We start from the raw sequence: 101,725 nt of genomic DNA, 5'->3' as shown, positions 1-101,725 counted from the left end.
TACTTTTTTAAGTTCTTTTATGCTTTTTTTTTTTTTTTCAAAAAGCTTTTTCATTATTAAATGTCTAACTGCTCGACAGATCTTGCTTGCTTTGCCGATTTCACAATACATCATTTTTTCAGTTTACAGACCTTGTCTCCCGGTGATGGCGATTGAGCACGTTTGCCTGTACTAATACTATATTAGTTAGTTGATCCTGGAAAACACCAATACTTTTTTCTTGTGTATTGTACGATAATAACTAAACTTTGTGTCCCGAGTAGCATATACACACAATTGTCTTCCTAATAATCATTAACTGTTAGCTGATCTAACATATAAATTAAGACCTTCCACTGCACTCCCACCCTCACAAAATGATTTTTAAGATTATGTGTGAACATTCTGAAAACACTTGGCAAGAAAGAAAAAGAAAAACAAGTTAGAATTTAGAGGGGAGATCAGTTTTACATATAAATTTTAACAAAATTATCCCAATTTCGAGAACATTCATGCGCTTTGAATCAGTTAACCATTTCTTTCTATGGGAGATAAATCCAATACGGTGGGCGTTCTATGCAATGTTTATGTCATAGTTTGTTTCGGGAAGACATCTTAAATACTGACAGTCCCTAAATATTTAAATGTTTCTTGTAGAATTTTAGTTTATCTTCCTGCGAATGTTACTTTCTATTCAGTAATCAAATACAGTTTACATCTCTTTCGATACTGTAGATGATAACAATGACTACATTGTCTATGAACATTTTTTTTTTTTAAATTAGCAAATTGATGCCTAATTGTTTTGTCTTATGCAAAGGCAGATACATATATGATCAGTTAATTAATACGTTTCATTTTTTGATGTTGTTTAAAAATGATTAAGTTCCATTTAATGATGGAAATTGATCAGTTACTCAACAATTTGAAGTTAAAAAAAAGAAAAAAAACAAACAGGTTCAATTTTATTTAAATTAAAAAAAAACTCACTAAATCGAGAATGTCTGGTCTTTTTCAAGACAAGTTGACGCCGAGTTTGAAAATTTGTGTGACACTTGAAAGAACGTTTGTTATGACTAATGATGCTCTGTACAAAAGGTTAGTTTGAATCAGTTGACATTAAGCCTTTGAATGGGCGGATTTAAAAATAAGTGTTGGAAAAAAAAATCTATAAAACTTTGCATTTTTCGTAAACATTTTCTTATTCTTAGTCGTCACAAGGCTATATTTTGAGAAGAAAAAAGTCAATTTAGTACATAAAAAATAAAAAACACGACTAAACGCCATTTTATTTTGTATGTTTTTTCAATATCTAAAATGCCTTCATAACTACTATATAAAATTTATGAGGATAAAGGAATACAAAAAAGTTTTTCCTTTCTCCCTTCATGTGGACAGAACTTCTTTGCAAGGGATTCCCATCTATGGAACACATTACAGAAGAACTGCTTCTCTGCTGATTACAACTTAACTGTCTTCAAATCCGATGCAACCAAATTCTTGCCATGGATCACCCCACAATACAATTGATCAATATTAGTACTCCCATAGTGTTCCTCGTCTTTCGTCCAACAATTATTCCCATTTCATTGTCCATTATTCTCAAGAACGATCTTGATAACTAAATAGTAAATAAATAAATAATTAATGCAAACAATGTTTTCTACATAGCAATCATCTATGTAAAATAAAGAAATTTGAATAAAAAAAATATTGATATTAGCGTCATGGTTATGGTATCAACATCACAAGAAGTCGCAAGTTACAGGTTATAAATAGAAGATACTGGTTTGGACAAGATTCAGACTGACCAGGCAGTCGGAAGGGTTGTTTTGGGTGGCAATCTAATACCGCAAGATGTAAAAGATGCGTCCAATTCCGCCACAAGATTCACAACTTCCACAAAATTATGAATTCTCAAATAAATACAAAATGAAATGAAAGATGATAAAAAAAAAAGATAAAGGAGAGAGATGAAATGGAAACCATGGGCGGAAAAGATCAATCCGAAAACTTGTACTAGTCAATCTACTAGTATGGAAAACTGTTACAGGAAGGGATTAAAACAGAAGTTTGCATAAAAAAGGTTAAGAAAATAAAGAAAACCCGAAATGCTAACAGCCCCTACTAGCGAGAGTATACCCTGCTTGTATCCCTGGGATAATAGGGCAAAAGTGTTTATCCTCTAACATCTCCCACTGATGGGCTCCAAGGCAGGGAGATGAAGCCTAAAAAAAAAAAAAAAAAAAAAAAAAAAATTTTAAATATCGATTCCAGCTTGGAATACTCATACACAGACTCAGAATCAAAACAAAATCAACGATAAAATATTCCAACATTCATAGTTTTTGAGTCAATAGAGAACAACACTTCAATCACTAAATTATCAATGAAAAACACATCAATTAAAAAAATTATAGAAGTATCCAATAAATTCTTAGCAACTACACTCTTAAAGCAACACATTAAAATAAGAACTTACCCTCACACCACTTTGAACTCCTCAATGGATGTGATAAAAAGCCCAGAACTCACTTCGATCACCAAATGAAATTAAAAGTAACTTAAAAGAACAAGTCATCATAGACGTCCAAAGAGTAACAATAAAAACAAAACAACCAAATGATTCCAACGAACACTTTTTTTTTTTACAAGGAAGTCACCTCTTATCAAGGCCCGGTGGCCACTCGAGGATAAGGGTTATTGTGTGTACAGTAATCAATGTGATAATATTGTAATCATTTGATAAAGTGTCTTACTTAAGGGGGCAGTTCATCAGGAACTCGTTTATGCTGGCCTTGAAGATATCCAAGTTGTAGATAGGTGGGAAACAGGCAGACGGAACAGAGTTCCACAGGCGTGCACTTCTAAGAAAAAAGCTTTGTTTATGGAATCTACGTTTAGATTTAGGCACAGATAAAGAGTGGGGAAAATTACTGACAGTGGTTTCAGCTAGACGGGTGTTTTTCATGAAAGGGACCAGAGATTTGGAGGTCAGACGAGCACTTGCCATGGAAATAACGATAAAACGACAGGCTCGCAACATCCCTTCTGTGGGAGAGAGGTTGCAGGGAAGAGAAAAGGGCATCCCCCACTAGGCTACGAAATCTATTTTGTACTCTGTCAAGGCAGGATAGGCTGTTTTTAGCAGCTCCTGCCTAGATATGGCAGCAGTACTCCATCCTTGGCTGTACTTGGCTTTTATATAGATAGAGAATTGCATCAGCAGTGAGATATCTTCTGAGCGGTAAAAGGATCCTATCATTTTTCCAGCAACCTTGGCAACAGATTTGATGTACATGTTCCATTTCAGATCAGGAGTAAAAGTCAATCCCAGAAGCTTGTCAAAACATGGAGCCCCTGCCCTCCCTAAGACGAGAGCAATCCATATCAATTGATGCCAGATGGGGATCAAAGTGTTGATGATGTAAAAATAGAAGCTTGGTTTTAGATGCATTAAAAGTAACCAGCCACCTCTTCCCCCATTGTACCATGCGCTCAAGATCAGAGAAGAGAAAATCAGAGAGAACTTTGTCATTTACGGCCTTTGATGTGTTGCCATAGATGGTCGTGCCATCAGCATAGATGTCAACGAATGATTTAAGTATGTGTTTTGGGAGATCATTGATGTAGATCAGGAAGAGAGTTGGGCCCAGGATGGACCCTACATCCTAAATTTCAACACTCCCAAACCTCCTACTGAAATAAAAATCCGTTATTTAAGAAAAAGTAGGTTATATACCAAACCCTTTGCAGTGTTATAGCTGCCATAAATTTGGCCATCATGATGCACCAGACCACCAACATGTAAAAACTGTGGCGAAATGGGAGAACACAATAACTGTGAAATGCCATTAAAATGCACAAACTGTAAACAAAAACACACAGCTGACTCAAAAGAATGAAGTTTGGAGAAGGAAAAACAACTAACTACAATGAACCCCCCAAAAATCTATCATACCCAGAAGCAAGAAGGTTAGTTGAGAGCACCTCAGATTCACCGACATATGCAAATATAGCTAAAATGACAAATAACACAAAACAATCTGAATTGATGAAAGAATTAAGATTACTAGTAGAAACATTAAAGAAAAAATTAACTAGATTATCTAAATAGGACCTAACGGAAAAGCACCAATCACAGAATGATGAAACTAAAACTACTATAAACCAAACAAAACAAACAGCAAACGCCAAACTTACCAATACGATCAAACCCAAAGATCTTTCACCCACCAAAACAAACTCTAAGAAAAATCAACATAACAAACAGAAAACAGAAATGGTGCTGGTTAAGGATGAAAACAAATTCAAACTAATCAAAACCAAGAAAGATACTCAACACAGAAAATCAAGAAGCCCAAATAAAAACAAACAAAAAAGCCTGGAGATGGGAAAATCTCGTCTACTCCCAATCAAGATCCAAATCAGAAATAACACCAAAAGAAGTACCCAACCAAAAACCTAAAATAATACAAACAATGGAAGTGGGTGAACATTTACAAGCACCTACAAGATCTTTCAACCCAGCCATAATCTGCCTTCAAGAAACCTTCCTGAAACAATGGCGGTTTGTTCTCTATATATCCCATCAAATGATAACAAATAAAACAATTTGGAAAAACTGATCAATTACCTAAACCTTTCACCGTATTAGGAGACTTCAATAGTCATAACATCCTATGGGAATATAAAGACACTAATAAAAAGGTTGGTTGGTTGTTTTTGTTTTACGGCATATCAACCCTTTTCAGGTTATTTAATGCCGAATCCAAAGATTTTGAAGAAAGATTTTTTAATAGAATATATTTGTTGTTTTCAAGTCGGTTTCTATTTAACCCATAGTTGGGACCCTAACAAGTACTACCACTCCGGGTCAGAGTGGACCTGGGAGCAATGGCAATTAAAGGGTGGCTCCACACTCCCCAAAACCCACAAGCTGGGGCCTTACCACTGGATATAGTTTAAGGTCATATCCAGGACGCTAATAAAAAGGGCAAAACGTTGGAAGAGTTTATGAATGAAAATGATATATTCTTCCTCAATAACGGTACACATCAACCCATCTAGTGGAAATCATTCAGCCATCAACCTAATTTTATGCAACCCATCACTGTATACGGACTTTAATTGAAAAGTACATGACGACACGTGTTGCAGTGACCATTTGATAATATTGATTGAAAGCCCAAAATTCAACAATGAAAAACTTCCCCGATGGAAACTAAATAAGGCCAACTGGCAACTACAGAAATAAAAATGTAGATATAAGTTGAATCACATAGAATCAAACAATGTCACAGTAAAATTTTTTACAGAAACATTACTAGAAATTGCAAATGAATGCATTCCTAAAACCTCAACAGCAGATAGCAGACCCCAGTTCGAAGATAAACGTTGGGAATCCATCAAATTGCAAAAAGCAGCTCTAAAGAAATTTCAGAAGCAGAACACAACTAAAAACCTGATGGAATACAAATTAAACAGAGCTAAAGCTCATAGAGTAACAAAGACAACTAAAAAAGAATGCTGGAAAAATTATGTCGGAAAATTCAATTCCTCCATGAAACGAAGAGCAATATGGGAGAGGAGTAAACAATCAACACCAATTAAACGTCTTAAAAATAACTCAAGAGTAACCGATAAAAAAAACATAGCAAACTTACCAGCTGAAATTTTTACCAAAACTCATCTAATCAAAACCATAACACAAAATTTATAACAATTAAACAAAATGTCGAACAGTACAAACTAAACTTTAAATCGAAAAACCTAGGTTACAATAAACTGCTTACATTAACCGAATTAAAAGATTCTATTAGAAGATCTCACAGCGTAGCTATAGGACCAGATGAAATCTATTACGAATTCTTACAACTCCTTACAGAATCAATAAAATTATTAAGAATTTACAACAAATCATAGACAGAAGGCAAATTCCCAGACTTATGGAGACAAACGACAATAATAGCAATCTCCAAACCAGAAAAAGACAATTCAAACCCGCAAAACTATAGGCCAATCTCATTAACTAGCTGCTTGTGCAAAATAATGGAAAGGATAGTAAATGACAGACCTGTTGGGTATCTAGAATTCAACATCATTATCTCCAACCTACAATGTGGATTCCATAAAAAAGAAGCACAACTGATCACCTAGTTTGATTTGAAACGGCTATGAGGGAAGCAATTATCAGGAATGAGCACCTATCAGCAATCTTTTTCAGCCTAGAGAAAACCTACGATACCACATGGAAATATGGAATAATGAGAGACTTACATAAACTAGATTTAAAAGGCAGATTCCCACAACTTATGAAAGGATTCTTCTTGAACCGCAAATTTAGGGTCTGCATTGGATCCACTTACTCGAACGCAACACACCAAGAGGAGGGAGTCTCTCAAGGTAGCATACAATCCGTGACACTATTTAATATTAAAATGAACAGCATAGTGAAATGTTTGAACTCTGGTGTTGAGAGATCTTTATATGTAGATGACCTCCTGATGTATTGCAGATCAAAGTATATACACACCATTAAGTGCAAACTCCAACAAATTTCTTAGGTTCTTCAGGTGGGGATGAATCTCTTTTTTTTTTTTTGTCTTTTTTTTTTTAAATACCAGCATGGGTGCCCGGGTGTTTGAAGGTGTGGGTTGAGATAAAAAAAAAAAAAATGGTTGTAAGAAGGTACTACCGTACCGTGAAGGAGGAAAAGAACGGGGAAAAAAACGTGACGTCTTTGTTGTTACAACCACCGTCAAACCGGAAGTGACATAGGTTTAAATTAAGGCTAGACAATCGAAAAGAGGGGATGACTTTCCGAAATATCGGCGAAAAAAGCGACCCTTTCCTGTAGAAAAGTGCCTAGTTGAGGGTGAACAAAATGTTTTTAGCCAATTTTTCGGTGTTTGTTGCAATAAAAGACTACAACTACTATGTGTAATAGCACACAGAGTGGGGGACCGATCAAGAAATTCTAATGAAGTTATATAGAACTTTAATTAGATCAAAATTATACTACAGCAGTTTCAAATATTGATCAGCCAGAAAATCCTACTTAAAGACTTTAGATCTAATCTGGCATGGAGGCCTGAGATTAGCACTTGGGTGCTTTTAGAATGTCCTCAGTTGAAAGTCTTGTAGAGGCTAACGAAATTTCTGCAAATATAAGGAGTCAAAAACTGGGTGCCCAATACAACACTAAATTAAAAGCACACCAAAGTAATCCAGCATACGAAGCTACATTCAATCCAAAATATAGAAGAGTCATTTGAAGCAGAAAGCAAAGCCATAAAACCCTTTAGTCTTAGAATGGAAACAATTCTACAAGAATCAGAAATGGTTGTAGAAAAAAATCCAAGAACACATACTGACTGAAACCCCAACTTGGATTCTCAAAAACCCAAAGTAATAATACCTATTAAGAGAAAGCTTGCGATATCCTCCTGAAATACCCTAACCATTTACACATTTTCACCAATGGCTCCAAAGACCACAGTAAAGTGGCATGTTCTGCCATATCAAATGAAATAACCCTAAAAAAAGGCCCTTTTAACAGAAAACTATTTTTACTGCTGAAACCTGTGCTATCGACCTAGTACTCAACATTTTAGAAAAAAAATAAACATAAGAAATTCCTCGGATTTACTTTCTGTACTAACATCACGGAATAACAAAAAAAAAAAAAAAAAAATCAAAAAAAAAAAAAAAAAAAATCAAAAACACTCTAATCATCAAACTCCTAAACAGAATCGACTCATCAAAACACAAAGAAATAATTATATGCTGGATTCCAAGCCATATTGGAATGAAACGAAATGAAAGAGCCGACTTACAACCACAATGCCAATTCTATTCAAACTCGCATCATCAAACACAGAGTAGAATGTAGAGCCATTGATAATACCAGAAAACAATATGATGAAATCTTCGAAAATAATCACATGGATCAAATACTTGGAGATTAATAAGCCTTTTTCAAAATTAAAAAAATAATTCTTTCTCTACAAAAGAACCTAACTAAATCCTATGAAACACAAAACAAAGACCTTTTTCTAAACTACTGGATTTGGCATTAAATAGAGTTGATATGCTGTTAAACAAAAATAAACTAACTTATATTATTAGCGAACTTTATTTGTACCCACAAGATTTACATTAGTCATACATTCGGTGAGGGGGGGGGATAGACAAGATTGGCTAACATAACATTGTCTTACTTAGAAATATCTATATATTATAAAATTGACTGTATGTGTGTAGAACGATTTCTACCAATCTGTCAATTTTTGGTTTAGAGACTTGAAACAATATATAGGGAATTCCAGCCTATGGAACAAATTCGAGTTGATTATAGCTGGTAAAAATAGTTGCTAAGACGTCAAAATTTAAAAATTTTGAATTCGAATTAATGTGTTTCATCTACACATGTGCAAATATATATTTATACATTTAACTGCATTAATTTTTAAAGTTTTGATATGCATGTGTCCTTAGGCCAGATAGTAGTAAATACTGCTGGAGAACTAAAGGTTTTGGTTTCGATTCTAGCTGATGGCATCCAAATTATATTTTTTTGAACATTCGAAATCACTACTATATATTGGGTACAATATAAAAATCAATAAAAAAAAAATGGCTCTATAATAAACACGAAATTTTCACAAATTAAAAATTATAGTTCAGCATATTTTATGCCCAGTCAACATTAGCTGCTTTATTTAATAAAGTTGGAGTTCATGTCAATTTGTTCACAAACTCTATGGTTCCAGAATTCTACCCCTCCCCATAAGAAACTGCATTAATCAAAGCATTTGAATCATTCTATAATGTTTATTAAAAATAATGAGATTGTGCTCAAGTCAGACAGCATTTTTGTATTTATAAATAAGTTATAACTTAAAAATAGAGATAGACCACCAACCTAGGTAAGATTATATCTTCTGTATACTTGGATATGTATATTTCCTTTGGATCAAAGGAAGGACAACATTATTACATTAATTAAAGACTAAAAAATAGGAATTTTATTAAAGGATTAAGTGTCTTGGAGCTGGTAAAGATAGGAGTCTATGTTTAAAGGGTGAATAAAGACTGTAAATTTACCAAAATTTATTTCAGCTGACGTCGCTTTACTTACATCTCCTCCAATGAAATCCATGCAGAGCATATTAGTCTGCCTTGCCGAAAAAAAATTGTATATAATAAAAGGTAAAAAATAACAGTTAAAAAAATGGTGTCATAGGCTAGAAACCAAAGGACATGATTCCTGGATAGTCCTGTTAGTTCATATGTAAAAGCATTTCTTGTTTTCATGATAGGTCATAAGTGTGCATGCGACCCACCTCTCTCCATTGGAACGTGAACGTAACTCACACACACACACACACACACACACACACACACACACACACACACACACACACACACACACACACACACACCAGTGCAACACTTAGCTGGCAACAATAATAAAAAAAACCACTAAAGCCGAAAGAACAAGAGGAAAAATTAATGATAAAAAGAAAAATTCATTGCCTACAATTACCACATTCGTGGATATCTGCGATGAGAAAATCTATAATATAAATCTCACCTGTATGTATGTATGCATGTATGTATATCTGCCTAAAACTTTCGACAGAGGCGACGGATTTTGATGAGATCAGTATTGTTCTGAAGCTCGACCCTTATGACGACAAATATAGTAAAATTACCTAAAAACATTCATTCTTTCACCCTCAACTAGGCACTTTTCTACAGATCAGTTTTTTCACCGATATTTTCGAAAGTCATCCCCTCTTTTCGATTGACTAGCCTTGATTTAAACTTCCACCACTTCCGGTTTGGCAATGGACGCAAAGACAAAGAAGTCACTTTTTTTTTCACGTTCTTTTCCTCCTTCATGGTACAGGTTTGAGCCTGCCTGCCTACCAAAAATTTTTTTTTTTGCTCAACACACACCTCCAAACACCCAGGCAATGCCAGGCACCCAGGCTAGTCTATAATATAAATCTCACCTGTCTGTTTAAATGTACGTATGTATGTCTGCCTGAAACGTTTGATAGAGGCGACGGATTTTCACGAGATTTGTATCATTTTGAAGCTCGATGTCTCGGACGACAAATATAAAAACATTCATTCCTTCACTCTCAACTGGGCAGTTTTCTATATGGTGGGGTCGATTTTTTGTGGGCCCGACTGCCTACTACTTCTTTTTTTCTCAACACACACCTTCAAATATCCGGGCAACGCCAGGCACCCAGGCTAGTATCTTGATAAATGCCATATTGTAACCTAGTTGATTGGAGATCATCAAAACAGTAGTGTTTGGATTATTCTCATATTGAGAGAACTGCGCACCAACTACAATTTTCCTAATATCGTTGTTCACGATGTCGAATGGCCATTTGCACGTTTCATTAATTTTTAAGTTACAAGTTCCTCCTCTCAAACTCTAAATATGTACTTCTTGCTTGTTCTAGATACACATTTCTTAAGAACCCTGCCCTTGCTTTTATTTCATTTTTCTGTATTTTACATAATAAACTTTATTTTTTTAATCTTTAACTTGTATTGATCTTCGGTTGTTTCAAAATGTTCATTATCTGAATATTCTCATTTCACAAGCGCCTTTAGAACGAATCAAAATCTTTTCTTCTGTTGCTTGACAGTCTTGTAGTTCCTAATGAGACGTGAGTGCAACCGTGTTCGTTTGAAATAACAATAATAACAGCTCTAACTGCTGCTACTTATAAAAAATGAACAGTCTGTTTGAAAGAAAAAGCTTTCAAATTTCCAAATATTTGATAAAAAAAATACTGACTCAACTGGTGATGAGTGATCTAGTACTCTTAGAAAAATGTCTAAACATTTTTATAGATTTTTATTTCAAGAAGCTTATCAAGATGCTAATATTTTAATTATGAATTTGAAAACTGTAGAGGATTGTGTAATTACTGTAGTTCAATCATAAAAAACAATATGTCAGAATATTTCACAATGCACAATCCATCTACTTATAATAAATAATTGTTGAATGGATTAAACCTTAAAATTTGATTAATAAAATAACAGGACAAACACTACTAATGCATAATGACAAATTATCTCATCAGTATATGCTAGCATACACGTGAAATATACTATATACAATATATAATACAATAAACGCATGGTGAATAGCTATAATGAATTGCAGAAATTAGTTGTTAATGCCAAAGATGTCAACGATTTTAAGGGACAATTAGACAAGTATTGGTCATAAATAATGTGACGTCTGACCGTGCTGTGACAAGAAAACCAGGCATGGAGCGAATGTTACAAGCACAGTCTTTTACCCAAATAGTAAAAGTGTAAATACATTCATATCTGCAGAAAAAGTAGACTGCTTCACATCACCGTTAAATAAAACAGGTATTCTCATCTATAACAAAAAAAAAACTTTGACAAATACTAAAACAACAAACAAATATTATAGAAATTATTATTATAGAAAGAAATGTCGACAACTTCAGAATGAAAAGGATAATCCTACTCATAAATGAAGGACTAATCGAAAAAATGTTGTAGACACCATTTGCAACAGAATTAATTTCACTACTTTAAATGGCAACATGAAAATCGGTTTTATTTGAAAAACTTTCAAACAAATAATCATAACCGTCATAATATAAATATATTATAGATAATAAACTAACAATTTTGTTGTTTGAACATTTCATCCACAAACAGACTGTTTCGCTGTATCACAACTTATAAGTCTGGCTAGACTAGCACCCATCCATCCTAAGCACTGGACCGAACCAACAACCATCGAGTTGATAGTAACTCCATAATATTAGGCTGCTGGGACAGGCGCCATTGGCTCTGATATCTAACAACACAAACATTGACCGCCACTCCTACAGTGCACCATTTTATTATTTACACTAAAGTCAAGATATAACTCGAGAAAGGCGGCTCATAGTTATCCACAGTGATGTAATGATTAGAAAAGTTGACTGTAGGCTTGGTATGTAGGGTTAGAATTTTTCTGGGACGACTGCATTACTTTTTATTAATAGAAAAGCTACAACTTCACATTCCATTCTTCTCTTTCTCCAGCTATAGATTAAATAGGATAAACTAGACTAGAGGCTTGTTTATACAGTCTTGAAGGAGGAAAATTCTGAAACATAGTTCTTTCTATGTGTTCTTTCTATCTATGTGTTGTTCCAAGTTTTCCTGGACTTCTTGCTACTGAACTTGAATAATGTCGGATCAGGAAAAGCAGGGGTTGATGACTGAAAACTCCTAACTGTACATTCCCTGTACAGGTAACTTACAGGAGATATCGATTTTCTCTTAAGGTTATAGGAAAACCATATATATATATATATTATATTATAGAATTTGTTGTAGAACTTTTTCTATAGGTTTGCTTTATTATTGAAAATTTATTTTTTCAGGTTAATGCATTACTATATATATGTACACACATTATCAGATTCGTATTTCTGTAGCATACACTACACAATGTTTCAAGCAAAACAATACCATAGATATAATTTTGAAAATGACATGGTGCTTTGCGAACTTCATTAACTTCATATATTAAACTATTATATCAACTTTTCTCTAAACATTGAATAACGTCCAATTCAGTCTTGTCCAATGCAGTGTTGAGGGCATCATGAAATATCAACCACCGATTTTCCAATTTTTGTAGGTGGAAACGTAGGGTTTTCTATCAGAGTTGTAAAATTGCAATCTGGTAACACATACTATTTCAACAGAACCGGAATTGAAATAAAAAAAAAAGGCACAAAAAAAAAAAAAAGAAGTTTACATGACAACGCCTTATTTTCTTTTGAGTAACTATAAATGGCGCCTTTGAAATTTTATTTTGGCCAACTGGTTTTGTTGAATGTTTATACAAACAATTGCATGGTATATTGAAAATCGGCTTCAAAGTAAAATGGGCGTTGTACATTAGCATTAAACGACCTGATAAGTTTAGAGGAGATGCGAGTTAAGGAATTTGAGAAATTTTTGACCATTTTTGTATCAGCTGTTAGATTTTTTTAGTTTTAACGAATTTACTATTATTTGTAACTGCAGATTTATAACAAAATAAATCGTAAAATGATAGATAAACGCTATAGATAATAAATTCATACACTTTCTGTTGCTCAACAGCCAACGTGATAGAGAGCATGGAAATGAAATTATCATAATAGAATTTATCAACCATTGTAAATAAATCAAATTATCAAAACCAAAAATAATTTTCTTTAAACAAATACTTAAGCAAACAAAAAGGAGTCATGTTTTTCAACATGAAAAACAAGTGAACAAGAATAGTTGTACAATAAAGTGTGTCAATAGTTGGGTGTTGACGGCGGCAGAGATTTTTGTAATTGCTGATTTACTTTATCTAAGCAGTCCTCAAATAGAATATCGTCCCGATATTCTTCCGGAATAAAAGAGATGTATCTTTGTTGATGGTCGTCATCCGATATAGTCAATAGCAACCAAGTACACAGAGCCAACAGAGAAGGTTTAAACTGAGAAAGTTGATAGTCTTGAAGAAAGAGTTCCAGTAGAAGGCGACATAATGCCAGCGATTTCCTGAAACAAAGCAAGACAACCACTGTTACACCTCAAATAAGATATACATGTAATTTGCATATGTAACGGTTGAATTAAATGCCCGGGTCCCCAAATTTGGGTAACTATAAATGGATATTCATGTCCAATTAAAAGTAAAAGAAAACAGATCTATTAAAGAAAATCTATTGTTTTGGGAAGCCACAAAATTACATTTAAACAAAATCTAATCTTCAAAAGTTAAAATTATTTTCGTCATAAGGTAATTGATTGTCAAGAGTTTCATTTGAAGTCTGTTTTTGTAGAATCTTATAAAAAAAAATGGGGGGGGGGCAACTCTAGCCTATAGAAATAGTCACTTCGAGAAAGATGCAAATTTCCATGAAAACTAAAAAAAATAGTTATTGTAGTTAAATAATTTACTACTTCGCATTTAAAATCTTTGGAATTATCGTGTATCTCTAGAACTGATTATGTTTGCCGAGCAGTTAAATAGTTGCTAAAAAATGGAGGGGGGGGAGTAGCTGCTAAACTATATTTTGTTACTTTAGTGGAGGAAATAAATTTTCTCTAAGAGAAATACTATTAAAGAACAGATTTATTTATATATATATAACTATTTACTATAATTATTAAATATGTATAAAAACAATAAATTTTGTAAATGTTAATTTGCATAATTTAATCGCTTTATATATTATATATTAGTTTCACCGTATACCAGATTATATTTCTTTTTCTTCTATTTTTAATTTTATTATAATTGTTGGTGTTTTGTTGCTTATATTGATATCAATATTTTTGTATCCACTATTTTTTAGGGCTGTTTCGTAGATATTGATTGCCCTGTTAAATACAGTTTCATCACTTGAGTTATTGCTGAGTCTACTTACGATCGAGTTAGGAATCTGTTTTACAATTGATAGTGGCTGATATATATATGTGTGTATGTGTTAAATAATATATTAAAAAATATGATGAATCGTCATTATTTTCACATATATTTTACCATTGATCATAATGGAATTATGGTAAAAGAACTTTATTCAATTCATCAGAATTATCGAATTCAGAAAATTGATTACTTATTGCGAATCTGAAATTAGGCTGCAAAGTAACTAGTCATTGAAAAAAAATGTCCGTATTAACGAATGCTTACTTATAAGTTCCAATGTGAATGGCATCAGAGTTGTGCATGTCGATTGCCGCATAATGTTCAACAAAATACAAGCTAGAGGGAGCACCAAGGCTGAAAGACAAAACCTTTAAGATAATGCGCTCAAGTCTTTGCATCAAAACACGATCGACTTTTGTCATTTCGCTGCACGTAAGTAATTCAATTATGGTTGGAGATGACATTTCTTCCTTTAAATATAAAGACAAACATTTTAAGTACATAACAGTTTTAAATTGTTAATGTATCATAATAGTTAAAGATTTTTGTTGAAGTTAATTTATTTATTACATTACCATTTGGTGATTAAATTAGTGAACAAAATTGTTATAATTTGAAACTGATATTAGACACTTACATTTAACATGAACTTATAGGTGTTATCTTGTATAATCATCATGAAAGACAGCTAATTAATATTGCGATAAGAAAACTCATTGAAATAATCATGCAATTTATTTTTACAGGTGTATCAATTCGTTATATGAAAAAGAGCATACTCTTTATTATTTTGAAAAGATAAAATTAGATTTAAAACTCAAAATTTAGATTAGAACTGTTCACCTGGGTAACAGGTTATACATTGATTAATCAGTTTTAAGTTTTGGAGGTTGCTATAACTGAGCATAACAAAAATGAATACTTCCACTCACACAAATTATCTACATGAATTAGATAAAAGGTTCAATTCCCAATAGTTTGAAAAAAAGGCATCTATACAAAGTTAGAGATTATATCGGCAGAAACGTAGAAATAACCAAGATGTGAATATTAATCAGAATAATACAAATTATCAGTCGCCATTTCAAATTACAAAACATCAATGATTACGTTTATATTGTAAAATAGAAATGATTTTAAATTGTTCTTACATATTTTGAAGCAATAAACAAAGAGGTTAGGCCAACAATCTGCAGACTCTCTGGAATAATCACCATTCGAGCAAGGAAACGATCGATTATATTGACAGATAGAAACAAAGTTTCTTGACAAAGATTCATTTTCTGGTGGATTTCTGTCAGCCATCTTACAAGAATCACACGAAGCATTTCATTTATCTGAAGAAAAGGGGAAAGATTTGGAAATGTTTAACAGAAATGGCAGAGAATTCCAACCTTTGCCAAATGAGAATTTTTAACATTGCTTGCAAAATAAAGAAATCTTAATTGCAAGTTTTTAAATTAAATTAAAAAAAAAAAAAATCAAGTTGCATTTGATGCTGCACCATGAGGATTGTGAGTGGCTAATGACAAAAAAAAAAAAAAAAAAAAAAAAAAAATGAAATTGAAACGAATTTCCCAACTTTACTTTACCTTCTTTGAAAAGGAGGTTCGTTTATCCTTAATCACCTAATTGTCCCTACCAGGGAACGCATATGGAAGGCACTTTTGTAAGCCAAAGTGCTCTAATTCGCTAAAATGTACCAAGGCACTAAAGTGCACTGGCTTTTTACTTAATACCTGACCTTGAGAGATTAAAAAAAATAGATGGAGATGCAAGAGAAAGAAATAAAAACAGGAACAGATAAAGATAGAGCGAAAAGGGAGGAAAAGAAAAAAAAATCCAGTCAAATAACAAAAATAAATTGGCTCTAAAAGTTTCATAGAAAAAAAAAAGATAAATTTAATTAAGCAATTTAAGCTTATATCCGATTTTTATGGATTTAGAAAGAAGGCAAAATTCCGCTCCAAAGCAGAGATTTCATATTTCTTAATTATATTTCAAAACATTAAAAAATGTGGTGTATGATGAATAAGGCGATGACAACAGCATATTCTTTTCCTTGATTTGATTTTCAGGCATATATATATATTGATGTCTTATGTTTTTATGTAGAGTGATGTGATCCTCGGTTGATTGTGTCTGTGTCGGATACATACTGAAGAGTAAAAACAATGAAAAGAATATGTTGTCTCTAATGATGAATAACATGTTTACACCCGCAGATCCAGGTTGTGTTTTTGTAGAGAGGTATTCCCAATAAAGTTTTTTTCTTCTCACAAACATTGAAATAAAAATGCTAAATAAAAATTATTTTCCTAAGAAAAATAATGAAATTATTTTGGGAAGATGGTCTCAATACTGTCAATAGTCACATGAATTCAGCTCTCATTATATATATATATATATATATATATATATATATATATATATATATAATTCATAGAACGATGTCTAACAGAGAAAGGAACAACTTTCATCTTGAAAGTTTATTTCCAGCTTTCACTTTTATCTGTTCTGAACAGCTAAGTGAGAGCAAACGAGAAACAAACGAAACTCAGCATTAAAAAAGGACTTCCTGACAAAATCTGTACAAGTGATAATTTATTAGGCACAGCTGATTTAAGTTAATTTTCGCCTCTGATACAGCTTAAAATTTCATATTTGAACGTTTTATTAAACCGTCGTTTTCTCTATAGGCGGTGGTGGGGGCAAAAATTGCCAATATGGCATGTGCTCCCTTGAACTCTTCCAGTCCCTCTTCTCTCTTGGAGTTTATAATGAAGTCTATTTAACAAAACAATTAATTCAACTAATACGAAGTAGGAAATTATAAAAATTGGTTTGGATTTAATGCAATCTTATGAGGTATCATAGTTGTTACTTTTACCAGGATGAGTCTTGAGTTTAAAAACTTAAACTTTTTTTGCCTCTGCATACGAAGGCGAAAAATAAAACTGCACTTTGGAGCACAACCAGTAAATCACATGCTTTTAAGAAAGACATTGTTTTACCTAAATAGTTATGCGGTCATAAAGCAGTAACTCAGTAAAGATACAAATAATAAAAGTGGAAAATACACGTATACAAATTTAATTTAATGAGCTAAGAATAACAGTCTTAATCTTAATAACTGATAAAAGAAAAATTTCTTTAATTTTATATAGATAAAAAATATCCCCTAATTAAAACAGAAGAAAAGGAGTTTGGATTTTTCTTATGAACAGAGAAAGAGACAGGGAGCTTTGTCTTTTTCTTATTTCAATTATTTCAAGTAACAAAAAGGAATTAAATTGTTAAGTTTACAGCGAATGAAGTCTGCTAGTATAAAAGAAAGCACAACATTGGAAAGAGGAATAAAATCAGAAACAATGACCATTTTTAGATCAGTAAAAAAAAAAAAAAAAAAAATTGTATGTTGTAAACGTGATGAAAATAGATATGTGTTACCTGTGGTTGATTTTGGAGGCAATGCAATGGTTGATACAATTTTTCTATTCTCAATTTGTGATGAAAAATGTCGTCACTGTATTCTTCAAATCCATTCAATTTGTATCTCGAATTTGGAGTTTGTACCATGACGTCGAGATTGTTGGGATGTAAGCGATTTTCAAAATGTAAAATGTCTACTGGATACACCTTCGGCGGTTGGTATGCGGGATAGCTATGATCATGGATGACCTGGCGACGTTTCACACATAATGGCGATTTGGGAGACTGAAAACAAATGTATCAATATTAACAGAAAAGCTTGCAGGTTTCTAATTTCCCAACATATAGGCATGACTCCCACCCTCACTCATGTTAACTGATCGCATTTCTGGGTTATTCTAGCTTTTTAGGTCAGTTAACCAAATAATCTTTTTTTTTCTACGAAAGATAAATTCTGTGCATTTTTTTCTCATAAAATATTATAAATACATATATATATAATTACTTACTCCTACAATTAATCCTATGTCTTAGTGGGAAGACCACTGGAAAAAAGGCTCAACTCTAACATTTAGTTCCAGTTGGCGCCCCCCCCAAAATTCTTAACTACCACTAACCCTAAGTTCGAGTGTTCCCTCAACAAACAAAGAAACTTAAGACCACATGTAATCGCCTAAAAAAGTAGACCTTCCTCCCAACAAAATGTAGAATTCATCTCCTATAGAAAAAAAAATGCCTAAAATCTAGCCTAAACCGTTAAAATCGATTGGAAATGGGTCATATTAAATTCAATCTACAATACTCTAGAATAAAGACATGAAAAGAAATCTCATTTTAACATTTAAAAGCAACTTTATTGGCTATCTTCGTTAGTAACGGGTATAGAAGAGAAACGGGTTAGTAGCTAAAAATGTTCTTTTGTGAAAATGTAGATTAAATATTAGACAGGTTTGTTGAAGGAGAACAGTGTTCATGCGCGCTTGTATCTATAGTAGTCGTGGAAAGAGTTTCTGATGGGGAGATGTAGATTAGACTTTAACGGTTTAATGAGAAAGAAAGAGAAAAATCTTCAGTAGATATTTGTGTTGGAGACAGCCATGTTGGCTTGTATGTACTCATGCTAGTCAGGAGTGAAAGCTCAGGTGAGGTCGAGCTCCAACAAAAGAGGTGTACTGTCAGCAAAAGCTGGGAAGAAAGAGAGAGAATCTGTTGCCGGTTTCACGTTTTATACACTCGGTCACGTGACTGAGAGCAGGCTTCTGATTGGATAAGCTAGGAAGAAAAGAGGATTAAAAATCTCCAGACACGAGAATTCACTCCTGTTACTGTGCTTATTGCATTTTTGTCTGCTACAAATACCCCCTTGTTTATATTGGTTTCACAGAAAACAAAAAGTGTTTATTAAAATAAAAGAAAGGTTCTTTTAGTAGTGTTCATCTGTGATGGTTAGTTGTATATTAGAAAATACAAAGTAGTGAGGATTTTGAATAGGTTCGTCTGTGACAGTTGCTTGTAAAATCCACTTTTGTCAGCGTGAGGTTTGTTGCTTGTGACAGTGTTCAAATTTGTCTTGTAGAATTATATAAAATTTCTTTAAATTTGAACTATTTCAGTGGAATTTGAAGTTGTTAAGTTGCTGTTGCTGAACGTCGGTGACGAATTGTTTTGTAGACAAGTTTACTTCAGAAATTACCTTCAGTGGAGGTTGTGAAAAAATAAATGTTTTGAGTTGTTCTCCAGTGAAGGGTATTTTGAATGGTTAGTCGCTAGTAACGAATGTGTGTTTTGATTCAAATGCTCAGTGAACAGTTATTTTTTTCTATATAAAAAAAAAACAAAAAAACTGTCAAATAGTTGGCATAGTTATCACAGAGAATATGCATGCTCAATCCGTCAAGTCCAAAGTGGTTGAGCAACGGCTAGGTTCCCATCAGTTTTGGCAAAAAGCAAAAAAGGATCCTGAACAGAAGGATGTGCTCTATCTCAGGTTCATTGATGATAGTTGCAATGATCTCGTTGGCATCAGACAAAGCCAAACTCTTTGCCAAGAACTTTGCAGCTAATTCTACCCTATGCGACCAAGGCCACCAACCCCAAGTATATCCTCCTGTATTAGAGAACATGCTATGCGACATACAAATATCTGTGTGTGGTGTTGCCAAGCTAATTAAAAACCTTGATACCGGTAAAGGCAATTGGCCCTGACGGCATTCCAATATTAGTGTTCAAAAAGCTTCAACCAGAACTAGCTCCCATACTTACAAAGCTGTTTAAGCGTTGTCTTAAGGAGAATTGCTTCCCAACACCCTGGAAAATCATATCAGTATGCCCTGAATTAAGAATTCAGGTGATCGGTCAGCTCCCTCTCAGTACAGACCAATAAGTCTCCTGTGCGTCATGAGCAAGTTGCTAGAATCTGGTAAATAGAGAAGTAGTCAACCATCTCAGCAAAAATAACCTTAGTGACATGCAATATGGTTTCCGTTCTGCTAGATCTACAGCAAATTTACTTATGATGATATCTCATAGGACTAGCAAATCTTTCAATGAAGGCTTCCTTTCTAGGGCAATTGCTCTTGATATATTAAAGGCCTTTGATAGGGTATGGCATAGATATCTACTCCACAAGATCTCATGCTATGGTATAGCTGGAAATGCCTTTTCAATTATTAAATCATTTCTCTCTGATAGGCTGCTAAGAGCAGTGGTTGTTGAAATCTGTTAAATAGAGAAGTAGTCAACCATCTCAGCAAAAATAACCTTTGTTACATGCAATATGGTTTTCGTTCTGCAAGGGTATGGCATAAAGATCTACTTTACAAGATCTCACGCTATTGTATAGCTGGGAATGTTTTCTCAATTATCAAATCATTTCTCTAATAGGTTGCTAAGAGTAGTTGTTGATGGGCAGAAATCAGAGCCTCATAATATTAATGCTAGAGTCCGTCAGGGGTCCATCCTGGGCCCAACTCTCTTCCTGATCTACATTAATGATCTTCCAAATCACATCCTTAGATCATTCATAGACATTTATGCTGATGACACTACCATCTATGGCAGCACATCTAAGGTCGTAAATGACCAAGTTCTGATTCTCTCTTCTGATCTTGAGCACATGGTACAATGGGGAAAGGAGTGGCTGGTTACTTTTAATGCGTCTAAAACCAAGCTCCAATCTTTATATCATCAGCGCCCTGATATCCATCTGGCATCAATTGAAATGAATGGCTCTTGGGAAGTCTCTATGTTTTGACAAACTTCTGGGCTTGACCTTTACTCCTGATCTGAAATGTACATGTACATCAAATTCTTTGCCAAGGTCGCTGGTAAATTTATGGGATCCTTCTATCGATCCAGTAGAGATCTCACTGCTGATGCAATTCTCTACCTATATAAAAGCCAGGTAAGGATGAGGTATTGCTGTCACATCTGGGCAGGAGCTGCTAGGAAGACTTATCCTGCCTTGACAGAGTTCAGGGTAGACTTTGTAGCCTAGTGGAGGATGCTCTTTTCTCTTCCCTGCAACCTCTTACAGAAGAGACATTGCGAGCCTGTTTTATCGTTATTTTCATGGCAAGTACTCCTGAGCTCCAATCTATGCCTCTCCCCTCACCAAACATTCATGAGAAATACTTGTCTAGCTGAAAACACTCAATAATTTCCCCCACACTTTATCTGTGCCTAAATCTAAATGCAGATTCCATGAACAAAGTTTCTTTCATAGAACTGTACACCTGTGGAACTCTTCTGTTTGCCTGCTTTCCAGCTGACTACAATATGGCTGTCTTCGAGTCCAATGTAAACAAGTTCTTGATGAGCCGTTATTCTAGAGTAATCCAATTTACCAAATTTACACATCTAATATGATATTGTCCTTTTGATCACTGTACACTCTTTAACCCTTATCAAGGCCCAGGGGCTACTCGAGGATAAGTACGTTTAATGGTGTAGAGTTGACCCATTTTACTTTTTATATATTCTCTGGTATTAACTTTATGCGGGAAATTGCTTTATTCTCACGGATATTTACACCACGAGCGTTTAATGGCGTAGAGTTGATTCGTTTGTTTAAAAACCAGAGGCACACGTTTATGGCAGGGAGATTGTGAGAAGAAAAAAAGGCAGTATGAAAATAGCGGAAGTCTAGGGCAGATATTCAAATGTTTTCGGAAGTATTCACTCTTTTTAAGCTAGTTTTTTTTGTTTTTTTTATGGGGCCGGTATGGTGGGATATCCTTCCATATTTGGTAACTCTAGGAGTGTAAATCAAACTGTGTATACAGGATTTCCAGTTATGTGACCCTCCTGCTGTTAAAGTTGGAATTGTTGGCCTTCATCTATATATTTAGTTATGCCCCTTTATGTCCGTTTATCCTACGTTGTAGAAAGTACTAACATTGATAGCAGAGCGTATTCTTTCATGACAGAGGTTATATCTTTTAAACTTACATTGAAACTGTTGTGGAGACGCCAACAAATTAACATAGGTGGATGAGCGAGATATATAAAGGTATCAGTGTTTAAGAAAAAGCGGAACGTACCATTCGCCGGTTTATACAAAATAAATAGCGAGCTAGATAGACTCAAAAAAACAGGCATCTTATCGAAAATCGAAACTAGTGTCTGGGCAGCCCCTACGGTATACGTAAAAAAAAGTCGGAACAAATTCGAGTCTGTGCAGATTTTTCTACAGGCCTAAACGATAAATTAAAAGACCACCACTACCCTTTACCAAGCCCTGAGGAGATATTTGCCAGACTAAATGGTGGCAAAATTTTTTCAAAAATAGATTTGTCTGACACCTATTTATAAATTCCGATGGAAGAAGAATGCTCAAAGATATTATGCATTAACACGCACAAAGAGTTGTTCAAATACAACTGTCTACCCTTCGAGATCAAAGTCGTGCCGGCGATTTTTCAAAAAGCAATGGATACAATGCTGAATGGAATAGATTATGCTTGTACATACCTGGATGACATAATCATCAGAAGCGCGTCCATAAGTGAACACCAAGAGCATCTAAAAGAAGTATTCATAAGAATAAACGAATACGGATTCAAGGTGAAAGAAAACAAATGCGAATTTTGTTTAGACGAAATCAAATATTTAGGGCAAATAATAAATAAAGACGGTCGATGTCCAGACCTGGAAAAATCGACAGCAATTAAAAAGATGTCAGCACCACATAAAGTGACGACTACAGATTTTCTTAGGTCTCACAAACTACTACCAAGTATTTATCAAAGAAATGCACGACCTAAGAGCTCCGCTTAACGAGTTATTAAAGAAAGAAACACCATGGATATGGACAAAAGAATGTCAAGACGCATTTGAGAAAATAAAAAAGACGCTGACATCCAATCATTTTTAACCTATTACGACCCAAAATTAGAAATAAGTGTTGCGAGCGACGCGAGCTCGTATGGTATAGGAGCATGTATGCAGCATATCCTGCCAGATGGATCAAAGAAGCCTATAGCTCAAGCCTCAAGGACACTACTTTCGGCAGAAAAGGCTTACTTTCAAATAGAAAAAGAGGGGTTAAGCATTATTTTTGCGGTGACAAAATTCCACCGTTACCGTTACGGGAGACACTTTATACTGGAAACAGATCACAAGCCCCTAGTGACAATCTTCGGCTCAAAAAAGGGCTTGCCAGTATATACGGCAAATCGCCTACTCCGTTGAGGTATGATCTTGCTAAATTATGACTTTCAAATAAAACATCTGGGTTGGAAAAAAATAGGTCATGTGGATGGCCTATAAAGGCTTAAACCGAAAATGGAGAAAACTCTTGCAGAGTCAGTAATTGCAGCTATATGTTCCAATTATGAGGAAAAAAACATGGTGGCGAATATAATAAAAGAATTACCAGTCACGTTAAAAAAAGGGATGTTGAGACACTTGTAGTCTGTCTAAACTGTACGAACGAACTGACTAAACCAAGATGGCCGACTCCTATTTATATCACCACAAGCAAGGGAGGTAACCATGTAACTGAAGCAAGGGAGGTAACCAATGTCTACATTAACATTGCTGCTGTCCTCAAGTGAATAATTTATTTCTGATTTAACAAGTCCCTTAGAAGCTCAGACGAAGCTCCTGCCTTGGTCAAACAATCAGAGACCTGATCACAACCCTTGATCCATTCTATCTGTATCTCTCCTCTACTCTTCATTTCCTTCAGCCTTGCTACATCTATTCTCAATCGTCGATCGCTTACCAGATTGTTGGAATTCAATGTCTCCACAAGTGATGCATTATCTGTCTTGCAGAGAACGTCTGGCAATTTAGATAACTGAAATACCTCTTGTATCATAACCGCAGTCAAAACACCAGCATCAGCTCCCTCATTCAGAGCAAGAGTCTCTGAGGCCAATGGGCTTTTTGTCACTCTGTCCAATTTCTTTGACGCCCAACACATGGGGGCCATTTTGTCAGTACTTCCTCCAATAAAGACAACAAAACCACCCTGTGAAGATCCATCTTCCAGACTGGCATAAGAGGCATCAGTATAACACAAAATGTGTAAATCTGAGGGCTTTCCCAATTTTGGAAATGTTATAGAACCCTTCTTGGATTTCAATTTTGATAAGGCTTTATTCGCCTCAAATAAGGCTTTTACTTTGGGATGCTTTCCAGTGTTGCTCATTTTACACACATCAAAAGCTATATCAGGGCGTGTTTGAGTTGAAACCCACATCATCTGACCTGCAAGTCTCTTCAACTCATGCTTTTCTTCTTCATTCAGTTCATCATTTTTCCTCAGTATCCTCCCTTTGCTTATTTCTATTGGAGATATGGAAGATACATATAGATCTTGTTCTACAGTGATCCCATTTTCCTGTTGATTAACATTCAGTCCAACATATTTGAATGTTCCACTTTCATGAGATCCCACCTTAAATTTTTCTTTCAATGTTGCAATCACATCCCTTTCAAACTCTGTGTTTCCACAGAAAACAAAATCATCCACGTGCATAGCAAGAATTCCAGTCAAATTTCCTTTAATATCATGCCACAAAAACAATGCATTATCATAAGCACTTGCTACTCCTTTTAATTCAATCAAAGCCTGAGTAACTCTCTTGTACCATGCCCGTGGAGCATCATTCAATCCATAGATGCATCTTTTTAATTTCCACACTTGAGATTTAGGACAAACATCAGATGGTGGCCTCAGGTACACATCTCTCTCTAAAATACCACCTTGCAAAAAGGCTGAGGTAAAATCTATGGTCTGCAGCATCCAATTCTTTATTGATGCGGTTAGCATGACCATTCGCATAGCTTCACGGCTACATGTTGGGGAGTCCGTTTTCAGATTACTATTTTCTTCATAGCCTCGTGCTACAAGGCGAGCTTTCATTGTTTTCTGATTATCCTTGAATTTTTCAGTAATCACCCATCTTGTGGATATTGTTTTTTGACCTGTGTATGGCACACATTCAAATACTTCATAGGTGTTCATGTTTTTTATTTCTTTATGCTTGGCATCCATTACAGCTTTCGACTGCTCTTGTTCAGCGGTGAGCAGGACTACATTTTCCTGTTCAGTATATTGGGGCACTTCTCTCCAATGATCAATATGATTCCAGTTGATACAAACTTGATCCTCGTTTTCATCCTCAGGTTCTATATTGATCCAATGACTATATTTGCCAGTTGATTTAGGCTGTACTGACATAACCTTTCCTTTCTTCCACTCCCCACTTCCATTTATTTTATAAGTTATGGTCTTATTTCGGCCAGGTTTTTCAGTCTTATCTCTTAAACTGGTAGAACTATCAACAACTTCTTCTCTGTCTATATCTTCACTTTCTACCACTTGATTCTGCAACTCCTCCTCCTCAACTGAAAGGTATTCATTCTTCCCTTCTGTAGTGTTTCCCAGCATTTCAGCTTTTTTTGTTCTTTTTTCGTTGTTTTTATTCACTTTCATCAATTGGCACGGATGCATCCTATAAAATGCTCCGCCATGTCTGATTAAGACAAACTGGCCTTCTCTGCCTAACACTTTTGCTGGACCACGCCATCCTTTAAAACCCTGCCTCCGATAATAGATTTGGTCTCCGGTAGCATAATCTTCATCAGCATAAGTTCTGACATTAGACCTGAGAGCTCTCCTAATTCTCTCATTGGACTCAGCTTCCAAAAAGTTTCTCCTTGCACTATGGAGAGCATTTAAATTTTTTCTCACCATGTCATTTGTAGTAGAGGAAGGAAATGAAGAGTAGAGGAGAGATACAGATAGAATGGATCAAGGGTTGTGATCAGGTCTCTGATTTCACTGCCGGTACATTTTCATCACGATAAATGTCACCAAATACTTTCTTTATCGATTCCTTCATGTTTTGATACGTCAAAACAGAACACGTTGTCCGCGCTAATTTTTCGTTCTCTTCCGATATGTTAACCGCGTTCAAAACAAGAAAAGCTTGCACTCCTTCCGGTAGAATAATGTAGAATTTTTTTAATCTTTGGTACAAAAACTCATAACGAACAAGAAAGTCATTTATACTGGTACCTGACGATCTTTTATAAGTGTAAAATTCCTTAAAAGTCATGTAAGCGCGCGTGTGTTCATCCTTTAAATATATGTCATCCAGTTTCTTTATTAAGATCTTCAAGCCATCTCGTCCGCCGATGTCACTTGTTGGCAATTCACGGACACATTCTCTAATATTCGGTGGTAGCGTCAAAAACACTGCTGGCCCTTTTTTTCCTCAGAAAGATCCGTGAACAACGACCACATTTCAACGTCTTGTTTCCAGTTCTCGTAAACATCCTCCCCCTCCAACAATGGAGGTTGTTTGTTCGAAGTTGCCATATCCGATATCCGATCTGTCTAGTGCTACAGACAAGCTGTACAAAAAAAAAAATTTTTTTTTTTTTTTTTTTTTTTTTCGTTTTGTCGCACACAGAGGGATATCTCTGCTACCATTTGTTGAGACACTTGTAGTCTGTCTAAACTGTACGAACGAACTGACTAAACCAAGATGGCCGACTCCTATTTATATCACCACAAGCAAGGGAGGTAACCATGTAACTGAAGCAAGGGAGGTAACCAATGTCTACATTAACAAGGGAGGCTGAAAATGACGATGTCATCAGACATAAAGAAAAAAATAAGGGAAAATGATGAAAAAAATGCAAAGCATATTTTCCGTATGCAATGATGTTTTATTATATAGTGAACGAGTTGTTATCCCGAAAACCTTCCAGAAAAAGATCTTACGTGATTTTCATACAGGACACCTGGGTATAAATAGGATGAAGGCACTTATGCAGAGTTATGTTTACTGGCGTAACATAGATGTGGATATTGCACTAACAGTAAACAAGTGTAAAGGTTATGCATTAGCCGCAAAGGCACCACTGATAGTCCATAAACCTTGGAAAAAAACTGACCATCCATGGTCACGCATTTATATAGACTTTGCTGGACCGACCAAAGGACAATACTACCTAATCATAGTAGATAATTTTTCTAGATGGCCTGAAGTAAAGCGTTTCAAGAACCCGACAACAAATAACACAATAAGTTTTCTGCATTAAATATTTGCACGTTTTGGTGTGCCAGACATAGTCACAGATAATGGAACACAATTTACATCAAGTGATTTCAAGGACTTTTGTGACACTTTTCAGGTAAAACATAACTACACCACCGTTCCACCCTGGATCAAATGGATTAGCGGAAAGGTTCGTAGACACAATAAAGCGTGCACTTACAAAATCAATAGGGACCCCGACGGATAAAGCATTACAACAATTCCTGCAAATATACAGAATAACTAAGAACCCAAATACACCGTCGAAATAATCGCCAGCAGAATTAATGTTTGCTAGAAAAATAAAATCACGATTTGATAAATATCAAAACAAGCAATCGTCCATCAAACTACTCACACATCACGTGAAAGGTTTAAACCTGGTGATCATGTATATTTTAAGTGTATAAAAATAATATTTCATATTGGGAGTTTGGTACCATAGATAAACGTATCGGCGACTTGATCTACATGATAAAAGGTCCAAAAGGGATACACAAAAGACATCAAAATTAATTGAGAAAACGTCATATAAAAGACAATGAACATGACAAACCTGATGAAAAGGAAGATCCAATTGATATACTATATGAAGCGTTTGATATCGAACCACCACAAATCATACCTGAACCGAGAAGATCAGGAAGGAAAAGAAAGTTTACAGAACCAATTATAATGAACCCCAAGAGAAAAAGATATTGAAATCTACACGACTTCAAATCTTGGGAGGGGGGGGGTGTTGTGGAGACGCCCACTAATTAATATAGGTGGGTGAGTGAGATATATAAGGTATCAATCACCAATACCGGGGAGTTCTGCAACGACCGCCAAATAGGCAAGACGCCTATGTTACCTCCAGTAAGACATGCAACACGCCACCTGCCGAAATATCTCCAACTGAAGTATATCTGAAGACGTGTAAATATGTATATAACTTTTCTGCCTAATATATTATTGCTATACCTTTATTTTCCGTGTCCTTGTTTATCATTTGTGCAGACACAATAGAAACATAATTGAAAGAAAGATGGCATCATTTACAGAACAGCCACCTATTTTGCAGTGGAAACAAGACATAAGTATATGGTCTATCTTCACGGATTTACCCAAGGTAAAACAGGGTCCAGCAGTATTTTTGTCATTTACACAAAACATACGAGAATGCATTCAACACTTAGACATCAGATATTGGCCGAACTGACGAATTAAAAATAATTATGGGCAAGTTGGACGAGATATATTTAAGGGATGAAAACATGATGGCATACGAGCCATTCAATGAATTTTACTCTTATAAAAGAGTTGCTGGAATAAACTTAAACGATTTTTTGGTGTGTTATGAATTCTTGTACCAGAAATGACAAATACGAAATTTCTCTGCCGAAAGGAGTCCAAGCATTTTTTGTTTTAAATGCAGTGAATTTATCGGAAGAAAGCAAAAAATTGGCAAGAACAACATACAGTTTAACTTATACAGTAACGAAGGATACTTTAACATTTTCTGATATTTCTTCTTTGGAATTTTTTTTTTTTTTTTTTTTTACATAGGCATCACCACTTATCAAGGCAAAGAGGCCACTCAAGGATAAGGTTAAAGAGTGTACAGTAGAAATTGGAAATATAGTAATCATTAGTAATGAAAATTTGGTAAATTTGATAACTTATATAGAACGGCTCATCAAGAACTTATTTACGTTAGATTTGAACACAACCATATTGTAGTCAGCCGGAAAGCAGGAAAACGGAAGACAATTCCACAGGCGAGCAGTTCTCAGAAAGAAGCTTTGTTCATGGAATCTACGTTTAGGTTTAGGCACAGATAAAGAGTGGGGGGAATTATTGATAGTGTTTACAGCTAGACGAGTGTTTTTTGTGAAAGTTTGGTAAAGGGGGACCATAGATTGAAGCTCAGTTGAACACCTTCCATGAAAATAACGATACATCAGAGACAAACTCGCAACATCTCTTCTGTGAGATGGAGGTTGCAAGGAAGAGAAGAGGAATCTCCTACGAGGCTTCAGAGTCTATTTTGAACTCTATCAAGGCAGGACAAGTCCTTTCTAGCAGCTCCTGCCCAGATGTGGCAACAGTATTCCATCCTTGGACGTACCTGGCTCTTATATAGATAGAGAATAGCATCAGCAGTGAGATATTTACCGGATCTATAGAAATATCCCACCATTTTTTCAACGGCCTTGGCAACAGATTTGATATACGTGTTCCATTTAAGATCAGGAGTAAAGGTCAAGCCCAGAAGCTTGTCAAAACTTGAGGCCTCCTGAAGACGAGATCCATTCATTTCAATTGATGCCAGATGTGGATCAGAATGTTGATGATGTAAAGAGAGAAGCTTGGTTTTAGATGCATTAAAAGTAACCAGCCACTCCTTACCCCATTGTACTACGTGCTCAAGATCAGAGGAGAGAGAATTGGAGAGAACTTGGTCGTTTACTGTCTTAGATGTGCTACCATAAATGGTAGTGTCATCAACATAAATGTCTACAAATGATGTAAGGATGTGATTTGGAAGATCATTAATGTAGATCAGGAAAAGAGTTGAGCCCAGGATGGACCCCTGAGGGACTCCAGCATTAATACTGTGAGCTTCTGATTTTTGCCCCTCAACTACTACTCTTATGAACCTATCAGAAAGAAATGATTTAATAATTAAGACATTTCCAGCTATACCATAGCTAGAGATCTTATGAAGTAAACCTTTATGCCATACCCTATCAAAGACCTTGGATATGTCAAGAGCAATTGCCCTAGAAAGGTGGCCTCCGTCGAGAGATTTGCTAATCCTATGAGATATAACTGTAAGCACATCTGCTGTAGATCTAGCAGAACGGAAACCATATTGAGTGTCCCTAAGAAGGTTATTTTTGTTGAGATGGTTGATTACTTCTGTATTTAACACAGATTCCAACAACTTACTCATGACACACAGGAGACTTATTGGCCTGTACTGAGAGGGGGATGAGCGATCACCTGAATTCTTAAATACAGGGCATACTGATGAAATTTTCCAGGGAGATGGGAAACTATTCTCCTTAAGACAACGTTTAAACAGTTTTGTAAGTATGGGCGCTAGTTCAGGTTGAAGTTTTTTGAGTACTATAATTGGAATACCGTCAGGGCCAGTTGCTTTACTGGAATCAAGGTTTTTGATTAGCTTGGCAACATCACGTACAGATATACGTATATCACATAGCGTGTTTTCTGATACAGGAGGAAATATTGAGGGTTGGCGGCCTTGGTCGCAAAGGTTAGAATTAGCTGCAAAGTTCTTGACAAAGAGTTTGTCTTTGTGTGATGCTGACGAGATGACCTCAAGTTCATTGATAATAGTTGGGATGGAGCACACGCTTCTGTTCAGGATTCTGTTTGCTATTTGCCAAAACTGGTGGGAACCAAGCCGCTGCTCAGCTACTTTGGACTTAACAGATTGAGCAAAACAATTCCCGCTATTAAGGAAAAAATTGAAACTGTAAACTTAAATCAGATCGGAAGTAAAAGGGAACAAAAATTCTATTAAGGAAACAAAACAAATTCAACGGACAGACAATGCATTGTTTGAAATGTGGTTCTAATAGACATTTTGACTGTACTGGTTTTAGTCCTATTAACACTGTTGTAGATTCAAACAATGTACACCTTATTAATTCTGATTCCTGTTATTGAACATTGATAAAGGATTCTAATCATTCAACCACTACCGAAGTCCGAAATTGAATGAATCGAGACACATTCAAACCCCCACCACTAATTCCGTTCGCAACCAAATTTCAAACAGGTTATATAGTTCGATAGAACACCTCATTAGCTACATTTTGAAAAAAAAACATTTCGAAAATTGGTTCAGTAGAAAAAAAGTTACAACAAAGTATGTGGGTTCACAAACAGGAGAGTAAGTACATAAGTGACTAACGCTTTTTTTTTCATTTTGCATAACTTTTTTTTGTATATAAATATTTTTTACTGCGATTTTGCCAATATGACATGTTAGCGTAACGGTTAGAGTACCAGGGGTTGGTGGAAAGATTTTAGGTTCAATCCCGTGTATCGTTTTTTTTTATAATTAAAAAACCGAACTTTTTTTTAATAACTAATTTTTTTTAACTCTCCTTATGATTTTATAGCAAAAAAATGGTGAATTTATCGATTAAAATTAAAAACCGATGAAAATCTAACTATTAATATGCTAATAATTCGCCGGTTCCAAGTTATTATTATAACTACTACTCTTAGAGCTGCTGCTGCTGCTGTGAGATCGTGTCTTGTCCATATTATCATCAGCAGCAGTGAACCTGCTTGCCTAGTTTCAGAAGTAAATAAGTCGAATAATACATGTGAACTTAAAAGACTAAAAGAAGAAAATAGTGAGAGTGGCATAGACAATCAGAAAAGCCAGAAAAAAAATGGATAAAATAAAAGGTTTAGTTTTTATTTTATTTTATTAGAAGAAATGAAAGAAAAAACAACAACTTTATTTAAACTTACTAGGAAATACTGAAAATAGTTTAAAGATTTTTAAAGGTAAATTAAAAAAAAAAAGGATAAAAGCAGACGTCACTTTAAATGTCGATGACAATGAAACTTGAATAAAGTAAAAGGTTTAGTTTTTATTTTAGTTTATTAGAAGAAATGAAAGAAAAAACAACACAACTTTATTTAAACTGACTCGGAAATACTGAAAATAGTTTAAAGATTGAATTTTTATTTTATTATTCATTTATCTCATTCGTTCAGGAAATGAAAGAGAAATATATTTTTTTAGAAAAACAGACAACATTGTCGATTATTCCTGTATTTTTCTTTGCGTGTATTTATATATATAATATTAACAATGAACTTGGAATAACAATGATAATAAATATATATTTATTTACAAAAATAAAAGAAAAAAAATCGTCTGAAGGAGATTTTTTTTAAAGGTAAATTAAAAAAAAAGGATAAAAGCAGACGTCACTTTAAATGTCGATGACAATGGATATTGAGTTAAATCCAGGGCTTGAGAATTATGAGGTGGGTAATCAATTAAATGAAGAAATGAAAAAAAATAAACTTCAAAAAGGCAAAAAAAATTTAAAGAACAAAATAAAGAAGAATATTTAAAAAGAAAACGAGAATATAAAAAAATATAGAGAAAAAAATAGAGAAGAAATAAATGTTAAAAATCGAGAACATCAAAAAAATTATAGAAATAAAAATAAAGAAGAATTTAAAATTCGAAATAAAGAAAATTAAAAAAAATTAAGAGAGAAAAATAAAGAAAAATACAATAATAAAAATAAAGATTATCAAAGAAATTTTAGATTAAAAAATAAGAATAATGTCTTTTTTAGAAAGAAAAAGAAAATTTATCAAACTAATTATAAAAATAAACACAAATTAATGGAAGAACAAAAAATGAAAAAATATGATAAGAAAAGTTTGATAAAATTTTATAAGAAGAAAATTTATTCTTGGAGAAACAAACTAAAATTTTCTAGCTTTTTTCATAAAAAAGCTATTGTCATTCATAAATTGACAAAATCCTATTTATTTTACAATAATAAAATGACAAATAACATAAGAAATTATAGAAAAAATTATAAAATTGGATTAAATAAAATAACTGAAATGTATTCTAATGCTTTGGGAATTAGAAATTTGATGCTCAAAAATATAAAAAATACTGCAAACACTGTTTATAATTTTGTCAAAAAAGTTGATAAAAAAGGACTATTATCTACTTATTGGGGAGAAGAATTGTATCATGCATTCAATAATGAACATTATTTGTTTCCAAGAAATTTAGTTGAATATGTGCCTATAAGAGTTTTGGCAACGCATAATTATGAATCTCTTGATTGTCAAATTGAAGATTGTGAGTGCAAAAAGTCAGAAATTTCTGAACCAAATATGCCAAATAATAACAATGAACATATTATTGTAGAAGAAAATGAAAATAAAGTGAATGATGAAGAAGATGAAGAAATAAAAATTGAATTGGCTCGACCTTGTGATTTCAGTAATGGGTGTCCCTATGAAAAAACACGACTCGTTGAAACTAGAAAAATACATCAAATTATTAAACAAATTTCACCGGATTTGACATTTTTGGAAATTCGCAAAATTATGAAAAAAATGGAAGAATGTTCTGGCATACATAATGACAATTTATATTGCATTGGTCAATCGGATTGCACTAATAGACTTGAACTCCTTAGAAGAATGGCACCACATACTCCAAGACTCAGAACTTTAGTCACTCATGTGTATAGATTAAGAGTTGTTTGCATTTGGCTGGATCTCTATGATATTTGTCTCTTAGAAGGAAATTGGCCAATGTTTGAAAAATTATTAGACTCTGAATTTTATAATCTTAAGACTTCAAAATTAATAGAAAGATTGCAACAAAGAGAGAATCAAGAACATCATTCAGAAAATAATGTTGTGAATAAATTTGTCACATTAATTAAAAATTTTAACAAAGACATGAAAAAAATGAAAATTAATTCATGTGACATTTGCAAACAAAGAGAATATGATGAATTTTTGAAAGTTTGGACTGACTGGGAAAAAGAAGTTAATGAAATAAATAAAGAAAATTATATATTACCATGCAAAATTTGCAATAATTGTAGAGGGTTTTTGAAGAAAAATAAAATCCCTACATTAGCATCAATTAATGGATTCGGAGTGGATGAAATTCCAGAAGTGTTGGAAAAATTGAACATTTATGAAGAAATCTTAATTCAAAGAGCGAAATGTTTTATTAATGTGATAAAACTTGTTCCTCAAAGATACAAAGGACCAAGTTCAGATATGGTTTCTGCTATTAAAGGAATTGCAACTCATTTGCCAATCCCAATGGAAAATACAATCAACCATGTGATGAACACTTTACCATCAAAAGAAGAAAATTCTTTACAAATTATAGTTAATTCAATTCCTACAGCTCAAAAGAAAATTTGGAAATCATTGGTCAAATCGGATAATGTGTTTGATGCACTGGATTGGCTCAAAGCAAACAATCCATTCTATAAAGACATTGAAATTGACAGAACATCAGATCTCAATAATGTTGTTTTATGCACTGGGCAAGGTAGTTCAACTAAATCTGATGATTGCATTTTGAGTCATTTATCAAAAAAAGATGCTGATACATATTATGAACATCATACTGTTCAAAAAATGTATCCGACTTTACCAAATGAAAAAGACATTGAAATTTATAAAATGAAAAAAGTTGAAGGAAATTTGTTGAAAGATGATAATCCAAATTTGGATTACATGTGTTTTCCTAAAATCTTGTGCAAAGGAAGATTTGGCATGAATTACAACAGGCCATATGGAAAAGTGCCAAATTATATGTACACTAGAAACAGATTAAGGCACTGTGATCCAAGATTTAGGAAAAATATTCAGTATTTATTTCATTCTGTTGACAAAGCTGACAAAAGAGCATTGGATTCGGGAATTTTTGCGATTATGAAACCTCTCAAATGCAATCAAATGACATTGGCTCAATTTAATCAACAGGTTCATAATAATGATAAAAAATTAGAAGGCAATCTTCCAATGATGATGGCCAATGTGAGAGGATCCAAACAATTTTGGAATAGAAAAGCATCCGATTTGCACACAATGGATGAAAAATTTGGCCCTTCTACCTTCTTTATCACTTTATCATGTGCTGAATATTTTTGGCCAGATTTAAGAGAATTTTTGGAAAAATTGAACAGTGGTGTAAGTAATGTTGAAACTATGAGAACAAGTACATTGTGCGTGAATGATGTTGCAGTCAGTGAACATTTTTATCACAGATTGCAAGCTGTAATGAATAAAGTAATTTTGGCAAAAGACAATCCAGTTTTTGGAAAAGTTGCACATTATTTTTGGAGGATTGAATATCAACAAAGAGGAGCTCCCCATGTTCACATGAAAATATGGGTGGAAGGAGCACCTATATATACTGAAGATCCTCTATCATTTAATGATATTAAAAAATTTATCAATCAACACATAACTTGCAGAATGCCTTGTTCAGTTTCTAGTCCAACACTTCACAACTTGGTTAAAAGATTTCAAGTCCATTCTTGTAGAAAAACATGCTGGAGGATATATGGAAAAGACAAAAATATTGTGAAAAAGTGTCGATTTGGATTTCCTAAATCGGAAGGAAACTTTAATTTTTTTACTGTTGGTGAATGTATAAAATCAAGAAAAACTGGAAAAGGAATAAAAAAGTTGTATCAATTAGAGAGAAGTGTGGATGAAAAACTTGTAAATGACTATAATCCTTTATTGTTATTAATTTGGCAATCCAATATTGATGTACAATATATTGGAGAAGATAGCATGATATTGACAAGATATGTGACAAGTTATCAAACTAAAGCTGAAAAGAATGAAGCTGAAGGTGTTTGGGATAATTTGGATGAAAAGGGATCAAAATATGGAAGATTCAAATCAGCAGGACTTCAACTAATTGGTAAAAGAGACATTGGAGCTTATGAATGTGCTGATAGATTATTGGGTCACCACTTATTTGGTGCATCTGATCAAGTCATTTGGGTTGGAGCTGATATTCCTAGCAAAAGAGGACATAGATTGAAGTCAAAAGAATATTTAAAAAAACTTCCTGAATCTTCTACAAACATATTTCATGAAAATATGGTAGACAACTATTACCCAAATCGACCATCATCTTTGAAAAAAGTTTCTTTGTATGAAGTTGCAAGCAATTATGAAAAAATACCTGTTAAACCTTCTGACAATGAAGAAGCTAAGAAAATGAAAATGATAAATGACAAAGGTTACTTTAAGCAAATCAAGGAAAAAGTCGTCAAGGCCCCATATGTTCCTTTAAATAAAGAAACCAAAGAAAGATATTTTCACAATTTGCTTATGCTTTTCAAACCTTGGAGAAAGGAAGGAGATGATTTATTAAATGGTTTCACAACATATGAAGAAGCTTTTAAATATTTTTCTTCTGAATTACCTGAAATGATTAACTATGAAAGTATAAAGAAAAAAGTCATACAATCTATAGAGTTGGCAAAGCAATTAGAAATTAAAGTTGAAAAAGAAGGCTCTGAAGAAATATAAAAAATAATTATTGATGAAGAGCAAGAATTTGATAATAATGATTTAATAGTTAATGATTTTATTGAGAGAAAAGTCACAGAAGAATCAGTAGCTGAAAAAGAAGCTCAACTGAATTCTGATCAAAAAAGAATTTATGATAATGTTATTAGTATAATTAAAAAACAAGAACTTCATTGCAATAAAGAAAAACCTATTCCTAGATGCAGTTGTGAAGACTGTAAACAACTATTCAAATTCATTTCTGGTGTTGGTGGAACAGGAAAAAGCTTTTTGATTGACACCATTTCTGACAAAATTACTTTAATGGTTAATGTCAAAGATACCATGCCAGTTATAATTTGTGGACCAACTGGTATGAGTGCTTTTCAAATAAAAGGCAACACTTTGCATAGCACTCTCATGATCAGTGTTCAACATGGAAAATTTTCTGTTTACAAAGAATTGAAAAAAGATGTCAAATTTTTTAGAAGAATTCTGGAAAATACTAGAATAATAATAATTGATGAAATTAGCATGGTCAGTCATTTAATGCTGGCTTTCATTCACAAAAGATTGGATGAAATCTTTGGGAATTCAAATAAAATGACATATCCATTTGGAAACATGAACATTTTATTGTTTGGAGACTTATTGCAACTGCCACCAGTCAATGAAAAGCCAGTTTTTGCAAGAGTTACAGCATTTGATGCCAAAAAAAAAACAGAAATTCGCATTTGTGGACACTCATTGTGGAAATATTTTGAATATGATGAGCTCATTATTAATATGAGACAAAAAGATGACAAAGACGATTATAGTGAAATCTTGGGGAGAATTAGAATTGGTTCACCCTCTGACTCAGATATAAGCACTCTTAAACAAAGATGCTTATTTTCTGGTAGAAAAGCAAAAGTTGAAGAAATTGCAGATAAACTTATTGAATTGTCTTCCAATTCTGAATTGAAATTTGTTTGCATACTTCCTATGAATGAAGCTGTAGATGAATTGAATAATGAAATGCTAAAAAAATACAGCATTAAAACTATTGAAATTGCAGCTGTTGATTCTGGAATGAGACAAAAGAATGTAAAAAAGAAGAAAAAAGTTTCAATTAAAAATGATAAGCCAAAGTAAACATCAGAAACAGCTGGATTAGAAACTATTTTGAAAGTTGGCATTGGTGCCTAAGTGATGTTGAAGAGAAACATTGATGTAGAACAAGGTTATTGCAATGGTGTTATTGGAAAAGGAACTGATATTATTGGTAAAGGCACTAATGTTGAATCCATTGTGGTTCAATTTGATCATAAAAATGAATCTTTTACTGTTAAAAAAATTCAAGCTAATTATGAAATTTCACCTGGCATATTTATTACCAGAAATCAATTCCCATTGTCACTCTCTTATGCCATTACCATTCACAAATCTCAAGGAATGAGTGTGGATGGCATTATTGCTGATTTGGGAACTCAAGTTTTTGCTGATGGAATGGCTTATGTGGCTCTGCAATGTTTATTTGTCTGACTTTGATCCAAGATCATTAATTATATGTGACAAGGCTGCTTGGGAAGAATACAACAGATTGAGGACTAGTTCTGGAAGGCCAGAATTGACTCCATTGCCACCTTGTAGAAAACAACCACCGTGTATGGCAAATGCTACTTATATGCCAAAGAAAAGAACCAAGCGATTGCAAATGGGACAAATAGAAGAACCAACTACTAAAAAGAAGAAAACTCAAAATAATTTTACAAATTTGGTTCCTAAAATGCCTTTGATCAATAGAAGCATTGATAATGAATTTTCAAAAGAAATGAAAAATATTCTTTATCATAATAAAAATTCTGTTGCAAATTTGAAAAGAATTATTGGTGGAAGATTCAATGATGGAAATCAACAATGTGCTCATGAATTTTGGAAAGAAATGTATCTTAATTTTGAAAGGGACTTTCAACAAAAATTTATCTTTGCCAAATTTGATACTGCCAGATGCATTAGATTGCATCAACAAAATTGCAACTATTTTACAAATGAAATTTGCAACTGCAACATAAGTCCTGGTTGTGGGAGACAAGTGCAACTTCCAATTAATGGAAAAGAAGAATTGCTATTGCAACCAAAAAATGGTCCTCAGCAATTCAAATTTTTATTTAATCGAATTATGGAAAGTTCTCTTCTGAAAAATTGTGATACATGTTCTCTCAATTCAGAACATGAAGTTACTTCAAGAATTGAATTCCCACCTGAATTCAAATATCTTATTATTCAAATCAATAGATTTTTAATCAATCTAAATATTAATATTGAAGAAAGAATCAATTGTGATGTAATGAACTTCAGTTTAAAGAAGTAGCAAATCTTTGGCAATAATTTTTCTCTGAAAGCTGCTGTCATTCATAGAGGACCAACTGCCAGAGCAGGACATTACACTGCTTTGATCAAAAATGAAAATGACGTTTGGGAAGAAATCAGTGACAATACAATCACAAAAAGACATACAAAATTTCCTGCCAAATTGCCTGACATTGTACTTTTGTTCATGGAACAACTGTGAAAAATTCTATGTTTGGACTAAAACAATAGGCTTGAACTTAATTTATAGGCTTGGACTCAACGTATATTATTATTATTAACCAGTGGTGTCTGAAGGACTTTCTTATAAAGTTTTGGTCCTTACAGACACTTCGCGAAGGCCTGTAAATAGGCCCATTGCGATTATTCACTGTAGGTTATTTATTTGAACTGGATATCAATTATACTCTACAAGTCTTGCTGCCTGCTTGAGATATGTAGCCAGTTTTCTTATGTTCAGCCTATCAACCACTGACCTGATTGAATGTGTTGTTGAGCTTAGGTGTGCTAATCAAAGTCCTTTGTAACCTTTACACACAGATACATGATGTTCTGGTGTTTCATACTCTTCACCACATTTCGGGCACGTGGGTAATGATGCCAGATCTATGATTTTCTTGTGTTTCTCGAGATTACAGTGCCCTGTAAGGATCTGATTTACCAGATCTTTTTATTGTCTGATGAGACTTAGGATACGTTTACATAGTCAGGTAGATACCCAACCAACGTTATTCTTTGTCTTTTTACAGTCTATCCTTTTGTTCCACGCCTCCTTTAGGTGTTTTGTAGACCACTCTCTGATGCTAGAAAGACAGATAGCATACGGGACTTGAGCAAAGGGTTCAGGGCTCTCTATAAGAAGTTCTGATCCCTCTTTTTTCAGTTTATCCACTTCCTCATTGCGCTGTATCCCTTCATGACCGGGGTCCAGGAAATAGATATGCGGTTTTCTTTTCCTAGATGGTTTAGATTTTCAATGCAGCACAGTATGGTTTGGGATCTTACCGTACTATTCTCCAATGCTTTAATAGCTGCCTGACTATCTGAAAGGATAGCTATTTCCTGTTGCTGAACCTCTTCCATGATCAGAACCTCAGATTCAAAAGCCTTAAACATGCGCTATCTCTCCTTCGGTTTTTGCCGTGATGTTTACCAAATGTTAGAGCTGACTTGTCAGACTTAGGTCTGAGATCCTGCTCTTCGGTGAAGGCGGCGGTGGTGTTTGGTACCACATCCAATGGTGCCAGCTCATGACTGGTGTTTGGTGTTGTATCCGATGATACCTGTATGGTGAAGACTTCTGCCTGGAAGACCGTCCTCAGTTTACCAAGATAAGATTTTTGACAGGTGAGGTGGTTTGAGTATTCTATATAAACACTCGCACCAATCCTATCATTCATTTTAGATCCATCAGTATAGCATTTGATTACGTTGCTTTCCAGCTCTTTTTCGTAATCTCTTGCGCCTGTTCTGTCATAAACCATACATGTGGAATGCTTTTCAAATGATCTGGTTTTAATGAAGAGTGGTAGTTCCTTCCTAGCCTCATTACACAAATCCACGTGACTCTTTGTTTTTCCAGTAGTCCCAACAGATCTTGACCACCACAGACCCATGAGATCTATTCTATAGGATCCCCGTATCGCTTCTGCCTTCAGGAATTCTTTAATCGGAGGGATATTCAACAGCATCTCCAATGCTCCAGTAGGTGTGCTCGGATATGCTGAAGAAGTCATTAAACAAGCAAGTCTTTGTACCTTCTGGAGTTTCTTCCTCAAGTACAGTTTCTCTGTCCCGCGGATCCAGGAAACACATGCATACGACAAAATGAGACATACCATAGCAATGTATATCCACCTCATTACATGCGGGTTAACTGCCCAGGTTTTTCCCACAATTTGTTTGCATAAGGGCTGCAGTCGCCTTGGAGGAAATCTTTTCTATGTGGCTTTTCCTGGTTAGCTTACTGTCCAGGATTACCCCTAACAGCCTTGCCTCCTGCGAAAGTTTCAATTTCTGTCCACTCAGAAAAAGGTCACCAAGTTGGCAATTCCTTTTATATGTAAACAAGACCATTTCTGTTTTACGGCTACTGAATTCTAATTCATTTCGATTAGACCATTTATTAGGAATATTTAATGCCATTTTGGCAATGCGTCTGACCAATGATGCTTTTGAACCTGCGACCAGCATTGCAATGTCATCAGCATCAGCTTGGGCATAAATATTCCTATTTTTAAACTCCTTTAAAAGAGGATTCAGCATACAGTTCCATAGTAAAGGTGATAAAATCCCACTTTGGGGGTTTCATTTAACTACTTCCCTTTTAACAGTTACCCTCAGTAGTTCTACTTGAACTGTTCTGTGCCTCACCATATACTCAATCCATCGGATGAGTACTGGTGGCACATTCAGTTCTCGTAGCAACTTGAACATACTACTGAAGGGTATGTTGTCAAAAGTTCCAACAATATCTAAAAAGACACCGAGTGCCATCTTTTTTGTTAGTTTACGCTCTATACAGATCACGAATTCATGAACCGCAGTCTTGGTAGAGACCCTGGCTCGGAACTACTGTGATTGAATGATAAATATTGCATAAATGTGTGTTTGAGAGCTAAGTTTTTTTGACAATCATTAATAAATATTATAAATTTATATATTAATACAATAGTAATGCCTGGAAAAATCATGGATTATATGGAAAAATGCGCGCATGAAAAGTAATATTCTTAAGATTTTATTAAACCTGGAAAAGTAAAGGACAAGAAATTCAACCTGGAAAAGTAAAGAACAAGATATTCTAGTAAAGTAAAAAATAAGAATTTTTTAGACTTAAAATATTGCAGCTAAAAATAAAATTTGAATATTGATAAATATTTTATTTATTATTTGCATATGTTGTTGTTTATTGTTGAGTTAGAAAGGGTGTCAGTCACTGGATTGAACTTATTTCCCCCCTATTATTTTCATATATTTATGTAGTGAAAATTGTTTGAATAAAATTAATTCATTAGTTAGTTAGTTAGTAGATGGAATTAATAATTTTATAATTTACATAAAAATTAATAATTTTATTATATCATAATTAGGATCAGTTAATTCATTTTAGACAATGATACGGCTTTCTGCAGCAATGCATTCCAAGCATTTGCACATAAATGGGGAGTTCACTTGCGATTCCATTGTGCGTACGCTCCAGCCAGGAATAGCATAGCAGAGCGATGTCACCGTACAGTGAAACGAATAGCGGCTAGAATGCGCTGTCCCATACAGGAAGCTGTCTACTAGTATAACATCACACCAAGAGATGACACATCTCCCTTCACTGCGCCTGCCAACAGGATTTATTGATACAAAGTTCGAGTAAAGGAGACCAATCTCGCAACTGCGTCCGCAGATCCCAAGGACAGCTCTTACCAGGTTGGAGATCGCGTGTGGGTCAACAGACCGCAAAATCGATGTACCACAAGGTTCGAAAAGGGTGAGGTGACCAAGGCAATCAGCCGTCAATCGATTTTGGTGGACGGTGTGCCTCGCCACGTGAAAGATCTGCGCCCTCACCATTATGTTGTTACATCGGAGGAAGAAGAAGACAGTACAATGTCTTCTAAATGAGCAGAGAGTATAATGCAAGATGATGGAGAGCCATATAATGCTCATACTGAAGAAGCGGAAGAGGGATCACCCGTCTTGTCTTTACGAAGGAGTACCCGACAAAGATGGATACTGTCCCCCCGTCCTGATTGTGAAACACCACCTATGGAACAGGCTGGCGGCAATAAAGGATTTCATGCGGCGAGCCATGCTCGAGGAACACTATTTCCAACTGATGGATCATGCTTGCCGAGTCCTGCCTTGCCAATTTCCTCCAAATGGAGAAACGCGATGGACCACAGTCTGTTAGAGTTAAAAAATAGAAGGTGCCATAATGCATGATATCCATTCCAATTCTCGTTAACTTCCAGCTTTCCCACCTGACTGGCGCTGGGTTAATGGACTGACATTCCTCACATTTCTGTATGACCGTTTTAACGGTTGCTTTTGTCGTGGTTGGGCAACTTCTCCTGACAAAGTAGGTAGTGCGTTGCACCCCGGATGTCCACTATCTTTGTGAATAGCCATGATTTGACTCTCATCCAGCTATTCTGTGTGAACCGCGCATATCACCTGGTCAAGCCCGTTTTTCTTTTTCATTGCCTCAAACCATGTCTGTGGTACTCGTGTCAATCGGTCTGCAATGTTTCGTGCTGATGGAACCAGCGTCATGTCCACTGTCAGCCTGTACTCTTTCACAAGCTCCTTTAGAGTGCTTAGTCGCCTCCTAATAAGCATCTCGCTTGCTGCTTTGGTGCATACTCGCGTCTTTCCAGTTATCGTGTCCGAGACCCAATGGTATACGCAAACAGAATCTGCCTTTATGTGTAGCACTTTGCTCTGCCACTGTAGAGCCAAATTGATACTTTTCAATACGGCATCCAGCTCAGCTAAGTTGATATGTTGTGAGTCACCTTCAGGTCGCAGCCAACATGCATCCTCCAACACAGTTTCGCACATCTCCAAGGCTGCACCAATTGCTAGGGAGCTAGCATCGACCCATACATTCAGCTCTTTGCCATCCACACACCAATTTCCCCGGACCGGATCGTTCTGCTGACATCATACGATGCAGTACGGCGTCCCTTGCTTCATCATCCCAGCCCTTCGTTACCGAACTTACTCTCCTTCTAAGTATTCCACAAGCCACACAAAGCCAACCGCACACCGGAAAGTACCCGACAAGTCGACCACACAAAGAAAACATTGTTCGTCGCGCAACAATGCTGGGAACCCCTGGAATTGCATTTCCTCGCTTCCACCTTAGTTTACTGTGTTCCATCCAGACCACCAATCCCAACACCCATGCACCGTCCTTCCACCACTCTGGGTTCTTTCACTTCAACCCAAACTGCGCTAGGTGTTCTCTTACATGGGTCGTGGGCACCACGTCCTCGTTGACAAAAATGTCATCGATGTAAGCAGATGCTGCGCGGCTTACAACTTCTTCTGGAAACAATACTTTGCTGACAATTGCTCTCATGATCAGGGGAGGCACATTCAAACCGAACCCCAGACGGGTCAGGCAATATTTTTTCCCATCGATTTCCACAGTCTGGTATGGCCACAGTGTCTCATGGACCCAGACTTGTAGCTATGCTCTCCTGAGGTCCAGTAGAGACACATTAGCACCTTTTTGTCTCCATTCGCGCAGCTTAGCCGCACAAACATCTGTGTTGGCCGTAAACGCATCTACGTAATGATTTAGCTCCCAGTAGTCCATTACCGGGCGCACTTTGGCTTTGTTCTGCTGCATCACAGCCATCAGGGGAATTAGGCCTTTGGAAGGTCCCAATTAATCCTCTGGGTACGGCACGAGCCAACCATTATCTATCCAGGTGCGGAGCTCCTGCGTGTATTCTTCACGGATTTCTGCCGGCACTGGGTATTCTGACACTCGATTGTGTAGTCTTTCAGGGGGGTGGTCCTCAGACCACTTCAACGATGCGGTCCACGTTCGGTTTTCATGATCAAAGGTGGCGGTGAAATCTGGTTCATTAATAGAAATGGCTGCGCATTTAATATTTATTCTGTCGCCCAGCCGCACTGATCCTGTAGGGTTAACAACAACACTGCCCAGAGCTTTTATGGCATCGATCCCTAGAAGTAAGTCAAACCCCAGCAGTTTGCCACGCACCACCAACACATCTATTCTGGCAGACACACCTTCGTCAGTGTACACAGAGACTGCTCCAACATCGCAGCACGCATGGGACATTCCACCAATCGTTTCGACATCTACGTTCGTTTTTCTCCAAGACCGACACCGGTCTGCATGTAAAATAGTCCTAGAGCATCCTGTATCAATAAGCGCCAAACATTGCGTCCCGTCAACATGGATGCTTATCACCGGGAGCGTCGTGCTCGCATCTTGGTGGGGAAGGAGACTGGCGCTTATGCGTCCTCCCTGTGCTCGTTTCCCGAGCAATTCTGAGCCAAATGTCCACACTCACCGCAACAGTAACACCATGTTCCACGTTTTCGACAGTCTTTTGCAAAGTGGCCTTTCGTATTGCACTTGAAACAGGTCACACTAACAGGAATATTCTGGGCCCTGTGGTTGTTGGGTGAGCGTGTGGCCGCAACCACGTCCTGATTGTGTTCCCCAGTCATCGTCAAAATTCTTGCTCTCGACATTAGTTCCGCCATGGTCAGGACTTTGATGTTCGGCACCTGTTGAAGAGCAATTGAGATAGCGTCAGGGAACCCAGTGACGAAAGTCAATTTTGTGAGTCTCTCTAAGCCATCTCCTGTAAATCCGGCCAATCCAACCAACTGCCTGATTTTGTTGGCGTAAACATCCACACGTTCGCCAGCCCATCTAACCATAGTTATTTTTCTGTATGCTGCAAATGCGTCGTTGGTAAATGCCTCCTTTAATCGGGCCTCAATCTGGTCTATTTCTCTTTGATCGTCCTCCTCCATTTCCATGTAGAGGGCCAGTGCATCACCTTCCAGATATAAAGGTAGCAGACTCGCTACATCATCCACCTGCTGAAGTTGTGCGACAAGTCTCACTTTTTTCAGCCACGCTACAACGTCTCCCTTGCCAGAGAACGGCTTGATAATATCGCTGTTTATCCGCACCTTCGTCATAGTCGGGCCGAAATAGCTTGAAACAAAAATGTAGTAGGCAAAACAAACAAAAAAAAATACAACTAAAAACAGACGGAACAAAAACTCGCTTCTCGCAGACACGTGGGTCGTAACAAGCACAATCTACTTGCCAGAATCACCTACACACAATCTGCAGAACGCCCCATCTCCTTTCCAGTGTCCTGCCTTTATAGTGGCCGGCAACAACATATTTGCATAATCGCATAAGAGCAGACGTGATTCAACGATAATTACATTGGGTAAACGCTAATAAAAGCCCATGGACGCCATCTTGGAACTCTCTCTTTTGCTCAGCCCAAAACAGACGTATCCGAGGTAAGCTCTCTTTCCCATTTTGGTTACTGCTAATTCTGCTAATTCTCCAAACTCTTCAACAAATGCCTTAACGAATCATGTTTTCCTGGCTGCTGGAAAACTGCTTCTGTGGTACCAGTTTACAAGAACTCTGAAACATCTGACCTATTAAATTATCGCCCCATTTCTCTTTTCACCAAAAAAATATTGGAGTCCAAAATTAATCAAGCTCTAGTCCACCACCAACCCGTTGCTAAAAATATGGAATTAGGCAAGCCCGTTCTCCTGCAGATATTCTAAATAATCTCTGAACGTATATACTATGCACTGGAAAAGGCAAGGGAGGGGAGGGTAAATTGTAACCTTTATTTCCTAGTCAAAAATATTCTATTAGAAAAACAGGCTTTTATTGTTGGGAGAAGAAGGTCTTAAGTTCACCACCTGGGCACTCGAAAATGAAACCGATAGAAGTAACCCAGAAATAATTTGGTGAAAATTCAAAGAAAGATTGCAAACACAATTGAATTTCCACATTATTTGTTTTTATTTGTGTCAATATAAAAAAAAGAGAATCAGAATTTCGATGACTTTCTAGCCAGATGTAAATTACAAACATTAAAGTGCAAATTCCGAGATATCCAGGAAACAGAGGAACAACTTATAGAGAAAGTCACATCCAGAATGAAGCATTCAGAACTTCAAAAACAACTTGTAGCAAATGGTGAAGATTTGGAAGCTATAAACTGTGGCAGGACACATGAAGCTTCCATAGATCACATGAGACAATTAGCTGGACCAGACGAATGAAAAGAGCAAGAGATAGATACAGTGAAATACAAGCATTATAAACAATGTGGAGGCTCCAGTCCAAGTGGAAAATGTCCAGCATGGGGTACCATATGTTCAGCTTGTGGACGGAAAAACCATTGGGCCAAAGTTTGTACCAACAAAAATGAGAAAGCAGCAAAGCATACGCCAACACACACGATATGGAAGGAAGCAAATAGTAAACCAAGACACCGAGAAGTGCAAAGGAAGCAGTACAAGCACCAGAAACACAGCAACCGTGTGCACTCTGTAAATGCCTCTCAGAGGAACAATGAAAGGATATTTAACAAGTTTGAACAAATGTCTTTCGACTATCTGACTGTCAGACAGAGATTTTAACAAACCTTATAATCAAACTTCCCAACCTCCCAGGTACCCACTATCTGAAAGCTAAAATTGACACAGGAGCCAAATCCAAAACACTTCTGTTACATTCTGGAAGATGTTCCCACAGCTGATAAGTGCAGCAGGATAGCCACACCCCGGTGAAATAAAGGATGAACCAACTGTTTTAACAACATATAATGGTTCTAATATTAAACAGCATGGATCTATAAAAATCCCGTGTTTGCGCAAAGAAAAATGGAAGACACTCATATTCTTTGTTGTGACAACAGAAGGGCCTACTATCATAGGACTTCGACCAGAGATCTTAAACCGGTAACTCTACATTGTGCAATCCAGGAAACCCCAGTTTCAAAAAAATTAACACAGGATCTAGTAAATATGTACCCAGACCGTTTTGACAGTATAGATAATTTTGAGGGTGAATATATTGTCCTGAAACTAGACAACTACCCTGTGATACATGCACAGAGAAAATGCCCCTATTCATATGAGGGAAGAAATCCAGACCGAGTTGGTTGGTTGGTTGTTTTTGTTTTACGGCATATCAACCTTTTTCAGGTTATTTAATGCCGAATCTAGTTATTTTGAGGAACGATTTTTAATGGAGTATATTTTTTTTAAATACTGAGTTGGAGAATATGGTAAGACAAGGTGTCATACGAAAAGTAACCAAGCCTACAGAATGCGTCAGCAGCTTGGTTTATGTGCGTAAAGGCAATGAAAAACTCCACCTGTGTTTAGATCCGAAAAATTTAAACAACACCATCATGAGATACCATTACAAGATCCATACAATGGATAAACTCTTTAGTGCCAAATATTTTTTAAATTGGATGCCAAAAATGGCTATTAGTTCGAACTCAATACAGTCTCACAACTGTTGACTACCTTTAACTTCCCTTTTGGAAGATTCTGTTTCCAACGGACGCCTGGTTATGTCTCAGGATGCGTTTATCCAGAAGATAGACATGATCCTGGAGAAGTGCCCTAGTACTCTGGTGCTGATTGACGATGTCATTATGTCATTGTTTTTGGACCCAAGAAGAGCATGACAAGAACCTCCACAATTTAATAAGGATTGCGCGCAGACTTTGCTTCAACCATGAAAAATGTGCAATCAATGAGAAACAAATTCAGTTTTTTGGTGCAATCTACGATCGATCCAAATGGTATGCACCCTGATCCCAGCAAAGTAACAGAAATAAAACTGTTACCTAGTTCATTGAACACCACCAACCTGCAGAGGGTGTTGGGAATCATCATATAAATGCCACCTTTCATTTCACACATGTCAGATCTCATAGCACCATTGAGAGATCTCCTAAAAAAGAAGTGTAGTACCAGTAGACAGAAAATGACCAGAGATCCCTCGAGCAAATCAAGGATCTAATTTGCAAGATGTTCCTATCGTACTTTGGCCCTGCAAAAAAAAGAAAGAAAGAAAATGCATCATCCAAGTTGATGCATCAAGTAGAGGACTTGGCGCCAATCTCTTTCAAGAAGGAGAGCTCATAGTATTTGCATCCAAACCAAGAGACTGAACAACGCTATGCCAACATAGAGCAGGGGCTCTTTGGAGTGGTTTTTCACTGAACGATTCCAGATTTACATATATGGAAGTGCGTTTCAGTTGGAAAGTGATCATAAGCCTCTGGAAATGATCAACTTAAAAAATTTGGATACAGCTCCACCTCACCTCCAACGTATGCAACATTTGCAAGAGTATGATATGACGCTTGTATAAGATACAACATTAGTTGATGGATTCTCAAGGCTACCAAATAAAAAAGCTAAAAGAAGTCATTGACTTGGACCTGAGGGTGAATTTCGATTTTCACCCCCAAAACTATCTCAGTTACACCAAGCAACAAATGAGGATATCACACTGTGAATTGAAGGACATTATTCTAAGAGGTTGGTCCAACATACTCAGAGAAGTAGACAAAAATATGAGACCTTTAATAAACCACAGTTTATTATATTTGATAGAGGTGGATGATTTAGGATATTTTCATTTGCTATGTTTATGAGAGTGTTGGTAAAGTAGGTCAAGTAATCCTCATCATTGTTTGATTGTGCAATCAGAAGGGATTGACATTGTTTTTTGAAAATTTTCACAACTTTTTTTAGGTTCCAGCTTGGTATTTTTGGTTCTAGAGTTGTGTTCAGGTTTTCTAATATTATTAGAAAACGGTCATTCCTGTATGTGTTGCTTTATGTTTTCCAACTGTAATCCACGTATGAGATAAAGATTTATGGTTCAGTAGGTGCTAGTTGCCGAGTGTAAGTATGTGTGTTTGTGTTATATAGGCACAAATTTTTTTATTCATATTTACAGTTAATATATTTTTTTTTTCACATGATAATCCCCACTTATTAAGGCCTGGAGGCCACTCATGGATAAGGGTTATTGCATGTACAGTAATCTATCATAGTAATCGTTAGTAATGTTGATCTGATAAAATGTCGTATTTAAGGGGGCGGTTAATCAGGAATTTGTTTATGTTGGACTTTAAGACATCTGGGTTGTAGTCAGGTGGGAAACAGGCAAACAGAAGAGAGTTCCATAGGCGTTCTCTTCTAAGGAAGAAGCTTTGTTCATGGAATTTACGTTTTCATTTAGGCACAGATAAAGAGTGGGGAAAATTATTGACAGTGGTTTCAGCTAGACGAGTGTTTTTCATGAAATATTGGCGAGTGGGGACCAAAAATTGGAGTTCAGACGAGCACTTGCCATGGAAATAACGATAAAACAAAGACAGGCTCGCAACGTCTCTTCTGTGGGAGAGAGGTTGCAGGGAAGAGAAAAGAGCATCACTCACTAAGCTACAAAGTTTATTTTGTACTGTGTCAAGGTAGGATAGACTGTTTTTAGCAGCTCTTGCTCAGATGTGGCAGCAGTACTCCATCCTTGGACGTACTTGGCTTTTATATAGATAGAAAATTGCATCAGTAGTGAGATATCTACTGGAGCGGTAGAAGGATCCCACCATTTTTGCAGCGACCTTGGCAACAGATTTTATGTATGTGTTCCATTTCAGATCAGAAGTAAAGATCAATCCCAGAAGCTTGTCAAAACATGGAGCCTCCTCAAGACGATGCCAGATGGGAATCAGAGCGTTGATGATGTAAAGATAGAAGCTTGGTTTTAGATGCATTAAAAATAACCAGCCACCTCCTCCCCCATTGTACCACACACTCAAGATCAGAGGAAAGAGAATCTGAGAGAACTTTGTCATTTACTGCCTTTGATGTGTTGCCATAGATGGTCGTGTCATCAGCATAGATGTCAACGAATGATTTAAGTGTTTTTTTATTGGTTTGTTTCTTAGCTTCCCATTATATATTTTGACTACTGAAGTCTCCCAATAGTATATATGGTTTTAAGAGTTGCCCAATTCTGTTTCACTGGGTGTGTCATTAGGTGTTATGTAAATTGAGCATATTGTTAAAGTTTTATGTTAGGTCACAGATGCGATAATCACTTGCATAGTGTGTTCAGGTTAATCTGCTTTTGTGGGATTTTATCATTAATGTGTCACCAGATGCTTTGTGGTTCTGGGGATGTATGTAGTTGGAAGGTGCGTAGTTATTTATGCTTATGTTGTTGCCTTCTTTTAAAAGTGTTTCCTGTAAAAAGATAAGTTTTTTTTTTTTTTTTTTTTTTTTACACAGTGATCACCACTTATCAAGGCCCGGAAGCCACTCAGGGATAAGGGTTATTGCAAGTACATTATGTTAGTGAGGAGATTTGCTGAAATGTTTACTTAAGGGGGCGGTTCATTAGGAATTTGTTAACATTGGACTTGAAGACATCCAAGTTGTAGTCCGGAGGGAAGCAGGCAGACGGAACAGAGTTCCACAGGCGTGCAGTTCTAACAAAGAAGCTTTGTTCATGGAATCTGCGTTTTGATTTAGGCACAGATATAGAGTGGGGGAAATTTTTCACAGTGGATTCAGCTAGACAGGTGTTTTTCGTGAAAGATTGGCGAGGGGGGACCAGAGATTGGAGTTCAGACGAGCATCTGCCATGGAAATAACGATAAAACAAGGACAGGCTCGCAACGTCTCTTCTGTGGGAGAGAGGTTGCAGGGTAGAGAAAAGGGCATTCCCCACTAAGCCACGAAGTCTATTTTGTACTCTGTCAAGGCAGGATAGGCTGTTTTTAGCAGCTCCTGCCCAGATATGGCAACAGTATTCCATCCTTGGACGTACTTGGCTTTTATATAGATAGAGAATTGCATCCGTAGTGAGATATCTTCTGGAGCGGTAGAAGGATCCCACCATCTTTCCAGCGACCTTGGCAACAGACTTGATGTACGTGTTCCATTTCAGATCAGGAGTAAAGGTCAAACCCAGAAGCTTGTCAAAACACGGGGCCTCACCCAGACGAGAGCCATCCATCACAATTGATGCCAGATGGGGATCAGAGCGTTGATGATGTAAGGATAGCAGTTTGGTTTTGGATGCATTAAAGGTAACCAGCCACCTTTTCCCCCACTGAACCACGCACTCGAGATCAGAGGAGAGAGAATCAGAGAGAACTTTGTCATTTATAGCCTTTGATGTGTTGCCGTAGATGGTCGTGTCATCAGCATAGATGTCAACGAATGATTTAAGTATGTGTTTAGGGAGGTCATTGATGTAGATCAGGAAGAGAGTTGGGCCCAGGATTGACCCCTGAGGGACTCCAGCATTTATATTGCAGGCCTCCGATTTTTGTCCATCTACCACTACTCTTATGAGCCTATCGGAGAGAAATGATTTAATGATTGAGAAAACATTTCCAGTTATACCGTAGCTGGAAATCTTGTGAAGTAGACCCTTATGCCATACCTTGTCGAAGGTCTTTGATATGTCGAGAGCAATTGCCCTAGAAAGGAAGCCTTTGTCAAGAGATTCACTAATCCTGTGGGATATAACCGTCAGCACATCTGCGGTAGATCTTGCAAAGCGGAAACCATATTGTGTGTCACTAAGAAGGTTATTCCTGCTGAGGTGGTTGACTACTTCTCTATTTAATATGGATTCCAGCAACTTACTCATAACACACAGGAGACTTATTGGTCTGTATTGAGAGGGAGATGACTTATCACCTGAATTCTTAAATACAGGGCAAACTGATGAGGTCTTCCAGGGAGTCGGAAAGCACTTCTCCTTAAGGCAGCGCTTAAATAGTTTCGTAAGTATGGGAGCAAGTTCTGGTTGAAGCTTTTTTAACACTATAATTGGGATGCCATCAGGGCCAGTTGCTTTACTGGAATCTAGGTTCTTTATTAGCTTGGCGACCTCATGCACGGATATTTGTATGTTACCTAGCTTGTTCTGTGTTATAGGAGGAAATATGGGGAGTTGATGGCCTTCGTCGCATAGGGTAGAATTAGCTGCAAAGTTCTTTGCAAATAGTTTGGCCTTGTCTGACGCTGATGAGATGACCTCTGGTCCATTGATAATGGTTGGTAGGAAGGTAGAAGTGATGAAATGAGTAATAATAATTCATGATGGTTTGCTTTTATATCTTTGATGTTCCATTGTAAAATTCTGTTTGTTTGTATGGATTTGTTGGTCATTGGGTGTTATGGGTTTTGTTTGCATCCATCACCTTTGGTCTATTTTGTTAGCCATTAGTGAAGTTTTGACAAGAGAATATTCTTTTGACTCATGTATATATCCAACACAGTACGACACAGTTAATCAACCGAGAACCACATCACTCTCGAAAAGCATATAAGATATCAACGGATACACACTCGAGTCAAAACAATGAAAAGATATGCTGTTGTCCTAGCCCTAGTCATTAGTGCCTGATCTTCGATCTATCCATTTTTTCAAATTTGTTTTGGATCGAGCGTGATCTGTTTATTTTGGTTTTAACTTCTTTGTTGGGTGGTGGGTTATTTTTCTCTTTGTGAGTGATTTTTTTTTGGTGTTTTTTTTTTCTATAAGATGAATTGAATTTTTGTTTGGGAGTTTTTTTTTTTCAGTTATATAATTTTTATTTGTTGATTTGCTTTATCGTTTTTTAAAACTTCCATTAGTCTCCTCATTTCATGGAGTCATTTTGTAATATTTTCATGTTGGATAAATTTGTTTTGGTTCGGTTTGAATTTTATTTGGTTCGGTAGTATGCTTTTTTTTTGTTTTGTTTTGTTTTTTCAGAATATCCTGTATTTTTGGCTAAGTTATGGGCTTGTTGGACGGTTATATTTTTTGTATATTTTATTTTATTAATTTGTTTCTTCCATTTGTCACACTCTTTTGAATTTGCGCTATGGCATTTTTGGCAACTAGTGCACTTCGGTTCTTTGCTTTGGTTCTGTGCTTTGTTATCCCCACACCTCATGCATATTGAAAAGCTTGTACATCAGTCTTGATAGTGTCCGTATCTCTGGCAGTTATATCATCTGAATGGGTATGGTATGCAGAATTCAGTGTTTACTTTTTCATACCCTATTTTAATGTCATTTAAGATTTGGTGGGTGTTAAAGATTAGGATGTAGGTAATTGTATTTATGATTTCACCAGATCTTTCAATTTGGATTCTTTTGACATCGATAACATATTGGTTTTTAAGATTAGTTCTGTCCTCTTCCAAGAGGCACTGGGATAATTCAGTGTTCCTGATAACTCGTTTACTAGTAATAAGCGTTTTATATGGGGTAAGTTTTTATTGAGGGTGGGGGTCGAAAAGTCTCCATGTGAAGATCTCTGTGGCTTGTTTTTGACTTGTTACTAGTAATGTAATTAGGTTTGATATTTGATGATATTTTCTATTTTGAGTGGAGACAACTTTTTTATGGGTTCTCATCCGATTGCTTTTATTACTATGAAGGTTTTGATTTTGTTTCAGAGTTCAAACTAGTGTGTCTGGAACGATTTTGTCTAACATTTATGTATTTTATCTATTCAGCCCTATATGGGAAGTTTTTTTTGGGGGGGGGGTACCACTTCCCCCAACACAATAGAGATACAGAAGAAATATACTCGTCTTGCTGGTGGATTCAAGTACCTGTATTTCTTCCATTTCTAAAGGTCTCGTTTTTAGGAAAAATTTGATTTCTCAGCTATGCTTTTTTTTTTTTACTGTTTATTAACTCCAAATAAGGCACAGTACCACTAAGTTGTAAGGGGCTACTAACATGGACGAGATTTTCCAGGATACTATGTAGGGAGTCGGACAGTGAGATGTCTGTTCACATTACACTTGAACTTCTGCATGTCAGTACAGTCAAGAGAGCAGAGGCCTGAGAGGGAATTCCAAAGCCTCGCAGTTTGAGGTAAGAAGCTATTTGAGTAGAAGACTTTATGGCATCTACGGATCTCTACAGTGTAGGGGTGGGATTGTGCTGCTTGTCTAGTTTGTCAGGAGAATTTACATCAAGTGCATATTAGTGCTTTGAATTCGTCTAAGCACGTACCATTAAAGTACTTGTAAAACAGGTACAGAGATGCCACATTTCGGTGATAGGACAGAGGTTGGAGTTTGGCCGACAGTGCGGGACCTATTATGTTGGCAACTCTTTTTTATAACCCTATCTAGGAGTGAGAGACTAGTGGTAGATGCACCAGCCCAGATGTGCCAACAATACTCCATGCATAGGCAAATAGTCGCTTTGTAGAGATACAGGATACTCTCAAGTGTGAGTACCCTAGCACAGTAGAGAAAGTCCACCTTCCTTGCAGCAGCCTTGGCGGTTATCTCAATGTATTTGTTACAATTTATGTTTGTGAATGTTAAGCCTAAGATCTTGAGGGAAGTACCTTCAAGTAGTGTATCATTAGCTATGGCAATCAGTGTTTGAGAGGGTTTCTTGTAATTATTAAAAGAAATAAACTTAGTCTTGGTGGCATTGAACGTTGCTATCCAGTTATGGCCCCATTTTACTACAGTAGGTCTTCTGCTAGAGTTTTAGCCCTTTATTTAGATAGATATTCATTAGTTTTTTCGTTGAGCAAAATGTCATCAGCAAATATACCCATCTCAGAAACAATCTTATCAGGGAAGTCGTTTATGAATATCAGGAATAATGGTCTGAGGATTGATCTCTGTGGCACACCCACATATGTTGTTAAGATGTACGTGAATCAAGGACAACCTGGAATTTTCTCTTATCTAAGATTGATTTGATTATGTTAAGTAAGCATCCAATAATACAATATGATTTCATTTTGATAAGAAAACCATCGTTCTAAATCCTGTCAAAGGCCTTACATATGTCTAGGGCTACTGACCTAGCCTCCCATGCCTTATCCAGTGTGTGATATATATGTTCAGAGATTACAGTTAGGATATCTGCATTAGAATGGGTCAGAAAGTTTATTATCTATGAAGTTGCGAACTATTGCTGGATTGATTCAGGATTCAAAGATTTTGGCAAAGTGATGAAGGAGGCTAATAGGGTGATGATTTAGTGGATCAGTTCTCTTGCCAGAATTTTTGAAAACTGGTACAATGGAAGCAATTTTCCTGCAGTCTGGAAAGCAAGATTCAGTAAAGGAATTTGTCAAAGAGAGAGAACTGGAGCAACTTTTGCAAAATATTTTTTTAATAGTATAGCAGGGATAAGATCAAGCCCACATGCCTTTGAGATGTTTACATTTTTTATAGCATTATGAACAAGGGTGATTTTCAGATCAAGTGTGGCTTCAGTTCACAAAGAAAAATTTGGGAAGGGTTGATTAGTTGGAGTTTGAAGCAAACCATCAGGCAAGCAGATAATATGCAAGTTATTTTAGTTTATTTAAACTATAAGTATTATATTAGGAAATATACCTTTATAAAAATTTTAATTGTTTATATATATATATATATATATATATATATATATATAAGTGAAATTGTCTCTGTGTGTGTGTGCATGTACATTTCCCTACCACACAACTCTGTCAATTAGATTCGAAATTTGACATAAGGGGTATTGTGATTTGAGAAAATCTTTTTAATCCGTTTTCGGCCAGAAATTTGGCTGTCAAGAGGTCAAAGTTCAACGATTTGACCTTTGAAAACTCTACCAAACTCCTCCGCCAATTTTGGGTCTAAACACTTGAAATTTTAAATGTAGATTACTTGGACATAAATCAGATATAAAGTTTGGCCTGAGCCACCCCCAAATGTTAAGGAGTCAAAATTGTGGTGAAAGTTTAAAAATTTGCTGTCTCTACCAAATTACTCAGTCAATTTCTATCTAAACATTTGAAATTTTACATAAAGGATATTCAGAGATAGGGCAAGCTTTTTAGTCGGTTTGGGTTGAAAATTTGGCTGCCAAGGGGTCAAAGTTCAAAAGATTTAACATTTGCAGTTTTTAGCAAACTACTCAGCCAATTTTTGGTCTAAACCTTTGAAATTTTACATAACAGGTTATTATGTCTCAGTTTTGTCCCTTAAACAGTTGCCGGACATTTCCCTCGACTCAACACTGGCAAGTTAACACTAATTCTAGCTGCCTTTCTAGCCACATAGCTCGGTGGTTTTTTTATCTCCCATTATCCTTTTTAAGGCATCTCCAGTAAGAAACATTAATTATCCCCTTCTTAGAAACACTTTAATACCTTAAGGTTATTTTTTATATTATTTCATTTCAACTACGAACTTTGTTTATTTTCTTTATCCACGTGTTCGGCCTACTTATTCCTAGCTGTGTTGTTCATTTCCTTACGCCTTCCCATTCAGCCCTTTTAACTTTTAGTTCCTGGACTTTTTCTCTTTGTATTCTGAACAATGTTGTTTGTTTGTTTCTTTCTTTCAGTTTTTTATCATATCTACCTTCAATAAACCTGTTTATGGGATTTCCTGTCTTCAGAGTTTTGATTGCTAGTACGCGTTTAATGCTAACTGTTTAAGGATCATATGTTTCTAAACAACGCATCCTGGGGACAGTATACAGGTATTCTAACATGTGGTAAGCATTTTAATCAGTTTTGGAGCAAAAATTTCGCAGCCAAAAACTCAAAGTTAAAAGAGTTTACTTTTACTACCAAATTTCTCCAATTTTGGGTCTAAACACTTGAAATTTTAGATGTAGGTAACTTGAACATGGGTCAAACTTTTTATTTTGATTTGAAAGAAAAACAATAAATGTTAAGGGGGTCAAAATTGGGGTCAAGGTTAAAAAAATTATTTCTTCGGTCTCTACCAAATTACTCAGACAATTCTTGCTCTAAACATTTGAAATTTTACATAAAGGTTATTCAGACATAGAGCAAGTTATGAACAGTACATAGAGCCCGAGCAAAGCCGGACTGAACTGGTAGTATATATATATATATACACACACACACACACACTAGCAAAAGTACCCGTCGTTGACTGGGTTCAAAAACAGCCTACAGAAAATGGATTCTGATTTATGAAAGTATGATAGGTTATGAAAAGGAAGGGTTGTAAAGAGATAGCTTCGAATTTGGGGGTATCAAAACCAAAGCAAAATATGATGAAAGTAAAAATAAAATACATAAACCCCATAATTTATTATATCATACCTGTTCACACTGAAACACTTATCACGATATTCTGTGGATCTATATTAAAAAATCTTGTTAAACTTTGTGACATATTTCCATTCTATGGAGGTTAGGTGCGAACAAACACTCCATAATTTTATTATACCATATTTCTTCAAACTGAAACATAATTATCAAAGTATACTTACGAAGATAGATATGAAAAGTCTTTAAAGTTTGTGCCTATTTCCATTCTATGGAGGCTAGGCGCGAACGCAGACCCCACAATTTTATTATACCATCCCTATTTAAGTTAAAACATACTTATCAAAATATTCTTATGTACATCTATATCAAAAACACATTTTTTTTTAATTTTTAAATTTTTTATTTCCATATTTGGGGGACCAGGCACGAACGCAGACCCCACAATTTTAATGAACCACCGTTCTTCCAGATCAAACATACTCATTCCTGTGTCTCGATACATCTTCTATCATTATATGTAATCAGTTTTTTAAAATAGTCAACTATATAGGAGCCTATTCGTGACCACACACACACAAACACCTTTATATTATAGATATACATATATATAAGATCATTCTTGAACAGGATTTGATAGTACAATAAATTTTATCACATTTTATCTTGTTTTTGAAGAAACTGTGGGGTATATGGTTAGAAAAGAAAAAAAAAAAAAAGAAACGTACCGGGCGTATCTGCATCGCTCTTTGGGAAAGAAGGAAAGGATGGCCAGCGCATTTGTATATGCAAAGGGCATCTTGGGAAGGCAGAGCATGATGGGAGAAGCTATTTTTTTCCCCTGTCTCTTCCTTTTTTTTCTAGATAGGAGGATATAAAAGCAGGGAAAAATTCCCTGTGGCAGCAGAGAGAAAAGAATCGTGAACATCTTTTGAAAAGAATTTTGTATTGCTGACATTCGGATTGTGCGGTGTGATGGCGAGAGGCCAGGTGTGGTCGATTGGAAAAGAAGAGGGCAGAAACGTGCTGTTGTCGAGAGAGTGACTCACTCCTTCCTGAACCCCAGAACCAAATCCTGATTATAATGCTAGAAGCTATTTTGGCGAGTCAAGCAGGTTAACATGGCTGACTGGAGACTCAACTCAGATGTTGAGATCCTTCACTGGGGAGAGTGACCTAATTAAATGGCTGGAAAAATTAAAGATGGTGGCAAGGTTGCAAAAAAATCGAAGACGTGGTCACCCTGCTGCCACTCTACTTAAAGGGGGAAGCCCTCACTATTTACCAACAGATGTGCGATGAAGATAAGGGAGATCTTGCCTCAGTGGAGCAAAGACTGAAATTGGCTTTTGCCGAGAGTCCATTTGAAGCACTTGGCAAGCTTGAGGTGGACAGGCGAGTCTGTTGACGTCTTTGCTGTAGAGATCAGAAGACTGGCAGGATTGGCTGGTTACGTGGGAAGGAGTCTGGAGATGACGGTAAAGCTATACCTAGTGAATGGCTTCCCAGAAGAAATCTCCGCGAACATGCAGAGAATCACTGAGATCAATACGATGGAAGTGGACGATCTCTACTGATGTGGACGAGTGGGGCACATTAGCCACTATTGTGTTGCTGCACGGGACAAGGGAAACGAGTGAAGGGGAGCCATTGCGCCAGTGGTTCCCCCTTCTATGTGGAAATGGCGCACAACGAAACGTTGCCTCAGTTACCGGTAGTGGTCAATGTGAAGAGAGCCATGGCCCTTGTTGACTCAGGCTGCACCACGACATTGGTAATGAAGAATGTCACTAGATCATGGAGCAGAACCAGGAGTATTAAAACCATGGATGGCAGGGAGGTGAAATGCCTGGGAGAGACAACAGCGGAAGTACTGATGCAAGGTGTGCCTATTGGACTATGAGCCCTGGTGTTGGATCCTCGTGTTAGTGATGTTGATGTGGTTTTAGGTGTAAGTGCGATCAACCAACTAAGGGTCGCTACATTGAGAGGGGGCCCAAGTAACTTTTGGACGCCTCAGCGCAGTAGGAATGGCAGGAGTGGAAGGTGATAGAAATATCAGAACACAAAACCAGAGGCTGCATTGAGGACGAGGGTTTCCTGGCGAGGTTCGATGGTGAGAGGTGGACGGTGGAATGGAAATGGATCTCCGGGCCTCAGGAACTACAAAACAAAGTAAGCTGCTACGAGAAAACACTGCGAGGAGAAAATAAGAAAAGGATTCAAGGAAGACGTGGAGAGGTGGATAGAGGAGGGAATTCTGAAACCGTGGACAGGGGAAGAAAAAGGAGTGTTACTATTACTGGCAGTTGTTCAACCCACAAAGAATAAAGTTAGACCGGTACTGGATTTCAGAGAATTAAACAGATACGTAGCCTCCCACACTGGAAAGTGGATTGATGTATGCGAAGAGGTGATGAGGAAATGGAGGAGAATGAAGCAGGCCACTAAGATTGTCGACCTGAAGTCTGCTTATCTCCAGATCCATGTAGATGAAAAACTCTGGAAACATTAATTGGTCCGGTACAAGGGGAAGTTGTATTGCCTGACGAGGTTAGGCTTTGGGCTGAGCTCAGCCCCAAAATTATGACTGCCATGCTGAAGACGGTGCTGAGTAAAGACTGTACAATGGACAAGGCCACTAGTTCGTACATTGACAACATTCTCATGGAGGAAGCAGAGGTGACAGCAGAGAAAGTGAGAGGCCATGTCGCGAGGTATGGGTTGATTGCAAAACCGGCGGAGTCCCTGGATGGAGGAGCAGCGTTGGGGTTGAAACTATGCCGAGATGGCAAAGGAAGCCTTGTCTTTAGACGAGAGAATGCAATACCCGAAATCGGAACCAACCTGACAAAACGAGAACTCTTCTTAGTCTGCGGGAGACTGGTGGGACACTATCCAATCACCAGTTGGCTCAGGATAGCGTGCAGATTTATTAAATGATAAACGGGTACTGATGGCTGGGAGGGCCGTGTGACGAAGGAGGTCATGAACATGCTACAAGAAATCATCGCAAGAGGTACGAAAGAAGACTCAGTAAAGGGAGAATGGTAGGTCAGCGGCGGAGACGTGGGGGTGATTTGGTATGATGCCAGCAGTCTGGCATTGGGCGTCGTATTAGAGATGGGAGGCGTAACTGTGGAAAATGCAGCATGGTTAAGGAAAAAAACCAACTATTCCCATATCAACGTAGCCAAACTGGAGGCCGTTATGAAAGGAATCAATTTGACCCGGAAGTGGGGATTGAAAACGATTGAAATCAAATCCGATTCGGCAACGGTAGTTTCATGGATCAGGTCAGCAGTGACTGGCGATAAGAGAGTTAGGACTAGAGGTGCTGCAGAAATGCTGATCAAGTGCAGGCTTGGAGCACTTGCAGATTTGATAACGGAATTCCAGTTGAAGGTATCTGTAGTGCTGATCCCATCAGAAAAGAACAAGGCGGATTCGATGACACGGGTAAAGAAGGCCTGGCTGCAAGAGAGAAAGGAGGTTTTCTCAGTATGCTGTGCAGGAGAGGAAGTTAAAAAGTTACATAAAATGCACCACTTTGGTCGAGAATGGACGTTATTTCTGGCAAGAGTAGTTTACCCGGAAACCACCGAGAAGGAGGTCAAGGAGGTACTGGAGCATTGTCAGGAGTGCCAATTGATAGACCCTGGACCATCCAGACATGAAGCAGGAAAGTTACACATTGCAGAGGACTGGAAGCGATTGGCCATTGATGTGACCCATTATCGCCATAAGCTGTATCTGTCGATGGTCGACTGTGGATCGGGGAAGTTTGCCATATGGAGAGAGATCAGGGCAGAGCTGCATGGGCGATCGGAGGGGTCATCGAAGAAATATTTTTGGAAAGAGGGCCGGTTGAGGAACTGTTAATGGACAATGGCCCCGCTTTCCGATCAGAAGGCTTTAAAGAGGTGTGTGATAGGTGGGGAGTAAGGCAATTCTTTAGGGCAGCGTATCGGCCGAGTGGCAATGGGATAGTGGAGAGGAATCATTGCACCATCAAGGCTGCTGCGGAAAAAAAGCAACATTTCACCCATGGAGGCGGTGTTTTGGTACAACATCTCACCGAAAACCAGACAAGATGAGACAACTGTGCCTCATAGAGCCATCTTTGCATATAAGTGGCGGCATTCGTGCAACAAAATGGTAGGAATTGAGGGCGAAGAAGCTACCATTAAAGTGGGGGAGGAGGTGTGGGTAAAGCCCCCCAATGCAAAATCTACCACTTGCTGGGGGAGGGGGGTCGTAACAGGAACGCAGTCAAAGAACAACGTAATGGTGAATGGCGTTCCCCGGCATATCCTAGACCTGCCTCGTGTAACCCTGCCGGAACGCAGTGATGGCAGTGAAGAGGAGGAAGTCAATATCCACCAAGAAGCTACAATGAACCCCAATTCGACTTAGCTCCACATTGTGGTTCCTTACAACTGGACGAGAATGTCTGTAGTGAACCTGAAAATGTCAACCCCCAAGAAGTTGTCCCACAGAGGCCTCAACGTGAGGAGGAGGAGGCCTGCTTGGATGAAGGATTATGAAGTGTCTTATTGATCTCAAAGATCAGGGGGGGCGTGTGGGGTATATGGTTAGAAAAGAAAAAAAAAAGAAAAAGAAACGTACCGGGCATATCTGCATCGCTCTTTGGGAAAGAAGAAGGAAAGGATGGCCAGCTCATTTGTATATGCAAAGGGCATCTTGGGAAGGCAGAGCATGATGGGAGAAGCTATTTTTTTTTTCCTGTCTCTTCCTATTTTTCTAGATAGGAGGATATAAAAGCAGGGAAAAATTCCCTGTGGCAGCAGAGAGAAAAGAGTCGTGAACATCTTCTCTTGAAAAGAATTTTGTATTGCTGACATTCGGATTGTGCGGTGTGACATTGGTGGTGAGAGGCCAGGTGTGGTCGATTGGAAAAGAAGAGGGCAGAAATGTGCTGTTGTCCAGAGAGTGACTCACTCCTTTCCGAACCCCAGAACCGAATCTTGATTATAACGCTAGAGAAACTGAGATGCCTTAGGATATTTTTAATCTCATGTTAGGATTTTAATTCACAAGTTGTTTCTATATATAATAATTGAAAAACATAATACAAGAAACATGTTCTTACAATGAACACATCGATTTTAAATATTGAACATTGTATTTTCATAGGTTTAAAGAGATTAATTTGATGTATTTCTGTTTAATTTTCAATTTTGGAGCGATTACAAAAGTTTTCACGTGCAGGCATATGGACAGCCATGTTTGTTTTAACAGGACAAAGTAAAACTAGTTTTGTTTTGAACTAAAAGACAAAAACGCTATAAAATGAGTTGAAGCAAACAAACTTACTCAGATGAAGTATAACTTGTCTTTGGTAATGTTTGTTTTTTCGTCCTTATTTGTTCCGTTAGATATGGTAACAAATGGTCACATTTTTTTTTTGTTTTTGCTGCATGTATGGCTATTTTTTATTTTATTTTTTTTAAGAATCGCATAACAGTTTGAAAGAAAAAAAAATTAAATATCATAAATAAATCAAGTTTTAATAAAGAAGAAAAAAAAACATTTATGCAACATAGCCACCAACTAATTAAAACATTGAATAACAGTTACATTTTCAGTACTGGTACATCTTTTGAACCAGACCAAATAGACTTTGTTCAGCATCTTCAAGGCGTTTACATTAAAAGCCGGAACATTTTGAACTGCTTATCCAACCAGAATGGTCGAGAAGTGGACGACAAATCTTTTCTCTACTAGGATATAAAAGAAACTGCGCACGCGCGAGTTCGTTCTCTATGGACTCCAAATCGGCTGAAGGTACATTATATGCCTGGCAGTGTTCTTAGCTAGGTTTTGTATTTGAATGTGTTCAATAATCGAAAAAATCCTGCAAAAGAAGGAGCAGGCGATTTTCAAAGTTAATACCTAACACGGTCTAACATCACAAGTGCATTTAAGTTTAAATACCACACCAACAATAAGGTCAGGCACATAAAATCTATAGTAGGTTCTTTGATATGACAGGTGTGCGATAGAAATGAAGGTTTCTGTTTAGAGCATAGTTGAAGCATGATACTTGACTTTTGCATTTTAAACTTTAATTCAAGCCATTATATATAAAAATAATTTTATAAAATCAACAGTAAGTTTTCTAGAGTGTAGACTACAATGTATCGTGGGCTAAGTCACTGTGGAGAGGGATGTGAAGCTTCCTCCTGGTGCACCGCAATGGGTTCCCAACTAGAACAAGCAATCTATTCGATTAAAAAAATGGGTGATTTCACCGATTTCGATAACAATCAAAATATGGGAGAGTGGAATATTCGTTGATCATCATTCAATCCTGTGCAACGTCGGTCTCTCTGCTAGCATACCTATAAATTGATTACATCTTAAGATTTTTGGCAAGCAAGTGAAGAAGAATGATTAAACCGAACATGAATTTCATAGCTGTAGCAAAGACAGTTCGGTTTCCTGAAACGGTGATCCAATTTTGTTAGAAAAAGAAACTGATAACAGAATTGCATCTTGTTGACCAACTTTCTTCTTCATTCTTAAACATCTGCACTAATGCCAAAATAAAACCTAAATGAATCGGGGGGGGGGGGGGCGAACATTTTTAACCCTAATCCAACTTAGTTGGTCCCCCTCCTTGTTTCAAAGACTATATAAGTGCTCCTTCCTAAAAAAGGTCATCTGTAAAAATAAATAATCATAATTGCAGTACTGATAGTTCCAAGAAAAAATAGTGGTCGATGTTCTGTTGTAGTGTAAGGTAACCTTTACCGAAAACTTTCTTGTTATTTCAAATGTCTGCTAAAGACTCCACCGCAATGTGATAAGTCACTTCACTATAAGAAAACACTACTGAAGGGGCTGAAATTGCACAAAATAGTCCCAGGGTCTAGGGGTTCATACCATGCATATGCAAATGGTAAATTTGCGACGGGTTTGATTATCAGATTCGTTGTCAGTGACCTCGAATACCTCTAAAATAAAAAAAAAATAAAAAAACAAATTAGAGTGTTTGGTGTTCTGTTGCATCGTATTTACCGAATTTTTTTTTTTTTATAGAAAACAAATTAAATTTCTCGACTTCAAATAATTTGAGTCTTTGTTTTTATGTTGACAAGCAGCTTCAATTTTGATTTTGTTTACATATTTTCTGCATCAGCAAAATTCGGTTTTCTCTGGTTCAAAAGATGTACCAGTACCAAATTATATATATTTTTATTAAAGTTTATGACATGCTCAACATAGTGGCATTAAAGGCAATTTAATATCACCTAGGAAGTAAAAAAAACAAAAAAACTTTAAATTAGCAAACAAACTGATATTTCCAAAATGGACAATTATAAAGCTCGTTAATATAAAACTTGTAACTATGATTTATTTAAAACAATTAAAATATAAAAATATTGCTTTATTGCATAGTTTTTATTTTAAATTTTAAATAAATTATTTATATACTAGCGGGACCTGTGGAAATTCCACAGCAGACTCATTCATACATAATATATTGATGTTGGCATTCTGTGGATGTTCAGCGTAAATAGAAACGCTCTGATATTATTGTAGCTCTTTTGCTAAAACTGCAAAAGTATTTATCTAAGCTAGCAGAGACAAACTCGCAACATCTCTTCTGTGAGATAGAGGTTGCAAGGAAGAGAAAAGGACATCTCCTACGAGGCTACAAAGTCTATTTTGAACTCTATCAAGGCAGGCCAAGTCTTTTTTAGCAGCTCCTGCCCAGATGTGGCAACAGTATTCCATCCTTGGACGTACCTGGCTCTTATATAGATAGAGAATAGCATCAGCAGTGAGATATCTACCGGATCGATAGAAAGATCCCACCATTTTTCCAGCGGCCTTGGCAACAGATTTGATGTACGTGTTCCATTTAAGATCAGGAGTAATGGTCAAGCCAAGAAGCTTGTTAAAACTTGAGGCCTCCTGAAGACGAGAGCCATTCAAATGATGTAAGGATGCGTGCATTAGCTTGAATTAAAACCGAAACCAAAACTTATGTAAAAAAAATGTAAACATATAAGCTCTACTCTCTATTATTTGTGTATAGAGCTTTTTATTTGGTTGTGATTAAAATATCTATATATAAATACTTATATTTATATTAGATCGAAGTTTACCATTGCTTATATCAGGTAAACATTGCATCTCCTTAGATTTCACTATTTTATATATATAACTTGAGTTCCTTCAGCTGAAACCGAAACCAAAACTTCTGAAGAATTCTTGGCAAAATTATTTATTACAAGTAATCGAAGTCCATAACAATTAAACGACTCGGATGTAAGCGTGACACAGAAATTAAATAACACATACACTATCGTATTAATATATAGATAACTCACTAAAAGACTACTTCTTTTTGTCTTAACTCTTCTTCATTCCAACTTTTATGTCAACTAGATTTACAGATTTCCATCTTGGAAATATGTCAATGCGTTGGCTAATTTCCTATTTAAAAAGGTTTTGTCTGGTAATTATATCGTTTTGGATTAATTTCCCAACTTTCAAAAATTTCATCAAAAATAATTTATGTGATGAAATTGACCTTTTTCTGTAGAAAGTTGAAAGATGAAGACCATGAAAGGGTGGAGGACGATTAATGGTATCAACTAAGTTTGATTACTTATGGTTTATGTCAGGAATCTGTTGACATTGAATTTCAAAACAACCATGTTGTAGTTTGCAGAGAAATTTCTCTTGATGCTAATCTCAATATTTGCTGTGATTTTCACTCATTTGAATAAAATTGATTGGCCATAAATTGTATTAGTCTCGGAATCAAAGTGATGCTATCTTTGTTTTTTTTAATGTTAAACATAGGATTTAAATTCAATAAAGCACATTAGTAAATGATTTAATAATTGGTGGAGGGGTATAATGCCAAAGACATGACACTTGCGCACTACCTTGAAAATCTGGCCTCTGAATTTTGTAGTTTAAACATACGATGATTCATTTGATTTAATTTCTATTAAAAAATGAAGACGTAGGTACACCAGGCACCACTTTTTATCACTCTATTTCATCTGAACAAAATTTAGTTTTCAAAGTTTTTTTATTTTTACTATCATGAGCAGTATATATTTGTGATATCTGGTTTCAATAAATAAAAAACTTGTGTTCAAAGAAGAACACTGGAGCAGTAAACACCATCTCCCGGGGCATTAAGTACTGTCAGGTTTACTATGTGCAATAATATATATATATATATATATATATATATATATATATATATCTCACACACGCACACACACACCTCATTTTGAGGTCTTCAAATGAAATGCTGATGTTCGTGTACTGTATGTGATGCTAGGGATCACGGATATCACAATGAACCCAGTTAATGCCATCCCTTCTACCATATCTGCAACATTACTAAGTGTTAGTATACATAATGTTGACAGTTAGTTTCTTGATCAGGATCAAGTCTTCTGTCCTGGTATTTCCTGCTTTTCTTCTTTCCCACATTCTCTGGATGCTGAAAAAAAATTTCCTAAGAAGTTTCCAGAACTCTGTTAATACTGTCATCTGCTAAGGGGTTCCCCCTATATCAGAATTGTTGTATTCTCGCGGATCTCCTTGCTACAGATTAAAATTAAGGATTTAGGGTTAGTTTGAGGTAAGGGTTGAGGAAGAAGTCACTCAATGAGTATGGATGAAGATAAAATCAGCAATTCTGAAAATGAAAGGGAGGAGAAAGATGACGGTCCCCGGAGAGGAGAAAGGAAGATGGATCCATAGATGCCATAAAGCCTTCTACTAAAATAGCTTTTTCACCCTCGGCTGCACTTTGAAATTCCCTCCAGGGCCCCTGCTTCCCTGACTGCACTGGCATACAAAAATTCAAATGTAAACAGACATCTTGCTGCCCAACTCTCTAAATAGTATCTCTGCAAATTTGATCCCAAATGATAGTCCTTCACGAAAAAAAAACAAAAAAAAACACCATCCCTAATACTGACCAACTCTTTGATCCCTATTCTGCTACAACGGTGCCTATTGTGGGTGTCTGTTACAAATCTTGTTTCATTTGTATTTGGCAGGCATATTTATCTACGAGAACCTTATCCAAAAACTCAAACCAGTGACCGATGATGTTGGGATGTAGCAGTTAAACTATTTACTATAAGCGAATCAATGCCCGGTGCCAAAGTGATTCAGCCACACTGACCAATCGGTTGGCAGGGCGCATTGATTTGAGCTGTCCCCTTAAGAATTATTTTTAGCCGTTTGGGATCTCAGCTGCGATCGCCAGAGAGACGCTAACAAGCGACCTATACAGACCTCTCTTACTCACCCCTCCCACTGCTACTTGTTGACGACTGCAGTCTGATGGCAGACGACACCTTCCAGACATTTACACTTTCTTTCTTTCTCTTCAGTCTGAGATACAATCTCGCCTTTTCTAAATAAACCCTTTATTATTGTTTTGTTAAAAGCAATGTCATTTGGCCTTGTGTTTATTCAAATAATTATTAGGAGAGAAATGCACAACATTTCCCTCCTATATCTTTGTCTTGACCGAGTATTCCTGAAGTGCCTAATCTTATATGGCACCAAGTCTGGATGTTGGCATAAAACCCCTCGTAGCTAGTCATACTTTAGACAAAAGGATTTTTACATTGTGGGTCTTTTGGCCTCCTTAGAAGGAAATCCCCAGCACACATGCTGTCATCAGCTTGATGCATTTCAACAAGCCCATTTTCAAACCGCACTTTCCAACATTTGTTGATAGAGATTTCCCAAATGTGCTTCTGAGCAATAACTTTTTGTTTATCTTAAAATAATTGGCTGCCTGACAGACATCTGGTTCTTCATGATGTCCTCATATGTGGCAATCATCCCCTTTGAATGGTTCAGATTCTTCCTTTATTCCTCAGTCTTTTTTCGATAATTGCAAACATTTTTATTGGGATATTAGATACCTGTATCATCAGTAAGGTTTCGTCTAATTACAAATTTCTAGCTTATATAACTTCCTAAAAACAGATTAAACTTAAAATAAGGTTTCTTATTACTTGTATCATTTTTTTGCGTCAGAAAAATACAGACATGAGGCATTAAGCATCACTTATTTTCAAAAAGAAAGATAATTTTTTTGGTAATTTTGAAAAAAAAAATACAACTACATGCATAATGCTTAAATCAATACTAGTACAAAGTAATTAACATGCTGGAAGCATAGAAAGAACAGAAGTTCAATTTGCAGGAATTTTAAAAATTTGTATGAAAATTGGGATTATATTTGATAAGCTATAGAGATGGACTACTATGACATATTTTCAGATCTAAAAAAAAAAAAAAAAAGTTAAAAAAGTTTTTAAAAATGTGTGTAAAATTTGTTTCACACTTCGCTTTGATATATCTCAATTCTTCAGCAACAAAGGAATAGTTCGTAGTGGTTTCGCAGAGAAACAAAAACAAAAATCCTTAAAAATTTGTCAACTGGAAGGAAGACAACTTATCGGCTTAGCACAAAATGACTACATTTGATGGATTCAGTAAATGATACTCTTGAGAAACAAGGCCTTTGATTTTTCAGTGATCAGGCAAGCGTGGCGGCGTGGCGCTTATTACATGCCATAGTAATGCTGTAGAGAGGCTTATGGAGGGCACCTAGTTGGTTACCTTAAATTTTGTTCAAAAGCACGTAAAAAAAAAAAATTATATTTTTGTCGAATGGATATTTTAATAAAGATTTAGGTTAAAAAAATATTTGTAAATAAGGAAACGTTTAATGGCACTATCACAGCAAATCGAGTTCATTGTAGAACAGTTCCGGGTGCTGGTGCAGTGGTGTGCACACTGCAGTGGTGCAGGTGCACGTATTGATCCACGCTATTTTTATTCTTTTTAAATAGTATTTTCAAATTCAATTATAAAGTATAGAATAGATAAAAAATAAAGAAAAAAAAGAACATTCTCACCATGTTAAGAATGCCTTTCTTAACGTTATTTCAGCACGGATCAATAAGTGCACAGTGCACTGCAGCAGCGAGTAGTGGCAGAGTGACTGCACTAGTACCGAGTTCCGTTCACGCAAGGAAAGAGTTAACAAAGCTCCCCTTAAAAATGGCTTCGGTATGTTAAACTGTACAAGTACCAAAATTTTACTGTCATAATTATTTTTGTAAATAAACATACTTCCATGAAAGAAATGATTTATGTGCTATATGAGCTATGTTTAAAATATAAGTTTTACAAGTTACAGATTTTCAAGATACACCGCTGAGTGCGCAACAACACCAACAGTCAACACTTCAGTTTATCTCGGCCAGGATGCCATCAAAGGCTTAGATCTAAAATTTCAAAGAAAAATAAATGATACATAAGCGAACTGGCAAAAAAAAAAAAAAAAAAAAAAAAAAAAACTACGAAATAATTATTCACTGCAAGTTATTTTTTGTTAAATTTATCATTGGTGAAAAATCTCTAATAAAAAAAAATATACCTGTTCAGCCTCATCGTCATCATCATCATCATCATTTTCTAATTTCCTTTTGTTGTTCATAGGTTTTCTGTGTTAAACAATTTGTCTTTTAAAATACTTCTGTGGTTTTGAAATTAACTTTAGCGAAAACTGGCATTTATTGCAAAGAGAATTAAGAACATGATCGAGATGGTGCGTTCTAACCAGGGGGGTGATAGGTTACAGAGTTCAGTCGATTTGTTTGGGTAAAAAATAAATAAATAAAACACACACACACATTTATATTTCAATGAATATAACCAACATTTTAAGAGTAATTTCAGAATTTTAAAATTAATATTTCTTATTATATAGGTTATTTTATTTTTTTAACACCACATGCTTACGCGAACAGCATTTATTTGTTTTAAGAAGTATAAGAAAAATAATTGACGCTTCTACACTATTAGAACGAAATTTCGGAAATCGTAATGCTGAATTTCACATGAAAACAACGTATTTTTAAGATGATTATCAAAAAATTACGAAAATCGATAAGGTAGAAAAATACGTATTAAAAAAAATAAAAAATAGAATTTGATGAAAACGATCGTAAGACATAGAAGAGTTCAAAAGAGAGGTAAGTTTCCTTTCGATTTAAACAAGATGGCGGCAATTTTTCACCTGCTATCACGATTAAAGGTTTTTTTTTTTTTTTTTTTGTCATTTAATAATGCAGTAATATTCAGGTAATTCCGGCTGCATAATTTGGAAGCTACTATTGTGACTTATTAGAATTGATAAAAAGTCACTTGAAACCATTGGTTTTTTTTATTTGATAACTCCTTTTGTTGCCCACAAAATCTCGTCCCAATAGTGTAGAAGCACCAAATAATTTGTTTTATTAAAAAAAGAGAGGAGGGTGGAAATGATTCATTTCACCGAATATGTTATACAAAGTTGTCTAGTCTGTGTTTCAAACACAAAAAAAAAAAAAAAAAATTGAGCACAGAATTTAAACAAGAAAAAAGTCACCTCACGTATTTGGTGAGACTTTTTGGCCGGAAGGGAGTCACCTGCAATGTATTTGTTTGTTTCTGTCATTCGTCTGGCAACACCCTGTCCCAACAGCTGTTTCCTTTTGGAAGAAATTTGGAAAATAAAGTCACAAACGTACACGTATTCAGAACTTTCTTTTTTTTTTTTTTTTTTCACTTGAGGAAATTATTTTATTAACAAATCTAAACCCGAAAACCCCACTTTATTATAGTTTGTATCCATCTTAATTCATGTTCATGTTTTTTAGCGACGTTAATTGGCAGACTTGACTCAAAGTACCTGATGTCGTCAGTCCAATCACATGTAAAGAAATACTGAATTTAGATAAAAATGGCACAAGAAAAAAATGGCACGGTAAAAATGTTACCGGTAAAAATGGTAAAAGTGAATACATAGGTAAAAATGGCACTTGGAAAATTAAGACCTATAGAAACTCATACGATGGGGAGGGGGTACCAGTGTACCCCCTCCCCATCGTACTACCCGGTACCACTTATAGTAGCTCCAGGTGGGAGTCTCTAATTTGTAAGGGTATCAGTCGATGTTTGTTGCCTGAAGAACTAATTTCAGGTTAACCTCCCTTGGCAGGGACAGAGACTTATATTGTAGAGAATGGCGCGAGAATAAAATAAGGTGCCAGTAAACCAAGTATACGCGTTGTTTTCATTAATGGGAATCTGCATGCAAAGATAATGAAACATGTTGGCAGCGGTCGGATGAACAGAGTTCCAAGGAAGAATACAAAATGGAAAATGTATTGTAAGAAAAATAAACAAAGATAATGTTTGATTTATTGTGTTACATTGCACACACACACACACACACACACACACACACACACACACACACACACACACACACACACAGTTTGTTTTGCTTTATCTGGTCATTGTGATCTATTTGCGTTTAAATAATATGAAAAAAGAAGTTTAAACTAATTTAATCGGCCATAAAACACAAGATTGTATTGAAAAAAAAAGTGTCCGAACTTAACATGGAAGAGATAAATAGACCAGTGGCAGGGATATGACCCCCACGACCTCTGCATATGAAAATAATCTGTCAGCGAACTGGAAGCTGTTTAAATTAAGATGGAATAACTATGCTATCATCACGTATCTAGCGAGACAGCCAGTACGATACCAAATGGCGATGTTGCTGCATATACGAGACGAAGCGTTAAAAGTATATTATGGGTTTCAATTTCTGACTCCGGAAGAAGAGAGAACACCCAATGAAATTCTCCAAGCGTTTGATAAGTATGCCATTGGAGAAATTAATGAGACATACGAACGATATATCTTCCACACAAGAAAACAGAGAGAAGGTGAAACAGTGGAAGCATTTATCACGGCACTCCGTACGTTGATAAAGACATGCAATTATGTGAGAATTGTGTCTCTTCCATACTACGAGACCAGATAATTCTTGGAATACACAACCCCCAAGCGGAACTGCTTAAAATGAGACAGTTGGACTTACAGAGATGCATAGACATATGCAAACAAACTATCGGAAAATGCAATGCTATACTCTAGAATTCTGAGACCCGAGGCAGTTAACAGAGTGGACTTGAAACCTAAGGGAAGGCCAACAACCACAGAAAGTAACAGAGGGTGTAGGGCGTGTGCATTGTGACATGAACACAAAAGAGTTTTGTCCAGCTTTTGGGAAGACGTGTTTCAAATGCAATGGAAAGCACCACTTTACAAAAAGATGCAAATCAAGAAAAAAGAATATTCGGTTTGTTGGAAAACAAGATGATAGCGATAGCAGTAGTGATGGTTCAGACTATGGACACTTGGACAGTGTGACCACGAAAGAAGGAATCAATTCCATCAGACCTGAAGTGATAAAGGTAGAAATGATGGTCAAAGAAAGCTGGTTGTTTTTTCAGCTAGATAGTGGAGCCTCAGTGAACATCCTGAATGAGAAACATGTGGTGGGAAAAACACTTGAGCAGTCCAATAAGTCACAAATGAAACTGTTAGGAGAACGTCGGATAAAAATGATAAACCCAAAAACCGAACTCAAGTATGCAGTGAAGTTTGTCATTGTAAAGGAAGACTTCCATCCACTACTTGGAGCGAATTCCATCCAGCAAATGGCACTCATTAGTGTGAACAATGACAAATTTAAGAGGGTTGCAAACATATCTCAAAAAGACAGCAGCCAGCACCCGGAGAGCATCATTTCCGAATTTTAGGATGTATTCCAGGAAGAATTGGGTACATTACCTGGAGAGGTTCATCTGGAGGTGAACTCCAACGTAACACCACATGATGCAGCAGCTCAAAGAATACCAGTGGCTATCAAGGTAAAAGTGAAAGCCGAATTAGAAAGACTGGTCAAAAAGAAGTGAACGAGCCAACACCATGGGTAAGTGCCTTATCACTGGTAATAAAAAAAAAATGGAAAGTTACGGATATGTATTGACCCCAGACCTTAAAATAAGGCTCTTAAACCGGAGTATTTCCAGTTACTGGTACTGGACGATCTCCTCCCAGAACTTGCTGATAGCAAAGTTTTCTCAACTCTTGATCTAAGGGATGGATTTTGGCACCTGAAGTTAGATGAAGCCAGCAGTCGCTTGACCACTTTTGCCACTCCATATGGTCGGTTTCGATGAAAGGTTTTACCATTTGGAATTGCTCCAGCCCCGGAAATATTTCAAAGAGAACTATATAATAATGTGGCCGATTTGAAAGAAATCATCAACAAAGCAGACGATCTTCTGGTGGTCAGGATTGGTAAAACGATAGAAGAAGCAACAGAGGACCATTATAGAAAACTCAGAAGGCTGTTGCAAAGATGTCGTGATCGTGGGATGCGATTGAATGCTGAGAAAATGAATTTACGGCAAACATCTGTATCATTCCTGGGTCACAGGATAACCTGTGAGGGTTTGCTTCCAGATCCTGAGAAAATAAAAGCCATAAAAGATATGCCACGGCCAACAGACATTAAGGGAGTGCAACGATTGGAAGGATTCATGAATTATTTGGCAAAGTTTCTGCTCCACATCTCTGATGTGATGGCTCCAATTCGCAACTTAACAAAGGCGGATGTGCCATGGACATGGTCTCAGTTCCATGAAGAAGCTTTTGAGAAAATCAAAAGTTGGTGAGTGAAGCACCAGTATTGAGATACTATGACCCCAACAAACCATTGGTCGTTCAATGTGATGTAAGTGAGAAAGCAATGGGGGCTGCATTGCTACAAGAAGGTCAACCGTTAGCATATATCAGTCGAGCACTCACAGACACAGAAACCCGATATGCACAGATTTAGAAAGAACTATTGGTAGTTGTTTATGCCTGTGAATGGTTTCACCAATACACATTTGGTTAACAGGTTACAGTATTGACTGATCATAAACCATTAGAAGCAATAATGAAAAAGGAATTGGGGAAATGCCCAAAGCGACTGCAAAATATGTTAATGCGGTTGCAAGTTTACAATGTGATTGTTCTGTACCATCCTGGTAAGAAGATGTTCCTAGCAGACACATTATCAAGAGCATACATTCATGGAATGAGCAATGAATGTATTCATGATGATGACTATGTCCAGGAAACAGAATATATTCCAGTGACAGAGGGAAGGTTGCTCGAATTGTGCTCAGCCACAAAAGAAGACAGATGTATGCAGATGTTACAGCAAGTAATTGTGGAAGGATGGCCAGAAGACAAAGTACATCTTAACCCAGAGGTGAGACCATATTTCAGCATGCGGAATGAAATGATGGTACAAGATGGATTAATATTTAGAGGAAACCGAGTAGTAGTACCAGTGTTAAAAGAAAATTGAATTCCACACACGTAGGGGTCGAAGGATGCTGCAGAAGAGCAAGAGAATGCTTGTACTGGCCAAATATGAATAGTGACATCAGAGACTTTGTCTCAAAATGCCTAACGTGCAGGAAATAATGAGGTAGCCATTATGGTTCATTAAATTCCGGAGAGACCCTGGGCAAAAGTAGGAGTAGATCTCTTTAGCTTTGCAGATAGGGACTATCTCTGCACCATTGATTATATGAGTAATTTCTGGGAAATTGACCATCTCCCGACTACACAAGCTAGAACGGTGATCACTAAGCTTAAGCACCATTCTGCACGACATGGGATACCAGATCAGGTGGTTACTGATAATGGACCACAGTTTAGTAATCAAGAATTCTCCACCTTTGCAAGAAAGTGGTGTTTTGCACATACACCCGTCAGTCCTTACAATAGCAAGGCAAATGGAAAAGTAGAATCTGCTGTAAAGATGGCAAAGAACCTTTTCCGGAAATCAATGGAAGATAAGGCTGATCCATACCTAGCAATGCTGGATCACAGGAATACGCCAACCAAGGGTCACTTATCACATGCGCAGAAGCTAATGTCAAGAAGAACAAAAACACTTCTTCCAACCAGAGAGGACCTACTCAAATCAGAATTACACAAAAATCTAAGCAAAACAGTTAAGTGGGACAGCAGAAAGCAAAAGAATTATTTCAACCGGAAAGTAAAAGCACTTCAGCCAATGCAACATGGGGATGTGGTACATATTAAACCATACATAAAAGGTCAGCGAGAGTGGAAGAAGGCAGTTGTGTGGCAGAGACTGGATGAGAGGTCATACAATGTCAAAGTTGATGGGGAGTTGCTCCGACGTAATAGGGTGAATTTTAAAAAAACAGCAGAAGCACTCCCATCACCATCATTGATCCTTCAGTCATACCAAAGGCCTAGCGAGGAGGCACCAATAACTGAACAGCCAAGTACAGAAGGGGTTTGTAATTCGCAAACACGTCGGCTCGAAAGTAATAGAAGAGAAGAAACGAAGCCGGCGACACCATCCCCAGCAAACCAAAATACTGAAGGAATGAGGATGACACATTCAGGGAGACTAGTAAGGAATCCCGCTAGATTCAAAGACTATACGAACTAATTGAGTCCAAGTGAAAAGGGCAGAATAATCCCTGTTAGGCCGGAGGGTAGTCAGTCCAGTGAAGGCCTAGGTCACAAGGACAAAGCATTGTTTTGTTTTTGTATTTTAGTTATTTTGTTTTTTTGTTAGTGGATCTTTTTTCTTTGTTGTTGTTCTTAAAAGGGGGAAAATGTTGCATGAGGAACTAATCTCAGGTTACACCGCTAGAGTAACGTCCCTTGGTGGGGACAGACTTGTATTGTAGAGAATGGCGCGAGAATAAAAGAAGATGCCAGTAAACCAAGTGTACACATTGTGTTGTTTTCATTAATGGGAATCCGCATGCAAAGATAATGAAACAATGTTCACCAATTTATAATCGGGATCTATCAATTTTTAGAACCGAGGTTGCAGGTGCATGAATATCTTGAAGTCGAAAGTAGCAAGACCGTTAAAGGTAAATTTAGCGAGATCGCCGGGTAATAGAAAGATGTTGCGAGATCACATCCTCACGTACATAAAATAAACAAATAGAAATAATTCCAGAAAATAACGACACTGGACAAAGAACTCGAAATCACTGTATTAATATGAAATAAACAACATTTATTTACATGTTAGGAATATTAGTTCAAATCGTTCCAACCTAAGTGTTTTCTTGTAATGAGTTTTCATCATGAAGGATTAGTGTAATGAGGATTTCGTGAGAGTAGCAGTAGCATGCAGTGTGAAATTAGTGATTTTTATGAACAGAGTGTCACACATGAAGTAATATTTGTAATAAGTGTCACACATGAAGCAATATTTGTAATAAGTGTCACACATGAAGTAATAGTTGTAATAAATGTCACACATGAAGTAATATTTGTAATAAGTGTCACACATGAAGTAATAGTTGTAATAAGTGTCACACATGAGGTAATAGTTGTAATAAGTGTCACACATGAAGTAATAGTTGTAATAAGTGTCACACATGAAGTAATATTTGTAATAAGTGTCACACATGAAGTAATAGTTGTAATAATGTCACACATGAAGTAATATTTGTAATAAGTGTCACACATGAAGTAATAGTTGTAATAAGTGTCACACATGAAGCAATATTTGTAATAAGTGTCACACATGAAGTAATATTTGTAATAAGTGTCACACATGAAGTAATATTTGTAATAAGTGTCACACATGAAGTAATAGCTGTAATAAGTGTCACACATGAAGCAATATTTGTAATAAGTGTCACACATGAAGTAATATTTGTAATAAGTGTCTCACATGAAGTAATATTTGTGATAAGTGTCACACATGAAGTAATATTTGTAATAAGTGTCACACATGAAGTAATATTTGTGATAAGGAATGAAGACGAAGCCTGATTGAGGAAGGGCTGGAGCAGCGTGTTTATTTTCTAAGGTACAGAAACCGGAACTTCTAGTAGTCCCGCATGTATAAGTGCGCCCGCAGCATATGATGTTTCATATTATAACATCACCCCTGTTTAGTTATATATTTGTGTGTGTAAGACTCAGTTATAAGTTAATTTAAGTTCTACTGAGAGGGTGCTAGTTAGGGTGTATTGGTGTAAAGTGGTAGTCTGTTATGTTGGCCAGTGTTGTGTGTGTTTAGTGTGCAAGCTTTTTATATTTAGTCCTTGAATCTTGTTGGGGTTTTATGACTCGTCCAGATCGAGTACGAGTTGGGCTTTTGTGGACTTGGTCGTCTTCTAGTGTGTTTTTTGTATTGTTGTAGCGTGTGATAGTTTGTTTTTGGCCGTTATGTACATAGAGCTGTTCCACGTTCTATGCGGTTGTTGGTGTTAGGTTGACAAACTGGACTTTCTTCTTTGTGGTCAGTATTGGTACAGCACGGAGGTGGACTCTGTTGCAGCAGAGTCTTGTCCCATTTGGAGTTTGTACAATGTAGCTCCTTGGATTGTCATCATCCTTCCGGACTATAGTCCCAGGGTACCACATCCCATCGGCTTTGTTTATTATGGTCGCATGTTGTCCTGGGTATAGTGGTGGTAGGTCTACAGATTGCATACTACTGTCATAGTTTTTCTTCATTTCTTTTTACCTTTCCTCTAATTGTTGTCGGTGTTCTTCTTTTCCTGGTTCTACTCGGATGGGTAGTGTCATAAGTATAGCTCGTCGAATAGTAGTTCAGTGGGTGATGGTAACTTGCTGTCTATCAGGGTTGCTCTGATCTGCAGTAGTGCTAACTGTATGTCATCTTTGCCTTTAAGGCATTTTTTAATTACCGATTTGACATGTCGTACATGTCTCTCAATAAATCCGTTGCTTCTAGCAAAGTGTGGTGAGCTGGTGGTATGTTTAATGATGTGGTAAAGTTCTGGGAAGCTTGTCTGGTGAATTGTGGGCCATTGTCCATCATGATCTGGTCTGGTCGCCCGAATAGGGATGTGTAGCTCTTGGTTTTGTCAGCTACTGCTCTGCTCGTTACAGGTGTAGACATTTCATCAATCACTGGGTATTTCGAGTATCTGTCAACAGTAAGGAGGTACTGCCGTCCATTTATTTCAAACAGGTCCGATGCAACATGTTGCCACAATTGTGATGGAATGTTGTGTGCTTCGAGTGGTCCACGTTTATTTGTATCCTGGTGTTCCTGGCAGAGCAAACACGATTGGCACATTTTTTCGATATCTTTGTTGATGTTTGGCCAGTAGATACTCTCTCTTGCAAGACGGTGGGTTTTCTCAATGCCTTGATGGGTTTCATGGAGTTAACGTAGAATGTCGTCTCTCATAGTTTCTGGAATCAGAACTTGTCATCCTTTGAGAAGTATTCCTGCCTCGATAGCCAGTTCGTCGCGGAATGACCAGTATGCAATTTCTTTCTGGAGATTCAATGTTCTGTCTCTTGTTGTTTCTTTGCATAGCCAAGTTCTTTTCCCCATTGAGAAATTGATAGTTGCGATGGTATGATGTCCATCATCAACTTCTGTGTCTATGTCATCGATTCTTTCATCCAGTTCAACAACATTGTTGTTTTCTGGTTGGGCAATCAGCTAAGTGTGTCTGCAAGGATCATATCTTTGCCCGTATGGTAGACTACCCTGCAGTTGTAGTCTTGTACCTCTAAAAGCATATGTTGCAAACGTGGTGGCGCTGAGTGTAGTGGCTTTGCACATATAGTGACAAGCGGTTTGTGGCTGGTCACTACTGTGAATGTGCTTGCATACAGATACATATGGTAACGCTGGATACCGTGCACAATTGCTAGCATTTCGTGCTCAATGTTACTGTATCTGGATTGGCATCCAGTCAGCGTCTTGGAACCAAACACAATTGGTTTGCCTTCCTGTGTCAGGGCTACCCCCAAACCCTTCTGCAATGCATCTACTTCCAGTGATAATGGATCATTTCTTTTAGGTCGTTATAGCATCGTTGGTAGTCTGGATCCCATATCCAGAGTATTTATGATCTTAGGAGGCTGCGCAATGGGTGAGCTTTTTCAGCAAAGTTTGGTATGTATTGGAAAGATAGTTTAATATCCCTAAGAAGCGCTGTAATTCGTCTTTGTTTTGCGGTTGTGGCATCGGTTGAATGTCACATACTTTGGCAGGATCTGACTTTATGCCGCTAGGTGTGTATATATTGCCGAAAAATGTAATACTATGTTTTCTGAACGCATATTTTTTACTATTAAAAACAAAACCATGTTTAGCTGCTCGGTTCATTAGGTTTAACAAGTTTCTGTCATGTTCCTCTTCGTCCTCTCCATATACTGCCACATCATCAGCTATGTTAGCAACACCATCCAGACCTTCAAGGATCTGATCCATCTTTGCCTGGAATATGTCTTGTGAGACACTTAGGCCAAATGACAATCGTTTCCAGCAAATCCTTCCAAAGGGTGTTCTACAGGTTGTCAGTATCTGGGATTGTTCATCCAGGTGAATTGACCAATATCCCACTTTGGCATCAAGCTTACTGAATACTTTTGCCTTTGCAAACTTTGAGTTCAATTCTTCTACTGTGGGTATTTTGTAGGAACATCTCTTCAAACTAGAGTTTAGTTTCTAAGGGTCAATGCATATCCTAAGAGATCCATCCCTTTTTGTGCTGAAAGCCAAACTGGATCACCAGTCTGTGTGCTCTTCTACCTTCCTTAGCACATCACTTTTTTTTTTTCTTGTAAAGTATGCATTACTTCTAGCTAAAGTCGATACAAAACCCTAAACGTATTACTTCTTAACCAGCTTTTTAAACGAGTTAAAAATAAACAGACTTTTTCAATTTGCTAAAAGTTCATTATAGCATATTCATTATGGGGTGGTCGAACATTCTGGCATTAGATAGATAATTCAATGTTGAACTTAAAAGAAATAAATAAAAATACAAAACTCACCAAGATCCCCCCCTGACCACCGCCACCCAACATACCCTTTAAATATTGACATAAAAGTAGACTGACTGGCTGACATTCTTCCTCCTCTTTAAGCTATCGACTCCAAGCTAAGTCGAACTCTACGGTCCCAAAAGCTAAGAAACTTTTCTGTTCGTAACTTTTGCAGCCTACTAATCTAAAAACAATAACATGTCTAGTTTTTTTATTTTTTATCTTTTCTCTTTTTCCTTATCACAGGTTTGACTTTAATCCTGAATCTTGTTTTCTTATCTTTCTCCTAAATCTTTTTTGTCAAAAATACTATTATTAATCAATACTTTTTCTTATATTTAAAACGAGGAAAAAAAAAGTCTCCCATGAAATTGAAGATTTCCCAAATTATAATTACATATTATCTGAACTCAAAAACACGCGGCTTTTTTTTTTCTTATAAAGTATGCATTACTTCTAGCTAGTCTAAAGTTAATATATAATCCTAAAGGTATTACTTCTTAACCAGCTTTTTAAACAAGTAAAAAATAACCAGACTTTTTCAATTTGCTAAAAGATCCATTATAGCATATTTATTATGGGGTGGAGCTGGAACGGTCGAACATCCCAGCTCGACCTAGATAAAGGCAAAAAGTATCCATGCATTAACATGGGAGGGGAGACTATCTTCAAGTACTATCCTAAGCCGTGAATGTGGCAACAGACTTTACTAAGTAGATATTAATCAGTCCATCTCACCTTTTTTTTTTTTTAATTTTATTTTACTTATTTATTTATTTTTTTTTTTTTCAATGGAGAGTAGATAATGCATGTGGATGTGTTATCGGCTTCTCCATTTTTGTCCTTCAGTCCTCATTTCGAATGAGTGATTTTTTTGACAAAGGGTGAAGAAAAAGCTGCTTTCTAGGTCGGTAGTACTTTGTAAAGAGTAACCTGAGATGTCGGAAAATTTCTGTTTCTATGTCTATCCTTGTAGTCATGTCACTAGTAAGGGTGCTGGAGGTAAACGTTTCATCTGGGCTGACGTTACCCGCCTGATAATCAGGGATCCAAAACCTTGGATTAACCACTAAGGAGGCTGTCCTATCAGCAGGTGCAAAGTACCAGGGCTGCTGTATTGCCATTTGGTGAATGGATTCTGAACCATACAGTAGTTTCTGGTAGGGTCTCTCGATGCCATACTAGTGGATAATTCTTATGGCTTTACCTTACCTTTACCTACAAAAAAAAATTTTCTTGTCTTTTTCTCTCTTATTTTCCCTCTCTGTCCTGCTCCTACCAAGTCTACCGACCTGCTCCACAAACCCCAAAACCTCAACAATCATGACAAATCTCCAAAAAAGAAACACGAATAAACCTAGAACCCCATCCTCCAACGTAGACCCCTACCACCAGGTCTCCTTCTCCAACATCAGGGGTCTACGTTCCAACCTTCCAGAGGTTGAAACACAATTACAGGAGACGAAACCGGACATATTCTTTCTAAGGGAAACTGGCATAGGGCCAACCACTTCTCTAGACGAATTCATAATTAAAGGATACTCTAACTTAACATCTAAATCTGACCCCCAAAATCGCCATGGGCATGGAATATGTGCCTACATCAAAGATGGCTTTCCATGTGGTAGGGATATCTCCAGAGAAGACCCTAATTTGCCTTATATGTGCTTCTGGGTTGCACTAGCTTACACCACTTCATTTATATTTGCCCTCTATCGCCCCCACAACAGTGGTGTTACTATCTTTAAGAGCATATCTGAGAAAATTGACCACATCCTGTCTGCTCATCCTTCGGCTAACATTCACATTTGCTGTGACTTCAATGTCCATTATGTGGAATGGCTGACCCACTCAAATAAAACCGATGACGATGGGAGGTTTTGTCATGATTTTGCCATTGCTTATGACCTCACTCAGATTATTCATGAACCCACCTGTTTGCCCGATACACCCGATCAATATGCAAGCCTTCTAGACCTTTTCCTCACAACTTCCCCTGAGCTGTGTTCATGTTCCGTTCTATCTCCTCTGGGATCCTCTGACCACTCTGTTGTAGCAGTTAAGATAAAAATGAAATGTAATAAGTCTTCAGACGTACCTCTCCACCATACTGTATATCGATACTCTATGGCTGGCTGGGGTAGCTCCGTACATTCATATCTGACCGACCTCTTCATTCCATGTTTAAAAAGGATGTGTCCTCTATAGTATCAGACCTGACCAAATGGTTAATTGTAGGCATAGACCGATTCATACCACCCAAAAAATTCCAACAAAAACCTAACAGCCAGCCATGGTTCTCCTCTGAATGTGCTGCTGCCATTGCGCACAGAAATCACTTTTTCCATAGCTACCAACGTAATAGATGTACTGAGACTAAAGCTGCTTTCAGGACTGCCAGCAACCACTGTAAAAGAGTAATTAAACATGCGAGAGAGCTATATGCTCAGTCTGTTAAATCCAAAGTAGCTGAGCAGCGGCTTGGTTCCCACCAGTTCTGGCAAATAGCAAACAGAATCTTCAATAGAAGCGTGCGTTCTATCCCAACCATCATCGATGGACCTGAGGTCATCTCGTCAGCATCAGACAAGGCCAGACTATTTGCCAAGAACTTTGCAGCTAATTCTACCCTATACGACAATGACCATCAACTCCCTGTATTTCCTCCTATAACAGACAACATGCTATGTAACATACAAATATCTGTGCGTGAGGTCGTCAAGCTAATCAAGAACCTTGATTCCAGTAAAGCAACTGGCCCTGACGGCATTCCAATTATAGTGCTGAAAAAGCTCCAACCAGAACTTGCCCCCATACTTACAAAACTGTTTAAGCATTGCCTTAAGGAGAAGTGCTTTCCAACACCCTGGAAAACCTCATCAGTATGCCCTGTATTTAAGAATTCAGGTGAAAAGTCATCTCCCTCTCAGTATAGACCAATAAGTCTCCTCTGTGTCATGAGTAAGTTGTTGGAATCCATATTAAATAAAGAAGTAGTCAACCACCTCAACAGAAACAACCTTCTTAGTGACATGCAATATGATTTATGCTCTGCAAGATCTACAGCAGATGTGCTAACGGTTATATCACACAGGATCAGTGAATTTCTTGAGAAAGGTTTCCTTTCCAGGGCAATTGCTCTTGACATATCGAAAGCCTTTGATAAGCTATGGCATAAGGGCCTATTTCAGAAGATTTCCAACTACGGTATTACTGGAAATGTTTTCTCAATCATTAAATCATTTTTCTCTGATAGGTTCATAAGAGTAGTGGTTGATGGGCAGAAATCAGAGGCCCACAGTATTAATGCTGGAGTCCCCCAGGGGTCCACCCTGGGCCCAACTCTCTTCCTGATCTACATCAATGATCTCCCAAAACACATACTTAAATCATTCGTTGACATCTATGCTGATGACACGACCATCTTTAGCAACACATCAAAGGCGTAAATGATAAAGTTCTCTCTAATTCTCTCTCCTCTGATCTTGAGTGCGTGGTACAATGGGGGAAGAGGTGGCTAGTCACTTTTAATGCATCCAAAACCAAGCTTCTATCTTTACATCATCAACGCTCTGATCTCCATCTGGTATCAATTGAAATGGATGGCTCTCGTTTTGGGGAGGCTCCATTTTTTGACAAACTTCTGGGTTTGACCTTTACTCCTGATCTGAAATGGAACACATACATCAAATCTGTTGCCAGGGACGCTGGGAAAATGGTGGGATCCTTTTACCGCTCCAGAAGATATCTCACTACTGATGCAATTCTCTATCTCTATAATGCAAGTACGTCCAAGGCTGCCACATCTGGGCAGGAGCTGCTAAAAACAGCCTATCCTGCCTTGACAGAGTACAAAATAGACTTCGTGGTTTTGTGGGAGATGCCCTTTTCTTTCCCTGCAGCCTCTCTCCCACAGAAGAGACGTTGCGAGCCTCTTTGTTTTATCGCTATTTCCATGGCAGGTGCTCGTCTGAGCTCCAATCTCTCGTCTCCCCTCGCCAATCTTTCACAAGAAACACCCGTCTGGCTGAAACTACTGTCAATAATTTTCCCCACTCTTTATCTGTGCCTAAATCCAAATGTAGATTCCATGAGCAGAGCTTCTTTCTCAGAAGTGCACAATTGTGGAACTCTCTTCCATTCACCTGTTTCCCACCTGACTACAACTTGGATGTCTTCAAATCCAACATAAACAAATACCTGACAAACCGCCCCCTTAAGTAAGACACTATCAAATCTCCAATACTTACTAATGATTACTACAATACTATCTCATTGATTACTGTACACACAATAACCTTTATCCTTGATAAGTGGTGACCCCCATGTAAAAAAAAAAAAAAAATCATCTTGTATTAATCTTTCGATTTCTTGTTTGATCTTATCCTTAAGGTGGATGCTGCATTTGTGAGGAGGGTCAATGAATGGCTCTGCATCTTTTTTTAGCAAGAGTTTTGCAATTCCACTAAAGTTTCCGATTCTGTCGAACTGTTCTGGGTATGCATCCTTAAGTTGCTCGACATTGCGGATGGGTGTAGGAGATGGTCTTGATGTTGTATCGACGTTTATCGACGTAATGAGGTTGAGTTGTTTGATTGTGGAACATTTACAACATAAAAAAACGGCGTCTATCCATTTAGAATCTTTGTAACGGCATGGGATATTAATGGTTCTTGTGCAGGTGATTGTGTCACCGCTATATGACGTGAGTCTTATGTGTGGTGTTGGTTGTAGGATGTTGAGGGCAGCCTTGTATGTTCCATACATTTGTCGAAACATACTAATTGGGAGAGTGTTACCTGATGCCCCAGAGTTAATTTTCAAGCGGAGTGTATGTGGTGAGTTAGGGATGTGAGAAGGTCTTATAGTTAGAGTCGTATATGCTTCATCCCTGGATTGTTTATCTATGCTGCCCATGCATTTGTCACTTATCGTGATTGAATAGAAATGTTTGTGATAGTCGTTGCTATCAATATCTATGCTGTCAACATTTTGGCTCTTAACTCCATGTTCAGGTTTTCTTCTCTGACTATGATGCCAGTTGCTTTCTATGGCCTCTATGAGTTCTATTTTCTCTATATTGTTTTGAGGACCTATGTGGAACATTGTCGTCAGTTTTTGCATTTCCTGCCCCAATGTATTCTGTGAATTTTTTCACTTTGTGATCTGCAGATTTGTTAGAGTTGGTTATTTCCGGCTGAGAGAGCTTGTAGAGGTCTAGGATATATAAATCCTAATCCCGTTACAAAAGAAAATAATGAAACGAATGGAATGAAGGAAACAAAGACTCAATTGCTGGATAAAATAAACATGTCGTTTATTTACTGCTGAAGAATGAATGTTTTTGGTGTAACACATGTTCATGTCCGCGCGGGTGTCACCATCGTTTTTTGCAGGACTAGAAGGAAAAGGAAATGAATGTTCATCTCACATTCGGGTCACCTTCGTTTGTTCGCGCGTGGAAAGAGGAGTGAGTAATGTAGTGGAAAGAGAAGTGGCCGTCTGGCATGTAGAAAGAGAAAGAGAGAGAGGGTTGACAAAAGTTAAGCTGCGCGCCATGTTAGCAGTCAGCTACGCGGATATATTCTCAGGCACAAGTTGTAGATAGTGAGAAAGAGAAAGTCAATGCAGGTTATGGAGATAGAAAATGTATAAAGTGTACGTACTGTCTGTTAGCTTTTTGCCCCACATATAGTAGCAGGTGGCATGAGGCGCGCGGGTGCGCGCCTGCCGAAACGACGGCGGCTGGTCCGTAGACCACTCAGCTTGGAAGGCGAGTTGGAAAAGGATAGGAAACAGCTTGTCTCTTGCTTTTATAGTTGTTTCCGGTGGTCTTTTACGCATGTGTGGATTTCCTTTGAAAGGGGAATTGACGTTGTCCATGTGTGCGTACGTGTGCGCGTACGTGTGCACGTATGTGAGTACATGTGTGTACGTTAGCGTGTGTGTGTGTGTATACACGTGAATGTAAATATGAATATATGTACGTGTGTGTACGTGTGTGCGTATGTATATGACAAGTAATATAGCTTGAGATGTGAACGTGTGTTTTTGTGTGAGACTAGAAAAGGCTCGCGCAGGCTTCAAATTTTCTGCCTTCGGCAAGAGCATCACCAATCTTGTGTCCTTTGGGTGTGCCATAAAGTTCATTCCTGAAGGCGTCATATGGTGTTAATTTGCGCTTCATAGAACTTCCATAATTTTTGTGGTGACCGTTTTTCTTCTTCTGTCAGACCACTGGCGTCAAGCCGTTTTAAACCTCCATCATTTATGTCACGGCAGATTTTTCTGGCTTGTTTCACTGTGTCCGTTATGTCCTCATCCTCTAAACACAGTGTCACTTTTTTGTCTAAACGGTGATATCGTTTTGCTACGGTCAGGGTTAGACCATTGCATTTCTGGTAGACGGGCTGCCATTTTATTAAGGCTCTTGTTTCAGCAGGTTGTCAAGGTTAAGGTCATTTGGCCTTTGCACGGATGTAGCTTTCTCGTAGTACATGAAAAGTTACGCTTGGTTTGATACACGAAAAGTTGTTTTTTTTTTTATTCTTGAGAAGTATCCAGTCGAGAGGGACAATATGGCTGATGTTGTCGTAGTTTTTCTGTTTTTCTTGTTTCTTTCTCGTACGAAAGATTGTTCAGGCTTTTGAATGTGTAAGGAATCCTCCTTTGTTTGTGTTTCTGTTTTACCGCTTGTCTCCATGAAGCAATATTTGTAATAAGGAATGAAGATGAAGCTTTATTGAGGAAGGGCCGGAGCAGCGTATTTATTTTCTGAGGTACAGAAAGTGAAACTTCCGGTAGTCCCGCACGTATAAGTGCACCCACAGCATATGATGTTTCATATTACAATAACACATGGCTTGAAATTAATGAGAAAAACAGTGATAAAACCATGTAAACTAAATGCGTGTGTGTTCATCACATAAGAAAGAGTTCAAAATAACATTGTTTAAAAAAAGAATTAATTCTCATTTGATGCGGTAATTTTCCATGATGAGAATTAAGGTTTATGTTTATGGTGCACAAATTCAAGACGGGATTTTAACGCCTCCTAATGGCAGAGTTATCCTAACATCCAGTCTTAAGGAAGACAAGAGAAAAACTGGAATAAACTGATTTGATTTTCACAGCAAATCTTTATATAGCTGTGTTCTCGAACATTCCATCCTGTTTGCTGTATCACTACATACAGAAACATAACATAGTTCCTTTTTTCCATGTGTGCAAGTGGTCAAATCACAATATTCTGTGCTTACGGGTTCTGATACTGATGAAAATTGAAAATTGTGATTGCTAAAAAATGTTTCTGCCGAAGGTTTGCTCCGAGATTAAAAGTCGATCTAAGAAGAAGGAATAAAAATATTGCAAGTATTTCACTGGAAACGCTTTAAGTGCCTGCCAGATTTGGTGAAAGTTGCAGTACCAGGCTGTGTCGTTAGGTGTGGCAACATTTAATGAATCTCCTGACTTTTGCATCTGTGCCATTGTGTCTGTCATCGAAAAATGCTTTCTTCAGTCGATTAATGCTAATTGAGTTGTGTTTGCCATTCTTATCTACTGCAAAATGTTTTGGATATCTTTTGAGAACTATGTAAGGACTGGTGTAGGGCAAATGTAGGCACATGAGTACTCTGTCGTTTCTTATGAAGACATGTGTCCACATGTGAATATCTTGAGGAAGGTGAATCATAGTCTTTTGAGACCTTGGTTCGATGTGCAATGGTCTCGACATGCACTCCTTCAAGTGAGATATATAGCTAGTTGGGTCTAATGTGCTTTTAATGGCAGTCAGTGCAACCATTTGTCCTGTTTTCAGAGAAATTCCATCCAATTATTAGGATTGGAAAGTGCTTTTAAAGAAGCTTTCAGTTGGTGATGGAAGTGTTCAACCAAGTTGCTCGAGGATGGGTGATAAGGCGTGGTCTGTATATGCTTGCATCCAAGTAAACGTGAAAGTTCAACAAAAACATAAGAATCAAACTGTTTACCTCTGTCGGTGGTAATAATTTCCGGCACACCAAATCTTGATATCCACTGTGAAATAAGCGTTTTGGCGACAGTCTTGGCAGAGATGTTAGTGATGGGTAAAGGCTTAGGCCATCTAGAGAATCTGTCGACGTAAGTGAGCAGATATGTAAAATTCTTCCAAGGTGGTAATGGACACACTATGTCGATGAGAACAGGTTTGAATCGAGCCTCAGAAATAGGGAACTTTTCTAGAAGACTCTTCATCATTGTTTAAATGAATTACGAAATGGAAATGGAAATAAATGTTAGGGTTTTAGAACCAGAAATAGTCGTGAGGACTTTATATATATTTCTTAAATAGAGTCTGACAGGACTTGAATCAAAGAATTGTACCAAAAAGAGGAAAAGAGAAAAAAATTCCTCCGACTGAGGCAATCATGTTTTCTTTAGAGAAAAATGTTTCTTCTTTTTTTAACAAAAGAAAATAAAAATTGTTATATTTGTTAGTTCCAATAATATAAGTTTGCTTCATAAATGTGATGTGATTTTATTTATTTTTTGTTTTTGAGAATTAATCCAGTGAGGTTAAGAGGCTTTAGGTGCATGGCGCGTTGCGATAAATGTTAGTGATTTTATGTCTAGGAGACAGAATCAAAACAACGCGTTGTTCATTCATGGTACTGCATCCTGAACTGAATGGAAATCTGACTCAACTGATTTGAATTTTGCGTGCAGTGCCTTTTATACGTTTCTGGGTGGCTCTCAGTGAAGACTGTTAGAAAAAAGATTTTAGAAAGTGTGTTCTTCGATTGTTGATTGGACAGCAAATGGACATCCTGTCATGTGGTATTGCCTTGTCCTATGTCTGCGCAAAAAGATACAGTTTACTTTTTATTTCTACAGAATTTGCGTGGGTGGATACAACAAATGTACACGTAACTGAAATGTTCTTTATCCATCCATTTTAATGTCTATGGTGTATTGCTACAATATGACCAAGAAAAGATAATGACGAAACACCGAACTCACATTTGTTAGGGTTAATCAGACCGAATTCCAATAATCTGAGAAATAATTCATTGAGGTGTTGAATATGCTCCTCTGTGGGCGAGTTTATCACTAATAAATCATCGATGTAAATGAAAGGTAATCCATATGTAACTGCATCTATGAACCGTTGAAAAACCTGAGTAGCGTTTCACAATCCAAAAGGCATTCTGATGAATTCAAAAAGTCCGAATGGAGTAGGGAGGATGTCTTCGAGATTGACAGAGATTTGATTGTATGTGCACATGAGGTCGATTTTAGAGAAAATTGATTTCCCATTGAGCGAATTGGAAAAATCATGCAAGTGAGGGAGTTGATAATTATATGGTACTGTTCAGCTGTTAAGTGCTCTATAATCCCCACAAAGGCACCAGTCACCCGATGTCTTCTTGGGACCATGTGGAACAGTGACAATCAGATGCTTTGAGAGGGATGAATGATGCTTAGGTCCAGTATGTGCTGAAACTCTTGTTTAGCTGCCTTCAAGTGATCAGGTCAGAGTCTGTGCAAATGTGTGCTTATGGGTTGACCTTGAGTCTGTATATAATGTGTGATGCCATATAGACAGGTCGCGTAATGTCTGGAAAAAGTATTCGTCTTCCATGTTTTTTAATACGACTGAGCTTATTTTTGCCAAATTTGCTGACTCTGCCTTACTCTGATATTGTATTGTTATTCAATATTCTCCCACGTTTGACGCCGACAAGTATGCCGAAACGGTGTAGGAAAGCTGACCCAAGTACTGGAAAAGGAAGCTTCACTACCGTGAATAGCCATTAAAATGTGCGTTTTTAACCTAGGTCTAATGTCATTGATTTGTGACCATAGGTTGGAATGGGGAAATGGTTTGTGGCTTCTAAAAGAAATAGTGCCTGCATGCATCATTCCTTTACCAGTATGCTTGGGATAACGCTCACTTCTACTTCTGTATTGATGAGAAAATGTATGCCTGAATTCCTGTTAGTGACATAGAAAGTGCAACACATATGATGCTAGCCAGGGGTGTCAGTTGCATTTACCACCTGACCATGTTGTTTCTCAACAATTTAGATGTTTTTGTAAATGCACAGGGCTGCTTGCATCTCACAGCTTTTTTTCCGTAATGCCAATGATAATAGCATAATCATTGCTGTTGTCTCGACGAGGGTGTCTGTTCTGACCCTCAGAGCGTCAGTGAACAAAATTGTCCTGTTGATGACAGTATGGCTTGTGCTGCCTCGTGATTAAATTCCGCATTTGATTGCTTAACTCTTGTATTCTTTTATCTTGCTTTTTAAACAACTCTTTGACGTCCATGGTGTCTTTGTCAGTTGAGGGAGATGGTCGGGGCTGCAGTTTAGTTGACTGGGGAGACTGACACCGTGACCTGCATAATTTTGTCAACAAAATCGACCAATCCTTCGACTGGTGTCATATCCTGAGTGGACGCAAGTATCATTTTAACTCCAGATGGCAGTCTATTGACAAATAGCTGTTTCAAAATGTCCGATTGGAGTGAGTTCTCACCTGGTAATTGCTTCATCTTTCTCAAAAATTAAGGTTTCCTATCACCCAGTTCTTCTTCCATGAGGACCTGGCGGGGGCGTTTTTGTTGCAAATCTGACGTTCATTTAATCAATTCAGACTTAAAAGTGATGTATGTAACCGATCCAGGTGACGCCATGATTAAATCACGCATTTCAGCCAGTACATTGTGTGATAGCAATGCCATAACATGGTAAACTCGCTGTGGATCTTTTGCATATAAAATTGGGGTTCTACATGTGCAAACCAAAGTGTGGGATCATCTGCCCAAAAAGGCAGGACTTTTACTAAAGCAAGCATAGTCGAGTTTGATAACACTGTATCGTTTTCCATTAATGCCATGCAAGTGTTCTGTTCTGCTGCTTGTCCAGTAATTCCTTGATCACAGTCTGTATACTGTAGGAGTTATGATTTTCTGAATTTCACTATCGTTATTTATTCCATGACACTATTCAAAATGGGCGACCATGCCTGTCTGAGTAGTCATCAGTTTCTGCATTCGAGAGAGGGCCACTACTTATAGGAACTCATGCAGTAGAGGGGTTACCATTTATAGTAGCTCCAGGCAAGAATCCCTAATGTGTAAGGGTGTAAGTTGATGTTCACCAATTCATAATCGGGATCTATCAATTTTTAGGTCTGAGATTGCAGGTGTAGGAATATCTTGAAGTCGAAAGTAGTAGAGTATCTGCAGAACAATTAAAGGTAAATTTAACAAGATCGACGATTAATAGAAAGATGTCACCAGATCACATGCATAAAATAAAAATATAAAAATAACTCTGGAAAATTACAACACTTGACAAAGAACTCGAAATCACTGTATTAATATGAAATAAAAAAACATTGATTTATGTGTTAGGAATATTCTCTTCTTCTGATTCTTTTAAGAAACAAAATCTTGATAGACCAGAGGATTCAGACAGAAAACAAGCATTTCTGGAAGTTGCTAATTATTTACAGCAAAATGACGAGGAGCAACTCACGATTGTCGATCTTGTTTTAAAAAAATGGAGGAAACTCTCGAGGACACTAGCCTTGAACCATACTGTCTCACATACATGAAATCACCATTTCCAAGATAAAATCATTGTGACTGAAATTAATGGGAAACCTAATATAATTCTTAAGCACAGTAAAATGTATGTGGTGTCGTATTTTATTAAATATAAACTAAAAATAAAAATGTATAAATGATAATAAACTAATAATAAAATATAAAATTAATGTACTAAAAAAAAAATATAATAATTAACTTTTTTCTGGTCGATTTTAGATTTACCCACAATCCTTTGAGGGGGTCTTCCTCTTCCGGTTTCTAAAAAGGAGCGCCATGTTTTAAAAAAAATAAAAATTTGAGCATTTTTAAGCGAGAAGGATGTGTCATGGTATTTCTTTTTATTGCCTTGTTTATTATTATTATCTTGTAGGATATAGGAATTTAATATCTATTAATTATCGCTATCCTATAAATTGGTGACACCCGTACGTGAGGGGAGACGTGCAAACGCTTCTGAAAAGACTGACAATTTAAAGGTTTCCAAACCATTTTCAGGAACTCAACCACGAAAAACAAACAAAAAAAACCCTTCATATTCGTGTCTACTATAAATTGATAACCCCAATTACAAACGAAGATATACAAATTCTTCACCATGGCTAAAACTGAGTGCTCCAATGCTGTTGCTGTTCAGGTGCCGCCGTTCATGGAAACTGCCTCCAACGGATGGTTCGATATAATTGAGGCCCAATTTATGATCCGAAACATCACAGTAGAAGCCACTAAATTCTGCCATGTACTTTCCAACTTGCCACCAGAACAGCACAATTATCTCCATTACTACTTGAAAAGAGCAGCTACGAGGAACTAAAAGTTGCCATCATTAATATCTATGAGAAAACGAAACCGGAATTATTCTCCAAGTTAATGAGCGAACTAAAATGACCGGTAGACCCTCACACTATCTACGGGAATTAATGACGACTGCTACGAAAGTCGGCGTAGGTAATGATTTAGTGAAGCATAGGTTCATACAAACCCTGCCACCTACAATCTTGCCCGTGATTGCTGCTCAAAAGGATCTCACTTTGGAACAACTAGGAAACCTGACAGATCAATTAATGCCGATACTGCGAAAATAGATCAACCAAATAAGCTACGTTAATTGGCAAAGTAGTCCAAAGAGCAACTCTAACCAAATCCCCTTCGGCCTACAACCATTCAGAGCGAATCAGAAACTGAAAGTATGCCGCGGTCATTTATACTTTGGCAGCAATTCACGCTCGTGTAAACTCTGGTGTAAGTGGCCTAACAAACGCAATTGTCAAATACAACCAAGTTCTAGGTCATCATCATCAGCTCCTTTACTTAGGCCTAATTCGGAAAACTAATACGGCGGATTGCTTTTACAACCCCGGTCCACCTTTGGTAGAATTAGAAGCAAAAGTCGGTTGCACAAAAATTAATTTTATCATCGATATTGGCACAACAGTATCTATACTGCTACGAGAATGTGCTGGAGGTTTCTTAATAAATCCAACTCCAGTAAAACTAACCACAGCGAATGGACAAAATATTGAAGTATTTGGTGAAGCTTTAGTCGAGATTAGTATCTGCGCTTTACACCGCACATATTCTTGGAACTTTTGTCATTGCCATAATTATAAATTCTCTTCTCGGCTTAGACTTCTTATTACATTTCGGAATACTAATTGATTGTAAAAATAAATTAATAAAGGATTCAAATACCAAGTTTGCTCAACAAGTATCCATTATCAACCAAGTCAATCAGAAAGTATATATCAATAATACTGAAGATCAACATCCTGAAATCCAATCCCTACTGAGAGAATTCAATTCTCTAATTCTACTAAGAGCGAAAGAGGATGTCAATGACAACTCAAAAGTGAAGCATCACATCGACACAGGAGACAACAAGCCAACCTTTTGTAAAGTTCGTCAACTGTCTAAGAAAAACTTTGATGCTGCTAAAAAGGAATTCACAACTTTATTACAAGCAGGAATTATTAGACAATCTACCTCACCATGGGAATCGCCACTCCATATGGTAGCAAAGAGTACATCTGGTGAATGGAGAGCTTGTGGTGATTATAGATTGCTTAATGCAATCACAAAACGCGATCGATATCCTGTCCCACACATACAAAGTATTTCTTATAAGCTGGAAAATAAGAAGGTGCTTTCAAAACTGGACTTATTGAAAGCATACCATCAGATACCTGTAAATAAGGAAGATACACAGAAAACTTCAGTTGTAACTCCCTTTCGTGCGTATGAGTATTTATATATGCCCTTCGGATTTCGAAACGCTGGAGCTACTTTTCAACGCTTCATGGACAATAAATTTTTTTTTTTTTTTACATGGGGGTCACCACTTATCAAGGCCCAGGAGCCAGTCGGGGATAAGGTTTATTGTGTGTACAGTAATCAATGGGATAGTATCGTAGTAATAGTTAGTATTGGGGATTTGATAAGGTGTCATACTTAAGGGGGGGGCGGTTCATCAGGAATTTGTTTGTGCTGTTGGTGCTTGTTTGCATGAGATTGTAAAAGAGGAGCCTATTCCCATAGGTTTCTTCTCTAAGAAATTGAATGACAGTCAAAGGAAGTTTTCTACGTTTGATCGTGAATTACTAGCCGCTTGTCTGGACGTACTTCAAGTCACAAATTGAAGGCAGACAGGTATAGTTATTTACAGATCACAAACCTTTGGTATCAGCGTATAAGAAATCAACGCCCATGAAATCTGACAAACAACAACGTTATTTGTCTATAATTACAGAATATGTGTCTGGCATTATATTTATTTATATATATATATATATATATATATATATATATATATATATATATATATATATATATACGAGGAAGTGAAAATATCGTTGCTGACTGCTTGTCTCGTCCTGCCAGTACAGTTTCTGCAGACGTCTTTGATCTCCCTGCCATGGTGGAACAGCAAGCAGCTGATGAGGAAATTAAAGATTATTCTGATAAACTTAAGCCCTACAAATTTTCTCCAGGTTCAGAACTCTTATGTGACGTTTCAACGCCATACCCTCGTCCTTTCGTACCTAAATCATCAAGGAGGGTTATCTTTGATCAATTTCATGCTCTATCACATCCAGGAACAAAAGCATCATTAAAATTGATCAAATCAAGATTTTATTGGCCTGGAATGGATAAGATGATAAGACAATATTGCAACTGTCAGAAATCCAAAGTTACAAAACATACAAGATCTCCAGTTGAGCCATTCAATCTACCTTCGAGTCGATTTAAAACTGTGAATCTTGATATAATGGGTCCTCTTAATCCAGTAACTCCTATAAATTCTACGTTTCCATCATCTGCCAGATATATTCTTACATGTATCGATAGGGCTACACGCTGGGTTGCAGCCACACCCATGTCTGACATTACAGCAGAAACAGTTGCAATATCCTTTCTAAATATTTGGGTCTCTAGATTTAGAGTGCCTCTCTATCTATTAACTGATAGAGGAGCACAGCTCGAAAGTGAACTTTTTAGTCAACTATCAAAACTTTTAGGATTCCATCATTTGCATACGACGAGTTACCACCCTCAATCAAACGGTATAATTGAGCGTGTACACCGTACATTAAAGTCAGCTATTGTTGCTCAAAAACAAAACTGGATTGATGCATTGCCTATTATTCTGCTAAGTATGAGAAAAATGAGGATAATTATTCACCATCTGTAGCAATAAGTGGAAAATCCTTACTTGTACCAAGACCAATGAATCTTCAGAAGTTTCTTATTCAAAAGTTAAGATTTTAGCAGAAGAAATGCAAAAGTTAGACCTCAAACTACTATCTGAAGGCCGAATCCACTCTTCTCCTCATATATCCCAGCTGATCTAAGAACCTGTACTCATGTGTGGATACGAGTCGACCGGATTCATCGTCCACTCGAAGCTCCTTACACGGGTCCTTATGAAGTTCTTCAAAGATATCAAAAACACTTCACTATAAAACTAAGTTCTGGTAAGAGTGATACAGTTTCAGAGGATCGTCTGAAGCCAGTATATATTAAGTCTTTTGAAAATAGACATACTGAATCAAAGAAATCTGTGAAAGTTCCTGATGAATCAAATGTCACTGAACAGGAAACTTCATCTACTGAGAATTCTACAGAAAATTCAATTGAAAATGATTCCAACGATTTATCTAGTACGCCTACAGAAGAAGCTGACCAACAAAAATCAGTAGATCTTCCTCAAGATTCAAAATCTACAACGAAAAGATCAGGCAGAAGAGCATTTTTCACCAGACACAACAAATACCATTACTTCTAACAATATAATATCTCCAATACTGAGATGGGAAGTATTGCGGTGTCGTATTTTATTAAATATAAACTAAAAATAAAAATGTATAAATGATAATAAACTAATAATAAAATATAAAATTAATGTACTAAAAAAAAAAATAGAATAATTAACTATTTTTTCTGATCGATTTTAGATTTACCCACAATCCTTTGCAGGGGGTCTTCCTTTTCCGGTTTCTAAAAAGGAGCGTCATGTTTTAAAAAAATAAAAATTTGAGCATTTTTAAGCGAGAAGGATATGTCATGGTATTTCTTTTTATTGCCTTGTTTATTATTATTATCTTGTAGGATATAGGAATTTAATATCTATTAATTACCGCTACCCTTCAATGAATTCTATGCACAGAGCCGTTCAACAGACAATTCAGAGGCTATTAGAATCATAGAGATGGCAACCAAGAATATAAAGAATGACATTAAAAGTATCCAGACAAGTTCAGAATATTACTCCTCTAAGAATGATCTGGAATATGTTCCTAAAACATTGTTGATCTTTCTCAGGAAAATATTTGCAAGTAAAGACAATGATTTAAAACTTGCATCAATAGGTCAAGCGATAATGCAGGCTGTTAGACCCAGAGTTCTCCTTACAACTTTGCAGTTTGGTTTAGCAGTGGAAATGCATAACCAATTTGGATCGAGGTTCTTGATTGACAGAATTAGAGCATTTAAAACTTTCTGATTCAGCATATACAACTTATCATATATAATACTGTATTATTAAATACTTACTTTATCTAGGATATCGAACAATTTTAAAGCCAGCATATAAAACTTACCTACACCTGCATATAGGCAGCAAGCATTCTGCTGCTTCAACCACCATAACTTTGCTACAAATAATCAAAAATTTATAACATCATGAAACCACTGCAGTTAAGAGTGCAATAGCTGTAGTTAGGAGTAGGTATGCAGAGATAACTACAAAACACATTGAATCACAAAAATCAGAAACTCGTGATTTCCGGAAAATCTAGTGTGGTGAACAATGTGAAATCAACAATTTTTTGACTATTCAACCATTCTGATATCGTTTGAACATCAGTTTGCTTTGAATTTCTTTTTAGACTCAACAAACCATTATCATCGAAAATCACACTCGATGATCTGATCATAATGTGTTCCCATGTTCTGGATATCATAAAAAACAAAGCATGTTGACCAGATCATATCCCTACCATAGCAATGAAGAAATACTTTGCTAAGCTGGTTTCTTCCTGTGTCAAACTCTATAACCTATGCCTTGCCGGATCTTGGTTAGAAAATTGCATGTGGTAACAGTTTTCAATAACTCTGATGAAAAAACTAACCTGCAGAATTATAGTCCCTGTCAATAAATCTAGCAAAAATACACCGTTTCGAAAATGCTAAGCTTCTTTCTCACCAATAGTATGGATAATCCATTATGCAAATGTTGCTTAATTGAAGGAAGAATTTTCTTAGCAATTATTGGAACATTTTATGCCAGTAACTGCCATTCTTACCTTATTGGAGTGTTAGGTGTGCTGCTACCACAGCTCATGCAAACTCAAAAGAGGTTTGATTCAGAAAAGCTATTATTGTGGGTAGATGAGATGCTGGTATGGAGGCTATTAATTTGTGAAACATTTGTTTTTTGACTTAGTCCTGCCAAATTATGACTGAACCTCAACCAAATTGTTAACAAACGTTTTTACTTGCATATTGGGCATGAATAACCTCTCTTTCAGATAAAAAAAAAAGTTTACCAAAATTAGCCTTGGTGAAAGGGGTCAACGGCCGCCATCTTTCAGCCTTTGAACCCTGGGGTAAAATGTGATAACTAACGAAAAAGATGATACGTAATTAGCAATTAGCATATCATTAAAGGTCGAAATCGCAGCCATGTGGTCTTTTTTACTAGGTCGTCAAGGCCGATATATCAGCCTTTCAGAGTTCAAAGGGTTAAAATCCAACTTAACTTTGCACCCTGACATAAAATGCAATAACTAGCGAAAAAGACTTTACGTAATTAACAAAATTACCAATTACTATATCATGAAAGGCTGAAATATCAGCTCTGTCATCTTTTTCAATAGGTTGCCAAGGCCTTTCAGAGTCCAAAGAGTTATAATCTAACATAACGATATTAAAATTTCGAGACATTATTCCTGACAATTACTGACAAAATAAACGTTTTTCCTGATAAAAACATTTATTAAATTGGAAATAAAGATATTTTACATGAAAACCCGCACAGGGCCCACTGCAAGCAAAGTTGATATTGTCTTGGTGTTTTAAATTGTAATGATGGGTAGCTATATGCTTGATAATAAACTAACACTAGAAAATGGCTAGCCCTTACCATTGTTTTCAGACATTTTTTCCCTTCTTATAGAAATATGAATATAAAAGATACAAAAACAGACTAAGTAGCTTTTTCAAGGCAATTATTTTCACATTAATTCCTGAAATTTCATTTAAAAAATAGGTATAAAATAAGTACAATTTAGAATAAAGGAATGGTCAGTTGATTGAACGCTGGGACACGCTTCTTGCATAACCACCACAGAACAAGTTTATAAACGGACCAAAGAACATTTCTTGTCAAGAACTAGTCAAAAGTAACTTCATCATCATCATCATCATCATCAAGATCTGGCTATGATAAATTGGTGCGGTGGAGGCCTTTTCAATTACCACACAAGTTTGAACAGTGAATGCCATGTTTCCTGCTACTGCATTTTGCCATAGTACACCCTGAAGTATAGTTACATCTAATTATAGCCAACAAATTTACAGGAACAGGTGGCAAGCCAGTCTTGATTGATTGTAATTTACCATCTGAATGTTTCCACCCCCAACTCGCAAGGTTTTAGCTGGTTTCTACCTTTCCATTCTTGAATTTGGAAGTCAACTTGGAGGCTGTGAAATTTCATAGCTGCTCTTGTTGGTAGCAATACTTTTTGCAACCTTTTCCTTAAAGTGACTCAGTCGGATATGATTGAGGTTTTCCCCATCATTACCATGGTACAGGCACACTAAAGCCTTCTCCCCAGCTTCAATAACCTCTTCTGCACTGCTACCCTTGCCAAACACTTCTGCCAGTTTGAGGAAGGTTCTGTTGTTCATCACCTTTCGAAGGGATGCTGCCTTCCCAATTCTGTGAACACTGGATGCAGAATCACAACTTAGTGGAATGTTGGTAAAGACATCTCCCAAAGATTTTTTTTTTACAAAGGCATCAGCACTTATCAAGGCCCAGAGACCACTCGAGGGTAAGGGTTAAAGAGTGTAAAGTAGAAATTGGACAATATAGTAATCGTTAGTAATGGAAATTCGGTAAATTTGTTAACTTAAGTGGAACTGCTCATCAAAAACTCTTTATATTGGACTTGAAGACAATCAGATTGTAGTCAGCTGGAAAGCAAAAAACGGAAGACAGTTCCACAGGCGTGCACTTCTAAGAAAGAAGCTTTGTTCATGGAATCTACGTTTAGGTTTAGGCACAGATAAACAGTGGTGGTGGGAATTATTGATAGTGTTGTGCTGTGAACCTAGGTACTTAATGTTGATCCTTCCAACCCTTATTATATCTTCTGAAAGGACCTGAATCTTTGTGTTGCATACTGTCTTATTAAAAGAGGACTGATGTAATATATTGTTGTTGTCCATTTTAGTAAGAGTCTTAGTGTGTTCATGTGTGTGATCATGTTGTGAGATGCTACATATATATATATTCATTGTGAGTGTTCATATTGTTGAGAGATGGAGACAGGTCTTATATATAACAAGACTGACAGGTAGGGTACAGGTTACTACAGGAGAGCCGAGCGTGTAATTCAATGAGAGGAGATTTATGATATATTGATAGATAGACCGAGAGATAGTGCGTTTGGCATTTACATTTAACAGTTCTGTGAATGGAAGTGTTTCTATAAACGTTGACACATATATTTCTTACCTATTTTTCAGATGATGATTTTCACAAGTTCTTATAATATAAATGGACAATACCTGTTGAATACATAACATGAAGACGCAGATACAAAAAGATGAAGTTGTTTGTTTATTCCATTTCGATCGCTCAATGGCTTTGCATCAAGGAATTCAAGTCTTACATGATTCTTCTTCTAACCTCCGCTTCCAAGGTTCTATCAGCTCTGTCTGACTCCTCTCTTTTCCCCTGATTGACTGAGTCCCCGACTGAGCTTTTGACTGACTATAGTGAGACCCATGACGTCATTGCATGACCAACACGTGCATATTAGACACATGGCATGACATGCCTCTGTGTTTAAGCATGCATTGTTACTCACATGTTTCAAACATGCGCGATTTACACGTTTTGAAACCATTTCTGACGACCAGAAAATTTCCCATTCTCTTTGTTTTACAAAGGAATTTAACCTACTTGTTAATTCTCTAAAAACTATTTAAAACTATTGTTCTTTAAAACTTATCTACAGGGTTCGATTCCCGTTTTATCTGATATCATTTTCATTTAACTAATTCTCTTTCTTTTTACTTACATGAAAAGGGGACAAGCCTTTTCATGTAACACTTTGAACTGGCTTTGCTTTAACTTTCCCGGGCATAAAAGATTCTATGATGCCCATACCATGGAATGTGTTGAATCCATCAATACTCCTTACATTATGATCCACATTATCAGCTATGGACTGCACCAATTTAGTTTCAACAGGGGAGAGAGTTTCAGCGCTATGAACAAGAGCAGCACTTCTTTTGAATTTCTGGACTTCTGAGTAAGATGAAGAGAAGCCAGAAATACAGGGGGAAAGGGAAGACAAGTAACTTGTTCTTGCCCGTGAATACATTGAGACAAATGTGTTTCATATTGTCGAGAAGGAGAATATGGAGACAAGAAACTTGACGTAGCTCAGGATTAAGTAACACAGAAATGTGTTTCATACTATTATTAAGGCATAGATAGAGAAGACAAGAAACTCAGAATTGACCAGGATTAATTTAAACTAATATATGATACATTATAGTGTTAAGGGGATAGGGCAACTCGGTGTTGTCTGGGAGGATATTAAAACATATAGTGTTTAATTATATTATCAAGAAAAAAAGGAAGTAGGCAAGATGCTCAGCGTTGTCCGGGAATATATTAAAACAAATATGTGTTTCATTGTATTGTTCATGGGAAGAGGTGAAAACTCTAAAGTTTTCGATTTCGATAAATAATGAATCTTATTTAATTATTACAGTTTATGGGATATGCATCGATGTATTTTAGAGCTTTTTCATTCAATTTTTCATTCAATTTAAAGTTTGGATACATTTTTGTTACAATGATCTAGTGAGAACTATTTGGCGGATTATTATTAATGTTGTCTAAGTTTCCAATTACTAATTTAATGTTTTCGTCTACAATGTAATTGGGGAATTGATTATTAATTAGAACTTGCTTAAGGGATTTTAATTCATTAAAGAATACATTTCTGGTTGAAAATATTAGTTTTGCATTACTTAATATATTTTTTTTATCGATGCTTTCTATATATTAATATCGTAATTCGCTTCGGCTGTTATCATGCCGTGCATCCCTAAGAAAGGAAAGTGGA

The 101,725-nt window shown here is 36.8% G+C and overlaps 1 protein-coding gene across 1 annotated transcript; it reads right to left on the bottom strand.

Annotated features, from left to right (window-relative positions):
* Positions 1 to 12,806: 12,806 nt before the first annotated feature.
* Positions 12,807 to 70,138, bottom strand: LOC145276890 (cyclin-O protein B-like). Its single transcript, XM_080128325.1, has 5 exons — positions 69,969 to 70,138; positions 17,918 to 18,184; positions 15,619 to 15,804; positions 14,732 to 14,937; positions 12,807 to 13,593 (listed from the first exon to the last, which is right to left on the bottom strand). Exons 1-5 carry the CDS (start codon positions 70,026 to 70,028, stop codon positions 13,344 to 13,346), a joined length of 969 nt encoding a protein of 322 aa, XP_079984451.1. The 5' UTR covers positions 70,029 to 70,138; the 3' UTR covers positions 12,807 to 13,343.
* Between the last annotated feature and the right edge of the window lie 31,587 nt (positions 70,139 to 101,725).

This window comes from Euprymna scolopes, chromosome 5 (genome assembly GCF_053919585.1).
Source record: "Euprymna scolopes isolate OS-2025 chromosome 5, ASM5391958v1, whole genome shotgun sequence".
Lineage (NCBI taxonomy): Eukaryota > Metazoa > Mollusca > Cephalopoda > Sepiida > Sepiolidae > Euprymna > Euprymna scolopes.
The sequence above is the reverse complement of the archived record's forward strand: the minus strand, read 5'-3'. Positions and strand labels throughout refer to the sequence as shown.

What these genes read in the sequence shown, in the direction of transcription:
- LOC145276890 (XM_080128325.1), bottom strand. Translation starts at nt 70,028, where the DNA reads ATGAACAACAAAAGGAAATTAGAAAATGATGATGATGATGATGACGAT. An exon ending in GCCTCCAAAATCAACCACAG is followed by an intron (nt 15,805 to 17,917) that starts GTAACACATATC and finishes CCTTTTCTTCAG; the next exon opens with ATAAATGAAATGCTTCGTGT. An exon ending in ATTCACATTGGAACTTATAA is followed by an intron (nt 13,594 to 14,731) that starts GTAAGCATTCGT and finishes GCTTTGTTTCAG; the next exon opens with GAAATCGCTGGCATTATGTC.